General features: G+C 36.6%; 16 protein-coding genes across 27 annotated transcripts; 4 read left to right on the forward strand and 12 right to left on the reverse strand.

Moving 5' to 3' along the window:
• Positions 1 to 935: 935 nt before the first annotated feature.
• LOC110761123 (Trypsin family protein) lies at positions 936 to 6,144 on the forward strand. Its single transcript, XM_021963522.2, has 6 exons — positions 936 to 1,240; positions 2,233 to 2,740; positions 2,871 to 3,014; positions 3,525 to 3,765; positions 4,385 to 4,885; positions 5,426 to 6,144. Exons 2-6 carry the CDS (start codon positions 2,246 to 2,248, stop codon positions 5,848 to 5,850), a joined length of 1,806 nt encoding a protein of 601 aa, XP_021819214.1. The 5' UTR covers positions 936 to 1,240; positions 2,233 to 2,245; the 3' UTR covers positions 5,851 to 6,144.
• A 303-nt stretch (positions 6,145 to 6,447) lies between these two features.
• LOC110761122 (arginine/serine-rich protein-like protein) lies at positions 6,448 to 11,731 on the forward strand. 3 transcript variants are annotated; one of them, XM_088251816.1, is made up of 13 exons: positions 6,448 to 6,765; positions 7,168 to 7,233; positions 7,499 to 7,587; positions 8,166 to 8,212; positions 8,305 to 8,385; positions 8,473 to 8,632; positions 8,720 to 8,930; positions 9,030 to 9,083; positions 9,685 to 9,801; positions 10,554 to 10,620; positions 10,701 to 10,732; positions 11,101 to 11,164; positions 11,308 to 11,731. In XM_088251816.1, the coding sequence occupies exons 1-12, from the start codon at positions 6,554 to 6,556 to the stop codon at positions 11,162 to 11,164; spliced, it is 1,200 nt and encodes a 399-aa protein (XP_088107942.1). In that variant the 5' UTR covers positions 6,448 to 6,553; the 3' UTR covers positions 11,308 to 11,731. The 3 variants fall into 3 exon arrangements, with proteins under 3 accessions (XP_088107942.1, XP_021819212.1, XP_021819213.1); XM_021963520.2 differs by having other exon boundaries at positions 11,401 to 11,731; XM_021963521.2 differs by having other exon boundaries at positions 9,033 to 9,083; positions 11,401 to 11,731.
• An 858-nt stretch (positions 11,732 to 12,589) lies between these two features.
• On the forward strand, positions 12,590 to 15,507 carry LOC110761121 (Lojap-related protein). Its single transcript, XM_021963519.2, has 5 exons — positions 12,590 to 12,898; positions 13,485 to 13,611; positions 13,837 to 13,975; positions 14,084 to 14,172; positions 14,986 to 15,507. Exons 1-5 carry the CDS (start codon positions 12,653 to 12,655, stop codon positions 15,105 to 15,107), a joined length of 723 nt encoding a protein of 240 aa, XP_021819211.2. The 5' UTR covers positions 12,590 to 12,652; the 3' UTR covers positions 15,108 to 15,507.
• Positions 15,508 to 15,689: 182 nt separating this feature from the next.
• LOC110761120 (2-oxoglutarate (2OG) and Fe(II)-dependent oxygenase superfamily protein) lies at positions 15,690 to 20,084 on the reverse strand. Of its 4 annotated transcripts, none has more exons than XM_021963515.2 (4): positions 19,730 to 20,066; positions 17,617 to 18,686; positions 16,693 to 17,076; positions 15,690 to 16,262 (listed from the first exon to the last, which is right to left on the reverse strand). In XM_021963515.2, coding segments are annotated over exons 2-4 (1,431 nt in total). In that variant the 5' UTR covers positions 18,662 to 18,686; positions 19,730 to 20,066; the 3' UTR covers positions 15,690 to 16,260. The 4 variants fall into 4 exon arrangements, with proteins under 4 accessions (XP_021819207.1, XP_021819208.1, XP_088107769.1 ...); XM_021963516.2 differs by having other exon boundaries at positions 17,617 to 18,717; positions 19,730 to 20,065; XM_088251643.1 differs by lacking the exon at positions 15,690 to 16,262 and having other exon boundaries at positions 16,934 to 17,105; positions 17,617 to 18,717; positions 19,730 to 20,079.
• Positions 20,085 to 20,827: 743 nt separating this feature from the next.
• Positions 20,828 to 24,840, reverse strand: LOC110761104 (G-type lectin S-receptor-like serine/threonine-protein kinase At4g27290). 3 transcript variants are annotated; one of them, XM_088251640.1, is made up of 7 exons: positions 23,236 to 24,826; positions 22,825 to 22,980; positions 22,535 to 22,665; positions 22,181 to 22,391; positions 21,566 to 21,803; positions 21,314 to 21,464; positions 20,828 to 21,210 (listed from the first exon to the last, which is right to left on the reverse strand). In XM_088251640.1, the coding sequence occupies exons 1-7, from the start codon at positions 24,506 to 24,508 to the stop codon at positions 20,908 to 20,910; spliced, it is 2,463 nt and encodes an 820-aa protein (XP_088107766.1). In that variant the 5' UTR covers positions 24,509 to 24,826; the 3' UTR covers positions 20,828 to 20,907. The 3 variants fall into 3 exon arrangements, 2 of the variants coding, with proteins under 2 accessions (XP_088107766.1, XP_088107767.1); XR_015835117.1 differs by having other exon boundaries at positions 21,137 to 21,210; positions 21,314 to 21,381; positions 23,236 to 24,840; XM_088251641.1 differs by lacking the exon at positions 20,828 to 21,210 and having other exon boundaries at positions 21,354 to 21,486; positions 23,236 to 24,840.
• A 2,706-nt stretch (positions 24,841 to 27,546) lies between these two features.
• LOC110761109 (G-type lectin S-receptor-like serine/threonine-protein kinase At4g27290) lies at positions 27,547 to 31,324 on the reverse strand. Its single transcript, XM_088251428.1, has 7 exons — positions 29,913 to 31,324; positions 29,529 to 29,642; positions 29,245 to 29,375; positions 28,893 to 29,103; positions 28,299 to 28,536; positions 28,061 to 28,211; positions 27,547 to 27,956 (listed from the first exon to the last, which is right to left on the reverse strand). Exons 1-7 carry the CDS (start codon positions 31,216 to 31,218, stop codon positions 27,654 to 27,656), a joined length of 2,454 nt encoding a protein of 817 aa, XP_088107554.1. The 5' UTR covers positions 31,219 to 31,324; the 3' UTR covers positions 27,547 to 27,653.
• A 9,148-nt stretch (positions 31,325 to 40,472) lies between these two features.
• BRG3 (SBP (S-ribonuclease binding protein) family protein) lies at positions 40,473 to 42,275 on the forward strand. The gene is made up of 3 exons (XM_021963514.2): positions 40,473 to 40,879; positions 40,986 to 41,370; positions 41,487 to 42,275. The coding sequence occupies exons 1-3, from the start codon at positions 40,824 to 40,826 to the stop codon at positions 42,102 to 42,104; spliced, it is 1,059 nt and encodes a 352-aa protein (XP_021819206.1). The 5' UTR covers positions 40,473 to 40,823; the 3' UTR covers positions 42,105 to 42,275.
• A 12,039-nt stretch (positions 42,276 to 54,314) lies between these two features.
• Positions 54,315 to 56,035, reverse strand: LOC110761124 (Ubiquitin carboxyl-terminal hydrolase family protein). Its single transcript, XM_021963523.2, has one exon. The coding sequence runs from the start codon at positions 55,572 to 55,574 to the stop codon at positions 54,357 to 54,359; it is 1,218 nt and encodes a 405-aa protein (XP_021819215.2). The 5' UTR covers positions 55,575 to 56,035; the 3' UTR covers positions 54,315 to 54,356.
• An 18,058-nt stretch (positions 56,036 to 74,093) lies between these two features.
• Positions 74,094 to 75,271, reverse strand: LOC148295165 (elongation factor 2-like). Its single transcript, XM_088252560.1, has 3 exons — positions 75,203 to 75,271; positions 75,022 to 75,109; positions 74,094 to 74,772 (listed from the first exon to the last, which is right to left on the reverse strand). Exons 1-3 carry the CDS (start codon positions 75,203 to 75,205, stop codon positions 74,399 to 74,401), a joined length of 465 nt encoding a protein of 154 aa, XP_088108686.1. The 5' UTR covers positions 75,206 to 75,271; the 3' UTR covers positions 74,094 to 74,398.
• Positions 75,272 to 77,173: 1,902 nt separating this feature from the next.
• Positions 77,174 to 79,027, reverse strand: REV7 (DNA-binding HORMA family protein). Its single transcript, XM_088251566.1, has 5 exons — positions 78,894 to 79,027; positions 78,726 to 78,806; positions 78,417 to 78,529; positions 78,075 to 78,264; positions 77,174 to 77,786 (listed from the first exon to the last, which is right to left on the reverse strand). The coding sequence occupies exons 1-5, from the start codon at positions 78,922 to 78,924 to the stop codon at positions 77,587 to 77,589; spliced, it is 615 nt and encodes a 204-aa protein (XP_088107692.1). The 5' UTR covers positions 78,925 to 79,027; the 3' UTR covers positions 77,174 to 77,586.
• Positions 79,028 to 81,305: 2,278 nt separating this feature from the next.
• LOC110768981 (elongation factor 2) lies at positions 81,306 to 85,549 on the reverse strand. The gene is made up of 4 exons (XM_021972872.2): positions 85,405 to 85,549; positions 84,398 to 84,455; positions 84,217 to 84,304; positions 81,306 to 83,967 (listed from the first exon to the last, which is right to left on the reverse strand). The coding sequence occupies exons 2-4, from the start codon at positions 84,398 to 84,400 to the stop codon at positions 81,527 to 81,529; spliced, it is 2,532 nt and encodes an 843-aa protein (XP_021828564.2). The 5' UTR covers positions 84,401 to 84,455; positions 85,405 to 85,549; the 3' UTR covers positions 81,306 to 81,526.
• A 1,173-nt stretch (positions 85,550 to 86,722) lies between these two features.
• On the reverse strand, positions 86,723 to 90,663 carry LOC110768980 (elongation factor 2). Its single transcript, XM_021972871.2, has 4 exons — positions 90,552 to 90,663; positions 89,913 to 89,959; positions 89,733 to 89,820; positions 86,723 to 89,401 (listed from the first exon to the last, which is right to left on the reverse strand). Exons 2-4 carry the CDS (start codon positions 89,913 to 89,915, stop codon positions 86,961 to 86,963), a joined length of 2,532 nt encoding a protein of 843 aa, XP_021828563.2. The 5' UTR covers positions 89,916 to 89,959; positions 90,552 to 90,663; the 3' UTR covers positions 86,723 to 86,960.
• A 691-nt stretch (positions 90,664 to 91,354) lies between these two features.
• LOC110768982 (Per1-like family protein) lies at positions 91,355 to 96,526 on the reverse strand. Its single transcript, XM_021972874.2, has 5 exons — positions 95,700 to 96,526; positions 93,607 to 93,868; positions 93,302 to 93,498; positions 92,388 to 92,575; positions 91,355 to 91,931 (listed from the first exon to the last, which is right to left on the reverse strand). The coding sequence occupies exons 1-5, from the start codon at positions 95,798 to 95,800 to the stop codon at positions 91,618 to 91,620; spliced, it is 1,062 nt and encodes a 353-aa protein (XP_021828566.1). The 5' UTR covers positions 95,801 to 96,526; the 3' UTR covers positions 91,355 to 91,617.
• An 8,920-nt stretch (positions 96,527 to 105,446) lies between these two features.
• Positions 105,447 to 107,692, reverse strand: LOC110769006 (transcription factor JUNGBRUNNEN 1-like). Its single transcript, XM_021972905.2, has 3 exons — positions 107,352 to 107,692; positions 106,574 to 106,908; positions 105,447 to 106,123 (listed from the first exon to the last, which is right to left on the reverse strand). The coding sequence occupies exons 1-3, from the start codon at positions 107,551 to 107,553 to the stop codon at positions 105,692 to 105,694; spliced, it is 969 nt and encodes a 322-aa protein (XP_021828597.1). The 5' UTR covers positions 107,554 to 107,692; the 3' UTR covers positions 105,447 to 105,691.
• A 7,136-nt stretch (positions 107,693 to 114,828) lies between these two features.
• On the reverse strand, positions 114,829 to 127,543 carry ABA3 (molybdenum cofactor sulfurase (LOS5) (ABA3)). Of its 5 annotated transcripts, none has more exons than XM_088252077.1 (22): positions 127,175 to 127,542; positions 126,793 to 126,891; positions 126,551 to 126,609; positions 126,126 to 126,286; positions 125,524 to 125,675; positions 124,910 to 125,036; positions 124,005 to 124,107; positions 123,879 to 123,924; positions 123,421 to 123,459; positions 123,154 to 123,310; positions 122,537 to 122,633; positions 121,611 to 121,727; positions 120,343 to 120,420; positions 120,011 to 120,112; positions 119,706 to 119,781; positions 118,563 to 118,673; positions 117,797 to 117,861; positions 117,218 to 117,369; positions 116,647 to 116,879; positions 115,893 to 116,029; positions 115,469 to 115,582; positions 114,829 to 115,377 (listed from the first exon to the last, which is right to left on the reverse strand). In XM_088252077.1, exons 1-22 carry the CDS (start codon positions 127,284 to 127,286, stop codon positions 115,267 to 115,269), a joined length of 2,448 nt encoding a protein of 815 aa, XP_088108203.1. In that variant the 5' UTR covers positions 127,287 to 127,542; the 3' UTR covers positions 114,829 to 115,266. The 5 variants fall into 5 exon arrangements, 3 of the variants coding, with proteins under 3 accessions (XP_088108203.1, XP_021828592.2, XP_088108204.1); XM_021972900.2 differs by having other exon boundaries at positions 115,893 to 116,032; XM_088252078.1 differs by lacking the exon at positions 123,421 to 123,459 and having other exon boundaries at positions 115,893 to 116,032.
• Positions 127,544 to 129,274: 1,731 nt separating this feature from the next.
• On the reverse strand, positions 129,275 to 130,982 carry LOC110768994 (2-oxoglutarate (2OG) and Fe(II)-dependent oxygenase superfamily protein). The gene is made up of 3 exons (XM_021972887.2): positions 130,421 to 130,982; positions 129,925 to 130,270; positions 129,275 to 129,688 (listed from the first exon to the last, which is right to left on the reverse strand). The coding sequence occupies exons 1-3, from the start codon at positions 130,921 to 130,923 to the stop codon at positions 129,428 to 129,430; spliced, it is 1,110 nt and encodes a 369-aa protein (XP_021828579.1). The 5' UTR covers positions 130,924 to 130,982; the 3' UTR covers positions 129,275 to 129,427.
• Between the last annotated feature and the right edge of the window lie 9,109 nt (positions 130,983 to 140,091).

Below are 140,091 nucleotides of genomic sequence, written 5' to 3' on the forward strand. Positions count from 1 at the left end.
GCAAGGCAGAAAAGCTCAATAATCACTTCACATATTGTTGTAGATGATATGCCTTTTGTGGTGGCTTGACTTCAGCCCATCCTCTTTGGTCACCATTATAAACAAGGGTGGCCTTAATTGGATGTCAAGGAGAAAACCTTACTTGGGCTTCAGAATTCAGATGACACCTGTGAAATGTTACAGTTCAAACCTACCTTGTTCCTATGGTCATTCTGAATTAGTGGAAGTATTATTGTTATCAATATGCTATAGCCAATCCACTCTAATTTCTCCAGTTCCCAAGATTCGCTAAATTCAAATGTTGACATATATATATATATATATATATATATATATATATATATATATATATATATATATATATATATATATATATATATATATAATGAACACTATTTATGTTATTCCTAATTCTTGTAAATCATAGTTTGACATATAAGCAGAAATAATTTGTCAAAATTAGTGAAAATCATGAAAAGGAGCCAAGTGTTTTTCTTTTACCCCTGCAAGGCGCTTGGACTTAAAGTAATTATGTAAGACTTGAGATCTTTTGTTCGAATCCTCCATCCCCGAATATCATTAAAAGAAAATCAGGTGAAGTAAGTGAGATTCAATGGAATCCAAGGTTGTGACATAAAGAAACAATACATATAATAATTATAAAAAAAAAAAGGTATATTTGGAATCATACGTGGCCATGGAGTAAAGATTTTTCAATCTTTTGCTGCAGTTTAACTCTTGATACAAATAGAAGAAAATCAGAACCCCTTATCTAATTTACAATTTTTCCAAAAACAATGTGGCATTACATTTATAAAAAAATTTATTTTTATAATGAGACATTGACAAGTATTTGTACCTCGTCTACGATAATGCTGTCGGAACTACAGAATCAGTTCAAGTTAAAGGAGCCAATACAAATCAGACAGCTTCAAGACCCAAGTATTAGCACATAGCCCCCCACACTATGCACTATTTCCCACCAAACTCTCTTCCCCACAAAAAAGAATGTTAAAGTTCATTAAAATAAGCGCACAAGCTGTTAACTTTACCAGCTTTAATTTCATTGGTTTTTTATAGCAGCTGCTGCATACCAGCAAAGTGGCAATCCCAGAGGCTTTTGAGCCGATTCTTGCTCCAACTTGGCTGAATTTCTACTTGGGTTGGTTTGTTTGAAGGTGCTCTGTGACTCTGAGTTTCCTGCTACAAGAACCCATTCCAGCTCTGCCATTACTGATCAGTGAGCTATCTTCTTTTAACTCATTCTAAGTCTTTGATTTTATGTTCAAATCATTTTTCTTTATTGCATGAGCTGATGATTGTAGTTCTCATATCTGCAAAGGTTTGCTTTTTTGGTTTCTGCTGGGTTTTTGTTCTTTCTTCTTAATGAATTCCTTGTTATATGTTGCCTGTGTGATTGGATTTCTGGAATCCGTTAAACATGGGTTGAAAATAAGTTTTTCTACTGTTAGTGTAAAAACTGAAACATTTTGGTCACAAGGAAGGTACAAGTTTCCATAGCACCTGGTCTTTCAGCAAGCTTCTTTGATAGCCTCCACTGGTTCTGCTATGTTTGGTCGGTGGTGAAGCTTAAGAGGCAAATGGAATGTGAAAGATTTTTTTTTTTTTTTTTTTTTTAGAGTTTAACAGTGAATGTCGAAGTGAGTCTTAGTTTGACATTATTTTTCTCTTCATTTGTTCCATTTTTCTAGGCGAACAGACATAATGGGGGGTGGATTATCATGCCTTTGTCAAATTTCATTACTCAATTTAAGGATTTTTTTAGTCTTAATCTTCATATGAATGATGCTAAAAAGTTGGATGGTGCTCCTAAAGTTGTTTCAGGGATTAGAGCACGCCTTTCGTGTATGTGTAGTGGAAAACATCATAATTATATATTGGTAGACTTTTAAGTGTATTAATCCTGCTGTAGGGGGATGTTTCATAATCAACATTTTCATTTTGGGATTTCACCATTAAGGAAGTCATTAGTATATTCATGTCTTATTTTGAGGCATGTAAACTTTGCAGTCTGTACTCTCAATTGCAGATTGCATGGTCCACCCGTGCCCCATCATGTCTACCGGACTTGTACTGTCTCACTTCATTTCTGACTATAAGTTCAACATGTGTTTGCAGCCTAAACTCTCCCTTTTTTTCCCTGCTTATAAGTTATAATATTATTACCTTAGAATTCTCCTCTTAAGATTTTTCATTATGTTATCGTGTTAGGCTAACTGGAAAGATGGAGCGGACCAGATTTAATATGAGGATGCGTTGTTCTGGTTCAACACCATCAGAGGAGTCAGTTTTAGATCTTGAAAGAAACTGTTACAGTCATTCTAATTTGCCTTCCTTAAGTCCACCAACACTTCAACCTTATGCATCAGCTGGACAGCATTGTGAGACCAGTGCTGCTTACTTCTCATGGCCTACCTCAAGCCGATTGAATGATGCTGCTGAAGAGAGGGCAAACTATTTCACTAATCTACAGAAAGGGGTCCTGCCTGAAACTCTTGGTCAATTGCCAAAAGGGCAGCAAGCGACTACATTGCTTGAACTGATGACTATAAGGGCATTTCATAGCAAGATTTTGCGGTGTTACAGTCTTGGAACAGCAATTGGGTTTCGTATTCGACGGGGTGTGTTAACTGACATTCCAGCTATTCTTGTCTTTGTTGCCAGAAAGGTTCACAAGCAATGGCTCAGCCCGATACAGTGTTTACCCACTGCCTTAGAGGTCAAGACAAAAATGTTAATTACAATTTAGTTATTCATTTAATTATTCAACAATTACTTTTTTGGGATTATCGACACCTGTTCCATCTGATTTTATTTGTGTTTTAAAGTACTCTCTTTAACTTAATCAGGGGCCTGGAGGTGTATGGTGTGATGTGGATGTTGTAGAATTCTCATATTTTGGTGCACCTGAGCCAGCTCCCAAAGAACAATTGTACACAGAAATTGTAGATGATTTGCGTGGAGGTGATCCATGCATTGGCTCAGGTTCTCAGGTATGTTTAGGTTACCTTCCAAGCTTACCTGCTTTCTATGAACTAATATAGGGATGGGAAATTGGAAATGCCCTAGTTTTAACCTTTTTTAACAAAGCATGGCCATCATCTTTTGTGGATTTTCTAATATATGACAGTAGTTAATAAAAAAATTTGAACTAGTTATTTATAAATCCAGCCTTGATTGAGGTTTCTTATTCTTCTATCTCATGTACCATGTCATTTGTCATAGTATTGAATCAGTAAACCAAATTCAATGGCATATTGGGTTAAGTCGAGAGCCAATAGCTTGAGCTTAGAACAGTCAAATATTAATTAGCCTTCTCCTGTTAAGCTAGATTTATTGAAGTGTCACACTTCTAAAATCTGGTACACTAGTGTTAGTTACCTAAGTAAATCCATATCTTATTCTATTACTGTGTACTGCATCACTGTTATTCCATCTTATTCTGGTATTCTTTTAAATCTGAATGCTGGTAAGTACTCTGTTTCTTTTTGCTTGTATTCAAGGTGGCAAGCCAAGAGACATATGGAACATTGGGTGCTATAGTAAGGAGCCAAACTGGCAATCGGCAAGTTGGTTTTCTCACAAATCGGCATGTTGCAGTTGACTTAGATTACCCAAATCAGAAGATGTTTCATCCCCTGCCTCCTTCACTTGGACCTGGGGTATATCTTGGGGCAGTGGAGAGAGCTACCTCATTTATCACAGATGAGCTTTGGTATGGCATCTTTGCTGGAATTAACCCAGGTAAGAAGGATTCAAAAGTTGGTAATGTAACCTACATTGCTCTTAGAGATGGATGACTTTGTTACTTTGACCAATTGGTCAATGGATGTCTACTTAGCTAAGTTGATCAAGCTCTAGTAAAGATATTCACAGATTAAATTTACAGATTACAAGCAGAATATTTAATATTGCTGCATCAGTTTTTACTTAATCTATTGTTCTATAGCTTCACTTGTCCCAGCCTTTTTGATGCCTGGCAAAAACATCACGATGGTGCCAAATCGCCTAATTAACTCATGTATTGTATGCTTGCATACGTTGTGCATGTCATCAGTAAACGCTATAATGCTTTTACCTTGAGTCTTGTTTTCTCTTATTTGTATCTACTGATGATGCCTTAGGCACCATGGTTGGGGTGTACTCGCCCTATTGGCCCATTTCAACCCTTTTTTCCTGAATCCTTTATTAAAGTCTGGCACAACATTTTGGTAATTAACATAAAATTATGTGGTTTGATTATTTAATGGTAAGGCTATCTTTCCTTAGGCTTGCTAATACCAGAGACGGACACATTTTTTAAAAGAGAGAAGGAAAGGAAGGAAGAGAAACACTTATTCATCCGGATTTCATGTTATTGCAGAGACATTTGTGAGAGCAGATGGGGCATTCATTCCTTTTGCTGATGATTTTGACATGTGTACTGTTATTACATCCGTGAAAGGAGTAGGAGAGATTGGTAATGTTAAGATAATTGACTTGCAGTCTCCAATCAGTACACTTATTGGAAAGCAGGTGATGAAGGTTGGAAGAAGTTCTGGCTTGACTACTGGAACTGTATTGGCCTATGCCCTCGAGTACAATGATGAGAAAGGCATATGCTTCTTAACTGATTTTCTTGTTGTTGGTGAGAACCAACAAACATTTGACCTTGAAGGAGACAGTGGGAGCCTCATAATATTAAAAGGCGAGAATGGGGAGAAGCCACGGCCAATTGGGATCATATGGGGTGGTACTGCTAACCGAGGCCGACTCAAATTGAAAATTGGTCAACCTCCTGAGAATTGGACAAGTGGAGTTGATCTCGGACGTCTTCTCAAACTCCTTGAACTCGATCTCATTACAACTGATGAAGGGCTTAAAGGTTTGTGCTTTGGGATTGCCTTTATTTGCTGGTTCCCCCTTGATTAGTGCATTGTACTTGCCAATCTTCAACTTTTTATTTGTAGTTGGTCTGCATATTCATTCTGATTTTTTGCACTCGTGTTCCTTGCATATAATTAAAAACTCAATTTTGTGGGGTGCATAGACTAAGATAAACCTTTAAACTTGGATGCATTTATCATTTAGAGTTTGACAAACCCTCATAATATTAAAATATGACAGCATGATTTCTCTTATTATTATTATTACTATTATTACGAGGGGAGCAATGCATTTATTCTCATGGTTGAACTTGAAATGAAGTTGGGCATGATTGCTCTTTGAGAAGCTGAGACCATATGCAGATATACGATCAATGAAGATAATGCACAGATAAGGAAAACTGTGTGTTCATGGGTAATGTATTGTGATATATGTCAAAATGATGGTGAAGAACAATCTTTTATAATATTAATACGGACAAATGAATACATATGATGTACATGCCTTAATTACAATTCTATGTAAATGTTACCTGTAGTGGCAGTACAAGAACAAAGGACTGCTTCAGCAACGGCGATTGGCTCGACTGTCGGTGACTCTTCCCCTCCTGATGGGATGCTTCCAAAGGAAAGACCTGAGGAGAAGTTTGAGTCACTGGGTCTCCAAATTCAGCATATCCCTTTAGAAGCTGAACCCAGCAGCTCACTGTCCTTGGTGGAAACAGAGTTTCATCTGGAAGATGGTATCAAGGCGGTTCCTAGTGTTGAACATCAATTTATACCAAGCTTCCTCGGAGGATCCCCACTACATAAAAAAAATCAGATGGGTAGAACAGTTTCTGAGAATCTCTCGTCACTGAGGAATGGCTGCGACGAAGATATTTGCTTTTCACTGCAGTTGGGTGACAATGAAGCCAAGAGAAGACGTTCGGGTGCTTCAACCAGTGCTGAAGAACCAAAATGAACTTGATTACTACTGGCTTAAGCTTGGTGAACCAACCCATTTTGCATGCCAGGAACCCTATGTTAAGATTTGCTAACCCTCAGTGAGGTATTATGTTGCAAGTATAAATTTCAAGCTCAAACAACGTGCCTGTCTGGTTGACTTGGGTACAAGTAAACATTTGTAATTTTGTTATAGAGCAATTGTGATCCAGCTCTCATGTTGAGCTTTTGAATATGAAGCTATGGAGTATGGACATGCCATCATAATTTTGGATCCAATACTCCTTTTGTCACCTTAAATTTGTTTTTCTTATGATCTGCTGGTATGAACCTCAATTTTTACATACGAAAGCGAAACCCCGAAGTGGAGAAATTTTGTAGAGGGATTGTTGCAGTGTCACGTGGTGTTACTTTTTTGTGAATACTTGGTAAAGTATAAAATCATCTCGTTATAGTATTAGTAACACCATCTATCAATATAAATTTTATTTCCCCTCAAAGGTCAAGGTAATAAAAAGTAAAATAAAAAAATAAAGAAAAAGAACTACCGTTCAGCGCGAAACAAAACTTGACAAAATTTGCCACCCTGACCTCGTGAAAGTTGAAAACCCTTGTTAATATAGGCCCTCTCGCAAACATAACATAAAACCACTCTCTCTCTCTGTCTTGGCCACTCACAACTCTACCAGGGATTTATCTAGGGTTTCGTCTCTCTGTCAGCCATGGCGAAGCCAAGCCGAGGCCGTCGCTCGCCACTTTCAGGCTCCGGTTCTGACTCATCTTCACGCTCCCGCTCGCGTTCGCGCTCCTTCTCAGGCACCGACTCGCGCTCCAGCTCGCATTCTCGCTCTCGATCTCGCTCCAGGTCCTTCTCCTCCTCCTCTCCGTCCCGGAGTGGCACCTCTCGTAGCCGAAGCCCTCCCTCCAAAAAAAGGTTCGATTTTTTTTATTTTGCGCTTTAATTTGACACTCTAGGGTTTTGTATCTGCTTGTTTGGTTTCTTAGAAAGTGCGGAGAAAATTCATGAAGGAAATTTAACAATTTATATGAGCGTGGACATTTCGTCACAATGTATGGGTATATTTTCTAAGCCGGCAGGAATTAATTCTGGTTGAAATAAAAAATATTGAGACTTTAACACAAACTGCAATTATGAGTTGATTAATTGGAGAGGTTAGAACAGCCTAACATGTAATTTATATTTTTAACCATGCACCTTTGTTTTTTCTTTTTTAGTCTTTTTGTCGTTTTTAGTTTAATTGCGGCATTTCGTATATTGAGGTCCACATTAAGAAATTTTATATTCTGATGCGAAGTAAACTGATTTATTTTTCAGTCCTGAAGTTGCTAGACGAGGTCGTTCTCCACCACCACAAGCTAAAAAGGCATCTCCACCCCCAAGGTATATAGTTTTAGCATTGTTTCAGTTTTTCCTTTAAAAATTTGCAGGTTGTAGTTTTTACTACTTTGGAAATGAGTTTTCACTTAGAAACTTTATTTTCAACTTGATACCCGGGGTCTTGTTGTTATTGAGTTCGGGCTGGACTTCATTATATTCTGATAATAGATTTGTCTGGAGTACATCCACCATGTTTCCATTCTCAACCCCCATAAATTTCATTGTATGTGAATGCACATCTCACATCTGCTAACATGTTACATTTCAGGAAAGCTTCTCCAATTCGCGAGTCACTTATTCTTCACATTGACCAGCTTACGAGGAATGTGCATGAAGGCCATTTACGAGAAATATTTTGTATGTTTTCATTTGTTTCTTTTAATATTTGAATTCTTTTTGCATCATGAGAATTATGTTGGTTTAATACACGTAATTCTGGAGTCGATTCTAAGCAATTTCCATTTACAATTTTTTTGGACATCATAGTCTATAACGTTTGCCACATTGCGACAATTTAAAAATCTAGCCAGAGGAGTCCAATGAAAATGTTAAAATATTTATGAGTGTTTCTCTACCTTATAAGATTCTCATATCAGCCTCCAGGACAATTTGAATTGTTATATCTTTTGAATTCTTCTTATTCTTTCCACCTCTTTTGAAAAAAAGTTATATTCTTTTTACTGTTTTTGTTATCTTTGTGCAAAATTTCCAAAGGACCTATTTCAAGCAACTGTAAAAAGTAGCTACTATGACTTCAAATTTAGGTACCATTTGTCTTACAAGTATCTTGTACTCTGCAGCACTGATCCTAAGCTCAGATTTGAATACCTATGTATGCAAAGTTGTTACATCATTAGCTCATATTTTTGTTTTTAAATGTTCAGATGAACTGGGTTGTAGGCAGTGTATCTCATCCAATTTTATATTTTTTGCAGGTAACTTTGGTGATGTTGTCAAAGTGGAGCTGGCAATGGATCGTGCTGTAAGTCCATGCTAGATTTAATTCTTGATTTTTACGTATCTTGTTTTGGTAAAATTGTGTAAAATGTAAAACTGGTTTTTTTTTTTCTGCAGGTTAATCTTCCAAAAGGATTTGGATATGTTGAGTTCAAGACGAGAGCAGATGCTGAAAAAGCACAGTTATATATGGATGGCGTAAGTTTTCTTGAAGTGTGGGACTATAAATAGTTTCTCTAATATGACCATACATTGAATATGATGTGTTTAAATACCTTGTTTCAGGCTCAAATTGATGGTAATGTAATCCGAGCGAGGTTTACATTACCTCAGCGTCAGAAAGGGTCACCGCCACCTAAGCCTGTTTCCACTGCTCCAAAGAGAGATGCTGTGAAAACTGATGGTGTCAATGCTGACAAGGATGGACCGAAGCGACCAAGGGAAGGTATAATATTTATATTTGATACTTTTTAAGACGTTGCATATGTTTTTGTTTACGATGTGAATGATATGTATGACTTAATGATACCAGCTTCTCCTCGTCGGAGGCTACCTCTCTCACCACGAAGGAGATCCCCTGTAGCTCGCAGAGGTGGATCTCCAAGACGACTGCCAGATTCTCCACCACGTCGTCGTGCTGGCTCTCCTGCTCGTCGTGGTGATACTTCTCCAAGGAGGAGGCTTGCATCTCCATCTAGAGGTCGTTCTGGATCTCCGCCACCAAGGAGACGTTCCCCTGTTAGGTATGTGTGTTGACTAAATTTTACATCTTTGCATGTTAAGTTGTTGAGTTTTTGTGAATAGTGTTTGACTGATTATCTTCTGGATATGACTTCTCCAAGAAGGATACGTGGCAGCCCCATTCGTAGACGCTCTCCTTTTCCTCCAAGGCGCCGGTAATTTTTTATTTTTTTTCCTTGGCACTTCAAACTCTTCACAAATTAGGGGCTTCAAAAATGAAGCTATCGCTTTTCAGAGACCATGAATTTCTGTGGAATTAAAAAAGACATACTACTTCTGGTCATATTTTATTAGTTCTTCCAGTGGACAATGTTAGTGAATGCATATTGATGCCATCGTAACAAAAGTATTTCTTCCAACAGTTTTGGATGTTATAACCTTGCAGATAAAGTTCTGGAATGTATTTATCAAAAGCAATGGGAAGCAAAGATTGTTGAAGCTCAAATAATTTTGATTAATGAAAAGAACCAATTGAGTAACATAGATGACCCCTTTAGATTTTTTTGATAAGTAGGAGAGCTCCTAAAAACCAATGCTTTCAGCATGGAATTTACATGCACAGCAATGCACCACTTTTTAATACTAATCTAGGTGGCTCGTCATGAATTGCAACAAAGATTGATGTCACTATATCAAATGTGCTTATACATACGAGTTTGTTAGGCTGATTTTTATTTTCTCTCTGGAAATAACTTTGTTGGATTATTTTGAGTCTACACTTTAGGTTTAATCTTATAAAAATATTTAATTCTTCAGTTCACCTCCTAGACGGGTTCGTAGTCCTCCCAGAAGGTCTCCAATCAATCGTAGGCGTAGCCGGTCTCCTAATCGTAGGCTTGCTCGATCACGATCCAGGTCAATCTCGCCGCGGAGGTAACATCTAAATATCCAAGTCTTATGAAGTCTAGCTTTCTGTTTGAACTGGATCATTGTTTATTTTTTTTCCTTTTTTATAATTTCATTTCGTGATTGTTCTTTACCATGTTTCATGTTCTCTATTTGTTGAAGTTATTAAATTCATTGAGTTCAGATATTTATAATATTTATTCATATTTTGATGCAAATAGTGTTTGACATGATGTGTTGATGTATCTTTCTTGAGGAGGGCAGTGGTTTGTAGTTGAGACATTCAGTTGATGTTGTTGACCATTTCTTTATCCTATTTTAGGTCGTTGGTAGTTGTAATCTCTCTCTCTGGGCGATTGGGTAGGGTATGAAACATATGATGAGCGTGCATGTGCTCATTAGGTGTGTCGAATACAGAACTTTATTATGTTGAATGAATAATGGATGCATAAAGTAAATCTGGTCTGTCATGTAGTCATATGGATTACTTTAAACTCCTGGTATCTCGATGTGTATTGTTTACTATATATGTTTTGACAATTATCTATTATGTACTATTTTTTGTCCCTTTTTAGATGAGTTAATGTTTTTCATTTATATTGCCAAAATACCTTTAAAAGTTCTTAGTCTGTCATGTTATTTTGAAGGAATAAAATATTCTTGATATCTTGTTTAGTTTTTTAAATTACTGACTTTCCCTCATTAATTTACTGTCATAAGTTTGTTATTACTCTGGGGTCTAATATGCCTGCATCTTTTTTGTTGCTTGTCTTTGACAGAGGTCGAGGACCAGCTACTAGACGTGGGAGGTCGTCATCATACTCTGGATCACCTAGTCCACGGAAGGTTTGTGTTTGTTAGTTTGTTTAGATAGAGAGCTTAGCTTCTTGGATACCGTACATGGCTTAATTCTTGCAATCTTACAGGTACCCCGAAAGATATCTCGTAGTCCAAGAAGGTAATGTTTTTTTTATAAGTTTCTTTTTAAAGTTTTGATCTGAATGAGTTTCACTCCATATTCGTTCGAATCTATTTTAGGATCTCACCATCATATAAATTTGCTTGTATTTGCCTATGCCCTTTCATCTTTATTGTATTTTATTTGTCATGAATACCTATAAATGTCTTATTCGTAATCTGTTTATGTCTGAGCATTTTTCTATAGTTTCATTGGATGCATGTTTATCTACGAAATTTGTGCTTACTACTTGTTTTTTAACTTAAAAAAATTCTCATGTTTCTGTGGGACTGGTGGGTTGTTTGGTTTTTGAAAAGATCTGGTACATGGCTTTAGCTTGTTCTGATGGTGGAGGGTGTTTTATGCAGGTCTTTGAGGAGAAGAAGCAGTAGCAAGAGCAGCAGCAGCAGTTCACCTCCTCGTAAGCCATAGGTAAGTACTCCCTCTCTCCATAAATCTTTATCTTTATTCTTTTATAAATCTTATTTTGGTTTCATTGATAAAAATCCATATCTAATCGTATTGAAAACACCGTTGGGCTACGTTATTTAGATTTAATACCTGTTCTTATGCAGTAGCTTAAAAAAGATAGCTCATGATTTCTGCGGGCTAGGTGGATTGTTGGTGATTGGTTTTAGCTTGTTCTAATGGGAGGGTGCTTGTTGTAGGTCTTTACGAGAAAAAAGCGGTAGCTCTTCCCCCTGCCTCTTGCACTCAGTAGCCATGGATGTGTAGTATCAAGATTCGCTAGAGTAACTGATATTCTCGGAGTTCATATTTCTTTTCGTGTTGATTATGAGCCAACAGGGCCCAGTTGTGCTATTTTGAGCTAATCTTTTAGTTGCTTAACTTGTGTATTTCCATGACTGTATCCACATAATGTGGGAACGAAGTATGTTGCTTGATTGAACATTGGTAAAAATCTTTTGTATAAACAGATGTGTATGATATGATTTTTTTTTTTTAAAGCAAGGTGGTGTCATGAATTGCATGGTTGAATTCTCCAAAATCTTCCATCCCAATAAAATTGAGGCAATCTGATTGAATGAAAGGAGAGTGATTGTCCTCTGTTTTTCCCAAAGTTGGTCAAACTGTGCCAATATTATGGGGACTCCAAAACATAAAAACATTAAAGTTATTTGCTACATTAGTTTTAGCCTTCATTTCCCGAAAGATGTAAGTTAACCTTGAAGCTACAAGTGAACTCGTTTCGTTGTATAGCATTTCTCAAAAGAGCGCACAACACTCATTACATGACGGAGAAAAAGTGAATTTGTGCGATGGATGGTGAATGACAAACCTGATTACTTTCCCATTGAAATTAAACGTATTTTGCTTTTGAAATATAGAATCTGGCCTAACTTTTTGAAGAAAAAGAACATGGCCATGAACCTACTAGTTATTAGGGATGGATCCTTCATGACCGTCGAAACACTGATTGGACAGGTCGTGATTTTAGCTACTTAGCATTTAAAACTGTCATGAACACAAATCACCTAGATTAACATGATATATATGCCTTGCGAGTGATTGCACGTATTTAAAATTTATCTTATTATCTCATACACGATGATGCACTGCGTTTTAGAAAAAATAGAAAGAAAAAAGGGAAGTTTATTAGGAATGTAGTTACTACCTTTTGAAGTGAAATTATTTTTCTTTTCTTGTTCTTTAACAAAAAAAAATATAAAGAAGAAAACCAAATTTTATTTAAACCAAAATAAAGAAAAAACGAAATGAGAAATTGGGCTGCTCAGGAGCACAGTGTAGAGTGGAGTTGGGTAAAACCCAACCCAAAGCCCAAAGTTCCCAAACCCAGATATGCTTTGATACTATTAGATACCTGCTGCTGCTATCCATCTAACGAGTATATTTTCTCTCGTCTTCAAAATTCTGTGCAATCGTACCAATAGAGCTACAATGGCGGTGCTCATTACGCTGTCTTTCGCCGGAGCTGGCCCCGGCTACCGATTCGATTCCCTCCAGAAACTGGGTCGACTTGAACCGAAGCTCTGTCAAAGTTCCACCAAGCCTTTTTCTCATAAATGGTTCCACTGCAAGTGTTTTTGGCAAGAACCCAGAAGCAAGAACCTAACTTTGAAGTCAAGGGAATTGCGAACATTGCGTTTGGCTCGTGGGAAAGAAGCTGAAGATAGTTTCGCTTCGGTACGTTATTTCGTTTTTCTGTTCTCAAATTCATGTGAGCTGGTTTTGGTTTCGAATTGTGTAGCTGTTTTGTTCCAAAAAGAACAAAGTTATGAAACAAGTTTTGGTTTGGTGTTGTATTAGAATGAATATTTGAAGCTTATCTTGTAGATGCTCTACTCAAGTAAAAGCCACAATGATTTTCCATTCTGCCTTCGATATCTTTAGTTGTATTTGAATCTGTCATACAAACACTTATGAATTTCACTTGTGGTCTCACTGAAATTCCTTAATATAGATTGCTCCGTTTTCTCCTTTTAGACTTAGTATATCAAAAACTTCTTGGTGAAAACCTGGCTGAGAAAATATCTCCTTTATGTTCCTTGTTGTGCGTGAGACCTTGACTTCTTATTTGCTTGTTGAGGGAGCCAAAGGGTATGGTTATCAATTTTGGCCAGTTTTAGCGTTCCACTACGAATTGGTCCATGCCAAATTTACCTAAAGGAAAAGAAAAAAAAAGTTGTAAGCGATTTTTACAGAATCTTGTAAAATGCGTTTTGTCAGTCTGAACCTTGACAGCTTATTGCTAATCAATGACATGTTGCAGAATGTAAGTGAAGATACCGACGATATGTTTGACGACTTGTTTGATAGATATGGAAAAGTGGTATATCAAAGCAACGACAGGACGTCTCCTAGCACAGAGCTTGATGACGATGCTGAAAGCTTATCATGTGAGCTCATATCACAATCAATTTGAGCAAAGACTCTTTGCAGTGTGACAGATGTAGAATATTTTGTTTTCCTCTCAATTTTGACCATAATGTTGCATAGGTGTTGATATAAATATTCTTTCCAGTTTTCATGTATTATTCTTTGGCCGTATGAAACCAAACTTTCAAAATGCTTGATATGCTTACTGTATGCAACTTATTAATAATCTCCTGCAATCTCTTTAGTTGCTGTAGAAGTGGCCAGTGTTGCAAATGATGTAAAAGCAGGAGATATAAAGGTCCTATTTGTGAAGCCTCTTGTGTATTGGACTCGGTTTTTTATTATTGCCACGGCATTTTCTCGTCCGCAAATTGACGCAATTGGGTATGCACTTCACATTTAAGTTTATGATTGTTTATGTTCGATTTGCATGCTAAATTATGAGACAGACTTGGAAGCAATATTTGATCGACTTTTTATGCCGCAATTTAGGTCCAGGATAAGAGATCTGGCAGAGACAAAGTATGGAAGAGTTCCATCTGGGGACTCAAAACCCAACTCCTGGACCCTGTTGGACTTTGGTATGTATTATTCCTTTACAATGTAGTGAAACTTATTAATTGTGGATTAGTTTGGAACAAACTTATCCTCACAGTTATGCATTTGTGATTGGGAATATGGGATGTGTGACCTTTCACTCAATTTAGATATACATTGATGAAGATTCTAATATATGACCTGCCCTTGTTCTTTCTTTTTATTATCTTGTATATTGCTAATCTACCCATGGTTATCAGCAACTGGGATGTGGCCCCATTGTCTGAAATTGTCATTCATGGTGCGAATATGAATCAATTCATATTATTTGATTGATGCGGGAGCAACTATTTCCATATGGTTATATCCAAGCCGTCTATAGCTTTCTTAGATGATCCTTTTGACTCACTCAGATGAAACTTGTTATGCAATAATCCTAGCCAGTCAAAATATTCTTTTCTTTAAGTAAATTTCAGGTTAGTTTTGTGAAAAATTTCCTTCAAATTTCTAGCTGCAATTGGACGACATTGACAACTTGACTTTGCAAACTACATGTTCACTTAATTATGGTCAACTGGGATGATACCTGTGTACTATGATCCACATATAAGGCTTTTTAATCTTTAGGACTCATTTCTTGGTTGTCATATCGAAGCAAACCAACCTATTGACGCTGGGGTCCTTGAGAATTATAATGTTGTCAATACCAGGAATTTAACTCTCACTCTCTCTTGCACAAATAGAGGTCTGGCAATATGCGGTTGCTGTGTCTTTCTAGAAATTTTTAAGCCTGCATGCTGAAAGTTCTTTAAGAATTCTTGATCTTACACGAAATTCTTGATGTGTCTTAATTCCAGGTGATGTTGTTATTCATATATTTCTTCCGCCACAGCGAGCTTTCTACAACTTGGAAGAATTCTATGCTAATGCTACGCCCGTTGAATTGCCTTTCGAAAACCAGCCACCATTTCGAGGCTGAGAAAGGCCTTTAATTTGCCCGACAAATCAAACTGAGTGCTAATGGGTGCATTGGATGGCTAGAGCGGCTCATTGAACCTCTGCCAGTTTTGGACTCTTGTTCTACTGTCTCACTTGCAGAGTGACAGAATGGTACTGAACAGTGTTTCTTGGCCAGCCTGATATTGCTTTGGATGCCAATTATGAGAGGAGCAATAGGCACGGTGTAATTGTGCAAGCATCAATGCGACTTTACATTCTAGTTATGGTTCTAAGGAGTGCTTCTGTTTCCTCAGGGCTTCGGAAAGGCCCGAGGCTTGTATATGTAATTGACCACGTTAAGAATCTTGAAACACTGCTAGTCAGTGCTGTTTTACATATTTATTTATTTACGTTGATATATAAGTAGCATTTTCATCTAACCCTATTTGTTAATCACCCTGTACTTTTCCTTGTTAAATTTGAATATCAAGAAAAATGATCTCCTTAAGACGCATGCCACATGCATTTGTATATGAACCAATGAAAACTTGGTTTGGTATGAAAATTCTGCAAAAGAGTTTATTGATCTCCAAGATATTTAATACTTTCCTTCTGAAGGACATTCAATTTTAATTGGTATTTCCATATTCTTCTTATTGTGCTCTGCCATTAAACTGACCAGTGGATCAGGGAAGCTGTATGTATACAACAAAAAAGAGTACATGATAAATTTACAGCAAGATTCAGTTGCTTTCTCTCTTTATTGATCTATAACTCACACTTCCTGCCTCTGGAAAGCATTCGAAATTCGAATAACACTGTAGTATTACAGCATCAAAACCAACATGATATGGGAGGTGCAAATAAAATTCCAAAATCCCCCTCCACTCCTATCCATATGATCCTCAGCTCTTCTCTGATTCCATTGCCTTTTTAGAGTGCAGCACAATTGATATAAGAGCAGATGAAGGTTCCAGATCCATCTTGTTCACTTTGTCAACTATTGAAATGAAGGAACATAAACTTTTCTCAAGAATGCCTATTTACAAAACCGAAAACTGGAGTATGAGCAGTATGAGTAACGATTGTCATCCAATGAGAATCACATGTGAAGGAGGACCACATGCTTCTGGTGGCCATGTATTGGAAATTACAGGAACTAAAGGTCGGCCAGGGAAGGCAAGCCATAAAGTTCCTGCAGAAGAAGATGAGGAATATTAGTTCACATAGTAACCATCAGCGGAAATAGGGAAAAGACAAAGGTGCAACCCAAATGACCTAAATTAGGGAAAGACATACAACACAAAACTAACTGTTCAATTCTGTGTCGTATTAATAATTATCCACAGAACTACTGCACAACAAGTCTCACCATTGTCAAAACTTTTTCTCCTTTACTAATGCTACCACAAAGATAAGTATATAACTTCTATTTCTAACACAATCTTCAGACACTAGGTTTCATTAGCATATACATCCTATAATAACTTCACAGCAACATGGATGAAGAGAAAGCATGTGAGATTGTCTGCGAAGCATTGAACCAAAGAGAGGAATCTAATGTGCAAGTATGCTCGGTTATTCAGATACAAACTTTTTTACTTGATTTCTTGAATGGCACTTACAATTACAATTAACCGAGTGTTGACTGGCCTGTCCTGGTTCGGTTAGACTTAACTCCATTTCATGAGTAGCTGTCCAACCAGGTTCATATGCTTCAAGGAAACCAATCTTTGCCTTATTGGGTAGATCATGGGGATGAACAAATGGCACTCCATGTGGCCACCCAATCTCCATTCTTATATTGGCACATGGGCTATCAAGTGTGTGAATATGATTCTCACACTCCTTCAGGTTGCAGAACCTCAGCTTGATTCCCTTCTTGTCTGCAATGTCCTGAACCCTTTCCTTCAGAACTCTCTGGGCCTCAAGCCTTAATCTCTTGGAAGGTGGCAGAGGTTTTGATCTTGAATCATTCTTCCTCCTCCTTAACAAAGGCTTCATAGATCCTGTACCAGCATTTCATCGATCCAAGGACCTGCTGTTAAAAGCTTCTCACTAAGAGCTACTCACACAGAGAACACACGCAATCCAACATCAACAGGATTCATGAGATGGAGAGAATTTCTAGAAGATAGAACTAGATTGAAGATCCTTGTTTCTGACAACAGGAATGCAAAAACTATTAAGTAGGCCCAAAAGCTAAGGTCTATGATTATATTTCCCTTTTTCTTTCCTTTCACTTAAAATCAAATAGCATCAAATGTTAATGATAACAGAATATCAATTATACAACACCCTACAAAGAAAAATTAGAAGCCAAATTCACTGGTTAAACTTATTTTTGGTGTGCCCACCTGATTCAGTGAAAAACCAGTCCTGTCTAAAAGAAAGAAAAAAAATCTTTGACGCATATATGACAAGCCGGAACAATGAAGAACAGACAACCAAAGTAGCTGTTATGAAAAATATGAAAAGTAGCATTCATGAAATTAATCTATGGTATATAAACAAGCAACCAATGGTAAAGAAGATTAAATGCAGCATACCATCTTGCGTTGCATGGAAATTGAAACTTTGAAAACTGTGTCTGTTGAAAAGTTGATCGGTTGGGTGAGATCTTTGCATAAAGTCATCGACCGGAACTGGCAGCTGGAACTGAGCTTCAACCCCATGACCAGCATCTCTCATCTCTGAACAACTGAGACTGGTCATGGATTTAGGCATGAGTTTAAAAGCCAAAGAACATCGGCCAAACAAGTTGCTCTGAATATTAGTGGTCTCTGTTCTTTGCAGTGCAGGGTTGACATATCCAGCAGTTGCCTGATAGAGTGCAAGGCCAGGGTAAACAATAGCTTCTTGGGGACCAAGATCTTCATCCACAAGAACCCAACGACCCTGAAAGTCCTTTATGTGTAGACCTGCCTTGTCTGACTTGACAAGAGATATCAAGCTTTTGTCAACTTGATGCTCATGGTCAGAAAACATAACCAACTGGCCATCCTCTTGAGTCGTAAAATTATGGTGTTGTGCTCCCTGAAATGATGGTCTTGTATGACAGCAGACAGACAGTACTGAAGAAGATATTTCCCCATTTCTTAAGGGAACATTATCAAGTACTTTAGTAAATGGTGAGCTCCGCAAGTTCAAATAGAAGCTGATAGCATCCAATATATCCCGAGCTGCCTTTCCAAGCAGTGAAAATATATCTGGTAAACCTGCTGGAGGAAATTCCATTGTGTTGTTGGGCTCTAAGGGAGTGAGTCCAGGTCTGTAATCATAGGTTTCTAGCCATAATTGAGGATCTGCACAATAACCGGAAGTCTTGCACCAGTCACGAGGGTCATTGGTATTAACCATATCTGCAGCTGGGTATGATGCTTTTTGGTGGAAGTAGAGGCGAGCCGAATCTAAACCAGATCTCAAAAGAGCCCCATCACTTACTGGAAATTGAATGATGGCAGCAGAATATTGAGCTAGTGACTGTGACAAAGTTGAAACAGATAGTTTGTATGAATCTGATGGAAGGCCTTCAGCAGGAGCGAGATCAGTTAGCTTCACACGACCCAGAGATGGCAGGCCATTACCTGCCATGAAACCCTTCTGGTATACTTGCTACCTGATTTTGAAGAGAGGTATGTAGCAATCAACTGCATAGGTTACCATTGACATAACTCACAAATTAATAAAATGAAAAAAAGACATCATTATTCATCAAGCAAGATCTTTTTCTTCTTTTTTTTCCTTAATGAGTATTCAGAAATCCCTTGACCCTTAAGTTGGAACCACAAGAACTGAACCATCTACGTATTGTAAAAAATGCACATGAAGCATACACATACAAATAGATACATCATTTTATATAGAAAAAAACGCTCTCCTAAAGTCCTTAAAGCAAGTCTTGCTTCTCATCCTCCAGTACGTCGCATGCCGTGGGGACATCATTTGACATATGTGAGTCATACTTAACTAGAAAGATCAAAACACATAAAAGTTATTTAAAGAAATAAAATTGTTTTCATTAAGTTTTGAATATCAAAGCATCTACATTTATATATGACAGGATGATATAATAAGCTCCATTACAGTCAGAAAATTGAAGGTGCTAACCAATATCTGCCACAATGTCATCTAAACTTAACACAAACGTAACTGTGTGGTGAAAGGTAAAAGGTAAAGGACTGTCTGATTCGAAAAATAAAGAAAAAGAAAAGGTAAAGAGCTACAAAACTGAAGACTATATGCTAGAGCATAGACCGGAGACACCAGAACAAGCTTGCACCCATATTTCTTTTAACCATAATTCCCTAAAGGTGGCTTGATACAGAAAAAGTGAAAATCTATATAAGAAAAAACCTGGTGCAACGATGAGCCTCTCCATTGAGATTTATCCAACCGTTGAAATGTTGCTTTTGTTTCAAAATTTATTTTCCCTGAACCTTTTAACCAGTTGCCAACAATTTTCCATCCAACTTTAGCTTCAATTATAGTACCCATGAAGCAATTCATTTCAAAAAGTGACAAAACCGGACAAATTTGTTTCCTTTATTTCATGTAACGTAACCAAATGGTTTAAGAACATGACAAATTCCTAATTATCAAAACAAGCCCAAGAATACAGAGAGAGAGAGAGAGAGAGAGAGAGAGAGAGAGAAGACTGACCTTATTCAAAGAAAATGTTGAAGAAGCCAACCCAGAAATTTTAATGCAAGGAAGATTAGGGTTTTACAGAGGGAAAGAGAAGAGAAGAGAAGAGAAGAGAGGTTATGTGAGAACAGTGGTGTTCTTTTTTAATTACAATTTACAAGGAACATTTGATTTGATGATGTGATGATAACGAAAACTTGGTGAGGTGGAAATTTTGGATTTTGAACTGACACAAGAAGAGTCGTCAAATGCCATCTCAGCAACCGGCGGGACTTGGTGGATCAAAGTCCTCCTCCTACCACTCTCTTCTAAAAACTGATGGAAAATGCTTTCCAACTTGATTTCCTTTTTTAAATTTAGTCAAATCTGGTAGTGAGCTAGATCAAAAATATTGCAATCTGTGTTTAAAAAAGTTAAATTTCTAAGTGTTATTAGAAATTTAACTTATCTAACAGTTCTGTAATTAAAATAAAAAAAAAAGAGCTTAACCTTTATAAAGAGTATAGCCGGCTATACTCTTTAAATATACTCACTACACCAACGGCAACGACAATTCCTCCCTCTGCGAGCTCCGCCTTATTCCCTTCTCTCTTCGCATTGACGACAGGGTGGAGCTGTCTTATCATGGAGTTTCTATGGTCTTGCCAATAACAAGGTTCGGTTTTTAGGCCCCAATCTCAAATTCTGACTATTTATTTCTGGTTTGTTTGAGCAATAAATTGATTGGTTTGGTTCTTCTTGAGATTTGATAAATCTTTATGCATTCAATATTCATTCATTGATGGTTCTTCTTGGTTGGACTGCTTTTCATTCTTTGGATATTGCATTTCTATTATAGATTTTGACATTTGCTCATGCACTCTTGTTTGTTGAGAGAAAAAAAAAAAAAAAAAAAGATTTGTCTCCTCCTTTTGCATAGGAACACAAAACCAACCCACCAAAGAACAAAAAAAAATTAATTAATTAAAATATAACACCACCTCATGAGAAAAATCTAATTCATTTAAGCTTTTATATTAGTTCTTGTATTAGCATCTGTATTTCTGTAGTGTGAACTCCAACTCCAAATAATTTTTATTTTTTTTAATTAGAGGGTGCATTTGCTAATGCATGGGTTGGGAATCTCTTAATTATATTTAACTTTCAAACTGACTTCAAAAGCACCAGATTAACACACCAACATGACATATCGTTTATCGAGCCTCCATTAGTGTAAAAGTGACTTCAGTAGCTGAAAATGCTTTAGAAGAAGGATCGACTTCGAGTTCATTGAGATCCCTTTCACTATAAAAACCAGGTTTTTGAGGTTGAGGCAACGACCCTTCACCACTCAACATTAGAACTGCAGCTGGCATGCTCGGCCAATCTGTCGGGTTTCGCTGCACACATAAAAGACCTACATGAATTGATCTCACAACATCAAGTGGATCACTGGAGTCCCCTACCGATGTATCTAGCACTTCAATGGACCTGCCTTCTGTGTATAGCATCCATGCCTAAAAGAATTAATCAAAAGTTCAAAACAGTTGTGATTGATTGAAAGAAGAAACAGAAACAAGCAACGAGTAAATATTTTTGGGCATGACAGTTGACACTAACATGTCCTAGAAGGTTGAGGCTGTGGCCTGGATGAGTGAATCCTCTATTTCTCTTCCCACTCACTATCTCTAGCACCAACACACCAAAGCTATAGACGTCAGATTTTATCGAGTAGAACCCATCAATTGCGTATTCTGGGGACATGTAACCACTACAAACCAATCAATCAAGAACTAATTTAATAAGCAAAGTAAGTATACCATATGTATGTATTGGTTCTTTTGTGATATATATATATATATATATACTTACTATGTTCCAACCACTTTCTTGGTTTTTGCATTTGTTTCATTTTCTGCAAAACTTCTTGCCAGGCCAAAGTCTGAGATTTTTGGGTTAAATCCACTGTCTAATAAAACATTACTCGCTTTCAAATCTCTATGAATTACTCTCAGTCTAGAATCCTGATGAAGATAGAGGAGCCCCCGAGCAATTCCATTAATAATGTCAAAGCGCTTGGGCCAATCTAGCATCATGCTTTTTCTTTGATCTGCAAAATAGCATAGTTCAGTTCACCAATGTTAAAATGTCCATCATGCTAGCATAATCAAGTTTTGATCATACTCAAACACACAACAAGACATATTTTTATTCTCTGAGCTAAATCCTAATTGAAAAGGAAAAAACTCTCAAAAAAGAAGCAAAAAGGATGTGTCAACAGTCATACAACTGTTTTACTCTAAAAGCTTAAATTGTTAGGGAATATTCCAACAAAGTAAATCAAGCTAACAAATTCCTTATGTGCACACTGGACGCAGAGAGGCAGAAAAATGCATATGGCAAGAAACAGATGGTTAAAGTCCCACCCTACACCTTGCAAACCAACAGAGAAGTGAACTACTGAAGAAGGTTTTTGAGTGGTCAAACCAAAAATAAAGAAGTCTAGGCTTTTGTTAGGCATGAACTCGTAGATCAGCATCATTTCATCTTCTTGAATGCAGCATCCTAAAAGCTTCACTAGATTCCTGTGCTGAAGTTTGGCAATATGTGTAACCTCATTCTTCAACTCATTGAGTCCTTGTGTAGAATGTTTTGAGAGCCTTTTCACAGCTATTTCTTGTCCATCTTTCAGTGTACCCTGAAATCCATCAGCCACATATCATGACCAAAATTCATACTCTGTAGTTTGCAAACGTTCAATATACTACTTGTATCCATGGTCCTGGCCGAAACGAGTGGAAACTTTCAGCTCACTGTAGGGAGGACTACATATGACTTTACCTTAAAGACTGATCCGAAACCGCCTTCTCCAAGTTTACTGTCGTTTGAAAAGCTATTGGTTGCACAAACAACAGCAGCCAAGTCAAATAATGGTAATTCCAGATCTTCCTTTTGGCTGGGCCTCGGTTTTCCTGTGAAGTATTCAGTGAAGTAAATAATGTAACCTGGAACTGAAACTGAAACCGAACTACCTAGCTTATAAAATAAAGGAGCAACAGCAAAAATTCCCTATAGAACTGAGCCTACATAGAAGATGGAGGGGCAGAATAGTTCAAAATTAAATAGCTTACCATTTTTTTGGTGCTGCTTCTTCCGCACATATAATAGCAATGTTAGCCCCAGGATCAGCAGTACAGTAGACAACACAGTACTGGTTACTATGATTCTCACTTTTTTCACATTGGATTTTGAGGTTTTAGCATTGGTGTCTGTATTGTTTCCTTGATCTAGGAATGAAGTATTTGAAAGCAGAAACTCGAGGAGTCAGAGATCAATTAAGAAGAAATTATGTACTGTATTGTTTCTGAGACAATTCCATAGAAATATTTTTCTAATTGTGTAAAAAGTTTTCTGGCTTTATTTTGTTCCTCTCTACACTGCCTTTAGGCACATGTACTGTTGGAAGATTTCTTTCTTCTTTTTACTTGGTTTTTTTTCTTTTCCTTTCAAACTTTGTTTTAAACAGCAAGATAATTCCATACCTAGTTCTGATGCAGCCATTCTTATGTAAACATCTTGCCCATTTCCAGTGGAATATCTTATATCAATCAGGTCGCTGAACCACAGCAAGCACCCGCTTCCTCCATCCCGGACATCCAAATTTGCAAAAGCAGTGCAGGAGCAGAAGCTGTTCATGCACATCATCTCACATTCCTTGAGGTTCATACTTGAGTTATACCAGGATTGTTCTGTATTTGGCAATTTCATCCCAGAGTACTTCTTAAAGATGTCTCCACTGCAATTCAGTGGAGTCTTTCTCACACAGCCATAAGACCAATCCACAAAGTCCCAGTCTCGTCGAAAGTTCGGTGTAAATCCTTCCAAGCAGCCACATACTGGGGAGTTTTCAATTCTGCATGCACCATTTGGACCACATAGTCCATAGCTGTCACACATATCAACCTGTGCTGTTAGATAAAGGACCCAACCTTGAGTTTCAACACTCCAGGTGTTGCTTTGCAGAAGCCCATCTTGAGTTAAAGCCAGCCTTGAAAGAATTGAACTGTTAAGAAGCTTAAAACCATAATATACTTCTTCATCATCATCCAACACAAAACCATATGTGTTTGTATGGTCTGAATTTAAATTATGCATCCCACTAAATTGGATTCCATTCCATGGTCCAGTCCGATACTTTATAACAGAACCCTCCCTCACAATTAATTCATGGTATCCATCAGGACCAAGTTGATACGTATAATTTCCTGGAGAAGGATCCTGGGGGCTTTTCCATGGTGTAAGATGCCAATTGAAACCTGTGATTTTGTTCCTACCAAGCTTCATACCCGGTAGTAATGTATCACCTGGGTAATCAAAACTCTGCCATAAATATTTCTCCGTGTCATTATTATCATTGCCATCTATCACAACAAGATTTCCCGAATCCAAAAGTTTTCCCACTGGATTCTGTGCAGAACTCGATGTGTTGGAAGACCAAACTGTAGTGTTCTTTTGGTCAACAAGGACAAGTATTCCAGGGCTGCTTACCTTGAGTACACCTGATGAACCTGTGAGGGGTGTGTCTCTGTTGGCAATCCATACAATGGTGGCAACCGGTATCTTCTTGTACCATATCGCCACGTATCGGCTTTTTGAAGCACCAGCGCTGAAGAATCCAAGCTCAAAGGTTCCCCCTGTTGAGACTACGGTCTCACCATCTGCAATGGACTGAAATGTGCTTATGTCTTCTGCTGTGGAAAATATTATTGCTGTTGTGATGAGCAGCAAGGAGGAGCACAGAAGATGTAACCACATATTATATAAAAGCCTTCAATGGATTTTCAATTTTCCAGCCATTCATATATGAGCTCTTTCTTAAAAGTTTCTATGGCACTGAGCTGCTTTTTTTGGGAATTTTGAAGACCTCATTGGTTGGTTCTCCTTAGGTCCTTGCTATAGTTTGTGAAATAAGATCTCACTTTCATAAAGACTCTGTGATAATATATATAATTCCTATTTATTGACCGCATTATTTGAAACTAGTGCCATTTTGGATGATCCCAGAAGTGGTCCACTCACTCGGTCATTCTTCCATAATCAAATATACCAAATTTGAACAAGTCTTCTCATCCAATTCCCTCATTCAAAGGAAGCTGCAATTTTCTGATTTGTATACTCTTTGGCATTATTGTTCAAGTCTTCCCATCCCTTTCCTCTCCCCTTTCAGTTTTTCTTTTTCTTCTCAAGTTGTGAACCTCACATTTGACCTGAATAGACAAATGCCCAAGGGAAGTATGAATAAAAGCATCTCCAACTGGGGAGGTGCTATCCAATAATTTGACACACATTTCATTTTTTTTCACCTCTAAAACACTAATTTAACATCATGTCATATCTATGTATATATATAAAGCAGAGGACCATTGTAGTTAAATTTTCAAATAACCCAAGTTGCTCTCTATCTATATCGAACATACCATCTTTCTGGTGGTGCTTCTTCCCAACATAAAAAAACAAAAAAAAACAGAGCTACACTCAGGAGGAGTCCAGGAGATGACCCTGTACTGTCTACTATGATTCTCACTTTCTTCACATTGGATTTAACAGGTTTAGCACTGATTGTTGTATAGTCTTTATGATCTAGGCGTGAAATATATTTGAAAGCACAAGAAGTGAGAAGCTAGAGTTTGCTAATTGTGTCAAAAGCCAAACTTCTAGTAACAACCTTTGTGAATACAAGTGATAGTCTAAACTACAAAGGTGTCATGGGGTTTGAACCTGAGACCTCTGGTCTACAAGTCAAGGCCCTTTTCTACTGGGCTAGATCCAGTTGGCAAGTAACAACCTTTGAGTTTGTTATGTTTTGACTATAATTTTTTGTGCATGATCATTAAGAGGTGCATAACTCCCAATTGGGTGTTTCATATCCAAAGACGTTTCTTTTTCTCTTGTTTTCTTTTCAAATTTACATTAAACACTAACTTTTGAGACTTAAGATGGTTCCATACCTAGTTCTGATGCTGCCATTCTAATAAATACATATCTTGCCCATTTTCTGTGAAATTTCTTATATATCAATCAGGTCACTAAACCGCAACAAGCACTCACTTCCTCCATCCCTGATATCCAAATTTGCATAAGCTGTGCAGGAGCAGTTCTTCATGCAGAACATCTCACATTCCTTGAGGTTCATGCTTCTTTTAAACCAGGATTTTCTGGGCATGGCAATTTCACCCCAGAGTACCTTCTTAAACTTGTCTTCAATTCATTGTAATCTAGTGGAGTCTTTCCAACAAGCGTCATTCCTGGGAGAAATGTATCACCTGGGTGATCAAAACTCTCATTGCCATCTATATCACAACCTGATGAATCATGAATTACACATGTGCTCAGTTACATACCTGATATGATGCCACTGGTCAAGCGCCGGGCCAAGATTTTGTATTTGGGGGCCGAAACATAAAACACAAAGCTTAATTATATACATTGTTTGGCATATTGGATAAACTTTTGCCTATAGAGTATAAGATTGAAACGAGTGGTTCTCTATCCCTGCTCTCGTACGGAGTCACCACTTTGGCCAACACTTTACCCCTTACGGGCCGACCCGGTGTGAGTGGGGATTAGTCTGGGTTGTGGTTAAGGCTTAAAGGTGCCACCCATAGTTGGGGCCCATCCAGGACCACCTCATGGTTCAGACCAAAAAAAAAAACGAGTGGTTCTCTTTAGGAGATGTAGTACGATTTTACTACTATATTCATATTCGAATGGAATTTCTACAAGTATTGGTTAGTGGTGGGAGGGCCATAGGCTTAAGTATTTTTCTTTACATGTGTTACCACACCCAATAAATACATTTAAAGGGATTAAATAAACTGGGGAGCCATGGGCACTTCTGGTCTTGGCATAGCTCCGCCCCTGCCACTTGTAATGGAAGTCTGTGCGCAGCTGCATGTGAAGGATGTGCCACTTAATTAAGCAAATTAGCATTCGCATTAACCAAAACAAAACAAGAAATTATCTTTTACATTAATTAGAACCAATGACAACAAGGCCCTAAATTTTTGGGCTCGGGTCGAGTTTGGGGCGGGCCTTGTTGGGCTTTTTCTTTTTTTGGGCTGGGTCGGGCTGAGATTTAATAGGCATCGGCCCGAGCTCGCCCATAGGGCCGATCCACCCAAGGGCCTAAACATTTAAGTAAATATTATGTCTTTTTACTTTAATTTATTTTTATATTACTTCATTTACTTAAGTTTACAATGTAAATAAGGAAGTACCCCCCATTTGGATTCAATAAAAAATACTAGAAAATCAAATTTCCAACAAATCAAAATATGAAAATCCAGTTTTAGTATAAGATACAGTTTATACCAATATTGATAGCTATTCATTTGGTGGAGCTGTCCTATCATGGAGTTTCTATGGTCTCGCCTAACAAGGTTCGGTTTTTAGGCCCCAATCTCAAATTGTGACTATTTATTTCTAGTTTGGTTTAGCAATAGATTGATTGGTTTGGTTCTTCTTGAGACTTGATAAATCTTTTGTATTCAATATTCATCCATTGATGGTTCTTCTTGGTTTCATTCTTTAAATTTTGCATTTCTGTTATAGATTTTGACATTTTGTCATGTCCTCTGGTTGTTTGCTGAAAAAATAATAATAATAATCATTTCTCTCCTCCTCCTCCTTGCATAGGAACACCAAACCAACCCACCAAAGAAAAATAAAAATAAAATAAAATAGAACACCACCTCAAGTGAAAATCTGATTCATTTATTCTTTTATATTCAAACCATTTAAGCCAACTTCTTATATCAGCGTCTGTGTTTCTGTAGTGTGAACTCCATCTCAACTTCAAAGAAACAAATAAAAATATTATAGGGTGCATTTTTCTAGCACATCGGTCTAGAAAGAAACCAGATTAAGTTAAGACAATATACGCAACAACATGAAATATCATTTATCGAGCCTCCATTAGTGTAAAAGTGACTTCATTAGCTGAAAATGCTTTAGAAGAACGATCGACTTCGAGTTCATTAAGATCCCTTTCACTATAAAAACCAGGCTTTTGAGGTTGAGGCAACGACCCTTCACCACTCAACATTAGAACTGCAGTTGGCATGCTCGGCCTATTTGTCGGGTTTCGCTGCACACATAAAAGACCTATATGAATTGATCTCACAACTTCAAGTGGATCACTGGAGTCCCCTACCGATGTATCTAGCACTTCAATGGACCTGCCTTCTGTGTATAGCATCCATGCCTAAAAGAATTAATCAAAAGCTCAGAACCGTTGTACTTGATTAAAATAAGAAACAAAAACAAGCAAGGAGTAAATTTTTTTTGGGCATGACAGTTGACACTAACATGTCCAAGAAGGTTGAGGTTGTGGCCTGGATGAGTGAATCCTCTGTTTCTCTTCCCATTCACTATCTCTAGCACCAACACACCAAAGCTATAGACATCGGATTTTGTCAAGTAGAACCCATCAATTGCGTATTCCGGGGACATGTAACCACTACAAACCAATCAATCAAGAACTAATTTAATAAGCAAAGTAAGTATACCATATGTATGTATTGGTTCTTTTGTGATATATACTTACTATGTTCCAACCACTTTCTTGGTTTTTGCATTTGTTTCATTTTCTGCAAAACTTCTTGCCAGGCCAAAGTCTGAGATTTTTGGGTTAAATCCACTGTCTAATAAAACGTTACCGGCTTTCAGATCTCTATGAATTACTCTTAGTCTAGAATCCTGATGAAGATAGAGGAGCCCCCGAGCAATTCCATTAATAATGTCAAAGCGCTTGGGCCAATCTAGCATCATGCTTTTTCTTTGATCTGCAAAATAGCGTAGTTTACCAATGTTAACATAATCAAGTTTTGATCATACTCAAACAAACAACAAGACATGTCATTATTCTCTGAGCCAAATCCTAATTGAAAAGGAAAAAACTCTTAAAAAAAGAACCAAAAAGGATGTGTCAACGGTCATACAACTGTTCTACTCTAAAAGCTTAAATTGTTAGGGAATATTCCAACAAAGTAAATCACGCTAACAAATTCCTTATGTGCACACTGCACGCAGAGAGGCAGAAAAATGCATATTGCGAGAAATAAAGGGGTAAAGTCCCACCCTAAACCTTACAAACCGAAAAAGAAGTGAACTAATGAAGAAGGTTTTTGAGTGGTCAAACCAAAAATGAAGAAGTCTAAGCTTTTGTTAGGCATGAACTCGTAGATCAGCATCATTTCATCTTCTTGAATGCAGCATCCTAAAAGCTTCACTAGATTCCTGTGCTGAAGTTTGGCAATATGTGTAACCTCATTCTTCAACTCAGTGAGTCCTTGTCTAGAATGTTTTGAGAGCCTTTTCACAGCTATTTCTTGTCCATCTTTCAATGTACCCTGAAATCCATCAGCCACATATCATGACCAAATTTCATACTCTGTAGTTTGCAAACATTCAATATACTACTTGTAGTCCTGACCTAAACGAGGTGTGGAAACTGTCAAGCTAACTGTAGGGAGGACTATATTTGATTTTACCTTAAAGACCGATCCGAAACCACCTTCTCCAAGTTTATTGTGGTTCGAAAAGTTATTGGTTGCGGAAACAACAGCGGCCAAGTCAAATAATGGTAATTCCAGATCTTCCTTTTGGCTGGGCCTCAGTTTTCCTGTGAAGTACGTAGTGAAGTAAATAATGTAGCATGGAACTGAACTACCTTAGCTTAGAAAACAGAGAGGCAACAGCAAAAATTCCCTATAGAACTGAACCTACCTATCTTAGAAAATGGAGGGACAGAAGAGTACAAAATCAAGTAGCTTACCATCTTTTTGTTGCTGCTTCTTCCTCACATATAATAGCAGGGCTAGGCCCAGGATCAGCATTCCAGTAGACAACACAGTGCTGGTTACTATGATCTTTGTAGCGTCTCCTTGATCTAGGAATGAAGTATTTGAAAGCAGAAGATTGAGGAGTCAGAAATTCATAAAGAAGAAAATCTTTACTTTTTATCATCCAACGAACAATTAATGCTAGTTTCTGAGACAATTCTAAAGAAATATTTTTCTAATTGTGTCTTCTGGCTCTATCTTGTTCCTCTCTACACTGCCTTTGGAACAGTACTATTGGAAGATTTCTTTCTTCTTTTTTCTTGGTGGCTTTTATTTGTCCTTCAAACTTTGTTTTAAACAGCAAGATGATTCCATACCTAGTTCTGATGCAGCCATTCTTATGTAAATATCTTGCCCATTTATATTGGAATATCTTATATCAATCAGATCGCTGAACCACAACAAGCACCCCCTTCCTCCATCTCGGATATCCAAATTTGCAAAAGCGGTGCAGGAGCAGTTGTTCATGCACGTCATCTCACATTCCTTGAGGTTCATACTTGTTTTATACTGGGATTGTTCTGTACTTGGCAATTTCAACCCAGAGTACTTCTTAAAGATGTCTTCACTGCAATTCAGTAGAGTCTTTCTCACACATCTATATGACCAATCCACCACCGAGTCCCAGTCTTGTCCAAAGTACGGTATAAATCCTTTCAAGCAGCTACATAGTTGGGAGTTGTCAATATTACATGCACCATTTGGACCACATATTCCATACTTCCCACAGCTATCATCCGGTGCCATTGAATGAACTCCCCAATCTTGGTTTCCATCACTCCAGATGTAGCTCACCCCAAATCCTTCTTGAGTTAACCCCAGCCTGAAAAGAGTTGAGCTGTTGAGAAGCTTATAACCATAATATACTTCTTCTTCATTATCCAACACAAAATCATATGTGTTCGGATTTAAATTTTGCATCCCACTAAATTGGATTCCATTCCATGGTCCAGTCCGATACTTTATAACAGAACCCTCCCTCACAATTAATTCATGGTATCCATCAGGACCAAGCTGATATGTATAATTTCCTGGAGAAGGATCCTCGGGGCTTATCCATGGTGTAAGATGCCAACTGAAACCTGTGATTTTGTTCCTACCAAGCTTCATACCCGGTAGTAATGTATCACCTGGGTAATCAAAACTCTGCCATAAATATTTCTCAGTGTCATTATGATCATCGCCATCTATCACAACAAGATTTCCCGAATCCAAAAGTTTTCCCACTGGATTCTCTGCAGAACTTGATGTGTTGGAAGACCAAACTGTAGTGTTCTTTTGGTCAACAAGGACAAGAATTCCCGGGCTGCTTACCTTGAGTACACCTGATGAACCATAGAGGGGTGTGTCTCTGTTGGCAATCCATACAATGGTGGCAACCGGTATCTTCTTGTACCATATCCCCACATATCGGCTTTTTGGAGCACCTGCGCTGAAAAATCCAAGCTCAAAGGTTCCCCCAGTCGAGACTACAGTCTCACCATCTGCAATGGACTGAAATGTGCTTGTGTCTTCTGCTGTGGAAAATATTATTGCTGTTGTGATGAGCAGCAAGGAGGAGCACAAAAGATGCAACCACATATTATATAAAAGCCTTCCATGGATTTTCAATTTTCCAGCCATTCATATATGAGCTCCTTCTTAAAAAAATTTATGGCGCTGAGCTGCTTTTTGTTGGAAATTTTGAAGACCTCGTTGGTTGGATCTCACTTTCACAAAGACTCTGATAATATATATAATTCCTATTTGTTGACCATTAATATATAGTTAGGCAATGCATGCAGTCAATCATCTTCTAGTTCCTCAAGATTTTACGCTTTGAATGTATTGATTTGGTACCCTGTCATTTTCTTAGGATGAATTGCCTACTAGAAGAAATTCATTGACTCTCATCAGGGATCCCCTTTCACAGCTGGAGCAGAATTCATATCGATTATCATTGTCAACACGTTATCGATACATTGTCGACAATATGAAACTAAATTTTCTCCAGCGTGAAATGGAGAAAATTATCTTCAATCAAAAGTAGACTGCCTTTAAATTTGGTTAAGAATGGATCGTTCCTCTAGTAGAAAAATGTAAAAGTCTTCTCGGTCATTCTTCCACAATCAAATATAGCAAATTTGAACAAGGCTCCTCATCCAATTCCCAAGTCAAAAGAAGCTGCAATTTTCTGATTTATATGCTCTTTGGCATTATTTTTCAAGTCTTCCCATCTCTTTCCTCTCCTCTTTCAGTTTTTCTTTTTCTTCTCAAGTTGTGAACCCCACATTTGACCTTAAGAGAACCTCCAGCGCAAGCCCAAATCAGGGCAAATGGCAGCCCCATGCCCCCAAACCCCCCTCCAGCGCGCAAGGTCCAGCCCGGGCAAGAAGTGGGACACACTAGCCCGGGCAAGCCCACAGGCAAGAATCGACTGGGCTATTGCCCGAAGGCTGCTGATGTCAGCGCTGACCCACAACTGCCAGAAACCAACGGCTACAAGCCACGTGGCTTCTCCTGGAGCCTCTGATCCAAAAATCTTATCCAGTCCAACAGCTCTCCAATTTTTGGCTATAAAAAATCGAAAAAAATTGTAAAAAATATCAAGAAATTCTAGAAAAAAATTTCTATAAATACCTACAAATATTATTCATTTTCCATACCAAATTTTCGACTATAAAATTTCATTTGTGCAAAAATACAAATAGCCTCTTCCATCGAAGCCGAAGGGTCGTGGACAAACGTTCAAAGAGGTCAAAATCTTGGCAACGAGGTAAAAAAATAAAATATTTGCCATTTTATTCAATTTAATGTCATTTTATATATATATATTTCTTGCATTTCCGATTTCATTTTTTTAAATAGATTATTCAAGGCAAAACAAAAAAGGGGAAAACCATTACACATGGCTCCTCAAGTGAACAATGCCCGCAGTCGGTTTCAATGGTGCGTTTCGTGTCGGAAATAATGACACTATTACGTCCTCAGAAGGAAAATACTCCCCCACGTCGTGATCCAGTGGAACCGCCAATGATTGAGTCATCCTTGTACTCGATTGTGTCGGACTATGAGGACCGGGAGTATTTCAATTTTATGATGAGTGAGATGTGAATTTTACAATAAATATGGACACGTGGCAATCGAAAATCTTATTCGAAAATTTTATCTAAAATTTGATATGATAATTTTATAATAAAATAGTGACACGTGGCAACCGAAAATTTTATCAAAATTAATGGTTTAAGTATATAAAAAATAGAAAATAAATTAAAGTGAATAGTAATTGCCATTGCCCTTGCCCTTTGGGGTGGAAACAAAAAAGACAAGGCTGCCACTATTCGCATGAATAGTGACAAATCTTGCATTGTCTTTGCCTTGCCTTTGCCTTGCCCTTGCCCTTTGGAGGAGTCCAAGAGATGACACTATAGTGCCTACTATGATTCTCACTTTCTTCACATTGGATTTAACAGGTTTAGCACTGATTGTTGTATAGTCTTTATGATCTAGGCATGATCTGGTTGACAAGTCAATGCCTTTTTTTCCTGGACTAGATCTAGTTGACAAGTAACAACCTTTCAGTTTGTTATGTTTTGACTATAATTTTTTGTGCATGATCACTAAGACATCGGCGGAACTACATACAAAGCTACACTGGGCTGTAGCCTAAGTAGCTTTTTGAAGAAATTTTTTTTAGCCTATTGTAGCTAATGTAGGTTTTTGAAGAAAAACACAATTAAACTTATATATCCCATCAACTTGCCGTTTCCACTTGTGGTTGGAGCCCTCATTTTGTGGTCTTTTTGGCTGTTTCCCCACTATTTCAAAGAAGACATCTTTTCAGACAAAAAATAATAATAAATAAACTCAATAATAGAAAAATATTATTTTTCTAAAGTATGTTTTGTGGTTTTCCCCATTGTTCTCGTGTTAACCCTTTTGTTGCATTTAATTTGTATTTGTTTTATGCTAAATTTATTGAAAATTAGTTCATAGGACTAAGAACTAGCGTGGTTTACGTAATTTAATATATATTTTTATTTCTAGAAAAAATATAGAAAGTGTAAATTAAAAATTATCATTAAATTTTAAGCTAAAAATTTTAGCTAGCTCACCTATCGAAAAATTATTGGTTCCGCCCTTGCACTAAGAGGTGCATAACTCCCAATTGGGTGTTTCATGTCCAAAGATGTTTCTTTTTCTCTTGTTTTCTTTTCAAATTTACATTAAACACTAACTTTTGAGATTTGAGATGGCTCCATACCTAGTTCCGATGCTACCATTCTAATAATTATATATATATTTCCCATTTTCGGTGAAATTTCTTATATATCAATCAAGTCACTAAACCGCAGAGCAAGCACTCACTTCCTCCATCCCTGATATCCAAATTTGCATAAGCTGTGCCGGAGCATTTCTTGCCCTGGCAAGAATTGGGCCTTGGAAATAGATTTTGAGGCCTAAGGAGCCTTTTGCCTGGGCTAGGTTGCTGTAGTGAAAATGGTCGAATCCCTCTTTCGGTTAAATTAATTTAGACTAATTATCATAATAGTGGGAGTTATTTTATTTTATCATAATTTAGCCTAAGTAGCTTTTTGACAAGCACATGCATAATAGTGGGGCTCAAGCCAATTGGACTTGGGCCGGTTATAGGCCATAAGCCCACTTTTACCTTTATGAAGTCTGTGGGTTAATAATAGCCCAAATATAAGCCTCTGCTGGACAAAAAGGAAAGAAAGAATGTTCAGAAAAACCATGAATCTAGTGAAGTCTAGGAAACCACAAAATCTTTTGTAACCTCTTTTTTCCACCATAGAAACACAATTTGTAAGTGCGTGGATAACTTGTGTGTTTAAACACTTAACATGAACGTGCTTTTATGCTTTAATAAAAGCACTTATTAAGGACACCTTACTTTCTTTTCTTTTCTTTTTTCTTTCTCTTGGTAAATTTCACATGACATCTTGGGTTTTTTCATTTTTACACGAGTGATATTGGGGAAGTAGAGATTCAAACACATGACGTCGGGTGCAGGGGTAACTGCTCTTAACCACTTGAGATTTGCGACATCTTGGTTTTAAACTTAGCCACTTAATTCTAATACAAACAGTAAAATATGCCTTGTCAAGGTCAAGGGTTTAGGTATACTTGCAATTTAATGGACAAAAGTTTGTAGCAAAGCAAGAGATGCTATGCTATGCTATGCATGCAGCTTCCTTTCCAGATATAAAATTCTCACCATTGAAGCAATATTGGTGCTTTTACCATATGATCATAATAATTTCTTCTTTGCTTTTTGTATATAACCTTACTCTTTAAGTCTTCCAAAATCTGAAAACAGGTGAAAAGAATAACTTTTTCATTTTTTATTATTAGTTATATTTATATAATTTTATATAATAAAAAAATGTTGTTTTGTGAACTGACAAATGACAAATGCAGAGTCCTTGCTATGGTTGAGGCCTACACATTATTATGGGTGACTGGTGGAGAGGTAGTTTCCATTGGGACAAGTATCTCTGTATTGAATTTGTGAATGCATTAACAATTTAATGTGAAATAGACTTGTCCTAAAGTTGGAGGAGAAGAAGGATGTATTGAAATGCACATGGAGAGACATTTAAGAATGGCAGGCAAACAAACACCATGACAAGAAAGAAAAAAATTACAGAGAGAGAGAGAGAGAAAGAGAAAGAGATGATGCATTGGGAAATGTAATCTCTGTTTGAGCAGAGCAGAGAGGGAGATCCACCATTGTTAATCTTCTTTCTTTCTTTGCATGTGTCTCATTGAATGTGGGAAGTTTCCTTCTTACTTTATTATGAGGGTAAATTTCAACTGGTTGTAAAAATCACTTTCTGTTGAACTACAAATGGTAAATATATATATATATATATATATAATGAGATGCCATGATGCCACATGAGTTTACTGGGTACTGCAGATTGATGGACAACAATAGAATCATGCAGTGGGTCCAGGGCTGCAAGAGGGGCCCATGAATGAATGCCACTTCTCCCTCACTTTCCCCCCAACCAAACGGTCAAATTTCACTTTGGCAGAAGGAAGGAGAGAGAGAGAGAGAGATAGATATAAAGCTGACATCTTTCCAAGCATCCTGAGCACAAGTAAGGTATGTTTCCAATACAAGAAATAATGATAGCCGGTCAGATACCCCATCAGCATATGCAGCAAGCATCATACTTAGTTGTCATAACAATTGCAGCGCAAATGGGAAAGTGTTGTTTCATTATTTCAGCTCTGCTCTCTCTCCTCTCTCTCCTCTCTCTCTCTCATGAATGAATGAATGAATGAATGAGCGAAAATGAGTTTGGTTGTATTTATGTATATTGTTTGTTATGTTGACAGAGACGAATGGAAGTGAGAAATATTCAAGTAGGGTTGGTTTTATATGTGTTGTTGGGGTGATGAATGAGATTCCCGAAAAGGAAAAACAAAAGCTGTAAAGATAGAGAAAGAGAGTAGACAGATTCTTCATAATGTGAGAGTTTAAAAGGGTGGAGATCACATGTAGAATATAACGCCAACTTTAAAAACAAATAAAGAAAAATACACTATATATATATATATATATATATATATATATATATATATATATATCCACAAGTCATGGTGAAAAAAACTATTTGCCCCTTAAAAGCTGGTGAAGCACAAACAAAACACACATGATTCCCCATGTGTATATATATATATCTTCTTCTTCTTTTTTTCTAATTTATCATGATAGCATAGCATGCCTCGAGTAATCTTGGCCGTCCGATTTAGTATCTTTTTGTTGCAAGAAAGCAATCAAAATGTAGTTTTTTTTTTGTTTTCTACTTTTTATTACTTTTTGATGTATGCTTTTTAGATTTCGGTAGTGGTTAAACCAAAGTATGGTCGATGCAGTTGGGTAATGGGTTGATGTGGGCAATAATAGAGCCAGAATGAAAGAGAAAGGTGAGGCAAGGTTAAGATGAGGGAATCACTCTCTATGCTCTACTTTTTTTGTTTGTTTTCCATCTACCATCTCCTTTGGTAGTGGCATCTTTCTCCATCTCTTTCATGAAGTTTCGAAGCAATTGTGTATCATCCAATTCCAGGCTAATCAGTTACTACATCAAGAATAGATATCCAAAAATATAATGTTCTATTCTTAAATAACCTTGTATTCCTCTCAATAACTCTATTATACGAGCAAATATTAGAGAAGAGGAGAATCGAACACTATTTTAGGGTTAAGAATAAGTATTTTAATAACCAATTGAGTTATAAGTCGGTTTTCTTCATCTCGATAAAAATAACAAAACCAAAACTATGTTCATGAATTTGTGGTCCAACAATTTTATAAGTATACTCTAGTGGTTGTTTGTTGAGCAACTTGAAATGCCAAAGGAAACTTGGAAAGATCGAAGATGATATGCTCAAAATTATTATTAATGCCTTGCGAGTCTCTGTATGTCTGTACGGCCTCTGATGTCTCATGCAAAATTACATCCTACGAAAGAGGGTTATATTATTAGTTTAATAATCTTACCCATGTGGGGTGTGTGTGTGTGAAACTTAAGAGACTGACTAAACAAGGTTAGTGGTTAATAATGCAGTCATTAAAAATAAAATAAAAAAATAAGAGCTAAAAAAAGTGGTTAATAATGTCAGGTTATGCCTCCTCAAATCGTCCGCAAATGAGATTTTGTAGGATCAACTTGCGGAACCCTAGTTGGCCACTGAATTAATTAACCTTAATGGCAAAGCTTTTGCTCACTAATTAAATGACAGATCTGTTTGTCATTTTGTCTCCTTGATTGAAGCTATACTTTTCCCACCCCCATCGCATAATTTTTTAAATAAAAATTAAAAAAAAACCAGTGGCTTAATGGGAATACATTTTGCCTTGAGAATATCGTAGTTATTTTACAATTGTGGGTGGCTATAATGAATGCAATTGTCACCCCATTGTCCTTATGCACTCAAATAAAATAATTTCAACATGTTTATTTAATTTATTGGAAAGGTACGATGATAATATCGAATTAATAACAAGAGAGAGATTAGGGCACTAAACAATGCATGTGGAGACAAATTAAGTATTTTGGAGGATTAATTCAATGACCACCCAACACAAACTATATAATATACGGATTTGGAATATATATTTTTAATTTCCTAGCTATAGCTAGCTAGGTCAAGCATGCTAGGAGTTTGTAACATTTATTTTTCAATGGCTTAGAAGGAAGGTGGCAATATCTAGGTGATGTTGGTGGGTGCATTTTGGAGGAAGAGTGGGGGGTGTGAGACAGATTGGGAATCAAAAGCCATCAATGTTTATCTTCTTTTGCAAAAATACATTGTCGTGTCATATGACGAGCGATATGTATTATTTTACAGTGTATTACGTATTACAGTATTTAAATTATAAGTTAAAAACTTATAACACGGAATATGTTTTAACTTGACAGAACACGTCACTCATTATACGGCGTACGTGTTAAAATATATTACACGAGAAATTATCAAATAATTTTAGATTGAGAATGTAGTAATATAACATTGTTTGGAAACTTTTATTTTGATCTTCAGCTTTTCTTTAGGGTCAACATCGTGACCAGCAACGAATTAAATTGTATCCTTAGCCCAATCTTAGCAGCAAAGTTTTATTTTTCTAATTTACAATTATATGTGGAAAATGAAACCCAAGCAATCTCAAGGAAAGTGTGACCCGGATAAGTCTGACATTGCATCAAACTTTATCCACAGTTTTCTCTTGGACACACCACGCTTCAACATAAATATACTAATATCAGAACGTGAACTTTGAAAATTATAAATTAGTTGGGATTGATTGGCATGCTGTCAAATTTAGATTTGGTCAAGGTGCATGCATCAAGTGGACGGAAAATTCATCTGCAAGAAATTAGGCTCCAAATATGGGAAGCCATCAAAACGACATGAAAAAAGAGACTTACTATATTCCATCTAAGAAACGGAAATATTTCATTGACTTTATATATTTTCTTTAAGTTTGAGATAAGCTCAATTTTTGTTTTTGGGTCAAGGAATAAATACAAGAATCAATTATTACCTTTCACTCACCTCAGAATAGTGGTTTGTAGCAATTGTTATTGAATTCGAATTTTAACATCCGTACAATGTGTGAGTGTGTGAGTTTAGTACATCATCGTCCCGCTCGACAAGGAAATGTCATAAATTTGTAGCAAGCTAGGAACAATGAACACCAATAATGCTTGTCCTGAAACAGCTGAGAGGTCAATAATAATGAGAGTTCCAAAACTAGAGACTATGTTTTCAAGAAAGTACTCAATAAAACGATGAATTTTCAACTTGATGTGGCACCACAAAATATTGAATATCTTTTAAGTATTTTTATTGGTTTTCGAATAATTATATGATTTATTCAAAATTTGAAATCTGAAGTTTGAGATTGATTTATGATTTAATTAGGCAGCCTGATTATAAGAAACTACCACCGCAGCTTGAATATATATCATCCAAGTGTGCCCTATAGAGACGTAAACATTATGATTTATAGATATCTGCAATGCAAGGCTTTATGTGAAGTCTATCTTATCGTCTGTGCATGTACGTAGACATATTAAAAATTACATGAAATTCTATAATACCGTATATTGCAAAGTAAATCTAACAATGATATATTTCATATCGTAATTGTTAGAAATAAACGTCGTTTATGCATGCATATATATGTGATTGTTAACTAAAATACTACGACACATCCACACGCGTGTGACAATACACGTATGCATTGAAACATAGATGCGCCCGATTTCTTGCAAATAAATTATCAGTTAACAATTATCCATGCGCACGTAAAAAATAATAAAATGAACTAGGAGGTCGCAGGGGAAGTGACTGTGGAGCAGCAAAACACTTTTTCTTTTCTTTTCTTGTTTTGGTAGATGAGTGCAATAAAAAGGGGGCTGAGGAGGCCAGGTGGCAGAAACAGTCCAAAGCTAAACCAAACAAAACGAAACGTATCCATGCGATGCGCATGAAGAGCAGCGTAGGCTGTAGCTCTCGCCAAAAGTGAACAACCTGCCAAATGGACCAGCCTCCACAAGGGTACCACCGTACTCATCATCATCAACACCAACCCCAACGGCCATTAATATTTATTATTATTAAAATAAATAAAAATAATTATTCCTTTTTTATTATTACACGTTATTTTATTTTTAACTTTGTGTTTTGACAAAAGTCCGCCCCTCGGTGGTCCCCACAAGTCCACGCTGGCCCCTTCGCACGTGTTCGGAGTGGATCAGCCTTTGTCGTGTTCACTGCCCACCCGGCCCCACACGTGCAGCAGCAGTAGCAGCAGTTGCTGTTGCGAATTCACTGAATTTATGAGAAAAGCCCTCCGTAGGGGTGATTTGCCGTTTGGATTGTAGCCGTGCCTACGTGGCGGCCCCTGGCAGGCCCCAGTCGGCAAACTGCTGCGTGGCAGATGCCCACAATGTCAGTCTTCATCACTCTGTTTCTCTCTCCTCCTTTTTTTATTTTCGTTTAATTAATCGAAGTAAATAGTAATTAAATATTTTCCCAGGGAACAAAGGAAAAAACAGATACGGTAAAAGAGTCCGCGCTCGTGTTACGGATATGCCCCTGGGGAATTGCTGGAATTACGGACTGACCGGATATCTGTTACGGTTTTGGTTACAAATTATGAGTTAAGTAAAACAAGTAAAATACGGAAGGGTCTTTCTGGTAACCGTATCCCAGAATAGACAAAACGGTCAAAACCCCATCTCTTTCTCTCTTTTCCCTCCACCTTTTATCTTTACTCTCTCTCTCTAAACTTTTTATTATTATTAATAATTATTTTCTCTCTCTAAACCAAACCAAACCCTAAATAAACCCCACCATACAGCCTTGCCACCTCTACTGCATGCCCTTTTGTTCATTTCCTCCTCACACTTGTTTTTTTTTCTCTCTCTCTCTCTCTCCCTCCTCCTTCCTATCTTCCCCTCTCTTAAAAAGCACCAAAAACCAATAAAACCAAGCCCAAACAAGAACCACTACCAAACTATAACGCATATATAAAATATACACATATCGACACTGCAAATTTCATAGGCATCAACCGAGACAGAGAAAGAGAGAGCCCACAAAACGCTACACAGAAAGAAAAGCAGAACAGAAAAGAAAAACGCCTGCTCTGCTCTGCTCTGCTCTGCTTTCCTTCCTTCCTTTTGCTCATCATCAATCAATCCATGGCTGTTGAAGCTCGGCATCTCAATCTCTTCCCTTCCCAGCTCATACCCAACAGGTATGTACTCGTCTTCTTCATCTTTATCTCTGGATATGGGCATATGGGTTTGCTGAGATTCGTGTTTTGGTGCATTAAATTGATGGGGTTGGTGCGATTTTTACAGGGAAATGATGAACCCAATACAAGGAAACACAAATCTCTACAGTGCCCAGATTGGGTACGGGGTGCCATTATCAACTGGAGGGGTGGCTACGGAGGCTCTGCTGCCGACCTACAACTCAGGGATCACGGATTCGATAATGCCTCCGAAGACCTCAACCACCGCAGCCATGAAATCCGATAGCGGCCTCACCTACAACGTTCCGATTAGTCTACCAAGAAAGCGGTCCAGAGACTCCATTAACAACAACATAAGCCCTCCCTTCTCATACCCAACTGCTCCGGCTAATTACAAGAACTCATGCGGGCCTTTCTCTTTTCTCGGCGAGGACATTTCTCTGCGCATACAGCAAGAGCAATTCGACATCGACCGTCTCATTTCTCAACATGTACGTACCAAATACAGAGCAAAGAAAACTATGCGATTTGGTGTCTTTTTTTCTTGATGGGTATTTTCATTTGTCATTTTATTGATTTGGGTTTTTCTTGATTTGGGATTTTGAAGATGGAGAAGGTGAGATTGGAGGTCGAAGAGAAGAGGAAGAGGCAAGCGAGGAGAATAATGGAGGCCATAGAGGTTGGGATGGCGAAGAGGCTCAGAGCCAAAGAGGAAGAGATTGAGAAAATCGGGAAACTGAATTGGGCTTTGGAAGAGAAGGTCAAGTCTCTGTGCCTCGAGAATCAAATATGGCGCGACCTGGCTCAGACCAACGAGGCCACCGCCAATGCTCTCCGCACCAACTTAGAACAGGTCCTGGCTCATCATCAGGTCAAGGAAGAACACCAAAACGACGCCGCTGCGCTCATGGACGACGCGCAGTCGTGCTGCGGAAGCTGCGGCGGAGACGAGGATCAAAACGACTGCGTCGTGGGTTTAGACGGGTGGCGCACGGTGAAGGGTACTACTAGTACTACTGAGGGTCACCGCGGGGAGGAAGGTACAAGCGGGCGATGTGGGTCGAGTACAAGTAGGTGGTGCAGGAATTGCGGGAAGGAAGAGGCCTGCGTTTTGGTTTTGCCGTGTAGGCACCTTTGCTTGTGTACGGTCTGCGGATCATCGCTCCACACTTGCCCCATCTGTAAATCCACCAAGAACGCTAGTGTGCATGTGAACATGGCTTAGATCAATTTTCACCAACAAAAAAAAAAAAAAAAAAAAAGACAAGAAAAACAGGAATTTTCATGAATAGAAATTTGTTTCATCCCAATTTTGTCTAAGTTTCTTCTTTTTTTAAAAAATTTTCTTTTTCTTGTAAGTAACTAATTTCTTTTTTAATTATGCCTTTTGGGTTCATAGGGTGGGTTTCAAATGCTTGCATTAAGGCAAAGTTACCGCACTTGGAATTCAATTACTGTATATCAATTGCCAATTAAAGAGGAAAGAAACCACCAACAGATTTGAACGGGAAAGGAGTAGGGTGAATTCGAATACCGGAACTTCTCCGATCCAAAGATAACTGCTTGTAATCACATGGATTACAATGCTCTGTAATACTAATTCAATTAGTCCATTATTTGGCTTTTTTGTGTTTATAAATTGGTCTCTAATTAAATTAGCCATTTATTCTGTGCTAAAATTAGTTCAGGATAGAAAAATGGATAAAGCGGCGCATGTTAGCACGGGAGCAGCGCAGGTTAGCGGGCGGTTGTTCAGAGTTTAAGGCTGAAAGGCGGGATGTGTGTGTGTACGTATTTATAATATAGTGGTGGGGACCGATGACGGGCGACGTGATCTGTATTTGTTTTCTGGGGGGGTGGGTCCCACGGCGCATCTAACCTCTCTGCTGCTTGCTGCTGTTCCTAGTCTCTCTTTCTAGACCAACTAGGTAACACGAACTTTGAACCAAAAAAGAAAAGGTAACACGAACGGTGGAGCGTTTCGTACACGCGTGAGCTTAGAAGCGTGGGGTCAACGAAAGAGAGAGAAAGCGACAGGTGTGAGGCAAAAGCTGACACGTCGGACGCGCGCGCAAATGTTGCTGTGGCTCAGCAGCTGAGCAGCAGCAGCAGCACTCATCGCTGGCTGCAAACGGCCACTATTTCTGAAAAAGTTAAAATATAAATAAATAAATAATGAAAAAAGGTGATATAAGTAAATAAATAAAAATAAAAAATCAGGGAAAAGGACGAGAAGGTCCAAGACTGGTGGCAACATCACTGCAGCACTGGCAGTCTCTCTCTCTCTTTCCCACCAATTACTATAACCATTGGCAATATATTTGTTGCGTAACCGAGACGACGACGTATTAGCAGAAATATCGTGGACAATGGGGCACAACAATAAAAACTGTTGGGATTCCCCACGCCTGGTGGGGTGGTGGTTGGGCGAGGCGTGTCCTACGCACGTTACTATGCACCTCTCTTTGGTCGCTTTCAAATGGGTACAATTATATATATCAACGCAATCACAAATGCCCTTTATTATTTTACTATTTTATTTTTTGATATTTTTACCTAGGAATTTTAGGGTAGGGGTAAAGAAGAAGAAAGGTTGGTGGTTTGAAGGTGGCCTGCCTTAGTTTGGAAGGTGAAGCAATGAAGGGAAATGAATGAGGTTTGTTCTGAATTTGGCAATGCAAGGCAATCGGATTTTTGGGTGAATTTCTAAACTTTGTGTAAATTTGGTACAAATCGTCCTTCGCCGGCACAGTAGATTTTACAACATTACAAAAAAAAAATGGTAGTAACGTCAAGTCTAATTCTATATAGCTCAATGAGGTGATGGATTCGATTTGATTTGATTCGAGTAATGTCTTCAAGCGAATTTATCTCATGTGTTATATTGTCATACATTTTACAGTGTGAAAATTAGTCACGCGGGACATAGACAACTGACTTTAGAAATATGGTTCGTGATATAACATGTCTAGACATTTTGGAAAAGTAATGGAAAATATGAGGGTGTATTTGGAGGAACGTGAGGGGCACGTGATGTGTGGTCGTGTGTTTCCTTTTCAAGATGTGGGGAAAATAAAGTCAAATGATAAGATAAGCAGTGTGGTGTGGTGATTCTCATCTGGGCATCTTGGGATGAATAAATTTGTGAATTCATTCTCACTCACCAGTCACCGCCCTTTGTGGGACTTGGAAGTTATCTTCCCATTATTTAATTAATCACAAATATTTATATCAAACAGAAAATAAAAAATAAAAAAAGTGGGGCTTTGATTGATAACTGGGGTCCTACCAGATAAAAGAATCAAAATCAAAATCAAAGTAAGCAATTACGTATTCAATGGAAAAATATATGCACTACGCAGCCTTACATTGAATTCAAATAATTAATTTTTATTTATTTATATAAATTTAGGGCTAATTTAATCAAAATCTATCACGAGCTTGACCTTAATTGGAATCCCAAATCCTTTTTGTTTTCTTTTTTGTTTTTTACAATTTGACTATGAGTTACCATATTTTCTGAAAATGACTTTTCTGTTTCTTTTTCGATAATGACATTTTGTACGTCGAAGACAATGTGATGTGCATTATTTATTTATTTACGGCTATTCGCACTCGAAAAAAGATTTATAATAAAAAAGAAATTGGAAATCTTGGCTAAATCAAAGGCGTAAACGACATTTGGCCAAAACGATAAGCTAAAGAAAGGGTTAATTGGTAACAATAATGCCGTCGACCTATGGACAATAATTTTCTCTATATTTTTTGTCTTCGGGGAAGAGGAGAAAACAAAAAAGAAGACAAGTTTAAAATAGACATTGCATAGCTTTTCTTTTTCTTTATTATTTTCCTTATGCGGCCATTATATAATATCTTCTTGTTCTTTGAGTACTAAAGGCAATAGACTTACAAAATGAATAATTTGGGGTAGTTGACGGAATGCTACAAGATATACGTAGTCATAATCAAGTCTATGACTATTTGGTTTATTCGTGTCTAGTTTTAGACTTCATTAGAGGAGATTCTGAGTTCAAATCTCGTGTGTACAGTAGTTATTAAATAAAATAAAGTAACCCTATTTAAAATAGTAAGTTCGAATAATCAACTACTAATAAAAGAGGATGGGAGGCCTAGATTGTAGGTGATTGATGGAATACCTATATGATGGGCAAACACATTAATTTACTTTGGTGTTCTTTTTTCAAAAGATACACCCAATAATAAGTTTAAAGTGACCGATTACAATTTTATTTGCTTCTTTTTTTTTATTCGTTTTAATGATACCCAAATCTATGGAGTGTAAGTAAAATAGCGAAAGTAAGTACAGATTTTTCGGGTAAAAGTAAAGACTTTTGTTGTACGTGTGGGTGAAGGTAGTTCTCAACTAAAGGTATAAGTTTTCCTTGTATTTGTATTTTTTTGAAGTCAACTCATAATTAATTTTTTTTCTTTTTGTCAAACTGTTGGAAATTTGGAATTCATTCGCTTCCTATAAATGTCTATGATCCGGTGCTAAAGGTCAAAAGATTCAAGCATTAGGACATGATTCTAGGGCTAATGATTTAGGTTCATGGGTTATGATCTAAGTTTGGAGCAAGTGCCTAGAGCTTAGTGTTATAGGCTTGAGGCCTAGGGTTAAGGGTTTGAGATGCAAGTTTAGGGCTCTTAGCCTAGGTTTAGCGCAATGGCGGAACCAGGAATTTTTCAACGGGTGGATTAGCTAAAGTTATTAGCTTAAAATCTAATGATCATGTTTTTTCTTTACCTAGGCTATAGCCCAGCGTAGCCCATAGGCTAGTTTCGCCAGTTGTTTAGCATCCAAGGTCTAGGGTCAACCGGTCATGTTTCAATGCTCGAGATATGTGACATTGTGATTTTAATAGTTCCAAGTTATAATGTTCTTTGTCACCAAGATTCGAGTTAAGGGATTTCGAATTTCGCTTTCAAGATTTATTGGTAGGACTTGATTTTCGGGGTTTGGTGTAAAATTGTTTACGTACAATCTTACTACAAAAACCCTGTAACACGTGTTATGTTTCAAATAAAAAGTATCTTCTTATCGCAACAACTCATGAATTCAATTTCAACCCTAAAATATTTGCCGTCAATTTAGGAATGAAAACTTGATACGTCTCAAAATTGGGAAGACTTACATATATCATCAACTTAGGCATCATCTCCAATAATGTTAGTGACCTTCGCACTTAATTTTTTTCAGAATCACGCAGGCTGTTCCTTTTCTCCAACACTTATTATTATTATTATTATTAATAGCAATCACCTTCATTTTGGTGATTGGGTAAGGCAGTATATTATATAATATTAAAATATCAAAAATATCAAAAATAAAATAAATATAAAGTTATGATAAGCTCCAAGAATAATAATGGTGAGGCCATATTAAAAGGTGGCCAAATTGTTCAGATGTCTTATTATTTTCTATCCCATTCAAAGCAACCAAATCAAACTTCAAATTTGTCCTACTAATGGGCCAATTAGAAACCATATGTCCTATTTGAGGGGCACCATAATAAAAAAATTATTTTTTTTTATAAAAGTTTTGGGTCCCACAAAAAAAAAACAGATGCAAACAGCCAAAATTAGCATTTAATGAGGAGGGTAACAAAAGACATCACAAAATAATGGGAGATTTTGTTTGTAGGATTGGATCTTTGGGCCCACAAATGGGCCCCCACCAAGATCAGGACCCTCTGTCCCTTTATGACCAGCATGCCATCTACAACACGCGAATCTGATTCCCACCCTCCCTTTCCTTCTTTCTATAAATTTAAATTAATCTGTCTTAATCTCGCTTAATTAATCCATTAAGTGTTGATGATTTAGATTAGTTGGGTTGGGTTCCCTATCAGCATAAATTATTGCCATCATAAGTTGGACATTTTTCTATTGACTAAGTTTTTGTGATAATGATGTCTTACTTTAATAATGAAAGACCTTTTAATTGTTTGTTTTATTGGGCAATTGGATGGACTTAAGCCAAATTTAAAAAGGTGTTTCTACCTAGGAATCTAATCAAAAGCTAGGGGAACGTTGTACCTAAAAATAGAGAGGAGAAATTATGTTTTTTTATTTATTTATGTGTATTTAAAAAGATTTATCTCTTTCCGACTCGGGGTGACAAGAACAACCACTATGACCACTAGTCGACATAATTTTGGATATGAAAAACTTGGCGCCATCTAGCGGCCTGCATTTGAACACATACACTTGAATTTAACATAACGTGTCACTAGTTTTACAGTTGATTAATTTTTTAAGAAAAATAGATAGAACATTTTAACTCAATGACAAGAATATAAACCTAATTGAACATTTTAAACAATTTGTTTTTCCTTTCTTGTTGTAGTTTTGTATGTATGCTCAAGTTGGTATTCCCGAAGGTGTCTATAATCTATACTTGGGCAGATACACGTAACTTATGGCCAAATTTTGTTGACCTTATTAACCCAAAATTAATTGAATCCTTATCTCATCACATAGGGTTTTCTAGTCTCTTCCACTTTTTTTTTTTCTTTTTTTTTTTTAAAAAATAAATTTTTTATAGTTAGGCTAAGTTTGTCTTCTTTTCAAACCCAAATATATAGTTCGTACTTGCATATATCATAAAATAAACATTTGGTTGTACTTGTATATGATTTTATTGCGTGTATATGCATTCCATGCCATCCACATGCAATTTATTTGGCCAAGAAATTGACCAATTTGTTGGACATGACGACTCTTTTTGTCCAATTGAAAAAATAACAAAAACCCATTTGGCGTATGCATTTGTAATTTGTCCAAAAGAATATATAAAGCTCATTTGGTGAAATTTCAATGGCGATTGCCAGTTGGGTTTTCATCAAAGAAAAAACATTAGGTCACTCTCAAAGCTATGTCATATGCCCATCCTTTTTTCGTTGCTTTTGGGAAGACAAATAAGAAATGTCAGAGAAAGCTAATTGTTTAAAATGAAAAGAAAATGGGAAAAGAAGATTGCCCGTGCTTGAATCATGGAAAGATGGCTAGAGGGCAACTAACTTTGGCAACCACAAGAAACTTTCAGCTAATAATTTTCTTGACCTCAAAGTGGGGGAGAATTGAGCAAATTAATATTGGTGTCGGGGTTGGGTTAAGTCTTAGCTTAGTATGGGGTTAATTATAGATGAAGTAATTCGATCATATTGCTTGCTTCATCTGACAGCAAATTAACTTCTTGTTCTTGTTTTCTTTTAGTTTATTACAAAGGCGGCGGCAGAAAAAATAGAGAAGTCGAACTCTAGTTTTGAATGCAAACTCTCTACCACTAGAGCTATAACTACATAGAACCCCCCGCTACATAAGCTCTAGTTCGTGTTAATATTATCACATCGAGAAATGATAATTAGAATTAAATCACGAGTTTAATTAGGTATTGTTGATAAAGATTGATTATGGATTACACGGATGAAGCATCATGGAGCTTAGTGCATACTCATTCATGGTCATGGGGCCACGTTGTTGTATTGTAGCATCATTACATTTATTCGATGGTGACTAACGACCATGTCACCTTTAGATAGAATTTTTAATTGGATTTTATTCTCTCATTTAAAAAAATATATATTTAATAAATAAAAAAACTTTTATAAAATGGTATCTTTGGAGATAATTGGGATTGTCAAAGGGAGATTAAGTACTAATTAATTTCGTCAAAATGGCACATCTCATGGTCATGAAGTGCTTTGCTTTGGTTGAGTGCTGCCATTGCACATTGGACTTCTACCACCAAGTTGCCAAACCCTAATTTCTTTTTATTTTTTTATTTTAAAGATCAATGCTAGAAGGATCAACCTATATGTTTAAGTAGGTTTTACTTTTATGAAAAAAGAAATTGTGATTATACAATGTAGATTAGTAGATGTTACCTCTAATAGAAAAGTGGTCCACAATAATTCTAATATATTTTAAATGCTCTTACCCAAATCATCAACAAGGGGCACACATTTTATAAATGCCAAAGGGAGGCAACAAACACACATTGGGGGACCTACTCCTTCCTTTCTCCTTCCAATGAAAAAGATGTGTGAATAAAGTAAAACCCTAATCAAAATTCATTGCCTTGGTCCCCCTTCCTATAGAATCACACATCAATTTCATGTGGGTCATGATCCATCCTTACCTTGTTCCTCTTCTCCACTCTATTCATTTCATTGATATAAATGCATACCAGATAGATGCATGAAGGGGCATGCTCAACCCAACAAAAATGTCGACGATTCGGACAACGACACTCGAACCAATGGAATTGTTTCTTTTTATTTATTTATTTATTTATTATTTATACAAGTGATGTTGAAGAAGGTGGAATCGAACTTAGAACCTCGTGTGTGTGTGTGCAGGAGTAAATGCTCTTGATCGCTTGAGCTACAAGTCTCTTGCAAACCAATAAAATTATTCTTTGAGGACCTTAAATTTTTAAAGGTTTTTTAAATATGAAAATAGAAAAAAACAAAGAAAATAGAAAACTAGTGAAAGAGAAAAATCCCCCACCTAAGTATCTAGGACCATGCTTTGTGCTTTTTTAATCTTTTACATCCTTAAGGTGTGAGACTTGGTGTAAAGGGATGGAGATGTGTGTGTCACATAAGTTGCCCACTCTGGTGATATAAACCATATTCCAAGTTTGAGTTGAGGTGAGGTGAGGTGGGGCTGCTTTGCTGCTATATAAGTAAATGGACAGTACAATACAAAGCATAGAATATGGATCCAATTAAGAGAGGGGCATGGGGGCCATGATGGGAACCCTAACTTTCTTCCCTTGTGAAAAGGGGCACTCATGTAATGTAATGGAATTGCACCACTTCATTCATATATCATCTTACAATTATGTTTGCTTTGCTCCTTTCTTTTCTTCTCTCCTATATATAACTTTCATCTTTGGACAAGGACCCCTCATAGGGCCCCACACTCACATATCACAACTCACTTGAGAAACTTGATGGGACCTAGAGCCCTTGTCAAATTGGAATTTAAGATGCATGGCCCCCAATTTTAGCATTTCTTAATAAGCATGAAGCACAAGTCTAAAAAGGAGCCCACCCTAGTGAGTGAAAGCAGACCAAAATTACAAAGACTTGAGATTTTGAGTGGAGGTTGATTATTTACTCTGTTCTTTTGATGCTGCAAAAGGAGATTGGTGAAAAAAGAACAATACCTCAAATGTGTGACAGACAGACATGTCTTGATTTTACTATGCATGGGTAATGGGTTATATGTTATCTTTTCAAATGGAGGGCTTAAAGATGAGATTCCGAAATCTCCCTCCCAAAGAAAAGAAGGCATAAACCAACCAGTGACCTAGAAATCATATCTTAACAATGAATTTTTATTTCTTTTTTATTTCTTTATGTGGGGAATTTCAATGACCTGCCATGAGTCTACTTTTCAAGGTTGGATTTGGATTTGTGGTGTGATGGATGGAGTAAGTCTAAAGATAGAGACATTATTTATTGCAGATTTGAATCCAGAAAACCCCACTATGGATGATGAAGCAAATATGGAAAACACAAGTTAAAGAAGCAAGAAAAAAGAGCAAACAGTTAACACAAACTATTCTTTTTTCTCTGTGGATTTGACAGAAGATTGGTTGTCTACAAGTGTGAAAATCACCCTCTTTCCACTAGCACATTATATCCATGTGCTAAAGTCCCAGTCTTTACTCTCTCTCTCTCTCACCCCCATTGATATTATGGTAGCAAACCCAACCCTCCCATCTCGGGTAAAATCATTGTGTCTCTCTCTCTCTCTCATTAGTGGGTACTTTGTCTAAAGTAGAATGAAATCCCTTGTTGTCTACATTAGGCACCACTCCAAAAGCTCTCACCAATAAAATGATTCATCATGTTTGGTTGATGTGAGTGGGCACAGACCAAGACACAGAGAGAGATAAAGAGAGAAGAGAAAGAAGGATGAATTTTCTACATGAAAGGACATAATATTGCAGAGGATAGATGGGTTGGTTTGGAGGTGTTGGCTTAAAATATGTAAAGTGATTCTGCTGAAATGATCTCTATCATGAACCAAAGAGAGATATGAATGTACTATCATCTTTTTTCTTTCATCCTTCTTTTTCACCCACTTTTCTTTTTTCCTGTTCAACTGTTTTCACAATTTAACACTAGTGAAGTAGAGACATGAACTTGGAGTTGAAGGTGACATTACAAGAGAATCAGCTCTCACTTTGGACCAATTAGTGGAGGAGATATTTCGGTATTGTCACCAATTTGGTAGTGCACAGTATCGACTTGTCGACAATTTATGGGGTGCTTGACATGCGGGTAATAATTTGGCCCATTGATCATGGAGCACAATACATCTAATTGGATTGATTATGAAACTGAAAATAATTTGTATGCTTCTTTTTTCACACCTAAATCCTAATCTTTGGACAAAACAAAATAGCCAATTTAAATGCATATGGTAAATTTACATTGAATGATTTCGAGGTGCAAGGATGTTCTGACTGTTAACTTAAGGATAAGTCTTATCATTTAGGATCGATTGCCCGAGCTTAACTAACACCATACATTTGAGTAGAGGATACCCTCTCATTTGGTATGAGATGAGCAATGTTAGAGATAGTCACGCATGAATGGGTTAATTCTAACTGTTAATGCGTGTAGGACCACAATACATCAACAATTAAGATTATCCCATATCCGCGTTCACGATTCATGTTAGCATTCTTGGGTTTGGTAATTGCTTGTGCATCCAGTAGTTGATGATTACAACTTACAAGTCAATAAATCCATTATTGAAACTAGAAGTACTAGTACGATAATAATGCCAATTAATGGTCAGCTGTCAAACGTTTTTTATGGGTTGGAAGCTGCCTTATTTTACAAAACAGAATGGGCCATAAGAAACCAACAGATCGAGACTGAGAGTTAGGATGTTGGGCCAATTTTACTAGACTCCACAATGAACCCTACGGCTCCTAATCAAAATAAAGAAAGAAAGAAAGAAAGAAAAAAAAAACCTTATAATCAAATCTCACTTTCCATGCTCAAAATGAATGGATAGTGACTTCACAGGAAAGACATGCCCCACCAAGTCATCATATACCAAACGAAACATGCATGATGATCTCTGCATAATGCAATTCCCACACTAGTCGTAGTCGACACACAGATTATTATCAGGAAAATAAATATTCAAAAGACTTTCTGGCTGTTTTCATTTGATTTTTTTTGCATTGATGATGAGGAGGAAACAGCTACAAATAAATGCATTATAAAAAAAAAGGAGGAAAGTTTTTAAACTAAGCTTTCTCAATGTGTCGGCTGCACACTTTGTCTTACCTGTATGTATGCCTGTAGGTATGTATATATATATATATATATATGGAAAAAGTATATCATAACCGACCGGTCGTACGTACGTATACTAGGTATAAAGTGATTTGTTCTTGCGAGACTATTTAACATGATAGAAGTATAATGACCCAGTGCTGTAAATCATGCGCAGAGACAGAAGCACAGTTTTCTTGCGCACCAGCCAAAGGCATAAGTTGTGAACCAGTTTTTTTAAAGCATCCACTTGAGTCTGTCTGTAACATTAAAGCATATCAACTACAAAATATATACAAATTTTATATTTCACATAATTTTTTTGAGATTTTGGAGGAAACTTAATGGGTGGAGATAGATTGAATTGGTTTGACATAACTAGCTGTTTAATTAACTTTCTGCAAAGTGGTACAAGGGCGAGGAGGCAACACAAATTTTTTTCCTTTTTCAGTCTATGTTTAAGTTGTTGCTCAATCTCACTAGGTATATGGGAAGTATTTCCACATCCAAGGACAATTTTTTATAATGTTTTGATATGGAGTATGAGTGTGTATTCCCTTTTTGGTTTTGTGTGCATGTGGTTTATTTATTAGGTTAGATTCATGGTCCATCAGTTGATAGTTATGTCACAAGGTGGTGCATTATGTTATAGATTTGGGTACAATTTCACATCAATTCTTGGAGTTGTTATGTGATTACATTAGGTTGTTGGTTTGTGAGTTAGAATTTGATGAACAGAAGAAGATGCATCATATATGAGCAAGATTCATAATGAATAGATTGTGTTAGGTTTAAAGAACGACTACTCTGTTTTTCTATTCTTCTTATTGTTACTAAAATCAAAGAGTTGAATTTTGTGTTATGAAATGAGTTTGTTTGTATTTTTTTTAAAAATAATTTTTTATAATCAAAGTGAAACTTCATTAGATAAACTTCCAAAAGGACAATAATTAAATGGGTTTCTGCATAACTAGAAGAAAAAAAAAGTGTCATGACAAAACAAATTCATTAAACTAAAGGAGTAGTTCTTGCCGGAGGACTCAAAACTATAATTCCTCCCTTCAAAGTACAATTATTCAAGTATAGTTCATACTCAAACAATTTTTTTCCACCAACACTACACAACTCAAGATTTAAGTCCGTAACTTTGTTAAATTGTTTAAGAATAATTTAATTCTAAAATTATTTTATGGTTAATTTTATTTATACCTTCGTGGTTTATTTATCCAGACATTTTAATTTAAAAAAGTTGAAATTCCACAATCATATTTTATTTCACTTAAAATGAAAGGAAGAAATTGATTTTCGTAGATTAATTAATAAATGGATGAATATTTATAAATTTTGGAATGAGTTTTGGGGTTGGATATGATTTAAATTAATTAATAATATTATAATAGTCGTTTTATTTAAATTTGGGGCATTGGATCGCAAACGGCCAGATAATCTCATCCTTACACGCAGCGTCTGCAAGCTTCCGCAGTGGGCTGCAAGCTCTCGTCAGCTGCTTGACGTGGGCTGCACGACTCGCTACCTTGGGCTTCACCTTGTTTCAGTCCGACTGGAATCTCGGGCCGAATTCTGCCTGATCTTGGGTTTGGGAAAAATTTGAACCGGCCCAATACTCAAGTTTGAATGTTTTCTTGGGCTAAAAACTCAAATTTTGGGTTTAGCCTTACCCATTGGAGATGGCCTTAGAACAGAACAGATGACAAATTCTTTAGATATCTTAAAAAAAAGATTGAGCAGTTGTAAACGGAAACCTGCATCTCTGCAAGTTGATTGGACCATCAGCCCATTGTTGATCTGGATATTGTAATTGCGAAAAATATTACTAAACCTCTTTAACTGCTGCATCAAGTCCACTTGTATTGTCCTTCTCAAGGACACTGTGAGAATCAAGAGATGATATTATCAAATCAAAATGACCAATGTTGGAGCTTAACTAGCACAGACAGTCCAAAATGTTTTGTTTAACTAAAACTCCAGTCATTACAACATAAACTTGTCTTTCCTTTGCACCTTAGAGATCTCTAACATGAAGCTTTCTGCTTCTTGTTCTTTCAAATGGGGGAGACAAAGTGCATGAAAGTTGCAATCACAAATATCACTAAAACAACCAAAACTTTACATTTTCAAGAAACAATCTATGGAGAATGCATGGCATTACATGAATTCATCTCTCTCCTGCCGCTAAGTGCTACGAATTTATCGTTAAACAACAAGAGGGGACATTTGTTTATCAAATTCAGCCCATCATAAGCTTCTTTAAGAAACACAGTGCTCCTTGCACCTTTATTAGTTATGTAAAATATGCCAGGATGCTTTATCAGACAGAGCAGCAACTTAGAGGGCAAGAAATACTCTGAGTGAAACGCATCCAATTGAGAAGATGTCATCCTCTTCTGCATTGTCAAGCTGAGGAGCTCATGGAGCACCGCTACCACCCGCTTCCTGGCTTTCGGATCAGCAATGTCGAATCTCCTGGCATTCAAATAAGGGGAAGGGAAATCCATTTTCTGCCACCTTTCAAGTTGCTCAAGATAGCTAGTGTTTGGCCTAAAACCAGCAGGAAAACTCATTCTAAATGCATGGGGACCTAGAAAGTTACCATCTTTTGATATTCTAACCTTGTTTCCCAATCCAGAAGGAGCTGAAATACCTTCACCACCTAATTGTTCCTCACGAGCTGTGACTGCTATTGAAGAATCCCAATTCTCCAAATGAAGATAATGTTTGCCACTGACTTCCTTGACCGAAAAAATTTCAGGGTACTTTGGAAGCAATGATTTCTTGAAATCATTCGGCAAACCCAATTCGGATTCAATGAATTCAATGTTTTCCAGAGGAACCCGGCAATCAACTGACAGCATTAACAGCTTCCTCAAGTTTTTAACCAAAATGGGTTCCATCAAATCCTTAGCTTCAGCTTCTTCTCTAGCAACTTTTTTAGCTTTTTCAGCGAGTGTAACAAAAGGGGGCGTTCTGTTACCACCGCCAACATAGAAGATTGAAGGATATTTTTCAATGGCAGCCATGAAGTTCCATTTCTGAACAAACCCAACTTCTTTCTCGAGGTCCCTGAGAAGGAGAGATTGGTGCTTTTGCGACTGAATAATAGATTTCAGCTGCAAAATCAAGGCCGGCTTTTTCTGAAAGTCCATGACTTTGTCAAGTTCGTGGACTCTGTGGTAGACTTTCCTCTTGGGTCTTCTTCCTCCGCTGGATTTGTGCTTCACCGGGACCCACATGGAGGCTTTTCTGTGACATGGGATTGGAGATGACAATGCATGCGCTTGTGATTCACACGGAGGAGAGGTTTTCAGAAGTTGGTGAAAGCGCAGCATCGTGGTTTTCCTTTGCATTTTGCGAGAACAGGTTAGTCTCTGTGGCGCAAAACATCGAACAGTTGGCGTGCGAGCCTATAAGCAACGGTCAACTCAGAGAGACTGCTCCGCCTTTGTAGGAGGTGGAATGGTCATAGGATTCATATCATATCAGGCATGGCAGTGAACTGGGCCTTCAAAAAGTAAGCCCAAAGAAATATGCAGCTGCGTTTTTTCATTTATGGTGAGTATATGCCCATAGCTATCACTACTCTTTCGGTGGATAGTCCCATAGGCATCATTTGCAGATATAATTCCACACTAGTTTTTTCTTCCATTCCTATCCTTTTATGCATTTATTTATATAGGGAGATCTATCGTAATAGTACCATGGAAGTTTTACTAGTGACACCAACCAAACTAATCCTGTTGGATAATCGGTTCAAAACGGGGAATTAAACTTGTAAACTGCGAATCCTTCTCGTATAGGTGACAAGTACTCGGGCCGGGGCCTAAGTACGTATCCAATCCCATGGTATGACTGATTTCAGGAGGAAATCTGCACAATTTGAACAATATCAGAATAAGAGCAAACTGGGGTTGATCCCAGTTGAGCCCTCTCCGATGATTAAGTCAGGAGTTGATTTAAGCTAAGGAGAATAGATGTAGGGTTTTCACAATCAGAATATTTATTACCTTTGTCCAGAGATTGGTGAGGGGTATTTATAGGGGGAAGGTAGGAATCAAGATATTTAGTGCTAGAGATCTCTGTCTTCTGGATTGTGTTACATTTAATGTTCTGCCTCTGATCAACCTACTTTCTTGACAGGGGTCAGGTGGAGAAGTGACAGGTGAACAGGATGGGAGGCGTGTTAAATGCTCTCTCTCCATTACTAGCCTGTCCACCTGGAGATCAAAGGATAAGCTGACATCTGGTCAAGGATGAGATGTCTATCAACCGACCTTTCTTCCCTGCCAGGCTGTTTCATCAATGCCATACTGTTTTGGGATAGAGAGCCACAGTGGTCAGGTCGGTGACTAGGCTTCCGACCACTGGTTCAGCACCAACTCCATCGTACCCCAATGGTTGGTATATAAGTGACCAAGCCCGCTGCAACCACGTGGCGATTTATGATAGGCTGGGCTCGTAGTGATGGTATGAGCTATCAACAAAACTCTACACACCAACGAGATTTAGCCTAGTAGAAAATGGTTTTGACTTGCAGACGAGTGGTCTCAAGTTCGAATCCCATGTCAAAGAAAACATTTACCTTAAAAGGGAGGGAATGGTTGGATGCACTTGCCTGTTGGCTATGGGGGTTAGCAGTGATAAACACATTTTTCATAAGCAGAAAACTATCTACACAATTATTTGTAATTTTAAGAATTATAAATTTTTATTTTTGCTCATGTTATAAAATATTTTGAAGCCTAAAGTCACAAAATTGTTATTTTGACTATTTTATAGCGACGAAAACAGTTTATAATCAAATAAAAGTGTGTATGTGTATGATGGCTATGATCAAATAAAGTAACTCTTATAAATCTAAGGTCATTCCAATAAATTCCTATGTCATTTTCAAGATTAGTTTGGGATTAGCTAGGCAAACAAATTCTTGTACTAGTTAGCAAAACGGGCACGTATGGTTCAAGGGATACCTCAACATACAAGTTGTAATTGTAAATGAAATGTTAAGAGTGAAAATTTTAATCAGCATTCATATTGAGAGTGTGATGCTCTACCAAGCATATTTTTCATGATTAACGACCTCCAAATCATGCGTGAGGCATATTTTTCTTGCACTGGCCAAAGGCATATGTTCTCAACCAATTCTTAAAAGCAACTACATGAGTCTATTCTAAACATGAAACACATCAACAAGTACAAAATATACGATATTTGGTATTTCAGAAAAATAATTACAATCTAAATTGAGATCGTGGAGGAAACTAAAATGTCATTTATTTTGGTTACTATTACTAATATGTTTGTTGAATTCTTTCACATGTTCGATAATTACTTTTTAGTAACAAAGATGTGGATAGAGGAGAATGGATTCATGGCCAAGTTGGCCGAACAAACTAATATGCATGAGAAACATGTAGTAATTAATGGGAAAGTGGTAAAAAGAGTTTATGTTGCAAATTTTCTCAAGGAGGTTTGTTTCCAATGTAGTTTGCTCTCCCACATCAAACCAATGTGACATGGGCTAGGAGGGCTTCATGGAAGATATCTCTTACATAATTGGCTTCGTATATTCATATTCCTCAATAATGTCAAGGGCTTCTTTTGCAACTAACAAAAAAGATCAAGTTTTCAAGCATCTATTTATCATATGATAGCAAGGATTGCATCAACAGTTTTGATAATGTAGGCATGTGATTACAATCCACTCATGTTATAACAAGTGTTTTATTTATTAATATTTTACCTGTTAAATATAAAATGATTGCCTATTCATATAAGCACCTAAGTTATCAATAGAGAAGTGCTTAGGGACACCAATGTTGAATGGTTCAAATTTGGGTCACTTTTAGATCATACTTATTAACAACAAATAATCATGTTGGTGAACAAATTTACTGAATAAATTTAGTGAATCTAGCATTATTGTTATTAATAAAAGGAGGTGTCATATATACAAAAATAATTAATAATGTGAGTTTTTCTAGGCATTTACTTAACCATTCCCTCCTTTCTTATAATTCTTACCTAACTATAACGCAAATGAGGAAAAATGTCACGCAGACCGTCAAAGAACACAATTACCTCAAACATTACCCATCCAGTCCAGCTAAACTTTGTACGAGAATTTCATAATAGTTTAAATTGATGCCCCAAAATGCAAACATTTCCACTTATAGCCTCGTTGACTGATAGTCATGCAAAAGAATTATTACAATGGAAATTTTATCAGCATTCATATTGAGAATGTGGTACTTCACCAAGCTTCTTTTTCGTGATTAATGATGATCAAATCATGCACCAGCCACAATTTCCTTGCACTATCCAAAGGCATGTGTTGTGAACCAACTTTTTAAAAGCATCTACATGGGTGTTCGAATTTATTCTAAACTTTGAAGCATATGAAGAACAAAATTTATACGATATTTGACGTTGAGAAAATCAATACAATTCAAATTGAGACTCTGGAGGAAACTAAATGGTAAGGGATATGTTTAATATAGGATTACTATGCAAAGGGATGTAACTTTTGAATGAACTTCTGTCTATAGGTTATGGGTTAGCAGTGATTAGGAGTAATATGGGAAAAGCTTTCAGACCTATTTTCTCTTGTTTAGCTTTTATATCGATATTGTCACCTTGATTTTTCCATAGAGCATTTGAGGATATTTTGCTCTCACTCGAGATGTCTTTCGTTGTGGTTTTTAGTTGTAAATGGACTTTCTCAGTCTCTTTGACGTTCTAGTTGTAAATTCCTTACCCCATATCCACACAACATTTGAGGATATTTTGCTCTCACCCGACATGTATTTTGTTGTGAGTTTTAGTTGTAAATTCGCTTTCTCAATCACCCTATATTCAAGTTGTAAATTCCTTCAATAATCCCCATAACGACTCTCCATGTTATAAAATTTTCAAAATCCTATGATAAATTTCTTTAGTGAATTGGAAATTGCCATTGAAGTCCGAAGAAGAAAATAGAGTATGAAAGATAGAGCATGGAAATCTTAAATCCAATTCTTAGCAATAATTGAAAAGAAGGGAATTGCATCGAGCATGTAAGATAACAAGGCGGAAGTCAATTCTTAACCTCTTGAAAAAAAAAAAAAATATTCTCAAACTTAGGTTTCTTGATCGTTTTGATCAAAAAGAAAAAAGAAAAAGGAAAATCCAACATATTGCAAGTCATTTGGAAATAACAATCGAAGATATTGAAAGTAAACCACCAAGAGTGGCCCAGTGGTTTGTCCGCCATTTGGGTAAGGTTCTGGGGTTCAGCTGGGTTTGCTCCCTAGTTCGAGTCCCAGCAATTGCAACACCTGGTGCGGCAGGCTCAGTTCTGCGAGTGGGGATTAGTCGAGGTGCGTGCAAGCTGGCCTGGACACCTCATGGTAATTACCAAAAAAAAATATTGAAAGTAGACAAATTACTGATCCACTAAAAATGTTTAAACTAATCCTGAGTATATGAAATATGCTAAAATATAAACGAAGAAGGTAAAACCAAATGAAGTAATGCAATTATAAAAAAAAGCCATGACAAATCGATGTGATAGTATTTCAGTTGTTGTCCAAAAATTAGTGTAAGATGTTTGTGTCCAGAGTATCATTGTCTTTCTTAACTTATGGTGGCAAATTTTGGTGGATATGATCTTTTGAATATTTGACGGGTTTGCCAATTTAGCATTTTCTGTTTATTTTAAAGAGATTATTATTCTTAAAATTACCCTAATAGATTCTTACCTCAAATTATGATACTTTATTTTTTTCTTTTCTAAATTTTTTTGAAAATCAGTACACCATCTTCCACTGTGTTGTCGCCTCATTTGTTGCTTTCTTAAGCCAATCAATTAATTTCTTTACATAGATACTGTGATCTTTTTTTAATAATTGTCTTTTCCCGATTTTTGTTTATCGATAAGAGTAATTTAGAGCATTATCCATTACTATTAGGTCATTACCCGAGTCTCTATTGTCCCATTTTGAGTTTTTAATTTTTCAGAGTTATTACCCGGCCCTATAAAGAATTTAGCATTTTCACGTTTAATACTCGTATTGTACACGTACGTACATATTTTTCACGTTTAATACACTAGTTTTTTACAAAATTTTCAACAATACACACAAAATTAATGTATTATACACAAAATAGTCACATATTATTGACTAAAAATATTTAAATACTAATTATTCACTAAGAAAATAATAATTAAAGTAATTAAACAAGAGAAATTCAGAGTGCTATTCAATGGGTATACTTTAAAAAAAATTATCCCTCTTTTCACAAAAACACGCCCTAGGTGTGAGGTGAGGCGGGTCTTTTTTTATTTTTTTATTTTATAAATAGAATAGCCGGGCGGCTATACTCCGGATTTTTTATATTAACAAAAGAGCCGGACACACATATATACACATATAAATTATATATGTATTATATATATTGTAATATACATATATACATGTATATACATGTATGTGTACATATATATATGTATGTATTTTATAATATATATACATGTATATACATGTATGTGTACATACATATGTTTATATTATTTATAATATACATATATACATGTATATACATATACATGTCAAATATATTATAAAATACATATGTACACATACATAATACATGTATTTATACATATATACATATACATAGATAGTTTTGAATAAAAAATAAAAAATCTAGTCCTAATCCAAGCGTACACCAAACGCAGGATAAGTGTTATTCAACTTAGACCAAGCCAAGCCAAGCCAAGCCAGTCCCTAAGCATAGTCCATGCCAAGACAGTCCTGTGTACCAAACAAGCCCCCGAAAGTGCAAACTGCGTTTAATAATATTAAGCGGTATAGCCGATCGGCTATACAGTAAAAAAAAAAATCTATTTAAGCGGTATCGCCGCCCGTCTATACGTTTGAAATATTCTATTTACAGAGTATAGCCGCGCGGCTATACGCTTTTAACAAAACACGCGTTAGGCTTGAGGCGGGTCCTTTTTTTTATATATAAATGGTACAGCCGATTGGCGATACTCCGGATTTTTTATATTAAAAAAGTATAGCCGGGCGGCTATACTGGGGTCCCCCATTTTTGTTTATCAATAAGAGTAGTTTAGAGAATTATCCATTACTCATTAAGTCTCTATTATCCCTTTTTGAGTTTAGAGCATTATCCATTACTCTGCACATTCTTAACATACAAATCCCTCTTCTCTCCAGGAACCTAATTTGGACCCATGATTCTAACCTTCAAACCTGTCTGGACTTTACCAGCAAAGACACGACCAAACGCAAAGAATCGACCCTTGTCAGATGAGGGAATCATCTTAGATACATAGAGCATAAGAGGCCCTTCAGGATCACAGTTCCTGGTAGCATTTGCATGTTGATCATCAAGGGGACCCTCGTACAAGTTCTCAACACGGTATCTCTGGGCAGTTGAAGTAGAGGGAAGGTTGATCGGTTCATAATTGTATATCATTTTGTACCCTTCTAGCTTATGATTTGGTTATGTTTTTGAGTTAAACTTGTGCTTTTAATCCTTTTTGTGTTTATCTTTCAGTTCATTGAGCTTTAGGTAATAATGAGGGCTTTGGATAGTAAATGATGCAATCCATGCATGTTAGGGCCTAATTTGGATGAATGGATGAAGAGCTTAAAGACAAACTCAATTTTGGCTACAGTCCCCTGCCAGCCCAGTTTCGTAGGTCATATTGCAAGCTTTGTTTCAGCAACCGACATAGCTCGGATGAGGCCACATTCTTCATGAAAGTTGTTCCAATGGGTGTGTAATATAACATATCCAAAATTCAGCCCCATTGGATAAATATGGAGTCTGTTACCTAGCAAACACAGAGCCATGCTCAGGATGGATTTTATCAGCGCGCAAAATGAGTTAGCAATTTGTTTTGGCCTTAACTTCCTCCTCCGACCTTGGATTGGCCCAAATGATATATGGCTGGAAAGAAGACATTCTGAACTTCAAGTTTGAGTGCTTAAAGTCTTAATTTGCTTAAGGGAAGCCCAATTCGTAAGCCCTTGAAGTTGCTGGTCATGCTGACCTCAGGATGAGCTATTATTTCTGGTTGGAAGCTTGGTCATGGTGACATGAAGATGAGCTAGGGCTGCTGGTGGGATTTATTAGTGAAGTGCATCAACCATTCAAGATTTTATAATGGAAGTGTTGTATGCATTAGTGAAGTGCATCAACCATTTCAGATTTTATAAAACAAGTGTTGTATGCATTAGCCATACTTAATTCAGATTTTCAGCTTCCTTAGGCCTATATATAGTGAGGTTTCCCAAGCTTGTAAACACACCCCAAGGGGGGGAGCTCTCAAACACTTCTCTAGAGCTCCCTTCCCTTCTCTCCCTCAAATTCTCTTAGTTTCTCTTTCTAGTTTTCAATTGTTGTAATGAAATATTTGTGCTGAAATTCTCTTTAAGTCTTTCCAAGTTCTACTTTAATTTTCATTGTTATGTAAATTCTTTTCTTTAGTTTCAAGTTTGATTAGTTTCCAAGTTTCAATTATGATTTTTGTTCTTATTCATTATGCTTATAAGTTAATATGCTAGTTTGAATGATTGATCACCATTTAGGCTTGCATGTTAGCTATCTTGGTTTGAATTAAGAGTATACACCATGCTTTAATTCGAATTGAACTATGAATAGGAAGAGTATGTATGGACATTCGACAACAGGGATTAGATACATACTTGGTTGTTTAAAATGTTCTTCTATGCTTAATGGGTTCCTAATGCTTAATTTTAGGTTAGACAACAAATGATCAAATTAGGGAATTAGGAACACAAGGTTATGACCACACACCATGGCTTAATCATACTTTAGCTAGAATCAATCCATTAATCTAAATTGAACTTGGGAACTTATCTGCTTGAGTTAGTTATTTTCTTTCTTTCTTGTTGTATTTATTTCCTTTTGTTTTCATTTATGTTTTGTGTAGGGAAATGAATTGGATCATTCAATCACCAATCCTCGTGGGATCGACCTCGCACTTACATATGCTAAACTACCAACGGCTCGTGCACTTGCGAGTATCACAAGTTGAGGATGCAACTGAATCCATTTTGGTGCAGCTGTATCTACACAACAAGTTTTTGGCGCCGTTGCCGGGGATCGGTAACATTGTTTGATTCTATTTGGCTTTCCTACTTTATTTTTTTCTTAACTGGACAATTTCTTGTTTTAAAGTTAATGACGTTAATGGACAAGTTGTGTTTGTAGTCCAACAGAAAAGGACAATTGCCCAACAAGCAAGAGAACTGGGTTTAAGTCCCAGCTTACACAACCCATTGGTGCTTGTTGCTTTGAAGCATGGAATTGGACTTGTGTTGATTTTTCCTTTTCATTTTTAGTTTTTTTTTTATATTTCGTAATCCTTTAATTCCGTTTCAAGTTTTCTATGTTTGTTTTAGCAATTTATTATAGCTCAATAATAAATGAAGAGAGATGGCAACCTCAATCATAAGAATGGGAAGTGTGGAGCAGTGGGAGAAGTCGCGACCTCCAAGTGCATCCATGCTCGACCTAATCGCTTCAAGGGGGAGCATTTCAATCCTTTCTCTTCTTTGAATTCTGTTTATTTTCGTAGTTGTTTTTGCCTTTTGGTCCGCGTTGAGTTCTTTGTTTTTCTATGCTGAATCCAACCATATAAAGAACGTAAAATTTGGACTTACGGTTGGAAAGTTATAGCCTAAACACTGAACAGAGGTCGAAGCTGAAAAACATAGAAACGAATCTGTCCAAATGGTGATAAATAGGTGATAGAAAGTGCTGTTTTTTTTTTTTTCTTTGGTTTCTTGGTTTGTTTCTTTTAGTACAATAATTTATATCGTTTGTTTGAGTTTGTTTAGAGTACTTAGTTCATTTTCGTTTATGGTTTTTTGTTTCATGTTATCTTAATTTGTTTTTGTTTCTTTTTCTTACGAGAATATATTTTTTTTAAAAAAAAATTTAAATAAAATAAAATAAAATTTATTTTTCATATGAGCTGACTTATGGTAACTCCAGTGAGCACCTTCGTCAATACAGTGTCTAGGAGTTCTTTAGGCGACACCTTCGGTGTCTAAGAAGTTTGGGTTTTAAGCGGGACCATTGTGACCCCTCCAACCTTCCCGGATCCCCTGGCTGTGTTTTCTGAGGCCCTTAACTGGTCATCCGTGAGTTGCTTGTATATTGTGTGTTTTTAAATTAAGTTTTTTTTTATTTTCTTTGTTTTCTTTTCTGTTGAGTCTTTGTTTTTGTTTTGTTTCTGTATTTGTGTTGTTATGTTAGTTTATTTATTTATTTACGTGGTATGGTTAGTTAGTTTATTTCTGAGTGTTAAAACACAGTTTTATTTCAAACGCTGCATTAAAAAAAAAAAAAAAAAAAAAAAAAAAAACAACATCATCATCATCTTCTTCATCATCTTCTTCATCTTCTTCATCTCCATCATCATCATGGCTTGCCTCTATTTTCTCGCACTTGTAGAATCTGCAGCAGCTCCACATGGTCCTCATTTTTTCTCTGCAGTGCTTCCACGTGCTGATTGGCACAGTAGAGCCGCTTCTGCAAGTCCGCCACCATAGCCTTCAAGGAAGCTATTTCCTCGCTCATCGCGGCACACTCCCGTGTCCTCGCCAGTAATCGCATGCCCAAATTGGTAGCGGAGACCGCGTGGAGCACAGTTAAATTGTGGGACTCCTCTACCGCTGCCTTATCAGACCTCTGTGCCACATGCAGATGATCTGTCGGAGTGAGCTTGCTGCTAATCATGCCTCCTAGCAGCACTGCTCTGTTCGACAGTGCCTCAGAAAAGTTCGGTATTGCCTCAGCAAAATTTGAGGCCGTGCCGTGATGATATGAAGAGTTTGGAAAGACAGTGTTTGGAGGAGCCCTTGTCTGGGCATTCGGTGGTGCAAGTGAGAGCTCAAGGTTGAGATCATCAAGGTGAGTGCATGAGGATGCCATTTGTTTTGCTTCTGAATTTTTTGATGTTTTTCCTTGAGTTTGCAGGAAGAAATGCTGGGTATCATCCGCTTGCAGAGGTGTGGTTTAAATAGACATACGCTGATGAGAGAGAGCCAACACCATTTCGGATTTCCCGGGCATGCTCGACCTAATCGCTTCAAGGGGGAGCACCTTTACTTTCACTTTACTTTTCTTTTTTCCGTGTTTTCTGGTGTTTTATGTTTTTGCCCGTTACTTTCATTTTCTAGAGCTTTGTGTTTTTGCTTTTTCCTTTCGGCTGTCATCTTTATTTTATTTTAGTTAGGGAACTGTGCTTTCTTTTCCGTTTGTCGTCTTTGTTTGATTTAAGTTTGGAAAGTGTGCTTTCTTTTCCGTTTTCTTTTTCCTTCTGCAACTTTACTTCCGAAACAAAATTAAAAAAAATCACAAAAACAACAAAATAAAATAAAAACAACAATAATGCATTAGGAAATCATTTCTTCTCAGTGCTTGGTGTCTCGACCATTGGAGCTTTGAGTTTGGCCCTCTGGCTGTCCTCTTCCGGGGCTTCACGCACAGCTTCTTGGGGCTCATCACTTGAGCTCCCAAAGATCGCAATCTTAGCTTGAGCGTAACTACTCTCGCGATCTGCTTGTTTGCGTTTACCCGGTCGGTCTAGGTCCTCCAGCTGTTTTCGCATGTCGCGAGAGTACAACTCTACCATTTTTGATAGGTTTCTATTCTCGTCCCGCAATACTTCTAGCTGGTGTCGATTCACCTCCACTATCCTTGACCTCTCCCTTTTCAAGCTTTTTATAGCAGTCTGACACTCCTCAACCATACTTCGCTCCGCCGCCAACTGACCTTTCAGCACCTCTACCTCATGGGACTTCGCAAGTAGGCGATGACCCAAACTTGCGACTGTTGCCGTACTCTGCACGCTCAGTGCCAGGGCATCGCTCACGACCCGGTTGTCATCCCTTGTCCCCAGAACACGTATATCTTTAGGAGTCACCAGATTTCTGCCCACTCCAATGGCAACATCGTTGTCCAGGAGTATTGAGTCAGTTACTGTCACAGGCCCCCGTGCGGAAGCAAAGTAGGGCATCCATACTGGTGCCGCTGCTTGGCCTCGTGTCTGAGTCGGTGGAGCTAGGTTGAGATCCAATGAAAATGGGTAGTTAGAGGCCATTTGATTTCTCACTCTCTTTTCTTTCTTTTCTCTTTTGTGTGTTTCTGAGTTTGCGTTTTTTTTTTCACCCTTTCTTATAGACTTAGTCTTTGACAAACCCTAGCCATTGCAGCATCTGAGCATTTTCTGAATCTCCAGCATTCCTTGAGTCCCACAACCTTCTCGCCTTCCAACCATACCCAACTCATTTATCACGACGTGTCTTTTCTGAACGAACGCGTTCAGTAAAGTCTTCGCGCCTTTCCATGAGCCCGTAATTTTTGCTTGTGGAGTCTGCGGCGCCTCTATGCGTCGACACGTGTCTCGCCCTGTCTGTTGGTCCCTTACACTGAACCGAGACATCATGACCCATGTTAAAATCCCGCTCTTTGTGTTGCTAATCACGGTTCGATAGTTTGTTTTTACAAAACTAAATAATAATAAAAAGCCGGAAATGAAAACAAATTGTGGGTCGGGTTTCACTTTAGTTTGGGTTTCAAAGTGGGTTAAATTCACCGTGGTTTGTGTTTCGAAATTGTGGGCTTTGGGCTTCAAATTTTTTTTTTTTTTGGGTTTCAGAATTGTGTGATTAGGGTTTACTGTTTCTTTTTTTTTTCTTTTTTGTTTGTTTGTTTGTGTTGTAATTTTTATTTTATAATTATTTTGTTTTCTTTTGTGATTTTGTGATTTTTTTTTTTTTATTTGCTTTAATACCTTTCATTTGTTGTTATGACATTGTTTGTGGCTAATTTCTAAACATTGAGGACAATGCTCATTTCTAGGTTTGGGGGTATTGGAGTTTAGCAAGTAAACTTGGTTTTTCTTAAAATTAAAAAAAAAAAAAAAAAAATTTAAATTTCTTTCTTGTTTTGAATCTTGTTTTGTTTAGTCACTTTCCGAACACATTTGATGAGATTGTGATAAATGTTTGCATGACTTAAATAAAAAATTGAATTTTATTTATTATTTATTATTTTTTTTTTTCCTTGTAAATTTTTATTGTAAAAAATATATATATATATATATATAATTAATTAATTATTTTGGCATCGTTCTAGCATGACATGTTCGAAACCTTCTTTGCACTTGCCATTTGTTTCATAATTTTCCAATTAAAGGATTTGCATGACCCAAAGAATTGTATCAAGCATAAATTAGACTTATATAACCATATAATGTGAGCTTTTGAGCCTTGTACTTCATTTCATGAGTGTTATACACATACTCTTAATTTCTTGTCATCTAAGTTGTTGTTTGATCTCATTATTCATTGATTTGGTTGAACACTTAAAAGTCATTCATTCTTTTGCAATTCGATTTCATGACATTTAAGAAATGATATTAAGGCCCTCTTTGGATCGTTTGTGCCTTTCAAGCTAACCTTATGCATGCTTAAGCATGATTTTCCATTGTTTACCATTTTGAGCCTACATGTAAACCTTTTCTTTCATTTAACCAATTATATTTCCTCGCCTTAGCCTGAAAAACAAATATTTACCTTTCTAAGGAATTCATGAGCTCTAATTCGGATATGTTTTTCATACTAAGTTTGGGAATGGGTATTACATTTCGAAAAAGAAAAAAGAAAAAAAAAATCACACAATTGGTGAAAGAAAAGAGAAAAGTTGTAATTAAGTGATGGTTGAATGAAATTTCATTTTTTGGGTTTCATTTTTGGGCCTTCAAAATAATTTGGTGTTTGGAAAGGAGTTTGAATCAATGTAAATGAAGGTATAAGGAGTTTTGATCGCGTAAAAGAAAAAATCTAATCGTGATGATTCGAAGTCTTGTAAACAATTGTTTTATGCTCTTATATTTTGAGTTTCTTGGACTTTGTTTTATCCATACCCTTCATTTCTTACTCACCTTACACCCTTGGCCCCATTACAACCTATGCTAAAGACCTAAATTGATCTTAAATGTCATGTGGTTGAATTGCATTCATTTTTCTACTTTTAAGTGTTTGGCATCCTTCTTGAGATCATATTAATGCAAGTCCTTCATCTTTTTATTTCGAGTTAAGTCCTTATGGTTTAACTCTAACCTCATGTTTATAACTGAGTATTGCATTGTAGCCCTCTTCCGAGTGATTCATTTGTGAGAGGACAACTTTGGTGAGATTTGAAGTTGCATTTGTGCTTGGTATGATTTTTGAAATTGTGTGGAAACTAAGATTGGGGAATTTGTTGCATTTGGCTATCACACTACTACACTTTGAGCATATTATGTTTTGAACTTTGCCGCTTTGTGAATAATGTCTAAAATTGAGCTTTTATTGTCAAAACGTTTAAGTCATGTGCATGAGTCATTTCTCTTCACAAAATGTTCGGAAAGATTGTTTTGAGTTTTTATTTTGATTTTGTTTTTTTTGTTTTTTGTGTTTTGTGTTTTATTTTTATTTTTATGTTTGTTTTTGGTTTTGGTTTTGCTTAAGAACTAACAAATCTAATAAGTTTTCTAACCATTTTGTTTTGTAGAGTTAGAAAAACGTTTGTGGGTATCGTAACTGTTAAACCCTCAGGAGACACAACTCCTCCTACTAGGGATGCCTAGAGGTTTAAAGGCTTGTTGCATTCGCTCAATGCAATCGAGTTACCTACGAAAGTGGTCTAGTTAACTTCTTGTTTTGTTTTTAACTTTGTTTTGTGTTGTTTTGCTTGAGGACTAGCAAAATCTAGGTTTGGGGGTATTTGATCGGTTCATAATTGTATATCATTTTGTACCCTTCTAGCTTATGATTTGGTTATGTTTTTGAGTTAAACTTGTGCTTTTAATCCTTTTTGTGTTTATCTTTCAGTTCATTGAGCTTTAGGTAATAATGAGGGCTTTGGATAGTAAATGATGCAATCCATGCATGTTAGGGCCTAATTTGGATGAATGGATGAAGAGCTTAAAGACAAACTCAATTTTGGCTACAGTCCCCTGCCAGCCCAGTTTCGTAGGTCATATTGCAAGCTTTGTTTCAGCAACCTACATAGCTCGGATGAGGCCACATTCTTCATGAAAGTTGTTCCAATGGGTGTGTAATATAACATATCCAAAATTCAGCCCCATTGGATAAATATGGAGTCTGTTACCTAGCAAACACAGAGCCATGCTCAGGATGGATTTTATCAGCGCGCAAAATGAGTTAGCAATTTGTTTTGGCCTTAACTTCCTCCTCCGACCTTGGATTGGCCCAAATGATATATGGCTGGAAAGAAGACATTCTGAACTTCAAGTTTGAGTGCTTAAAGTCTTAATTTGCTTAAGGGAAGCCCAATTCGTAAGCCCTTGAAGTTGCTGGTCATGCTGACCTCAGGATGAGCTATTATTTCTGGTTGGAAGCTTGGTCATGGTGACATGAAGATGAGCTAGGGCTGCTGGTGGGATTTATTAGTGAAGTGCATCAACCATTCAAGATTTTATAATGGAAGTGTTGTATGCATTAGTGAAGTGCATCAACCATTTCAGATTTTATAAAACAAGTGTTGTATGCATTAGCCATACTTAATTCAGATTTTCAGCTTCCTTAGGCCTATATATAGTGAGGTTTCCCAAGCTTGTAAACACACCCCAAGGGGGGGAGCTCTCAAACACTTCTCTAGAGCTCCCTTCCCTTCTCTCCCTCAAATTCTCTTAGTTTCTCTTTCTAGTTTTCAATTGTTGTAATGAAATATTTGTGCTGAAATTCTCTTTAAGTCTTTCCAAGTTCTACTTTAATTTTCATTGTTATGTAAATTCTTTTCTTTAGTTTCAAGTTTGATTAGTTTCCAAGTTTCAATTATGATTTTTGTTCTTATTCATTATGCTTATAAGTTAATATGCTAGTTTGAATGATTGATCACCATTTAGGCTTGCATGTTAGCTATCTTGGTTTGAATTAAGAGTATACACCATGCTTTAATTCGAATTGAACTATGAATAGGAAGAGTATGTATGGACATTCGACAACAGGGATTAGATACATACTTGGTTGTTTAAAATGTTCTTCTATGCTTAATGGGTTCCTAATGCTTAATTTTAGGTTAGACAACAAATGATCAAATTAGGGAATTAGGAACACAAGGTTATGACCACACACCATGGCTTAATCATACTTTAGCTAGAATCAATCCATTAATCTAAATTGAACTTGGGAACTTATCTGCTTGAGTTAGTTATTTTCTTTCTTTCTTGTTGTATTTATTTCCTTTTGTTTTCATTTATGTTTTGTGTAGGGAAATGAATTGGATCATTCAATCACCAATCCTCGTGGGATCGACCTCGCACTTACATATGCTAAACTACCAACGGCTCGTGCACTTGCGAGTATCACAAGTTGAGGATGCAACTGAATCCATTTTGGTGCAGCTGTATCTACACAACAAAGGTGAAATCATCATTTATGTTGAAGTTTTGGATCTGCCCGTTGGGTCCCACTCTAACAACACCGATACTGTCCCCACTTTACCACCTGCCCAATCCGTCAGGTGTGGGGTTTTACCACAAAAGGCCTCGATATTAGTTAGAGTGTGGTAATTCTATTTAAACCCATTTGTTTTCTTTCACCCTACCGATGTGGGATTCCAACACTCCCCCTCACGTGTAACCCCTTTTTAGTGGTTCACACGTGAAGATCCACACATCAGCAATTGAAACTCAAAGGTCGGCTCTCGTTGGGCCCACTTGTTTTCAATGGAACTCAGAGGTTGGCTCTTTTCAAGCTTCATTGGCTCTTTTTTTTTTCTTTTTCTTTTTCTTTAAGAGTCCGACTTGTTTCTCCTTCTTGGTGACAAACTTCGTTAGCTTGTACGGGCCTTGGCTCTGATACCATGTTGAAGTTTTTGGATCTGCCCGATGGGTCCCACTCTAACAACACCGATACTGTCCCCACTTTACCACCTGCCCAATCCGTCAGGTGTGGGGTTTTACCACAAAGGCCTCGATATTAGTTAGAATGTGGTAATTTTATTTAAATCCATTTGTTTTGTTTCACCCCACCGATGTGGGATTCCAACACTCCCCCTCACGTGTAATCACACGTGAAGATCCACACATCGGCAATTGAAACTCAGAGGTCGGCTCTTGTTGGACCCACTTGTTTTCAATGGAACTCAGAGGTCGGCTCTTTTCAAGCTTCGTTGGCCTTTTTTTTTTTTTATATATATATTTTAATTTTTAATTTTTAACAGTCTTCTTTAGTCTTGCAGTACAAAGTGGCCTCACTTGTGCTTCTGACATATCCACAGCTAATGAGGTAGACATTGATCTCCTCATACCAGGCTCTTGGAGCCTGTTTTAAACCATACAAGGCTTTCTTCAGTTTATACACCTTATCTTCATAGTTTGGAACCACAATTCCATCAGGCTGATCTACATAGACTTCTTCTTTAAGTACACCATTTAGAAATGCAGATTTAACATCTAACTGGTATAACTTCCACCCCTTTTGAGCTGCCAATGCTATGAGAGTTCTGATGGTGTCTAGTCTGGCCACAGGAGCAAAAGTCTCATTGAAATCAATTCCAGGCTTCTGTGCATAGCCTTTGACTACCAGCCTAGCCTTATGCTTCTGTATTGAGCCATCAAGGTTCAATTTAGTTTTATAAACCCATTTAACACCAATTACAGGTTTGTCACTTGGTCTGTCCACTAGTTCCCAAGTTTCATTCTTCTCAATCATCTCCATTTCTATCTCCATTGCCTTATTCCAAGCTTTATCCCTTGAAGCTTCAGCAAAACTTTCTGGTTCAATGATGCTCATATTGCATCTAGCATAGATCTCATTGATATCTCTGAGCTTCACAGGTGTAGAACTTGGTGATTCATCTGGTGAATCAACAGTTGAAACATTTGTGATCATCTCATCTGAGCTGGAGATATTTTCAAGCTGTGTTTCAGGTGTAGATGAAGCTGTGACTTCATACTCTTCTTCGGTACTTCTAGAATTGTCTTCAAAGCTCATTGGAACTGTGACATACTCAATAGCCTGTTTGTCCCAATCCCATAATGCGCCTTCATAAAAAATGACACTTCTAGACACGGTTATCTTATTGGTCTGCAGGTTGTATACTCTGTAGCCCTTTTCACATTTGCCATACCCTATGTTGCACAGACACAGGTACGGGGACACGGGAATGCGACACGGCCACACGGCGACACGGAAAATCTCAAAAAATTAGGACACAGGTACAGCTAGGACACGGCAATTAAAATAATAATTTATTTTCAATACTCAATGTCACATAATTCCATAAAACAAAACAAATAACTCATGCATAATCAATACATAATAATTAATACACCACAAAAATAAAACATAAATGATCTAACTCTCAATCTTCTTCAAGCATCTATATCTTCATTGTTGTTGTTATTAGAAAACAACACACCCTCTAATTCCGGTTCATTAAGTGATTCACATTCATCTTTCCCTATAAAAAAATTCAGCATGGTTCACATTCATTATGTCTAATACCCAATTAATAAACCAAATTCAAATATACTCAACAACTAAGTAACAAGACTTTTATTAAAAATAAAAAAATAAATACAGATACAATCATACAAAGATACCCACACAAAAAACACATCAAAACAGAGAAACAAAATAAAAAAATTGTAAAGCCTAACCTGAGTTTGGCCACGATTTCATTTTATTATTTGTTGTGTTTCTCTTAAAAAAAAAGAAACAAAAGAAAGAATTGTCACCTCACCACCAAGTCCAACTCTTCTACTGCTGTGGAGGGAGATAAGAAAAGAAAATAGAGAACATAAATAAATGCATTTGAAAACAGAGAAAAAAAATATTTCAAAGAGACTTACATTGTGCAAAACTAAGAGAAGGGGAGGAGAAGGAGGAAATGAAGTTTGGCAGCAGAAAAGGTGAGATTTAGGTTTAAAAAAATCTTTTTTCACTTTTAGCTCCTCTTTTTAAAAATATTTCAAATTAGTCCACCAAAGTTTCAAAAATCACGTTTAGACCCCAAATTTTATTTTCAAAATTTCAAACTGGTCCCTGCCGTGTCTTGACCATGACAGAGCTGTGTATTGACCGTGTCCCAACCGTTGACCGTGTCCAAGGCGTTTTGGGGGCGTGTCGGAGCCGTGTCGGCGTGTCCGACACTCCGACACTCCAGCTTTTGGAGTGTCCGTGCAACATAGGCCATACCCAACAAAAATACACTTCACATCTGCATCTTCCAGTTTAGATCTCAATTGGTTAGGCACATGACAGAAACAGACAGAACCAAACACTCTTAAGTGCTTCACACCTGGCTTTCTGCCACTGAAAACTTCAAAAGGAGTTAGATTATCCAATGCTTTTGTGGGGCATCTGTTCAGAATGTAGACAGCTGTGTTCACTGCCTCCCCCCAAAATTTGAAAGGTAATTTCTTCTCATTCATCATAGCTTTGTTCATCTCTACAATAGTCCTATTCTTCCTCTCAGCAACTCCATTTTGCTGTGGAGAGTAGGCCACAGTCAGCTGTCTTTCCAAACCAATTTCTTCACAAAATTGCAGGAATTCAGTGGAAGTATATTCTCCACCTCTGTCACTTCTTAGTATGCAAATTTTGTAGCTATGAAGGCTACAATTGAAGAATCCACTTGGTGCTGGCATAGGAGGTTTGGTCATTTGAATTTCCAGAGTTTGAGGTTGTTACAGCAACAAGAGATGGTCTATGGTCTGCCTGAGCTCGGAAATTGGTCACTGCTGGCTGGTAGCCAGGTCTGCATGGCACGCTTCATCAACGCCTTCCCCATCAGCTCCTTTTCATCACTCTTCTTCATCGTGACACCAAGCTTTGTCAACATGGGCCACAACTTGTCCTTCTGATCATTCATGCAGGTGTTGATAATCTGCTTGATGGGTTCATAACAAAACTGAACGAAACCACGCTTGCAGGTAGCAGAACCAGTGTTCTTGCTGGTCCATTTCTTGGTAGCTGGGTCAAAGTAGTTCTCACCAGAGCCTTTCCATCACCAAGAATGACATTAGCATTCTCAATAACCCTTTGGAATGCTCGGTTAGCCTCCTCTCCATCGACCTGGAGCTCAAGGAAGCACCTGTCCGTCTTGTTAACAGTCAACACAGGCCTGATCCTTTCTCCTGAGGCTTGACGAAGCAGAGTCTCTGTTTGGATACAAACACCTCAATGCAATCAATCACCACAAGTGCACCATCAGTAACACGAAGAGCAGCCGTGACTTCAGATGAAAAGTCAACGTGCCCAGGGGAATCAATGAGATTGATGAGGTACTCATTTCCGTTTCTCTCCCCCTTGTAGCTCTTCAAAGCTTTATCAGTCATCTCATAGTAGAGAGAGATACCAGTAGATTTGATAGTGATACCACGCTCTGCCTCATCTGCACGGGTATCTGTCATCCGGACATCACCAGCAACTTCTTGTGCAATGATACCAGCAGCAGCAACAAGAGAGTCGGTAAGGGTTGACTTCCCTGCATATCAAAATTCAGTACCATTATAGCTGTGAACAAACACACAGGACATTGAAACATGAACAAGAATTTAATGCAAATTGGAAAGCAAAATGACAATTATACATTTGAGCAGGGCATAATCAACCAGATAGAAGAAAGCAGCTCAAATTAACTCAAACAGAATACCATTAATCACTCCATTATGAGCAGGTGAGTGAAAATAATGTTACAAATATAAGAATTATCAAGTGCAAAAGTTATCGATACCATGATCAACATGTGCAATAACGGACATATTGCGAATGTTATGCTTGTAGTCCATAATCCTACGGAGTTCCTCTGCTGTAAACTTCACCTGCACATATCATTAATATCTCTCCGTTAAGAATTACAAAATTAACAGAGCAGCCCAACAACCAGTAAGCTTAGATTGATAGACTGCACTTACCATCTTGACTAGTATTCAAAAGAAACCACCAATTTGTAATTATAAGGAGGTGAACCACCTGAAAATTAAAACCATAAAGATAATGAACCGAGGGTTCAATTGAACATTCAAGCTAGAAATTCAAGTAAATATCTATGAATACATTACTGTATCAAATATAAGAAGAAGGAGGTGGAAGAGAGGTTTTTTTTTCTTTTTTCTTTTGATTTTTTGTTTTTAATTTATTTAGTATTTTATTTAATTGGACTGTTTTACCCCTATATTTGATGGTAACATTGACAGAATGTAACGGTAGGACCAATGCAACGATTAATAAAAAGTTGGTGGACCATTTGAATGAATAATTAATTGAGTGACCAAAATACAACTTGGGTATAAGTTTGAAAACCATTTAAATAAATAACCCCAATAATTTTTCTTTTAGTAGTTAAGGCAATTGAGGTCCCGCCACCTAGTTAAGGCAATTAGGGACACCATATGGGTTCAAATTTGAGTAACTTTACGATAATATTTATTAACAACAAATAAAGTGTTGACACAGCATTTGTGAATAAATTAATTGAATCTAGCATTATTGTTATTAATAAAAGGAGGTGTCATATCTACAAAAATAATTAATAATGTGATTTTTTTTCTAGGCATTTACCTAACCATTTTCCCCCTTGTTCATATAGTTTTTACCCATCCTAGTCCAGCTAAACTTTGTACGAGAATTTCATAATATTACAGCATCATATATAGTATAGTTTAATTTGATGGCCCCAAAAATGCAAACATCTCCATTCTCCACTTAGCCTCGGTGACTGATAAACCAGACAATTGGGAGTATGAGTGTCATGCGCAAGGAGATACACCACAGCAGCAGGGAAGGTATTGAAATGTTAAGATTAAGAATAGTCCAATGGAAATGATCAACCCTAATATTAATGCAAATGAAATGTTACAATGGAAATTTTATCACCATTCATTTTGAGAACATGATGCTTCATCAAGCTTCATTTTCGTGATTAATAACGACCTAATCCAAGTCATGCCCAAGGCACAATTTCCTTGCACTAGCCAAAGGCATATGTTGTGAACCAGTTTTTTAAGAGAGCATCCGCATGAGTGTTCGACTCTATTCTAAACTTTGAAGCAATAACAAAATTTATCCGATATTTGGTATTAAGAAAATCAATACAATTCAAATTGAGACTCTGGAGGAAACTAAATGGTAAGGGATATGTTGAACATAGGATTCCTATGTAAGTGAGGGAACTTTTAAATGGTACTTTGTATATAGGTTACAGGTTAGCAGTGATTAGGACTAATAAAGGAAAAGGTTTCGTACATATTCTCTCTTCTTTAGCTTTTCCATAGAGACTGTTAGTTTGATGTTTCCACATAGCAGTTTAGGATATTCGGCTTTCACCGGAGATGTCTTTTGCCATGGTTTGTAATTGTAAATTCAATTAACGACCTGACATTCTAGTTGTAAATGCTTTCAGCAATCCCATAACGACTTGACGTTCTAGTTGTAAATGTAATGGAGCATGTAGATGATGCGACCCGAGTCAATTTTTAACCGTTATTTTCTTGATTGTCTCGATCAAAATAGAAAGAAAAAAATCAAGGAAAAAATCCAAGATATTTGAACTATTTTGAAATCACAATCTAAGATGTCGAATTTCTATGTTTAAACTAATCCTATGTAGATGAAATATGTCAAATGAAGTAATACAATTATAAGAAAAGCCATGAACATTTTGAGAGGAGAAGACATGCTTATGGCACATAACCATATTATTTAGAGCTCAAATATCAACACTAAAGGCGTTTGTTCTTTTCTATCCAAGGGCAAATTAGATTTCCCCTTCTTAACACTTTTTTCTTGAGAGTAATATTGGAGGTATCCACTTATTACACCAACTAAAGGAACATTCATTTCTATTCAAGGGATAATTGTTAAAAAGTTTATAAACTAATGCTGAGTAGCTCAAATGTGGTAAAAACCCTTTTGAATTGATGTTTCCCTGGACTTGGGAGAGTACAAACAACAATCCCTTCAAGTAAAAGGAAAAGAGATTTAGCTATCAGAAAAGTAATTTTGTTATCTCATAATATACTGTAAATTGTAATGTCATATGTAAATCACCTCCAGTTTTCTCTAAAGTGTTGTGCTTAAGCTTTACCCTTCATCTTCCACAAAATTTCTACCTTTGTGGTCTGTAATCTCATTCTAATTGGATGACAACTTTACGATACTAGGCACTGGATTATTGTGGTTTATACACCAAAATGCAGAAAGCGAGCGGAATTTACTTCATGAGCAGTATGTTTATGGGGCAGTGTGATCATGATTTGTCAAGTAAAATCAAGGCAGATATTCATTTGCTTAATTCCCTTTAAGCCTTTGGTTCAGATAAACCTGGATGTTCCAAATATAACTGCACAGATAGAGGTTCGCTACACATCGATTTAATAGGGGTTATCAATGGAGGCTGTTGCCATTGCTGTGTGTCTGTTGGAATCCATAACTCTGCATCCTTACTTGTACTTGCCTGAGGCAGGGATCGAAAGTACGCGGTTATCTCCCACCTGCAATCTGTTACAAAGGAAAAGCTTACACACCTAGCAGCAATATCTATAGGAAAGCAGACATGAAAATCCAAACCATGTTCATGAGCTCAACAACCACCCAAGCATATGGTCAATACTCAACCAATTAAACCAAAGCATTTGATAGAAAGTAGCAATTTTAAAGCGAAAACCAAACGGAACTACAGAATTGAAAAATAATTATATCAAATAGTATTCTAAGACAAAACTACAACACTGAAGCAAAAAAATGAACATCAATGTCAAGTTGTCAACTATGAAACTTAAAACTTACCCTGGGGAAGAACCCGTGTAAGGGATTCTGAGAAAGGAAGCTTGATAAAAAACGACCTTAGTGAGAACTCCAGGTCAGCTTCTTCCACCCTTGAGCCATAAGACTGATTCAAAGTGAGCTTAAACATAAATCTTTCCACAGGGATGCTATCACTGTTAAAGAAAATAACTGCTACTCTCTCCACCAGACCCTAGTTTGTAAAATGTACGTCTGTTTTAGTGAAAGTGGTACATCACCGGAATAAATACATTAAACGAATAAGAAAGACTGCATCTTTCTTTCAAAAATCAAAAAGAAAAAAGAAAAAAAAAGTAAAAGGAAATGAACGAGTAGAGGATCAACCTTTTGGATGAAAGGATGAAGTCCCGAGACAGCAGAATGGATATAATCTCTGAGTTCAGGGTGACGAGCGCTATGAACCACCAAATTCATATATTTCCTTCTTTCAAAAGCACCTTTGCCCAAAACCAACCATCAGTGAAAGCAGTTGAAAATGCAAAAACAACAATTACCCATTATCCCGCTAAGCTCATATGCAATTTGAAAACTGGGTTTTGCTTTCTGGGTTCCCCAGATAATGAAGAAAAACACAACTCAAAACCACAACTTTTTTTCTCAGCAACCAAAACGAGAAGTGGGTTTACAACAAACCTGGAGGGTAAATTCCTTTGAGGAGAACGATTGAAGTGATTGCCACCTCCAGGAATTCAACCAGAATCCGAGCTGTCTCACCTGCACCATTTTCAATTTTAATTATACTCATCTAATAGCCAAAAAATGAAGACGAAAACATACCAGAAGTAAAGAGGTCATTGAAACCTTGGGGAGATTGATTATCTTTGCGGTCCATCTCTACAGTTTGGAAGTGCGGTAACTTGGAGTTTTGGTTTGGGAATTTGAATGGTTTCGTACCTTGGAAGTTGCAAAGTGTGTTGAATAATATTAAGGCCTGTAGCCCGCTCTTTGGCGGGCCTGACAGAGAGCCCATGGAAATCTTTTTTATTTATTTATTTAAAACAAATATTAATGGGAGGAGGGAGGTTAGGCCTGGAAAATGGGCCGGGCCGGGCCAGCCCGGCCCTAAGAAGTGTGAGCCCAAGCCCTATCTTTCATGGGCTTTTTTGGCCCTAGACAACTATCGGGCCGGGCCGGGCCAGCCCACTATGAAATATGCAAAGCCCAGGCCCTACCCACGGGCCAAACTATTTCGGGCTTTCAAGACGGGCCTATATGGCCCTTGTCTATATATATATATATATATATATATATAACATTATTAAGACACAATTCCAATCCGAAAACAATAATAAATCTTCAAATCAATATAATATTTAGAGACTATGAATGCCAAGGCATTTATCAAAAATCTCAACTAAGATTTATGCTAAAATCCAATAATCCAAATGAGGATTTCGGCAATCTAGCAAGAACTTCAAATGGAAGGCCCATATACAAATGACTGACCCTGCCAAGCTATTTATAAAGGAAAAAATAATTGTGTTGATGTGTGAAGTCGATGTGGGACAGAAATAGACACCCACCCCCACTTACTCTTTCTTTTTCTTCCTTCCCAGCCTCCTCCACTTTATCTTTCTTCCTTTCAAGAGCGGGAAGAAGGAGACGAAGGAAGAGAAGAGAGCGATGGAAAAAAATAGAAAAAAGAGAGAGATATGGAAGATGACGCAAAAGAGGGAGAAGAGAAAAAATTGCAAAGACTAACAGAGGAAGAAGGAGGAAAAATAGAAAGAGAGAGGGAGAGAAGAATAAGGAAAAAAGAAATAAAAGAGAGAGGGAGAGATGGAAAGTAACGGAAGGAAGAAGAAGGGAAAAAAATAAAAAATGAAGGTGTTGGGAGGAGAGATGAGATATGAGACAAAGCATGCTCTTAAAAAATGAAGGTGTTGGGGAGATATGAGACAAAGTAACGGGCCTTTTCAAACTATTAATATTATATATAATATAACTATATTAATAAAATAAAATAATTATAATCGGGCCGGGCCGGGCTTTTAAAGGGCTTAAAAATGAAGCCCAAGCCCTACTCATTAGACTTCGGGCCGGGCCAAGCCCGCCCATTACTTCGGGCCGGGTAAGCCCATGCATTAAAAAATAGGGCCGGGTTCGGGCCAGCCCATCGGGCCCGGGCTTTTTTTCCAGGCCTAGAGGCTGTCCAATTTGCTATCTCTTGGGATCAGGGGTGGGCATTCAAATCGGCGAACCGAAAATCCGAACCGAACCGCACAGAATCAAATCAGAAAAAAAATAGGGTTGACCAAAAAGTCAACAACCGATCAAAAACCGAATTGGACCAGTTTTGGTTTTGGTTTTATACCTTCAAAAACCAGACCGGGCCAAATCGAATTGGTCAAATTAAAAAATATATAATTTCAATATTTATTTATATTCAATGCTATATTTTTAATTTCATAACTAATATTTATCCAAGTTCAATTTCAAAATATCTCTCTTTTCTAGCTTTAATATTTATTTTTATACGAAATTGAATAATTTGTTAATTTTCAAGTCAAAAAAATAAAATTTCAGTTGAAAATATTTTTAAAAAATATTTTTTATAATTCAGTTCAAAATCGAACTGGACTGGAATCGATTCAATCCGAATAAGATAGTTTTTGAAAATTTTTAATTAAAATCGAACCGAACCAAATTGGATGAATAGTACCAGATCAGTTCTAATTTGAGGTAAAAACCGGTCGAAACCAAACCCTGCCCATAGAAGTGTTAAATTGATGACTCCAGTATTTTCTTTTAATACAAGCGATACTCTAAATTACAAGCGATAGTTAATTGTTAGTCTAGCATAGTATAGTAGACTAGTCCGAATTATAAACCCAACTTAAATTTAATGGCTTAAATTTTTGAGTCTTTATGTTGAGAGTAAAAAGAGAGGGTAAAAGCTGGTTAAAGAGGGAAAGGAAAGGAATGTGAGTCAAAGTAAGATTTCACAAGAGCTCTGTGTGGCACCAACTAGCAGTTAAGCACTCATCTCCAAAACATTCGGGACACAAGCAAAATCATCCTAGTAGAAAATCGGAAGCCTACAATTTGCAAAGTTGGTTCATCAGCAACTTTGAGCAACTCAAGCAAACCTGTTGATCCGAAATCAAGAGCCGATTCTCATGTAAGAAGCATTTCCTAATCAGGAGGCAGAAATTTAGAAAAATTTGTTTACAGATGGTAATAAAATAAACAAAAGGAACATAGATGCGAAAATAGAAGAGAAAGTACGATATATATATCATAACCCATGTAGAAAACAGAGTAAGAAGTTTACGAAAAGGAACATCATAACAGTGAAGATGAAGCTACAAGTCCCTAACAGTAACAGAGGGCAGAAAACCAAACAAATTAAAATAGCTAAAGACCAAAAATATTGTAGCGCAATCTCCTCAGGCCAATTGGCAGGACCAAAAACTAATAGCTTAGTAAATTGTTTAAAGCTTATCCTCAAACTCGGATAGCGGGGTCATTTGCTCCTTCAAGCCCTTCCTCTTGCGGATATCTGTAACAAGCTGTGCAGCCTGGGATCCAACTTCCAATGGATCAGACGACATCATCTCCCAATGATCAAACACACATTGTGGGAAAGCCTGCCCTGAAGTCGAAGCCCTCAGTTGACCGGAGAATCCAAAAGATTCAATGACGGGGAGGTATGCCTTGATATTGTAGAGTGGGGTACCAGGCCTCTGAATTTCCTCAAACACATGCCCACGTTTCTGATTAAGAACACTGTAGATACCACCAAGAGCCTGCTCTGGAGCTTGGATTTCAACAAGATATACAGGTTCAAGGAGCCTTGGCTTGGCAGTGATCTGGGAAGCATAGATGACCCTCCTAGCAGTGGGAATGACCTGACCACCTCCTCTGTGGATGGCATCAGCGTGAAGAACCACATCACAGACTTCAAAGCAAATACCCCTCATGTTTTCTTCTGCCAATGCACCTTCCTTTGAAGCCCACTGGAAACCAGCAACAACAGAGTCCTTAATTTCATTCAGGTACTGAACTCCCTTACACATATCCACCACCATGTTAGGACCGGTGGTCTCAGGGCCAAAACACCAGATTTTCTTAGCAAGATCCTTGTCCCAACCAAACTCTTCTGCCAAGATCTTGGAACGAATTTTGGGATCATCTCTTGGGCCAATACGACCATCATCAATGGCCTCAGGAAGACCTTCCTCCAAGGGTCGAGCTTCCATATACAGACGGTTATGCTTGTTGGGTGACTTGCTCATCACAGTACGACAAGACTTCTCCAGGACAGTCTCACGGAAAGACACAACAGGGTCAGATTTTATAATCTCAGCTCCACCCATGAAATCATCTTGTAGATCCTTCAAACAGATCTCAAGATGGAGTTCACCAGCACCAGCAATAATGTGCTCACCGGATTCCTCAATGGAACAGACAACCATAGGATCAGACTTGGCCAGACGTTTCAGACCTTCAACAAGTTTGGGAAGGTCAGAAGCCACCTTGCATTGAACAGCAACACGCACAACAGGTGAGACCGAGAACTTCATAGCACGAATGGGGTGAGCATCCACTTCCTTCTCATTTGTCAATGTAGCATTCTTGGTGATAAACTGATCAAGACCAACCAAGGCAACAGTGTTACCACAAGGAACATCCTCAACAGTTTCTTGTTTCTTTCCCATCCAAATAACAGTCCTCTGCACGTTCTTAACATACAAATCTTTCTTCTCTCCAGGAACATAATTTGGACCCATGATTCTAACCTTCAAACCTGTCTGGACTTTCCCAGCAAAGACACGACCAAATGCAAAGAATCGACCCTTGTCAGATGCTGGAATCATCTTAGATACATAGAGCATAAGAGGCCCTTCGGGATCACAGTTCCTGATAGCATTTGCATATTGATCATCAAGGGGACCCTCGTACAAGTTCTCAACACGGTATCTCTGGGCAGTTGAAGGAGAGGGAAGGTGAAAGATCATCATTTCCAATAGGGCACTGCTGGCTGGTAGCCAGGTCTGCATGACACGCTTCATCAACGCCTTCCCCATCAGGTCCTTTTCATCACTCTTCATCGTGACACCAAGCTTTGTCAACATGGGCCACAACTTGTCCTTCTGATCATTCATGCAGATGTTGATAATCTGCTTGATGGGTTCATAACAGAACTGAACGAAACCACGCTTGCAGGTAGCAGAACCAGTGTTCTTGCCGGTCCATTTCTTGGTAGCTGGGTCAAAGTAGTTCTCTCCCCAGAGCCTTTCCATCATCTTTGATTCATCAACTCCAAACTTGGATGCATACATCTTGGCAAAGTTGGTCAGAGTAAAAGCCCATCCGTGCAAACCAGCTGAAAAGGCAACTGTTCCTTTCTCTGGATAGACCTGGACATCACCAAGAAGGGGGTCTTCGTATGTAGCCATAATGACATTAGCATTCTCAATAACCCTTTGGAATGCTTGGTAAGCCTCCTCTCCATCGACTTGGAGCTCAAGGAAGCACCTGTCCATCTTGTTAACAGTCAAAACAGGCCTGATCCTTTCTCCCAAGGCTTGACGAAGAACAGTCTCTGTTTGGACACAAACACCCTCAATGCAATCAACCACCACAAGTGCACCATCAGTAATACGAAGAGCAGCTGTGACTTCAGATGAAAAGTCAACGTGCCCAGGGGAATCAATGAGATTGATGAGGTACTCATTTCCGTTTCTCTCCCCCTTGTAGCTCTTCAAAGATTCATCAGTCATCTCATAGTAGAGAGAGATACCAGTAGATTTGATAGTGATACCACGCTCTGCCTCATCTGCACGGGTATCTGTCATCCGGACATCACCAGCAACTTCTTGTGCAATGATACCAGCAGCAGCAACAAGAGAGTCGGTAAGGGTTGACTTCCCTGCATATCAAAATTCAGTACCATTATAGCTATGAATAAACACACAGGGCATTGAAACATGAACAAGAATGTAATGCAAATTTGAAAGCAAATGGAAAATTATACATTTGAGCAGGGAATAATCAACCAGATAGAAGAAAGCAGCTCAAATTAACTCAAACAGAATACCATTAATCACTCCATTATGAGCAGGTGAGTGAAAATAATGTTACAAATATAAGAATTATCAAGTGCAAAAGTTATCGATACCATGATCAACATGTGCAATAACGGACATATTGCGAATGTTATGCTTGTAGTCCATAATCCTACGGAGTTCCTCTGCTGTAAACTTCACCTGCACATATCAATAATATCTCCCCATTAAGAATTACGAAATTAACAGAGCAGCCCAACAACCAGTAAGCTTAGATTGATAGATTACACTTACCATCTTGACTAGTATTTAAGAGAAACCACCAATTTGTAATTATAAGGAGGTGAACCACCTGAAAATTAAAACCATAAAGATAATGAACCTAGGGTTCAATTGAACATTCAAGCAAGAAATTCAAGTAAATATCTATGAATAACCTCTACTTTGATAACTATTATTGTATCAAATATAATAATTTTATTAACAATCAAGATAAAAGATTTCAATCAGAAAAAATAATCACACATGGTATTCTCTTCTCTGCAAGGCCTCGCATGTTTGGATGTGTGAAGGTATTCAAGAGGGAAAAACAAGCAATATAAAACATATACCAATGGGAAAAACAAGCAATTAGCCACATTCAAACTACAGTAGATAGAAATTTTCTCACTTCGAATTGTGTGTAAATTATTTCATAGCATTTAGAAAAATATTTGCCGGGAAATATATAATGAAACGATATAATGGAAAAGATAACATTTATTCATAAACACAGAGGAAAATCTCTTATGGTCACGTAATGATTTTTCACAGTAGCAAGGAAACATCAGAAATTTTTTCCAAATACTATTTTGCAGCAAAAAAAAAACAGTGTGTTAGTGCGATCAGTGTATAAACTGAGGATATATATGAAACGACAAATCTACTCAGAAAAAGGAACGATATTCCAATACATCACGTAAAAAACTCCAACCGTCCAAAGAAAACGCCAGAAAATCTTTCCACCAAGAAAATTTTTTCACGTAACAATTTTCCGACGAAACAAACAGCGCCTTACAGTGATCAACACAAGAAACAAGGATCTAATACAAATATGTGAACAATCTAAGATCAAAAGCATGCATATAAAACGAGAATTTTCAACAAAAAGATAAAATAATAATAAAATCCATGCAGATCAACCATTTTCAGAAGAAATAAAATGCATAGCGACGAAAACCAGAAAACAGAAGAATAATCTGAGATATAAAATTAAAGGCAGGCACTGAATTGAATAAAACAAAGAGGATATACGAACGAACCTCAAGAAGAATCGAGGCAGAGAGAGAGGAATTCTCCGCAGCCTGTAAAAGAGAATGAGACTGAGAGAGAATTTGTGGGTTCCAAAGGGAGTGTGTGAGTGTTATATAAGGTTAGGGTTTTCGTTTCATGGGTTGGGCTCCGCTGTGCCATTTTCTAGTCTCTCATGGCCCACCATTCTCTACTTGAGCCTTTTTTTCTTTTTCTTTTTTCTATATAAATTTAAGCATATATTTTATGACCCCCCCCAAAAAAAAAACATAGATTGAGGAATTTCGTTTGATCACCCAAGATTGTTCTTTGGAAACCCAACCCCAAACTTTGGTGTTTCCTATGTGAATAAGTTTTGCAACAAGTATGAGAGTGTTGTTTGTTTCTTTAATATTTCTCAAAAATACAATTTATATGCAATTTAGATATATTTCTCTAATTATCATATTTGGGACCACAATCTCCCTCCACGTGTAGTGCCTGCTTTTAATTTTGACATATGGGTAAGTTTGGTTGAACTATGTAGGAGTAATTTAGGACACAAAAAAATTGTATGTGTTCCGGTCCATACATTCCATGCATCTTAAAACCTATTCCCGCGATATATAAGTTCTTCTCCAGAACGTGACTTCATCACATAACATGTAATAAAAAGGATGGCGATTTTCACTCCCATTTTCTCCTTCTACACTAATTCCCTTGTTTTTTGTGTTGTTTGTGTTGATAGAAAGAAAAAAGGAAAACCAGATGACAAAAAGAAAGCTTTGGAGCATATAAGGCTAACCATGTTCATACAGTAAGCATCAAATGCTTCCACCATTCAGTACCATTTCTTCTTTGGTCAACATCCAAAAAGTTCCAGTTACGCAAGGAAAATGCAATGCCACATTGAAGCAAAATCAAGGGCCAAATGCTCCAGAACTTGCAAATACAAGGCCAATACAGTTATTTACCATCTAAAAGTTCCAGTGGTGCTCCAAAATCACAAAGCAATCAAATTTTACTCGATGCTGCTTTCACAACACAATAATCCCGACAGAAAATTGAAAATGCAAATCAGGCCAACTCCTACAGCAAGACTGGTCTTAAGTAAGCCACCCTGTCCGGCCACTCAGCACGGCAAGGTGGGCAGAGACTGCCACCAATGTTTTTCCCTGTATCACAACAGAAGAATTAGGTTCAAAAGTAGGCATCTGCCTGCTTTCCTATATCTATTGAGATATGACGCTGTAGCAAACACACAGAACAGTCTAGTTATGCAAGAACAAGCTATCCAATCCACGAAACAAACCATGAAAAGGGGTGTATAGTAAATTCAAAAATAGCATGTACCAGCAATGGCAGAAATGATTCCATAAGCAACAAAGTAAGAACATAACATTACATAATCTTCTGAGCACGCACAAAACGTTACTACTGGCACAGGATGCTGACTACAACAACAGGAGGGTTGGTACAAACATTAAACGAAAACAAAAAACTGAAAACCAAAAATAGGCAGTGCAATGGAACTACTGTCTCAAAGTAACTCAGTCATCCAATTCTTCGATAAAATCAAAGAAATTACTCAGAGTTTGTCCTCAAACTCGGATAGTGGGGTCATTTGCTCCTTCAAACCCTTCCTCTTACGGATATCTGTAACAAGCTGTGCAGCCTGGGATCCAGCTTCCAATGGATCAGACGACATCATCTCCCAATGATCAAACACACATTGTGGGAAGGCCTGACCTGAAGTCGAAGCCCTCAGTTGACCAGAGAACCCAAAAGATTCAACGACGGGGAGGTATGCCTTGATATTGTAGAGTGGAGTACCTGGCCTCTGCATTTCCTCAAACACATGCCCACGTTTCTGATTAAGAACACTGTAGATACCACCAAGAGCCTGCTCTGGAGCTTGGATTTCAACAAGATATACAGGTTCAAGGAGCCTTGGCTTGGCAGTGATCTGGGAAGCATAGATGACCCTCCTAGCAGTGGGAATGACCTGACCACCTCCTCTGTGGATGGCATCAGCGTGAAGAACCACATCACAGACTTCAAAGCAAATACCCCTCATGTTTTCTTCTGCCAATGCACCTTCCTTTGAAGCCCACTGGAAACCAGCAACAACAGAGTCCTTAATTTCATTCAGGTACTGAACACCCTTACACATATCCACCACCATGTTAGGACCGGTGGTCTCAGGGCCAAAACACCAGATTTTCTTAGCAAGATCCTTGTCCCAACCAAACTCTTCTGCCAAGATCTTGGAACGGATTTTGGGATCATCTCTTGGGCCAATACGACCATCATCAATGGCCTCAGGAAGACCTTCCTCCAAGGGTCGAGCTTCCATATACAGACGGTTATGCTTGTTGGGTGACTTGCTCATCACAGTACGACAAGACTTCTCCAGGACAGTCTCACGGAAAGACACAACAGGGTCAGATTTTATAATCTCAGCTCCACCCATGAAATCATCTTGTAGATCCTTCAAACAGATCTCAAGATGGAGTTCACCAGCACCAGCAATAATGTGCTCACCGGATTCCTCAATGGAACAGACAACCATAGGATCAGACTTGGCCAGACGTTTCAGACCTTCAACAAGTTTGGGAAGGTCAGAAGCCACCTTGCATTGAACAGCAACACGCACAACAGGTGAGACCGAGAACTTCATAGCACGAATGGGGTGAGCATCCACTTCCTTCTCATTTGTCAATGTAGCATTCTTGGTGATAAACTGATCAAGACCAACCAAGGCAACAGTGTTACCACAAGGAACATCCTCAACAGTTTCTTGTTTCTTTCCCATCCAAATAACAGTCCTCTGCACGTTCTTAACATACAAATCCTTCTTCTCTCCAGGAACATAATTTGGACCCATGATTCTAACCTTCAAACCTGTCTGGACTTTACCAGCAAAGACACGACCAAAGGCAAAGAATCGACCCTTGTCAGATGCGGGAATCATCTTAGATACATAGAGCATAAGAGGCCCTTCGGGATCACAGTTCCTGATAGCATTTGCATATTGATCATCAAGGGGACCCTCGTACAAGTTCTCAACACGGTATCTCTGGGCAGTTGAAGGAGAGGGAAGGTGAAAAATCATCATTTCCAATAGGGCACTGCTGGCTGGTAGCCAGGTCTGCATGACACGCTTCATCAATGCCTTCCCCATCAGCTCCTTTTCTTCACCCTTCATCGTGACACCAAGCTTTGTCAACATGGGCCACAACTTGTCCTTCTGATCATTCATGCAGGTGTTGATAATCTGCTTGATGGGTTCATAACAGAACTGAACAAAACCACGCTTGCAGGTAGCAGAACCAGTGTTCTTGCTGGTCCATTTCTTGGTAGCTGGGTCAAAGTAGTTCTCACCCCAGAGCCTTTCCATCATCTTTAACTCATCAACTCCAAACTTGGATGCATACATCTTGGCAAAGTTGGTCAAAGTAAAAGCCCATCCGTGCAAACCAGCTGAAAAGGCAACTGTTCCTTTCTCTGGATAGACCATGACATCACCAAGAAGGGGGTCTTCGTATGTAGCCATAATGACATTAGCATTCTCAATAACCCTCTGGAATGTTTGGTAAGCCTCCTCTCCTTCGACCTGGAGCTCAAGGAAGCACCTGTCCATCTTGTTAACAGTCAAAACAGGCCTGATCCTTTCTCCCAAGGCTTGACGAAGAACAGTCTCTGTTTGGACACAAACACCCTCAATGCAATCAACCACCACAAGTGCACCATCAGTAATACGAAGAGCAGCTGTGACTTCAGATGAAAAGTCAACGTGCCCAGGGGAATCAATGAGATTGATGAGGTACTCATTTCCGTTTCTCTCCCCCTTGTAGCTCTTCAAAGATTCATCAGTCATCTCATAGTAGAGAGAGATACCAGTAGATTTGATAGTGATACCACGCTCTGCCTCATCTGCACGGGTATCTGTCATCCGGACATCACCAGCAACTTCTTGTGCAATGATACCAGCAGCAGCAACAAGAGAGTCGGTAAGGGTTGACTTCCCTGAGAGGAGGAAAATTTTAACATTATTACTTGATCATGCAACCACAGATACAACAGAACAAGAAGCAAATAAATCAAATATGGTCCAAGCCTCAGTGGGCTTCAGTAAATTTTTTTTTTTACGAAGTTAACAATTGCATTAATATCCTACTCATACATACAAATTCAGCCACTCCTTTAGCTGCGCCTCGAAACCATAATTGATAATTATGATATTCAAGCTTGGGAACAGATAAGATCATTTAAAGCCAGTATAAATGCTCTATACTTGTAAACAAATCACCATTTCAGATTGATACTTGGTAAGCCAAATAAATAACATTATATATACCGTGATCAACATGCGCAATAACAGACATGTTACGAATGTTGTGTTTGTAGTCCATAATCCTACGGAGCTCCTCAGCTGTGAACTTCACCTGTACATATGAAAAATATAACTCAATTAAAATAAAGGAAATAATGTATCTCGGCAACCGACTGAACTAAAATGATGAAACAAGTAATTTACCATCTTGAATAGTCTTCAAATGTCACCTCCAAAAATATAATTAGTACCTGTCCACAAAAATAGTAAAACCATCATAATTAGATAAATGAACAAGAACAAAGTCACAAGAGCCATAACAGTTACAAAATTCCCCACCAATTAAAGGAAATCCAAAAGCATAGTAAGAAAGTAATTTTGCAGGAGTTTTGATACATACATATGTGTTTATGCAAGTAAATATATAAGATATTTGTTTAAATCTGGTATGTGTGTATGCATCCATATCTATACGATCTTCCCTTAAATTTGATATGGGTTATATGAAAAAAAAAAAAAAAAAGAAGCTCAAAATCTAATTTTTTTTTCATCCAAAGAAGCTAGCATAAAAATAATAAATAAAAAAGTCGGCTAAACAATCAGATTATACAAGCAGCAACTAAGCAAAAGAAAATTCAATCTAATCCATTTCAAATCATATAGTACAAAAGATTATACTACTTTGACCGTCTAATTACAGATCTTAAGCTAGAAAAATCGAAAAACATGTACTCGAAATCATTTAATTGAAGTAAGCAAGCAAGTTAACTACTTCAAAGCAAGCTTCAGATCTAAATATAGTAGAGAGAGAGAGAGAGAGAGAGAGAGAGAGAGAGAGCGAACCAGGTGACAAGCAGCTAGCTAGGCGGCAGGCGAAAGAAAATGGAGCTAGAACTTCAGACTTCTCCTTTATATACAAAAGGAGCTGAGAGAGAATAAAATAGTAAGACCGAGGTATATGCGGTTGTGAAATGAGGTCTTCGTTATCTAGGGTTTTGTAATAAACTGGGTTGGGCTTTGCTTTGTAAATGGGCCAGAGGTCCAGTCTGGATTATTGAAAACCAATTTCCAATGAACTCTTGTCATAAGATTGAAAATGTTCTTGAAATTTTCAACTTGTCAAGGCCAACACAAAGTTAGCAAAATAAACTAACTTAAATGATTGATTTAAGAAAGGGGAAGGTTCACATTCAAACGTAATCAACGAGTAATTTTTAGGTGTGATCATAACATTGTGCAACAGGCTTACATAATGTTAAGTTCATTCAAATTATAACACGTGGTGCATCTAAACCTCATACATATGTTATAGTTTGTGTGAACTTATAACACCACATTGACATGCAACATGGCATTATACTCATTTAAATCATGCAGGGACAGAACTGTGAGCCCACTAAATTTTAAATATGAAGTAATTTGTTTTCAATGGAAGAGTGAGAAATTAGAATTAATGTTTGTTTTTTTTTTTCTCTCTTTGGTATTTATTGTTCTGTTTTTTCACAATTTCAAGATTTCTTCTTGTGTTTTTTCTTGGTCTGAACGCATTTTTCCCACTTTAGCTTATGTGCTATGTTGCTGGTTAAGGTTTCAGTGTTCATTTTTTTTAAATCTGGTTGTGTTGCTGGTGATGAATAGGTGAAGTATTGCCAAAATATGAGATAAATAAAATATAAAAAATAAATAAAGGTCTTCGGATGGTCTTTTTTGTGTATCCAGGAATATACCAGTAAAGAGAACTCAAAATGACAGTTATCTGAATACAATTGCAATCAGTACCCTAGCGCAACTGTCACAATTTGCAATACAGATAGACTGAAGAAAAAGGGGGAAAACTGCAATTTCCAGTAGCTCATGGAGACAAGGGCTACGTGCTCAACCATCACATGGTCATACCAAATAGAAACAACTATTTTGCCTTCTTTGCAAGGTTAGAGGTTTTCAACCTCTTCATTTGGTTCGAGGTTAGGAACTCGGCATCATCTCTGATGAAACTCCACCAAACGTAAGTTAGGGGAATAGTGGTGGCGTGCCAGGCCGCATGAGCATCCACAAACCCTTGATATGGCGGGAAATCATAAATTTCTAGGAGCATTGCAAGGCCACCTGCCACTACTACCACCCATAGCTTCCAACGTGATGGATGGCGGGTGACACCAGCCCAAATTGCCCAAAGAAGAAGTTGTACTACTGCCATGACAACACAAACTTGCATGTTCCATCCTGCAATGTGTTGATTAATTAAGTCAGATTGTTGTCATGAAAACTAGGAAATTATGTCACAGAAAGAGAGAAGACCATCCATCAGTTGTCCAAATAAAGGAAATTAAGCATTTCCTAACACTTCAACTTTCTAGGATAATCAGTGATCTATGGTGAAATCAAAGCAAGATATTTCACGTCCAATATAAAGACTTTCCATATAATATACAAAATTAATTCATGGGCATGGTCAGCTTGTGTGTTGAAAAATAGATATCATTCAGCACTTGTCACTTCCTAATAGCTTACATTGTTGAAATAACAGGTAGCGTAGCACCTATGTGATCCAAGGTCACTGCTATTTAAGTAAAGAAACTATATATAGGTCACTGCTCTCTCTCTCTCTCTCTCTCTCTCTCCAACTATTCCAACTATATTTGTTAACGAAAAAGAAAAAAATTTCGTACAAGGTCATACCGTAATCAAGTTTGTAAAAGTTGAGATACAATATGTGGGTGGTTACAAAAGCCAGCAGTGGAGCAGCAACCATCACTCTGACAGCATCATCCTTCACATCAAAACTTCTTAGTATGGACAGAATGAGCGAGTACCCAAGTATTGCCACTGCAGATGAGTAGTCTAATTTCTCTGTCAAATCCACATCCCTGCAGTCCAGTAAGACACATTAACGATCAAGAAATGTGCCAAGTGACCGAGCTCCACTCCCCTCCCCCAACCAAAAAATTAAAAATAAACACAAAACGAAGTTAAGTAAGAAAGGATCACTGCTTTCCAGGTTTTTTTCCCCCTGCTAGGAGGGCGGAAAAGTGTAGATGAGGGCTAGGTAAGTACTTTTAAAATCACCAGATGAGGTTTTTCAATGTATAAGCAAAACCTATGAATTGTTGGTATTTCATCCCTAACTTGTTTCAAGAAAGATTTACGGCAAGTTAAAATATCACATAAAAAGAACAATAATAACTTAATTTACAAGCTCTAGTTTCCTTAATTAATGTAATGTGACACTCACAATTATATTTACAACTCACTCAAGAATGATGAAATATCCAAGTCCCAATAAAACTTCTTTTTCTGTGTCTTGCCATCTGGCTGGCACAAGTTAGACTAGACTAAAAGTGACCTGTTCTGAAGCTTCTATAGGTATTAGAACAGAATGAATAGTAACATGCCTGTCAAACGTTGAAGTTTTAGTGACAATGACCCAACTAAACCTTTGACCTGGAATGAGAGTCTGAAAGCATAGTAAAAGCACACATATTCTTGCAATGTACTTCAAATAAATAAGATAAAACCTTAATAAAAACAGAAAACAGCGTGCAGATATTCATTCCCACATCAGAAAAAATACAGAAGGAAAGAGAAAAACTTACCTACTATGGAACACAGCACTCCAGAACCAGGAGTTAAATGATAAGAGAGCATAGATGTGCCACAAACTGGCAAAGTAATAGTATGTCTTCTTATCCCGTCTCAAAGGCAACTTATAGTATAAAAGGACAAAAAAGGATATCCAACCATGGAAATGCATTGCAAGGTTGAGCACAGAGAAAACTACAGAAGCAGGCTCCTAAATAAATGGATAATATGTCAAGGAAATGAGCACAAACCATGATAACATTAAAGCTTTTGTAAAAGAAAATGTTGCCAAGGCATATAGCCTGCCAAAAAAGCAAACCTGGATCCCGTAAACACGCTTGAAGGGCCATTTACCATGATATTTGACTGGATCATGACCTGTTGCTTCTCTTTCGTTCTCTCTGTCGAGCATACAATAGTAACGGCAATCACTTTGGCAATCCCATTGTTTCCACTGCATATAAAGAGGTTCTTGCATGTACCATGGACCATCAATGGAGACCCCATCAGAAGAGAAATTGCACTGTGGAAAGCATCTCTGCGCTACACATCCGGTTTCTCCACATTGTTTTACACAAACCCTAAAATTGCAATTAATTATATAAAAAGATTCCAACTTCATAATGTTAAATATACATGACAGGTTACAAGTGTAGGCAAAATGACCAAAATTAATTCATTTTACAACATGGACCAAAATGTTGATTCCACCAAATAAATAACAAGAATCTGCACTCATGAACTAATTATTACAGATTACTTTCAAGAGGGGTACTTATCAAAAAGCAACTTCAAGAGAGGAATTTTAAGAATTTATATAGTTCCAGATAGATAGCAGTTGCAATGGGAAATTCCTCTATTATAAGACGGGCTGATAGATGAACTTTTTAACAAAAACACCATACCACACATGGTTAATGATTCATAGGTGACACAAATGAAGAAAGCCTGTTCATGTAACAAAAATTAATTGTTAACATTTGTTAGCTAGCCAGCAGACAGGGAGACGCGAGATACAGATTTATTCCATAAGATAAAAGCTAGCTTATGTTTGTACATTTCTTAATGAACAAATAATTGCTTGATTCGTTTTTGTTTGAATAAAGGTTGTGAGCTAACTCTATTATGGCTCATCAACGTTTAATTTTTTTTTCTCTCTATGTCAGGCTTGTGCCATAGAGAATAAATGGCATGTTCATCTGTGTATTCCATTTGGGTGATTGATCACTGTATGTCAGGCTTGTGCAGCCTCATTGAATGGTTAATGTGATTGATTTATAGTAAATACAAATTCAAAACAAATTAGAGATTTCCTTACAAGGATGCTCTTAAATGCTTGGGATGGCATAACCCTGTTTCCATTAATTTTTCAGACCACTAAGGTTTTACAACATAATTATGTAGAATGCACTTTGTCAGAATGTAGAGCACATATTACAAAGATATAAATACCTACGGTATAAAACCCTATAATTGTTATAACACTTTTTATTTGACATGAAAAGAACATTTAGGTGCTAGTTCTGCAATCACATATAAGATCCATGCCTCCTTGCTATGGTTATTGAAGACCAGACTTTGGAGGGAAAGTTCAGAGACAACTTTTCCCATTTAGAAATTCGGTAGGTTCCTATTTTAATTTGTTTACAAACATGTACCCATATGTAACCATAAGACCAAAAGCAAATATATTGTAATCCGAGCAACCCCGAGTGCATGCAGTCAATGGCCTATGGATCTGATGGCATGTACCCTGTTCCTAAGGATGGGGTGGTTTAAGATCCCTAAAGCTTGGGTAATAATAGGGAGGGGAAATGCCATTGTAGCAATAGAAATAGAAAGGAAAAAATAATTGCAAGCATGTCGACAGACCCATAAGAATTATGTCACACAAAGGATTGGTAAGTTAGTTTGATGAGCAGCTTTTTCAAGCAAGGAATCCTCATTGTGTATTAATTTTTCCACCAAATTATTGATTAGTGAGTTACCATATAGAATTGCAAACACAAAGATTCAAGGGAAAAGAATGCTCTCTATATTGAACTTCAAATGAGGAGCGCTAATTGCTAGTGAATGGGGAGCATCCCAATGTGGGCCCCACACTCTTCAGTGGTGTGGATGACTACCGCCCCTTTCCATTTGAACTTCAAGTGAAGAGGAGCAAGATAGCCCTTCAGCTGAATTTTCAGTCCTTTAGCTGACTCGGGGCAAGAAAGCCTGAGTAGGCTACAGAAAACCTCAGTAAGAGGTGAAAATATAGTCTTTTAAGCAAAACAATGAGGAATTAATACAAAAACCTCAAAAACAATACACGTAGCTGTGGCAAAAGAGCACAAAGAAAGCTAGAGAAATAGCAGTACAAAACCCATAAAAAGCTATAGGAAAATATCTAAAGAAGAAAATAACACTTACCTATAAAGTGGATCAGCATCACCAGCACTGGCATCTAAAACTCTGAAGTTGACGACCCATGAAACCACCACAAAGAAAGCGACCCAATAGTGCTTTAACATCTGAACATAAAATCACAGATTGGTTAAGAGTCTAAAGCTCTGAACTAGGCCTGTGATTCGGCCGGAACGGATCGGAAACTAGTGTTCCGAATTCCAATACGAAAATTTTCGGAATTCAATATAACTTCCAATTCCAATCCGAAAAAATTCGGAATTTCAAATCTTATTCCGATTCCAAAATTTCGGATATATCGGAAAAATCGGAACTTTTCGGAATACACTTGTAATCTGAATCTGCTCTAGCTTTTGCTGTGGCGTTTTAATGGAATTCCAGTTTCATACCAGAAAAAAAAAAACTAATCCAAATTTATGCCTTCATGACTGAAAACACCCAAAAGTCGTTTTCTGTATTTTCAGGATCTGTGTTTTCAGGTGAGCACCACACCCACATATCCAGTCCAACCACCACACCCACCACCCAATTGAACCACCACGTCAAACCCAATTGAACCAACAATGTCAAACGAAATAGAACCTCCACATTAAACACAATCGAACCCAATTGAAGGGGATGAAGATCTGCGAATTTGAAGGGGAAAATAGAGAAAGATTGGGAGGGAGAGAGAGCCAAGGATAGAGAACTAGAGAGAGAAAGAGTGAGAACCAGAGAACTTGGGAGGAAGATAGAAAAACGGAGAGAAAGAGAGGTGATTTGGGTGGGTTTTGGAGACACAGGAAAAGAGATGGTGGGGTACGTAAGAAGAAAGAAGACAGAAACAAAGATGAGAAAATAAACGGCGGTGGAGATATAAAGAAATAGGGGATTAGGTTAGGGTTGGGATTTGGTATTTGGGCTGCTGCGAAATGGGCTGGGATAAAAGTAACTGGGCTGCTGACATATTAAACCTTTTTGTTTTTCTGTTTTTGTTGGAAATGTTATATAAACCTTATCATGAATAAGAGTTGCACAATTAAAAATGTGTGACCCAATTAAAAATGTTATATAATTTTTAATATGTTAACATTAACTAACAATGAATGCACTTGTTTAATTTATGATATTTTTTTATGTAACTTTTATTTATTAAATCTTATTTCATCTTTAAAAAAAATTTATGAACATTTTAAAGGAAATAGTAGTATAGTAGATAGCACCATTACTTATAATTATATGTATATTTAATTTATATAGGGAGAGATAGTTTCTGTTTGATATAATTAAATGTATGTTTAATCTTGGTTTGTATAAATGTAACTTGGGAAATCTTTTATGTTTTATGTATACATATACATTGTAACAAAAAATAGATATACATGTACATCTAAAACCAAATGAAAGTATTTCACGTGGTATTAGCTAATGACAATTTAATGAAAAAATAATTTAATCTTGCTCTAGATAAGCACACATATACTCCTATCATGATTCATAGATAACAAGCACACATATGCATTTTTGTTATATAGTATAGTAAAAAATACATAATCTTAAAGTGATATGTATGCACATATACACATATAATAAACCTTTATTATATATAGGCATGTGTATAATTCTGATGTATACATGTATGTGTGTTTTATATATACACATACATTATAACAAAAAATAGATACACATATATATAGAATACTTAAGTATACATGCATTTTTGTTATATAGTATGTTTGGATATGATAACCACACATATGAATTTTTGTAATATTCAAACAAACATGTTAGCCCAAAATACATAGTCTTAAAGTAATATATACTCCTATGTTTAGTATACATGTATATCTGAATATTTGTATGTTAGAGGGTACTTAAATATAACAAATAAGAAATGAAACATATATAGGACCCATAAACTAAAAACAATGCAATTAAACTTATAAATCATAAAATATTATTATAAATTCGGAAAATTTCGGAAATAATCGGAAAAATCGGATTGGAAAGGGTTCGGAGAACTTTGGAAATTTTCGGATCGGAATTTCGGAATTTTCAGAATTTACAAATACATTCCGATTCCAATCCGAATTTTATCGGAAATTTCGGATTTTGGCACTTTCGGATATCGGATGTATCGGAGTCGGATTTTTTTGGAAATTTTCAGACCGGAATTGGTCGGAATCGGATTTTCCAATTCAATTTACGACCCTACTCTGAACTTTGACCATTGCAAGGATCTTGACTTCTCCATCGCATATCAATATATCATCAGTTATCTTTTCTAATATTACAAAAACCAATATGGGCAAGAATTGAATGTTTAATTTGTTTCAAAACATAGAATCATTTTCTGGGTTCTTAAAAAAAAGCTTTGCTTCAATGCTTCATTTGTGGTCACTTCTTCTAACTAACTACATATTGTCTTTCAAATAAAAACCATCATATACAAAAGTTTTATTGGAACAGAACGACATCGTTTTAGATCCGACAAAGGAAACTCACCGGAGCACCAGACCCACGAGACCTCCTCCTCCGTCTCTCTTTTTTCTTCCTCTTCACATCAACATTGACAATCTAGTCCACTCCGTGCCTAGTTCAATTCTTCAATTGCTGCTTGTATGTAATTCTTCAATTCTTCCTCATTACTTTTTAGGTCAGTGGGTCTTCGGGTTTGGATTGGTAAATGGTAATGGATTGAAAATGGAACTCCATTTGGGCTTGAAACTCGTTGGATTTTGAACAAGTGAGCCCAAATCCTTGACAAAACAACCCTTTGTTTTTTTGCCACTCTTTTTTTTTCATTTGGTTCTGAATAGGGGTGTAAGTTGGATTGGAAAATCCGATTCCGACCGATTCCGGTCGGAAATTTCCCAAAAAAATCCGACTCCGATAAATCCGATATCCGAAAATGCCGAATCTGATATTTCCGATAAATGCGAAAAATTCCGCAATTCCGATTCGAAAATATTTCGAAGTTCTTCGAACCCATTCCGATATGATTTTTCCAATTTTTTCAGGAAAATTCCGAGTTTCTAATTGTAATTGCATTATTTTTAGTGTATAAGTCTTATACATGTTTCATTTATCTTATTTGTTATCTTTTTGTACCCACCACATACACATATTCATATATACTAACATAGGGGCTCTCCCAAAAAATATATTAAATATAATAATATATAACTTTAAGATTATATATTTTTGACAAATGTGCTTGTTTCTTTTTTGTTGGAGCAAATGTGCTTGTTTGAATATAACAAAAATGCATATGTGTGATTGTTATATCCAAATCTACTACATATGTGGTAAACTATTCCATCTATGTACGTATTTTAAAATTTTAAACTATCTTCATTTAAACTTTTAATTATAAAATTATTTTATACAAAACACCACATATAAGATAAACATATTGGAGCTTGACAATTATAGTGTTCCAATTGTCTAGAGCAAGACTAACATATTGAATGCAAGTTTAACACTCTTTACACACACAACATGTAACTATTTTGATTAAGAATGAACAAATTGTATAGATTGTTGTATATACATACAGAGAGCTTTAGGATTCGAGAATGAGTCTAATAGGTTAATTGGAAAACAATTTCATAAAACAAAAACAATAAAAATGTGGTAGTACAATTTGAGAATAAGGGAAATAGAAATGCTGCATCATGTATCAATATATATGAACTACTTTTTTTTCATCCAAATTTATATTAACTACTTTTTAATGACATTTGTGTTCATGTCTCATCTAGAAAAAAAGGAATGTAATTTTAAAAAATAGAATAAAAAACTTATCCTGTAAATAAAATATAGTTTAAAAATATAACAATGTTCTAAATCTTTAAAAACACCTAAAATTATCTTAAACGAAAAACCCATATGGTCAGAAACAAAAACAAAAAAACCCATCTGGCACAACCCCACCTCCCCATGCCATTCTCTTTACTCTCTCTCTCTCTCTCTCTCTCTCTCTCTCTCTCTCTCCCAAACCCACCCATCTGCACCTCCACCTCTCTTTTTTCCCGAGTTCTATTTCTCCCCCTTCGCCTCTTCTTTTTTCTCCAGGAAAGCCTCTCAATTGGTATCAAAATTCTTCACTGTGGATGGTTAATTGGGAACAATTTTTTGTACTATAATTTTACAATTTGGAAGAAATTGAAACATCAATTGAATTCACTAATACAAGTTCGAGGGCACATGATTACTGTAACAATTAGGTCAGTGCTGACAAGAGGAAGAAGATGGCATTCTTGAGTTTCTTGATAAGTTGGGTCTGAGGAGATGGGACATTCAAGTTTCAACGATGGTGTTGTCCTGACTTTTGATGGAGACAGACTGCCGGGATGGAGTGCAAACCCAGAAAAATAAAAAAGCAAGAGAAGAAACAGTAGAGATAAAGAATTGAAGAATGATTTCTTTTTTTGTTCGAGAAGTGTTTATTTTGTTTTACTAACGGGATCAGTACATATTGTTCCATATCTGAAGAGGTTAAGTAAGAAAGAAAATGAAGGTTGGCATTCATGGATTAGACATGAACAGAAGAGAGAGGAGAAGTGATGGGGAGTAACCAAGTAGAAATCAAGAAAAGAGTAGAGAGAGAAGTTGCAGTTCTATTTCTGCTTGGAGTCCCACATCGACTACAAGAATAAACTTCAAGTGTTTCAACCTTTATAAATATCTTCACCCTCAGCCATTTCACTTTCAGACCTAAAGCTCAACATCTTTGGCCTTGTCAAGTTATTGTTCAGTGGAGCTAGTTAAGAAACTCCTAAGTTGGGCATTCTTAATAAAAGTTTAGTTGAGATTTTCACTAATGTCAAATTAGGCATTTAAATCTCTTAATATTTCTTTTTGTCACGGAAGAATACAACATTTCGGAATCGGAAAGTTCTGAAAATTCCGGAATTTTTCGTAATCGGAATCGGAAGTCAATATTGAATTCCGAAAGGTTTTGGATTGGAATTGGAATCTCTATTTCCAATTCGATCCAGCCGAATTACACCCCTAGTTCTGAAACAAAACATACGATTTCGAAAGTGAAGTGCGAGTTTAAGATGGATTTTCAATTGGTTTTGCGTCTAAAGCTACTAAGTGCGTCCAGTTCGCAATACTCATTGAATCAAACTTATCTGGAATCTATTGAAATCTCAAATATACAGAATTGCACTACTAGATAAACGCTTAGAAGACACTGAGTTCTATCAGTCCCTTTTGTGTTCTATTGGTACGGAAAATAGTGTCTATTATAGTATTAGGGACTTTTACAAGTTCGTGCTTTCTTTAAGGGTCATCTATTGTTATATGACACAGAAAATGGATGCCCGTGCGTGCCTAATGGTTACAATAGGTCTCACATTTTCCTAATACCCAATACGTATTTTCCTACTATATCATCATAGAGTGATTTTGGCATTGTTTCTTATTATCCATGCCTAATAGCAGATTTTGTACTTTATTTTGGCCAATATACGGCGTTGCTATACCTTCCTTTGAAATACCGGTGATAATGACAATAGAGATGGTTTTATGTCCCTTGATATTACTAGAAGCACTAGACCGAGAAACCACATTTTGGTTTTTACTCCGCCAAGTGACTAGGTTACCTCCCACAAAAGTGAAGTAACCTGAAGTAGAGCGTCTATCAGTAATGAAACCAACCCAATCAGCATCTGTATATCCAACAACTTCGAGATCTCTATTTTTTAAGAACATTAATCCTTTCCCAGGGGCTGACTTTAAGTACATTAAGATCCGATCAACTGCATTCCTATCAGACACACTGGGTGAATGCATAAACTGACTAACCACACTCACAGCATATGCAATATCTGGTCTTGTGTGGGCTAAATATATTAACCTTCCAACAAGACGTTGGTACTATTCCTTATTGGTTGGTTCTTGATCCATGTCTTCACACAACTTGTGATTCATCTCAATGGGTGTGTCAGCAGGCTTACATCCAAGCATTCCTGTTTCAGTGATTAGATCTAATACATACTTCCTTTGAGACAGAAATATACCAGTTGTGGACCTTGCTACTTCAATTCCAAGAAAGTACTTTAGATCACCTAAATCCTTCATCTCAAATTCCCGAAACAAATACTTCTGCAGTTTCAGTTGCTCTTCTGTGTTGTTTCCAGTTACGACTATGTCATCCACATAAACAATCAATGCAGTAAGTCTTTTTCCATCACGCTTCAAGAACAAAGTGTGATCCGCATTACTCTGTATATATCCAAAATTCTTCATGGATTTAGTGAATCTGCCAAACCATGCCCTGGGAGATTGCTTTAACCCATACAATGACTTTCTGAGCTTGCAAACTTGATTCTCCTTTTCATAAGCTAAGTTACATCATGGTGGTAAGTCCATATATACTTCTTCTTCCAAGTCTCCATGTAAGAATGCATTTTTTAAATCAAACTGATGTAATGGCCAGTCGAGATTTGCTGCTAGAGACAAAAGGACTCTAATAGTTTTAATCTTGGCTACCGGGGCAAAGGTCTCTTGGTAGTCTATCCCATATCTTTGTGTGTACCCCTTCGCCACTAATCTAGCTTTATATCTTTCAATGGATCCATCTGCTTTGAGTTTCACAGTATAAATCCATCTCCATCCCACTGTCTTCTTTCCATGAGGTAATGACACGAGTTCCCATGTGCTATTTTTTTAGAGAGCTCGCATTTCTTCATTCATGGCTTCTTTCCATTTGGGGTTTTCTAGTGCTTCAATTACACTGTTGGGGATAGATATGTGGGCCAACTGCTTTACAAAGTGTACCCGTTACTCTGATAATCTGTTGAGAGATACATAATTGTTCATGGGATATTTCCCTTTTGCATTAAGATCTGCTTCGTAGTGGACTGGAGGTTTGCCACGGTTTTTCCTTTTTGGAATCTGATATGAAGGCTCTGTGCCTTCTGAAATCAAATCATTATGAGATATTTCATTAATGTTATTAGTTTTAGGAAAATATGTTACCTGAATGACGTCCTCAGCAGATGATTGGTGTGGTACTGGAGTTGAGAATTCTCCAGAGCGGGCAAAAACTCCTCAATTTTCTCCTCATGAGTTTGGCAGCAGGGAGACAACCGATCGTTTTCCTCTGGCGACCGGTTGCTGTCAGCTGGAGACTGGTCGTTTTGAAGCAAGGTCTCTGTATTTGAAGAACTAATGGGGGGCGACCGATTGCTTTCCACTGGCGACTGGTCGTTTTGATGCAAAGTGACATCCTAGGGAAAAAAAAATTGAGAATTTGAGTAGTGGTGGATTCTTGATTCTCCTCCTGGGCTGTTGAAAAATATAAGTCATTTTTTCGAAACACAACATCTATGGAGGTAAAGACCTTCTGACTAGGAGGATGATAACACCGGTATCCGTTCTGATGAGGTGCATAGCCAATGAAAACACACTTTTCTGCTCGGGGATCCAATTTGTTTCGTTGATGATCGTGTAAGTGAACAAATACAACACAGCCGAAAATCTGGGGTTCCAAGTTTGGGGTGGGAGGTGTTTGGATATGATAGTGAAGTGTTTGAAATGGTGTTTGGAAATTTAAGATACTAGAGGGAATCCGATTGATAAGATATGCTGCAGAGACAACGACTTCTCCCCAAAAGGATCGTGGCATATTGGCTCCAAAGAGAGAGGCACGAACTACTTCCAATAAGTGTCTGTTCTTCCTTTCAGCCACCCCATTCTGTTGGGGAGTGTAAGGACATGAGCGTTGATGTATGATGCCATGATCTTGTAAGAACTGGGTAAGATCATGGTTGAGAAATTCTCCACCATTGTCAGAACGAAGAACCTGAATTCTAGCATGAAACTGAGTCTCCACCATTTGATAAAACTGTTGAAACTTGGAACTGACTTCCCCTTTTGTTTTGAGAAGGGATACCCAAGTCATGCGTGTGCAATCATCTATAAACGTGACAAACCATCGAGCTCCTATCGGAGTAGCAATTTTAGCAGGTCCCCAAACATCAGAATGAACCAAAGAAAACGAAACCAAACTCTTATGTAAATTTAATGGGAACATGACACGATGCCTCTTAGCCAATTCACACGTATCACACTGGAAGTTGGAAACATCAAGACTGGAAAATAATGATGGAAACAACTTCTTAAGATAACCGAACGAGGCATGCCCAAGACGTTTATGCCATAACCAAACTTTGTCTCTCTCCCCCCTCAGAATGAGTTCCACTGGTTGTGAAAGCTTGACCAACCTTGATCTCACTATCCGGTGCCCAGTCTAAGTAGTAGAGTTTGCCCCGCCGAGTACCACAATCAATCGTCTTTCCTGTGAGGATGTCCTGAAAAACACAATGATTCGGCGAAAAAGTTACAGTACACCCCAAAGTAGTAGTAAGTTGTGCAACAGACAACAAGTTATGGTCCAAAGATGGAACAAGCAATACAGAATCTAGATGTAGGGAAGTAGAGAGAGATAGAGAGCCCTCCCCAACCACAGGGGAGGAGGTACCATTAGCATTAGACACCACCGACGGAGTGAATGATTTGCGATCAACAAGATGGCCAAGATCAAATGTCATGTGATCCGTAGCACCTGAGTCGATAATCCATGCGGATTGTTTAGAGGATGTATGAAAAACAGAACCTTTGATGGTGGCGATAGAAGCACGAGGCCGGGGAGCCGGGATAACAGGATTGACCACATGCTTCTGTGAGTCTGCAATAAGAGAGAGCATCTTAGGGGTCTTGACATCGCAGTGGAAGTAAGATGTGATAAAGAATGTGAGGAATTTGATGAAGGAATTTGATTTGAGAGGTATGTGTATAAGATTTGAGGGTATGTGTTTAGGGATTTTGATAAGAGGATTTGATGAATTTAGATTTGAGGGATTTAGATTTGAGGAAATTAAGTATGAGCAATTTGATTTAGGATTTGGGTTTGAGGAAATTTGGTATGAGGATTTAGGGTTTGTGTTTGAAGAACTTTGATATGAGGATTTAGAGACAACTGATGATCGATTGCTCTGATACCATGCTAAAATATGAATATGGGTTTGAATATGTTAGGTTTTATTCTTCTCCATAAGGAGGTATATATAAGAGTTTACATGAGTGCTTTACAAGGAATTATATACAGTAAAGGATTAGGAAAGTAAATTTCTTAATTAATCAAGGAAATAAATCTCCTTAATTAATTAAGAGACTTACTTCAACAGATATAACATTCCATTCCAAATAACATTTTCTAAGGATTGTCTGTGGCTTATGAAAGGGTTCCTACAAAAACTGATATTTTTAATTCTTGTTGCAATATTTTTTTAGTTTCAAATGTCAATTCTCACCAAGTTGTTTGTTTTACTTTTGCTTTGAGGCAGCCCTTGTTTATTTGAGTACAAGAGATAGTTAAAACTACACGAGAGAGAGATTTCTTTCTCTCACACACACAACTATGATGTCATGGAAATTTAAACCCGAGACCTCTAGTCTACAAGTCAAGGTTCTTTTTCAATGGACTAAACCCCTTAACTTGAAACAGCCCTTGTTAATGCTTATAATTTGTAGTAATTATGCAAGTGTTCTGGTTCAAGAGCACAGCTGAACTGAGCCTAATTTAAATGAATCATGCTAACACTAACTAAATTAGTAAGGTTTGATTTTCTTCGATGTCCTTGAACGACATAAAATACGACCTTGAGTTGAGCCTTAGATTGAGTTCTTGCATGTTTATGTATGTAACCAAGAATTAATAAAAAAAAATATAAAAGGGTTTTCCGAATGTCGAAGCTTCAAGCGCATGAAAACAACCTGGCTCCTTTAATTTGCAGCAGCCCCCCTAAGGACCTTCAACATTTTCTCAAAAGCCCTCAGATTGCATGTGCACTAGATTCTATATATATAAATTAATTCATACAATATTAGAATACATCCAAATTTTATAAACAAGGCAACAAGATAAAATTAAATATATCTGTTCGTCAAAACATGAACTCCTACACTCTAGCATTTCCCCACTGCAACATTAATTATTCCATTTACACCAAAAACGTTGGATCAAAAGCAAGATGGACGGCGGCGGATCTAAGCTCATCCCAGTTCTCATTCAAAAGCTCATTCTCAAGATCTTGATACGAAAAGTTTGAGAAAGTCTCCATGTACGGATATGTAGCAGGCATGTTGGAGCTCAACTGGCCTACTGCATGCAGCTGCTGGTTGCTTCCATTGAAGTTGTTCATGTTGGTGTGGTTCACAACAGGCTTCTTCTCTTCGTAGCAAATAGTATTGTCTGAAGCACCAAAACTGATGTAATTGTTAGACTGATCTAGGTCATCTTGATCACTTGTGCATTTCTTGGAGCTCACTGTGTCCACTGGATGGCGTTTAGCTCCGGATAGCTCTCTCCAATCAGCTGTATATTTTTTGTACGATACGTTTCTCTTGAATATCCGGCACAATGTCCATATTTCCTGAAACAAGTGAACCATTGCATCCATCAGAACATAAGCCTTTATATATGGTCAAATGGGAAAGGAAAATTTAATTTAGCTAGTGTGGATCATGGATTATTATGAGTTTGCTTTGACATCATGGTTTATGGTTAAGGTTAATTTCAGCCTGGCTAGCTCTAGTACTTTCTTGATAAATTATGAAAAGTACTAATGTGAGATGCGAAATGCATAAGAAATGTTTTTTTTTTAATCCCTCACTTATATTGTTGGACATATTCTTTATGTTGCCAGATTATGAATTTGGAACACGTATTCAGGCATAATAAAAAATGAACAATAATTCAGAGATTCACAGGCTGGCAAGCATCTTATGTTATCATACAGTGACATTTCGCACATGAACAAAATTGTAATTAATTTGTAAAATAAAAGGGTAGATGGAAACTAGGATGTAGATTTTTCACTTACAGCTTCTTGTTGAGGATCAGTACTATTGATGTTCTTAGTGTTGGAGCTGCGGTGAATGTATTCATTAGAACTGGCCGGATTGGGAAGGCGAAACTCGTGCATCATCCAATCGGTTTTGGTGCCTTTGCCTGCACTTCCACGGTAGTAAACCAATGTTTTCTTGAGGCCAATGCAGGCATGGCCTTGTCCTCCATGGGAATGTATTGGCTTGTCGATCCCGGTTGCCTTCCAAAATCCAGAGCCTGTAACTCTGTTGGGTCTGATGCTGTTCTTGTACTTTCTCCCTCTTTTGCAGAAGAAGTACCATTCCTTCTCTCCTGCTGTACTCATCGCTTCTGCACATACACGCATAATATTGAAGTTAATCACAAATTAATTAACCCATATATTTGTAAGAACAAGATCTATAGTAGGAGCTAGCTGCGGCACTTATAGTAGAGCTAGGTTTATAGCAATACATGGGAAAACTAAAAGGGTTACAGAAATTGTTTGCTGATCATATATTTTATATACTAAAGTAATTTTTCTTGATAGTGTAAACTATATACAGTAGTTAAATTAGAAATAAAGAACTAGCTAGTACTGGGAACCAGTGCAACCAATATATATTCCAGGCCACCTTTTGCTCAGTATCCTTTGAATTTTTGAAGAAATTTAACCCTAGCTATCTTCTTGTCTTCTTCTTCTTCCAATTAAGGATATACCAGAGAAGAAAAATTAAAGAGGGAAAGTAAAAATTCATTAATAGGGACATATATATATATATATGTATGCATACTTGGAAGATCCCAAGGATCATGCTTGTAGATGTCAATGGATTTGATGAGCTCGATGCTGATTGCTTTCTTCTCAACCTTCCGGCGAAGATAGAACTCGACAAGTTCTTCATCTGTCGGATGAAACCGAAATCCTGGAAGTTGAACATCATCTTCATCAATATATTGATGATCATCCTTAGTGCTGGTGTAGTTGCTGTCCATGATTTTGAGATCTTCTTCCAACTCTAGCTATTAGCTCCTCAATCAATTTTTTGTGCTCTGTTATGTAACCTCAGTGCAGAAGCGATGGTATATAGTAGTTTGAAATATGGATGCAAGTGCAAGAGAAGGTTCGACAATTAAGCTGAAGAGTCATAGGGCCTTTGTGTTATTTATAAGGTGAAGAAAGTCATAAAAGCTTGGTTTTATTAGGTCAAGTCATAAAGGTTGACTCTGGCAGGCCAGAAGTCTTGAACAATTTTGGTTCTAGGTCGCCGTTTAAGACTTTATCTTGCTATACTAGTTACAAGATGTATAGCCTCTGTCAGTGCCATATATGCATAATGTATCTACCTCTTTCACCTCATTTAGGAATCCAACAACGAAAGGCATCATAACAAAACTTAAAACATTTGTAGGTTTTTTTTTGGTTTTGAACCAAAGCGATATAAATTTATTGATATCAAAGAAACAAAGTATAACTGCATCGGGCAAAAGTCAAAAGAATTAGACGAGCCACTCTACACTTTGATCATCGGACTAATCAACTTACATCCCTCTCGCAAAAGCGAATAGGTTGAAGCAGAGCCCATGATAAAGTACCCCCGTCCCTATGCATGCCATGCCTTAAAACCAAAACACAAAATTTTGTACCTATAAACAAACATAATTTTGCGACATGCATCAATCCATATATTACATTGATAACTACAAATTTTTTTTAAAAAAAGTAAAACTTACATACACCAACTTGTATTAATACGTTTATACGATTATAGCACTCATCACGCGGCATGTAAATTTCTAGTAATTTTAAAAAGTACAAATAAGACCCTTTTTTTTTTTCTTATGGCATAAGTTTCGTACGAATATTTTCATTTTGAAAGCGATGTGAATGAAAATATAATTAATAAATACGATACAAATATTAATTGTCATATAATATACATTACCTTGCATAAAGGGCACACAACAGTTTGTGGGTCATTGATTTGTGCAAAGAAGTTTTGTGTGGTAGAAGAGGTAAGGACCCAAGAACATATGGAGATCACATTATCGGTCCTCATAAAGGCTTCCTTTATGTATAAACAAATCAATTATAATTCGATGGCACGAGTGATTTGATTATTTGTGCATCTGCATATTAAAATTATGCAGTTCTATATCATTGCGACACACAGTATTATCTAGGTTAATGTGGCCCATGATTTGCATAGCTTTCCAAAAAAATTAATTTTTATATATAAGCGATATTGTTTTTAATCTTATCTAAACTAAACTACTGGGAGGGAGATTTGAATTCGGATGCAGAATGGGGAGTACATCTGCTCTAACCAACTTAGCTAAGCTCATATCTACAAATTTTGCTTTTATTCCTTAACAAAGAAATGAAGTATATATTTTGTTTCAATATTTATGTGGTCAAAAGCTTCTAGTAATTATTATGGATGGAAGAGATCCCAGTCCAACAAAGGCAAAAACGAGAACCACACTCAATGGCAGATTAAGATGGGGGGAAGTGCAACATCGGGTGGGGGGCTACTTGGATTCTAGAGAGATTAATAATGGATCAATTGTCAATCACTCCGTTAGACCGGCAGATTAGTAGTCTAAAGTTCGAATTCTATGGCATCCGGCAGATTAGTAGTCTAAAGTTCGAATTCTATGGCATCAATTTGTATGTGTATGTGAGAAATCCCCTCCCTTCTAGTTTAAACTATCGCTTATACTAATATATATATATATATATATATATATATATATATATATATATATATATGTATTAATGGACCAATTAATGAAAGACTTCTGGAGGCACAAAATAGAACATGCACATTAAGATCTTGAGATCCATAAAACTCTTAACTCGTTATAGAAATTTGTTCTTAAAAATTGCTTCTATTACCCAATTGATAAATTGCAAATTAGAACGTGAGAATGTCACAACGGTGAGATGCATTAGTTTTGCTCCAAAAATTTAGTATAAATCACACACTATAAAACGATAGGATATTTAGATATTTTTACAACAGAATAATACACCTGCAACAAAATCACGTTGTCATAAAGTCCAATGGCAATGAGGTATCAAACTCATCACAAATATATATTGTCCTTACATTCATATGAGTCAGACCTGAGACTTCTTCCAACTTACTATAAGACAAGATTATCACTAAACTTAAACGGGCCTAAAGAATTTACATCAATTGATTCCAAAGCTAACCCTATTGCACGACGCGTAGGGCTTGTTTGGTAGGGAGGACTAAACTAGATTAGAAAAATGCCTATATTTCGTGTGCAAGGCATAATATGGATATGTTACCTAACTTGGAGAAAGAACGAGGACTATCTATAAGAGGTTGATAACTAAAACTTATCCCCCCTAATCCCCTTGAAAATAGTTGAATTATGAGGGATAAGTTTTAGTCATCAACCTCTTATGAATAGTCTTTCATCATCCTCCAAGTTAGACAACAATATCCATATTATGCCTTGATTGCACATGAAATGTAGGCATTTTGCTAGTCTCTTGTCTAGTCCAGTCTAGTCATCCTGAATAAACGAGGCAATATAGAATTAGTTTACATTCTTCATGATAAAATGATTAATTCCCTATAATTAGAGAGTTTTTTTATTTAAAACCCACACTTCTCTTTGTTCACTCCATATTGTAAGTTTACCCAAACTTCTAATTCAAATTTTCACAAGTTCTAAGAAAACTGCACTATCTTCCCAAACTACCCCTAAATACACACCCATCAAGAAAAAAAAAAAAAAAAAAAAAAAAACTCATCAACCTCACACCCCACACCCTGCTAAAACTGTAAGTCTAGATAATCTTTCAAATCCAGAAACAGATTCCTGCAATTCAAGCCAACCAGAAGTAATGGAATTCTTTAGACCATTTCAATTTCTTAAAGGAAAGGAAAGAAACAAGGAACAAAGCAAACACTCTAAGCAGCTCTTTACCCTCTCTGCATTTATAAGAGATATGAACAACAAAGAACCAACTGCTTGAATGATCCACAAAATTTCTGATATGGAGGGTTGCTGTCTTGTTTAGCAACAACTTTATAATGTTCAGCATTAGATTGTCTACGAGAGAGAGAAAAAGGCATAAATGAGAATCTTAGAATATCAGAATTTGTTGTGATACACATTAGATCTTCAGGGAAAAGTTTTACACCTCACACCCCACAACTCCTGTTACCATAAAAAAAAGCCCACTCTAGATTCTCTTTAGATACTTACAACTTAATTAATATGAAGAGTGGTGAAGTGTGTGAGGTGTACGTATAGATATACTAGGGTTAAGTATTAAGTTAGATGACCTTTTTTTGTCTTTTTACACAATAATAAAACTTAAGAGCTTAATGATTTAAGTATTAGGGTAAACAAAGAAAAATGTGGGGTTTAAATAAATAAATAAAAACTCTAATTAGATATGCATATGATTAGGTCATAATACATATCAGTCTTATCAAACAAACTCAACGACAGAAACACTGTTGCCCATCTTAACTGAGTTAGGGAGTGAGATACGCAAACAAAACCCATATGATTGGTTCCAAATTCCAAGTTTTCCAACTTGTAGAATAACAAGTGGAAAACAACGAAAATTACAAAATAGATTGACTCACTCAACTCAACTCAACCACGTGTTTTTGAATTTAGGACAAATGGATTCTCATATAATTACTAAAATAATATATTGCTAATCCAAAGTCTACAAACAAACCCATCTCTGATAATTACTTCCCTTTTCATCAGGCCATTGAATTGACCTTATCATTTTTCTTTGTCCTTTTTTAAAGAAACACATGCATTAATTGTATTTTCCTGTGAAATTTACAATATAAAATATATAGAAAAAGGAATTCTAGAAGAGTAGGAGGTGATTTACATTTGAATCCCATTTCAAAGGGATGAATTGTCAAAAATTATCCTAAATAATCGGCAATAAACTTATTATAGTAAACTCTAGTCTAGTCTTTTTTATCTCTTCGATTTCGAAATAAATTTTAAACTCGAATATCTCTTTTCTAAATTCCAAAGGCACATTTTTACCATGTCCATATTGATAAAAATATTGATGCTAATATGATAAATATTCTTAAAGTATGTAAGTTTACAATATGCGTCCTATTAATTGTTGACCAACTAGTTTTGGTACATGTCCGGTTCAATGATATTTTTCTTTCTAATGTTAAACAAAAGTTGTACAAGTTCGAATCTCCCTTCGTAGTTGATCAAGAAAATAAATTGTTGAATTTCATTACTCGCTTGAAGCATGGTGAGAATTTTAGTCCTCTTCAATATGTTATACATGAAAAATTGAATAGTATATATCTTCCTTTGTATGGTATCTTAAAAAAGATATGACCCCTATTAGAAAATGATAGGTTTTGAGTCTTTTGACTTTGCCATGGCCAACGAGTTTCTGACCTTATTTTTGACTTGAAATCGTGAAGCCTGACATATTAAGACACGGATTACCATTTAATTAAATTGTCAATCGAAGAATTAATCTAGAAGCCTAACAGCCACCGGGAGGTGGCAGTGAGACATTTGGTCCTACACCCTCTCAAAACGGACAGAAGTAAATTTCGATTCGACCAGTTTATGAATATAAAAACATGAAATCATAGACAATAATGATGGTAATATTATATTTAATAAAATCATGCATAATTGTTTCACTATTATATACACTTTATTAAGATATAATATTATTGTGAAGTATGTAAACAGATGTACATTTAAATAAATAAATGAAACTGTCGCTTATTCTAAAAATAAAATAAAATAAAATAAATGAAACTGTCTCCATCATGTATCATTCTGAAATCTATTGTGGACAAGAATTTAGTTTCCGACCCTAAAATATGGATGGCTTTTGTAGTTAATTCACTAAACATCACTTGCTCATATTATATAATTTTCGAAAGTTCACATAATTTCTGAGAGGATCTAAAGGATAATTAAAAAAAGGAAAAAAACAAACAAAGACAAACAAAAACAAACAAACAAAAGAAAGAATCATATATATATCAGTGAGAGATTCTTCAAATAATTTTATTTGAGGGACATTCTTTAGGGTCCCCAAAGAATTTTTGTTTTCAAGGATCCAAACCATCTATTTTTTAAGTCTACCTTCATAGATCATCCTTGCAAAACATTAAACAAATCGGAAACCATTTCGATATCCAATTGTGACTACAAAATCAATGAACACGGTGCTTCAAAAAATTACTAAATTTTCAATAACTTAATTGAGTGGTCAAATGATATTGGATTGAAGTGATTTTTTGTAGAGACGATCTTTGAATGATTATCTAAATAATAGATGGTTTGAATTAGTAAAATACAATGCGGAGTGAACCCTACAAAAATGTCTCAAATCATGTGTGATCGGAATTAATTATTTTATTTGGAAATTCTACTTGTATATGCTCAACTTGCAGGATTTTTTTTTCTTTCTATTAGATTTCTGTCAGGCAGAATATGTTGTTAATGCCAGGTCATGTGTGCACCGCAATGATTAATTAATACAACTTTAGCAAGAAAAAAATGATTAATTAGTACATATAGCTTGCGAGTAAGACAATGCTATAAAATAATTATGTGCATTCAAACACATAAGAACAATAAAAATTAGAAACAAAGTAGAATGATGGAGCAGTCACTACAGCCATCGACGTGGAGGGATGGAGGTCAACTTAAACTAATTATAATTAAGATTAAGGGAAAGGGAAAGGAATTTACTGGTTTTAAGGGGGGGAAAAAAGTTAAGAACCTACTTAAAGAAATAGCATGTAGCAGCCATGAGGAAAATAGAACAATATAGCTTACCAAAAAAAAAAAAAAAAAAAAAAAAAAAATAGAACAATATATAAGAACAAGTCCACGCGTATAGACAAGATAAAATTAAAACCTAGTTGAGTACCAAGGAGCAAAAATAGTACTCTAAGCCTAGTGGCTTAGTTACCAAGTCAATTAAGACAAAACATATATTTTTAATTTTTTTAATACAAGCAATAGCCTAAATTATAAAGCAAAGGGGAAGAGTTTCCTCACACACGTTACCAAGATGTTATGAGGATTCGAACCTGATTGGTCTGCACGTCGACGTTTTTTTCATTGGGCTAGATCCCGTTGTCACAAAAACCATATCAAAAGTGTTGAAGAATATAAGTCCCACATCAGAAACTTGACTAACTAAAATACAAGATATAATGAATGGTTCCACTACTAATATGAACGAGGCGTTTTGTGATAAAATTTCACACCTACTAGGCTTTGTAGGTGATTAAGTTGGGAACAATATTGGTGTTGCTAATATTGGATCGCTGTGGGTCGTTGACCCGTCTCTTTGGAATTTAACAAAAAAAAACCCAAAAACAGAAAAAGGCAAAAAGGGCCAAAAAAGGTATTAAAAAAAAAGGGACCATGACCGTTGGTCGTATAAAGTCTAAAGTCTAAACAGGAACATTCCAGGCAACGTTAAGCTGCTTTTGTTTTGGTCAGAGACTTCGGCTGCTTTTATATTTGCATTATTTCAGTATCTTTTTTATTAATTGGTCCTTTTTGGGTATCTTTAAACAGCTGCGGTGTGCTATTATGTGTGTGTGACATGTCGTTGAAATAATTCTCCTAAGAGTTCAATTGTATTGTTGAGCTTAAACTGATCTTTAGAGGCTTGTTCTCATTACTTGAGAAAAAGCATTTATTCTCCTTACTTTATTTTTGTTGACAATTCGGTATCCAAAATTATTCTAACTTACAGTTGAGGAGGATTGAACTTAGGTGCAAGGAAGCAAAATGACCTAACGTATATATGCGTTTCCTCTCATTAATTAAGGGTTGAGATTGTAGATGAGAGAGAGCTGAGGAAGAGGTAAAGGAAATATATAACATCATTTTTTAAAATAAAAATAAAAACTATTAAAACAAATTTAAAATGTGGGAATGTAGTGCACCTGAGATGAAAATAAATAGGTGGAAAGTACGATGATGGAATTACCATATTATCATTAATTTTCGAAATTCTTCCTTTTTACTTTGACCAAAAAGTTCAGATTGAAATCACCCAAACACCGCGTAGTACTTTATTATGTGACCCTAGGTACAAAGTTCAGGTTGAAACTTCAAAGAATGCACAGGTGGAAGATGAAAACCGTCGTCTATTATCCTCATTCAAAAAGATGACCAACTATTTGACACGCCAAATTTTCCCTAAACTTTGCTTTCTGAAAGAGAGGATTGAATGACTAATGAAACAGAGAATCTGATTATATGTCACATATTACATTCTTGCTTTTCAAAATTATTGGCAAGAGATGGAGCCAGCATGAACAACTTCATGTTTCTAAGAATTGCAAAACCAGAGTACATGAATATAGTATATACTAACGCTACACACAGATATATAATATATATTGGCACTGAAGAGCTCAAACATGTATAAATGTCATCCCATTTTTCTGGGAGGCTATAACCGTATAGAGAAAGTGTGTATAAATTTGGTCGAATGCTTCTGTAGAGGACTGTTGTCTAGTTCTATAATCAGACTACTAACATGTATACCAATCTTTGAGAGGTCTGTCATTGGGAATGCATAATTGTATCCGAAAGCTTCTATAATTTCCAGAGATGAAAGTACATTATTTGTTAGATTCTGCAGGAGTGTTAATCCATGCACATGCCATGAAGCTAAGAGATATTTGGATGTACATCTTGTCCCACTTGAAGCCACAAGTCACCATCCCTCCCTACTGGTTCGCTTCTTTCGTATTTGAGCAGTATCCCGAAAAAAATCTTTCCCTGCATCCGCAGAAGTTTTGATTTTATTTGCATTAGTAAGAATTAAAGATAACAAAATAAACATTACTTTTTGATAACTGTAATGGATGACCTTCATTCTCCTATACGATGCTAGAGTAGCCAAAGGTTCATTTGACTTCTGCAGTAGTCCGGCTTCGTCATGAACAATGTTGATCATCTGGCAACGGTTGCATCCACCCAGGGACTAGGAAACAAAAAAAATAAAGTAGAGTGAGGCCATCCTTACACATGAAGTAAATGATATTATATTCAGTTACTGGTTTCATAAAGTTTCAAAAACTCATGTAAGATATACAAATAATTATCATCTCTAGACTCAAGTTCCATGAAGCAAAAAACCATTTTTACATTAACAATGCATCTCACAGAACTATAATCAATCACAACTCCAATACATATTCTGGACTATATTCTAGACTCTGGAGTATGCAGAGGAACACCAGTATATCTCTAAAATTATCCATTACTTTCACTATTCAAGTTATAGAACTTACTGTGAAGTACTTATTTCCAATTTTAAGATTTTTCCATCCATCTTCAGCATATGGTTCACCTCCAGATACGACAATGTTGGGCCGAAATCTCATTGGACTTATTTGGCTTGCTGCTCCACAAGCACCCTTTTGTACATCTTCTGCCATCAATCATTCAGTTGCATAAACTTTTAAATCAATAAATATCAGGGGGAAAACAATTCTTATACACCAAATGACCACTAAATTGAAAAGAGCATAGACACCGATTGTTTTAATATAGAAACTTCACTGCATGTGGCTAACTTTGGGCCTTGGTAAAATTTTGGAATCTATTCTTCAGCTAGCTACCTCTTGGCGGGGCTTTAACCACAAACCAAAAGTGCTTGGCATCTTCACATTCCTTTTACTCTGCAGCAAGAGGTTCTACTCTCTGGAAAGCTAATCATGTCTTAAGGAGCAATCAAGTATCTTAACACTTGGCCCATTCTTAAAATCCTCAACTAATTTCCTAAAAGGTCTTGGGCTGTCTAAAATGCGATAGGGTAGGCATAAGAAAGGTATTAGGCCGGAATTTAGTCAATGAGGGGGAAAAAAAGAAACAATAGAAAAAAAAAGAAAGTATTTTCTCAAAGATTCCAGGGTACAGGAAAACCAATCCATATTGCAATTGTATTCAGAGCAGAAGATAGCTCATGCAAGTCTCAATCGTTTCACATCAGAGAGCAAGAATTTACTCGCTAATGACTTGCAACAGTTCAATGTAAGAACATACTTGTGCTTACTCTGTGGCTGAGGTCAGACACGCTTTCCTCAGATATCAATAAGAACTGAGCTTCATTGGAAAAATTCAACATGCTCTGCACCTCTCTTCCCATGCTTGCACTTTTGATCTTATTCAAGCAAAAGTTGTGATTGGAACTAAAACAGCGGAATAAAGTGCATGGTCGACCAATGGCATTGCTGAACCAAATATTGACGTCATTCTTGTAGCTCTGTACTTCATATCTAAGCCCCCCAAAAATAAAGAAAAAAGAAAAAAGAAAAAAGTAAAACAAACCAAATGTTAACCAAGAAACCTTTATAGAATGTAGGGGATAGCCCAAAAACAAAGGGAATTTTCTAAACTACTTCATATTTCATTGCATTGAAATCTCTTTCCAGAATTCAACCAAAAGATTATATTTTGTCAATGTAGTATCAAAACAGCGACAAATTAACAAGTACATATCATTGTAATAGTATCTAAACATTCCATCAATCCAACAAGTCTAACAAGGTCATGACACTCTAGAACAAAGGAGTAACAAGCATTTAAAAAGACGGATACACAAATATTATCTTGCCTTTGGCCATTTAACTTAATTTGTTCGCTCCCACCATTACATGAATCTGTGATAAAGTTGATTGGCAGTCTCACTTGGCATCGTGGTGACTCTACAAACAATATTCCCTTGTCGAGGTCAATAAAAGTACTTATAAAGCACATTTCCGGAACCTACAAAACCAGATTCAGAAGAAATAAAAGTTAATGCTAAATCAATTTTTTATGGTCAAAGCATAAACAAATTTGATGTTCACTATACTCCAAAATTTGAAAGACTCTCTGAAGACCAGATCAGACACTTGGACATATTACCCACATAGGCTGCCCTAGAATAAAGAGCTCTTTTAAATTTTATTTTATTCTTTTCCCTAATCTTTCACCTATAAATACCGATACCTTTAACTATAAGGAAAAAACCTAATCCTTTTAATTAAAAATATGAAAAGAAAAAGGTACCCGTACCCTAGGCACAACATTGGCACGGCATGAACACGAATGTACCCATCCCACGTGTTGGAGCCATGCCTAGGGTCCGAGCCAATTGCGCTATGTTTGTGCGCATTTGCATGTGCTTGAAACTACTAAATTGGTATTTCACCTTCTTCTGTGTAAGAATTTCACCACTTAGGCTTGTAAGAACCCATTCCCGATCATGAAGCAGACCTGCTCAAAAATCACCGAAAAAATAATAAAATTCCATTAACCAATACACTCCCAGATATGACAAACATTCTACCCATCAAACAGGGATATGAAAAGTCAAAATTAAAATAATGGAACATACAGTGCCTCTATATATTGTCACTGCATTAAGATGCATACATTCATACATACATACAGACACAAATATATAATAAATAACAAACAAAAATTTTCTTATTTTCTGGGGCAGCACATACTTATAAGAAATGGACAGATGGCATACCATAGAAAAAAGGAAAACAATTATAAAATCATAAGGTTCAATCTACATTCTTGAAACTGTGAAACATATCCAGCTTTATTAAGTCACCAAGGTTCAACAACAAAATTTGGTTCCGGTAAATGTTAATACATGTTATCTTCAAGTACAATTCCAATCTCCTCTTCTTTATGCTTGGCCATATATAACCACTGCTTGCTACACTCTTCACCGAAATAGGGTGATCCAGAGTATGATAATCCATGGGGGTGTAACTTTTCCATCATAATGACTATCAAATAACACTTATTACATAAGATTAACTGGCAAGGCAGGCTTGTATCCTTGTGTTATTCAAAAAGGTGCCTCCTAAGGCTATGTACAATATTATTAAATTATGATGATATTTCATACAACTATTCCAAGAAAAAACACATAAAATATGAAGACAAGAAATAGCTACCAGTACTGCTCAAAGGCCAACTTTCCACATTGAATCCTGCACATGATTTTATTGGGTAAACAGTGATAGACTTGAGATAGAAACTGGCAGCTGCTAGTCTGCTTTCAGAACCTACAATATATTAATAAGTAAACGAATTTTAGTGAAGAGCAATCCATGTACACAAGACCCACAGTGAAAAGAGTCTAAAGAAAGCAAAAACTGACAAGAGAAATAGGAGACATGGAAGAAGCTCACAAGGCGCACTCAATTAACCATCTAAAATCTGGGCTTTGGTTCCATAAATGAGCGCTCCTCTCCTTTGAAAAAAAAAACTCTACTATATGCCTAAGTTATTAAAGTGAGAAATAAAACCATGTTAAAGTTTAAAGATCACCAAATCTAAAAGGTCGGGTTCAAAATTTTGGACAAGTTGAACCCTAACATATTCAGGAATAATGCTGAGAGTATTGAAGATCTTAAAGATCATATCCAAAGAAACTCAAGGCTCAAGGTGGCATGACAACATTCATTCAAGGTAGCACAAGTACAAATCCAATTTACTTTTATGTTTTGAGTTTGCTTTAAAATTTTAAGTTTTCAATTATGTTTTTGACTGATTTAACAAGCTAGGCATAATTAGCATCTATGCTACCGCTTGAATGGCAGTTCTTGAGAATGAAAACATATTGTAAGAACAATTGGTTCCTATAGGAGTGTAATCTAGTTTCCTAAGTTATGCCATATTGCCATTGTTTAGTTTCTTATTATAACTAATGTTCTGCTTCATGTAGACCCTGTAAGCATTATGATAGAAGCACCCTATTCTCTCCCTCTTTATTTCTCAACATATAACACCATGCAAAAGAAACCACACATAGATGCGTCATCCGTGCTGCATAGAATTTTACTATTCACAGTCCCTTTTCTCTCCTATATTAATAACTTGAGAAACGATCACTTCATCTTGTGAGGCAACGGTAACAATGACATGGCTTTTTATTTTTGAAAATGCAAAGAAAATGAGAATTAAGAGAGGGCGGGGAGGAGCAGGAGGTTGGAATCCTCCACAAGATGGTATGCAATTTAAACCAAACTTCAACTCTTCCAGACCAGAGTATAAAGCATTATATAAATTAACCTTCATTTAGAAAGGGGATGAACCTTGCATTAGTTGATACCCACTTTCAATCCAATTGGGTAATGCCACGAAGGAACTTGTCACGAAATCAATAAATTTCTGCATTTCATAAAACAAGAAAGAGAAAAGAAAATCAGACTGGAATGAAAAGCCCAAATTGATGTTTTTGCCTTTCAAAATCTAAGAAAACGAACATTTGTTAGTTAAAGCCTGGAATGCTGTGCTTACAATCCAATTAGCTTATACATAAATTTGGAAAGGAAATGCTGCAACACTGTACACTTGAAATTTTAACAATACTCTCTATGGCTTGAGAAAGAACATCTACCTTTGCATCTTCAAATGTTGACATATAACCAAAGGATACTCTCACCGCTCCAGTAGGTTTTCCATGAATTATGTCATGATCATCCCAGCAAACATGTCCAGCCTAATATCAAAACCAAATTGTTAAGACTATTTCATACCCTCAAGCAGAAACCGAAAAATACATGCCATGCAGTGGATCATTCAACTAGAATAGAATAGTCATTCATTAACTAAATCCTAAGAAAAGTCTGAAGTCCACCCCAATCCCCCACCCCTTCCATTCCCCCCTGAAGACCACAACAACAAAAAGAAAAAGAAAAAAAAGAGATCAAAATAAACAGTTCCAAGCACCTCAAAATTTGAACGAAGATCCAAGTGAGACAAGCCAAGATATTTTGCACATGCACCGGGATTGCAAAAGCATCCTGTCTACATAGAAAGCAGGATATAAGAGAATGTCAGGACCCATCACAAGTGGAGTAAAATTGCTGATCTTTCTCTCACCCAACCAGATTATATATCATTACATAGTACATATTTAGGAAACACATGCAAAATATGAAATAACATTAAATATAGAATAATGCTACTCTTACCACATTTGTATACCACATTTACATACCACCTTATGTACCAGATGAGGTGGACAACCACATCAATTAAAATTAATGTAACATTTTCTTTTCTTTTATGATTTATTGACACTTTTTAATTGATGTGGCTGTCCACTTCATTTACCACATAAGGTGGTATGAGAATGTGGTATACAAATGTGGTAAGAGTAGCATTACTCTTAAATGCATACATAGATTGACATAAGTTATCTCAGAAGATCAATTGCATTTAAAAACAGAAGAATATTTTTATAAAATCCTAAGTACCAATTTTGTTTTGGTGAGCTTAACAGAAAGAAAAATAAAAAAATACATTCCACGTTGTTCTTACACTAAGGAAATGCTGAAAAATCATCAATTACTTAAAATGCAACATATTGCAAATGCATAACACCTTGAGAAGTGACCAAGAGATGCTTATGCTATATCCTAAGCTACTGTACATCATATATTTTGGTAATTGCACAAAGGCAAGAACATCCTAAGCTACACTACAAATGTTCCAACACTCTGCTCAAAGCTGATGCTAAGATATTTAGCATACCAAGTTTGTCGACAAATGAATGGAAGAGAGTACTAGGCACACCCTTTGTAAAGACATCAGCAAGTTCTTTTCATGTCTTCACAAAAGGAGTGCATATCACATCACACCAGAATCCAGGTTATCTTCTAGTTCTATTATATTGGACTGGATTCTGTTAATGACAGCTTTATTATCACTATAGAGTTTCATACATTCCTGGGCATCCATACCCAATTCCCTTAGAAAGGATTTTTCCCAAATCAATTCACAAACCCTAGGGCCACCCAACAATGTAATTCAGTGTAAACCTTGCAACAACTTTAGTAATTTTACGTTACCTGTCATTTGTGAATTAGCTAAAAAATAAAAACAAAATCAATCACATATTGCCATTTCTAGTAGAGTAGCATAATTTGATTGTCATGCAAAGACCAAAAGGATGGGTTGAATCCCAAATGCCAAATAACATCTCATAAATTTACCCGTAACTGAATTCCAGATAGAGATGCCAGTTTTTCCACTTCACGGTATCCACACCAAGAGCCATCTGACCTTTTCAAGTTGAACGAGACTGTAGGACCAAAGTAATGAAATAATGCCTAACAGAGTAAAGTTTTGAAATATATCAGATTGTTATCTACAAATCTCAGAGAACATAGAAGAAAGAGATTGTCTGTCCATAGAGCATTTACTAAATTGACTCATCAAAGATTAGACTTCTAAACTAACTAATTGCTACATAGTATCAGACAAAAAAACCGAAAGTGCTAAAGAATCGAAACATTAGACCTTAATAGTATATCAAACAGAATCATCCATGTTAGCTAGACCCAATGAAAGTCGAGAAGCTTAATACAGTCAATGAACTCTCTATTGTGCCAGGTAAATAGCATAAGCACCAAGTCATCACCCTCAGTCTTAAGGAAGAGGAGGTACCACTGCCTGATACAACCAATATGGACTCAACTCAAACTGGGGATCCTGTGTCAGACCAAATTTGACCAGGCATCTTGACATTTACATAATTGGACCACAGTCGGATATAAAAAGCATCATCAAACTTTCACTTCTTTCCTACCATTTTCCAAACAACTCCTTGGCCTTTTCCCTACTTTTTTTCCCTTAAAGGATTACATGCAGTGAAGTTGGCCTACTTGTAATGAACAAGAAGCCTTTGTTTTGACCAACAAAATAAAAATATAAGAAGTTCTAACTACCACACCACACACCACCCCCCCCCCCCCCCCCCCCTTCTCCCTCTCCCCCCACAATGCAAGGAGATATCCTGCACTCTAGTCCAGGTTGATTGGTGTAACATATGAAATGACGTGCATTTCATTCACTTAGTAAATGTGGCAGCTTTATTACGAAAATAAAAGCTCAATAAGCATTCATTTACAAAGGTAACCTTTGAATCTCCATAAAGCGTGCAAACACTGGCTCCATTTTCATGCCTCAAGCCCAAGAGCTTCTTCCTCACGTACCAGGCAAGTGATGCTGTATGCCTAGAATAATAGCAAGGTCATGCATGGTTCAGAGTATATCATCTATAATTATTATCTAGACAAAGATTATTAACAGAAGATGGAAATTAAAAAGTATGAAAATCAAGGAGAATATCCATTTCTGGACAATGGAAAATTAAATAAAATTAAGATATAGAACAGTTTTCTTGATATATGATGAAAATTATGAGAAAACGACTTGCAAAGTCATACATAACTTTTTCCATTGTCCAATTGCAATGGCAGGAAATATTATTAGCAGAAAATTGAGACAAACTAATGATGAGAGAATGCAGATCCATCATTGTCCTACCTAGGTAGAAATCAGCTAATTCTCAATGTACAAAATGCATATATCAAGAAAAGTCCCAAGAATGATTCATGTCAGGATACAATACGATGATTTTAACTTATTTCAGAGAAGCAATTCAACCGTATTACATGCATAAAGCTTTGTTTAGAGAATGAAGGGTTATTTTTATCGCTACAGACATTGTGAAACTGACAAACTATAACATACCGAGATATGGCAGATACAGTTAGTGAATTAAGAATTTTGAACCCATGGTGAACAGAAGCTATGCTCAGGAATGAAATGGTGCCATCCTCAAAGAGCTCTTCCACACTTTTTCTTCTCCTAACAAAGTCAATATCAGCGATTGAGGTTGCGACTGTGCCTGAAATGTTCGTTTCATTACCAACTGTATAACTATACTGACTAGTGTGACCCAAAGAACAGAAAACCTATACAGACTAGTGGTAGCAAATTAGATATCTAGGTGCAAACCTCCACTGAAGTACGTCTTCTTCAATAACCTGGAGGCATCTGTGTTATAAAATAAAAGTTCAAAATAAGAAAACTATATCCCTAAGTTTTGATATTACATTTCAAGATGATACACTACCAAAGAAAAAATTAATGGAAGTATCATGAACAAAAAAATTAGAACATTATTTTCACAAGTGGAAAGTTCATGCAAGCAACCAAGAAGAGATCTAGTGGCCATACTTCTATAATTTTCTGTGGCACCCTACTTTAAAGGGAAGAAAATGGCACATGCAACAAGAACTAAAATCACAAATAGGTGAACTATGCCTACCCACCCTTGGAAAACCAGAGAAAAGGCAATTTTAGTACTTTGGAGGCAATATCACAACATAGACAATATGTGAGACTGGAGAAAACTTCTAACACGCCACCAAATTATTTTTAAAATATGATTATCTTTATCATTAATTACTTACCATTTCGAGCAATGAGCACTCCAAGTCCAGTTGGATAACCAAACAGCTTAACAAGAAACATACAGATACAAAACATTAATATCCAAAGGTAATTGTTCCAAACAAAATCCAAACAAAGACATGTACCTTATAGAAAGACATAACAACAAAATCAGCCGGATATAATGATAAATCTGGCGGTTCTGTGGCAGATCCTTTTGCAGCATCAATCAAGACCATCCAGCGTCCACTTATGAGATAAAAAAAGTAAAAAAAATAAAATACTAAATGCATAATATTCAAATTGAAGAATTTTTAAAGAAATTCTCAAAACGTAATTCCTCTGTAGTATACTACCTAGATGTCCCAATATAAACAGCAAAGCATACTAGAATGAGCAAAACATATACTGTCTAACATAGAAGCATTCAAAGAGAGATCATCAGCAAAGATTCTATACTTGTCTTCCAGGAAAACCCTTCATTGAAAAGAAAGACCAAAAGGCAGAAAAATAGAGACTTGGAGGATAAATATATATCACATTAGCAGAAAAAGACATGACAACCAAGCCAACAGAAAACATGTGCAGAGACGCACTAGCATGCCCATGTTTATGCATGCATTTGTCTGCATACTGATGTTGTATAGAGGATCTTCCATTTATGATATATTTTTCTTCCAGAAACAAGTCATGACACAACAGCAACATAGGTATATACATTCAAAGCAATTCTGCCTTTCTTTTCCTTTTTATTTTATTTTTTGTAATAGAAAAGGTGAAGAACATGAGAAGAAGAGAGGTCCATAAATTAATGGGAAGACAACAAAAACCTCAACCAGCCATACAAGGTAACATTCGGCTCTCTACTCATCGAAAATTCAAAACTGATATTGCAGTTATATTCTGCTTATGCAAGATAAACTGGTTGCAATAACTGTAACAACAATAATTTTGTTCAGATCAAATATTCCTTGAGTCATTAATTCAGATTAGAATCATATGTGAATGGCAGAGCAAATACAAAGTCTACTGGATATAATGCATGACCTACTTGCAAAATGGAGAGCTTTCCAGAATTCTTGCTGAATCTTCTTTAATTATCTTCACCAAGTCAAGGCTGAATCTCAAACCAGAAAAATTGCACTCTGAGGGGAAGGCAAATAAGTTATATGCCTCTCCTGCATCAGGTAAATGAAATCAAATCAAATTCATGTACGTTATCATGAACTCTCCTGAAAATATCAGTAAACAAAATTGTTATTTATAACAGTATCCCCAAACAAAGTACAGGTATGAATATGATTTACAATTATTTGTCTCATATTTAAGACCAACACTTTCGCAACAGGCTTAAAGGAACCAACAACAATAACTTATAAATGATAACATCAAACCACTAAAAACCAATTAAACTTTCACCCATGGTACAGTTTTTTACAACTGACTGGTATTGCAACAGATATCCAATGAAAAATTGTCATAATCTTGAATGTCATGAGATCCCAATTTTAATTCAGCCAAACCGTTTGAAACCCCTTTCCCTACCAAAGACATGCATGAAAATACATATGCAAATAGCAACCATCCAAAAATGCTAGGAAAATGTGCTGCGATCAAGGTCTTGCCAACTTTCCATCAATATCTAATGCGTTCAGTCAGAATTACCTGTTGGTTCTTCCAAGGAACTTGCTTCATTTCTCCTTTGCACTTGGTGCTGCAACACCTTCATTGATGCTGCAATACCATTGGATACTCCATGATGCACAGTCTCTTCAACATCTATTGCAAAGGCTGCAGCTCCTTGATCCAGAGCATATCTAAACTAATTAAGGGCTACATATATGGCGCTCAGAGTCTTAAGAAGGTGAAAATGAAAAACAGAAGAATAATGACGTCAATTCAAAATTATAGTAGAGTGTACAAAATATTGCATACAAAACGAACTGGCCCAAGCTCTCCATTTGATTTCAAAAGATTTCAAGAAAAAACAACATCCAGTAAGGGAACATATATACAGGTCCAAAGACCATAAGAATTAATGGTGCACAAAGTAAGTCTGTAATATCACTCAGAAGTCAATCATCTGACAAAACTGATCTTCAACTTCCATGCCAAACATTAAGCACAAACTTGTAAGTTGAGACAGAAATGTTGGTGAAAAGGATCCTCTCCATTAAATGTACAAACAAAATTCTAGAATAATCATTGAAAAAAAAAGCTAACCCCATCTATTAAAGATGATGACTGAGTGAAGCATGTTAGGATACTCTCTGATCCCAAGGACACTATTGTGGTTCTCCATCGTGTATGTAAAACAGCTCTGACGGCTCCAAGGAAAGGCCTCCCCTACCAGCTTCAGTGCCGCTGTAGCCCCAGAAGTGAATATGCAGCTGTAATCTTTTGGCGATGCTTTACAATAGTCAAGGACCTATACGAATGTGACACGGCTATTCAGAAACTCACTAAAAGTACGAAATGTGGGACAAACTATTATTCTTGCACATGAATCATCAGGAAAAAAAAATCATGATAACAAAAATTACTCATAAAGATCAATTCAGGACAATTAGTGGTCATAATATTCCCACTCTATCCAACTACTTGGAAAAGATTAGAAAATATATATTGAACCTTTAAAATTCATTATATTGTGAGGACTAATACCAAAGCAGCTAGAGATAACATATGATACCTGTTGGCGGGCTTCCCTTACAATGTCACTAGTGGAAGAACTCGTATCACTTTGACTATCTGAATTTAAATTAAGGAACTTAATGAAAAGCAACCATGAATAACAATAAGGTCATAAATTAAATTTATAAGACAATTTGATTTCAACAACCAGTAGAACAAGATTATATTGCAAATGCTGTTCCAGCAATTACATAAAGATTTCCCACACCAAAATCATTCATTTCACATGTAATAGGATACGTGGGTTTCCATAAACATTGGTAGTGAAGTCTTTAAAGATTGCTTCCATCTGCAACTCAGAGTACATAGTAGCACCAGCATGGTCCAAGTACACAAGGCCTACATTTCCCAAACCCAACAGCATCAATAGCCAAAACCCAATAAACAAACCTCACCAACATTCCTCTGTATGCCCACCAAGAAATAAATTTTCAGAACTTAATTCATTTCCCCAGCTCAATTAAAAACTAGAAAAATTGCACTTGGGTTCAACGAATAAGACTGAAAATGATAAAACCGAAAACTTATTTGCTTCTTGTGTCATTTTTTCAGCTCAAATTTCTCAGGAAGCAAACAGAGAGCAAAGGGATAGAATACAGAAGCGAATTAAAGAGAGGCAGACCATCTAATCGTTTGAATTCGGTTGCTCGGATTTCGTCAATGGTTTTGGGACCGTTGGGGTACCCATAATGCTCCCCAAACTCCCTCAGAAACGCTTCCTTGCTTGCCTCCATGCCCGATCCAACAGTGACAGATAGAACAACAGAGAAAGAGAGAGAGATTCCAACGCCAATAAAGTTTTGTGCTTCCAAACGTTCTGGAGTGGAGTGGTTAAATTAAAAACTAAAGGAAGAAGCTTTGCAACATGTACGGCCATATTCTAAACGAGTGGGTCCACATATGTGCATTTCCATTTTCCAACTGAACCCATTTTTTCTGCTGACCAGAAGAAGAAAAACCCCATTTTTTATACTAAAAGCTTTTCTGTTTATACTTTTCTTTTTTGGCGTGAGTTCCATTTATACTTACCAACAATTTTACGGATGGATTTCAGATTCCATTTCAATTTTAGACGTCACATCTGTAATTGAAAGAGGAGGAATTGAATTGAGGAGTTACAACATCTTCATTGGGTAGATGTAAATTTAGATATGTAAAACTATCTTTACATCTAATTTACATCCCCACGAGATGTAAACTTGGATTTTCCAACAATGGTGAGAGGTGAGATCTAAAATTGGAGAAGTAAAAAGGACATGAAATGAAATAATTTTATATCAAGTTGAAGCAAAATAATGTTTCTAGTATTTTGGTAGTTGTCTCACCCTATTTTTTTAATCAATAATAACTTTCATTAACCTTCAATATAAGGCACAAACAGCCAGTACATCAATAGGTAACAGGAGGGCACAAGAGGTGGCCTCGTTAGAATCTTGCCATTAAAAACCCCCAAAGGGAAAAATCCGGCCAAAAAAAAAGAGTGCCACAACGCCTCCGACATGAACTAAATACATAAAAAACCTAGCCCAACTCCATATCTCTGGCAAGGCTCGACTCCAACCAAGGCGGAGTGACATCTTCCCAAACAAAAGTAGTTCCTTCCGTTAATCCAAATCGTACCAACTCATGCGCCACTCCATTGCCGAACCGGGGTTGATAGAGCACACCTGTAACCGCCAAGTCCTCCATGAGTCGACGAATATCCTCCACCACGTTCCCAACATGTGTGGAGCCCACCACTATTGCATTATATCTCCTCATTTTCAGCTTGCGGAGCCTAGCAAACGGGGATGCAAAATCAGATGTAAATATTCTTTTTTTTTACATTTTCTAGCCAAATGCTATATTTGCATTCATTTTCACCTCACCATTGAAGCAACTTCTGGCAACTTTGGGTGTAAATGTCATTTACATCTCCTTTTACACCCATGCAAGGAGATGCTCTTAGAATTTGAATTCCTATGAAGTTGTTTACTGAACTATCTAGAATCATGGTAAGAATGATAGTGATTCCTTATATGTTGTTTACTAAATTCCCATGTATCAGAATTGAAACCAATTTGATTACTAAAATGTCCTTGTTGGTAAAAGTGTATGGCAAAATTGAAATTATAAAAAATTTGTGAAGATATAATGGGTAAAAAAGATGGATTCCTGATGGGTTAGTTCTCCAAGAATTAGAATACCACCTCTCACCCAAGAGTCCAATTCCTCCAAAATCAGGAGTTGAATTTCTGACTTGCACTTTCATTCCTTTATGTAAAGTAAACACATGAGTAATCCGTAGTTGGAATTCAACTCTTTATTTTGATTCCAATTATGAATTAATAAATCACAAGATAGTAAAATTTGGAATAAAATATGTACGTGCATTATTCAATAAAAGTAAGAAAAATATACGGTGACAAATTTTATCATTATAGACAATTTTAATATTAATTATTTAAAATTCCTAATGTGTAGTATTTTTATTCAATAATATGTGAAAATACATGTATTAAATGTGAATAATACGTACATGTATTAATATGTTTGAAAATACAAACGAATTCATCAATAAAATTACAATACAATATAGAAACTTGCCAAAATATCATATTGGGAGAGGATAAAAACGAAAATATCGCCCATATTATCGATTTGTAATACTATAGCTTTTGGATGAACAACAAGGATTTTATAGATTCATGAACTCAGCGCACAGCTTAGTGAAACTATAGAGTTAAATACAGTAGTGTTCCTCTTTATTCAATCAAAGAAGCAAACTTTAGTGTTGCATAGGCTTCAACATCTAAGTAATTTCAAAACTTACACAAATGGAGAATATCAAAGAGAGCAAGCACCAAATAAAGTAAATACATCAGTTTCTTTTGCATCAAGTGGAGGTGGAGCTAATAATCTGTGCATACTCAAGAGACTTCTTCCCCTCATGCGCATTGCCAAAAAAGTTGTTCATATAATCTTCAAACACCACCTCACGGTAACGAGCAACTCCATCATTCTTCACCACCTCAGGCAGTGGCCCAATTCTTTCTGTTTGCTTTGGGATGGTGAAAATTGGAACAGACACTCTTGATTTGGTGCTTGTAGTACGCACTCTGTGTTCAGCACTTTTGTACCTTCCATTACTAAGTATCTATAACAAAACAATCACATGTGATGAGATGGTTACTAGCCACACTCGTCTACGGACGTGAATAACTTTTATTGAAGCGGACTTTCATAATATGATTAGCATTTGTCATACTAAAGACATTTTCCCATTTTACGTACGGATATGTTGTGGTTCTACTTAAAACTTATGTAGAAGAACTACTTTCATGAAACAGGCATACAATTAAAGCTTAATCTAATGGGTTGTAATTAATTAACCTGTAATGTATCTCCAATGTTGATGACCAGAGCACCAGGGACTGGTGAGATCTCAATCCACTCTCCCTTTTTTCCAGCATCCATGTCTTCTTCAACTTTCACATACAAACCACCAATTCCATCTTGCAGTAGCACAGTTAAGGTGCCCATGTCCGAGTGACGCCCAACTCCAACAGTGAGTTCTGGATCAGGGCATGTTGGGTAGAAATTCATGTTAACCATCCTCAAGCCAATGAGCGTATCAATTTTTGAGTCTTCTAGTGTCACTCCAAGCTTTGCAATCAAGACTTTCAGTATTTTCTTTACCATATCCGTAGAAAACTTCAGGTACTCAAGTGCAACTTCCCTACAAATTTCGTGGTGATAAACAATTAACTCTTCTAGTTGATGTTTAGTTTGTCCATGAAGTGTAAAAATGTGCATATATATATATATATATATTATGAGACAATGTGACAGGTTATGTTATCAGACCATCGATATGAACTCTACTCACTTGCATTCGTTAGGCCAATAAGTGAGAGCATCAACATCACTGGAATACACCATGCTTATATAGTCCTTCCACTCCAATGCCTTCTCCTTCTCGGGCACAAAGCTCGTCCCATACTTCACGTACGGGCTAGGGCTCACGCCTTTCCGATAAGCAGCCTTCTTCTCCGGCGCCAGTCCGAAGAAATCATGTGCAGCATTTTTAAGGGACTCTAGCAACTCCACAGGCATGCCATGGTTCACAACTTGGAAAAACCCAAGAACCTCAGCAGCATTAACAATTGCATCTGCTACTTGGTCATGGTCAGGCCCATCTAGCTTTGACAAATCAATTGGTGGGAGCTCATCTGCTGAGATTGCATTTAGCTTCACTATGCGCTCATGGGGCGGTTGTATGTATTGTTCAGGCACTTTGGATAGGCCTAAGTCCACCATGCCCTTTACACCATTGCCATCTCTGACAACAAAGTTGAACAGTGAGTTTCCATCTTCGAAACTTGGAGCCATTGATTTTTTGTGTATGTGGTAGTTTCTGGTGGAGAGCTAGATTGATGGATATTGATGGTGCAGATGGTTTGATCACAAAGGGTGACAATAAATACTTGAAGCTCATTTGACTTGTACTCTCTGAATTTAATTCTCACAGGCATGGTACTGCTTTAGCCACCTACCACCTGGTTCATCAAATTTAATTTTATAATATTAGAAGGAAAGGTTCAGGGCTTCTGAGTAGGTTTGCAAGCAAACAAAATGCTGAATTTTGTGTTTAATACTTTATGCCACTTAGCTATGTCATGCTTAAGTAAGGTCAATGAGAAAGAAAAAAATTATTTGAATTGGGAAGAGGAATTGCTTTATGTAATTTTCAACCTCTGGTCATCAATAACGTTTGGCGTAAACAACACAACGCTTTAGGAAAGAGTGTCAAGATTTACCTTAATTAATGTATACACCACAAACAATCAAAAACTTATTATCTACAAAGTTACTAGTATGTGAGTCGATTGAAATTGTTAAAATATTAGTTGACAAGCACTTGATATCATTACGAAAAGTCGCCAGAAAATGAAAGGCTCATCAAAATTTTCATTGGTGATGATGTGTATTGTATCGATTTCATTAGATTAATGACAAAATAATATGATTTTTAATGTCTCTCATATATTCATAAATTCCAAAAGTACAGAGAAAAGAATTCTGCTTTTGATAGAGTATATCCACGTGTCACTCTAATTAGATAGTCTGTTAGAATGTGGTTAGGCTGATAAGAAGTAGTTATGCTGTAAGTGCGCATATATCAGTTTCTATGAATTCTCTCTACAATTCTTCTGAAGTTTTCATGGTATCCAGTGCCTAACAAAGCTTCAGAATTCTCTCTACAATTCTTTTGAAGTTTTCATGGCATCCAGTGCCTAACAAAGCTTCAGCTTCTCGATCGTTTCTTGCTTCTGCTCTTTCTTTCTTGGTTTCTCTTGTGCATTCTTGATCTTGACCTTATCTCTGCTTCCGCATTCTTCTTTCTACTCTGAATCTACTTCACCTCTGTTTCTGCAATTCTTCAAGAAACTCTTCTCTCTACTCTGATTCCAACAATTTTGTCTTCTGTTGATTGTGGAAGTTGCTCAAATGTAAACTGCTTTGTTTTAGATGTATCTTCTCACCATCATACTTAAAATGTACAATCTGCTATACTTGTGCGTTGTTACTTCCGTATTTTAATTTTCCCCAATATCTCAATATATAAATATGTATGTGATGTACCTATAATTATCTCTGAATACAAAAGAGTCCAACTACAACTATACTGCTGGGAAGAGACTACGATGGAATGGACTGTTGTGCTGTACACATGAACATAGATTTTCTTTAGAAACTTAAGCACAATTTTATAATATGGAGAAACAAACATGTCGAGTAGACCATTTGCATGTGACATTGTAGCATCACAATTGCATGCTAAATGGAATTGATCATGCATGATGCGCTTAAGCGAGTTGGATAGCCAGGTCTTTGACCACCGAGATAGCCCAGTAGTCAAGCCCAGCCCACAAGTCTCACACATGAAAAGATTGAGATGGATACATATATACCAGAAATAAATGGTATCCATGATTAGGAACTAGTCTCTCTGCACACGCTTTTCGTGCCTGCGAGAGGTTTTTTTTTTAAAAAAAATAAATTTATTTTAGAATTAAAAAAGATAATAGGTAGTTGTGTTCCATAAAAATAGGATTCATTATCTGATTTTTCTTTTAATTTTAATTTTTTTAATATGAAAAGTTGTGAATTTACCATATTATCCTCATTTAATTAATAATTTCAATTCTTAATGTTTGCATTAACCAAGGGCATTTTCTGGTATTTTAAATGTTTTACCATTCTCCATATTTTGCTTTATATATATAGACTAGCCTCTCTGCATGCGCTTCCGCGCCTGCAAGAGGCTTTTTTTATTATAAAAATTTAAATTTATTTTAGAATTAAAAAAGAAAATGGATAGTTGTGTTTCATAAAAATATGATCTATTATCTAATTTTTCTTTTAATTTTATTTTATTTAATATGAAAAAGTATGAATTTACCATATTATCCTCATTTAATTAATAATTTCAATTCTTAATGTTTGCATTAACCAATGGCATTTTCTGGTATTTTGAATGTTTCACCATTTTTTGCCTTTTGCTTTATATATACTAGCCCCTTGCCACACGCTCACGCATGTGCCAATTGGTTTTCTTTTTTTAGTTTTTAGAATTAAGAAAATAAAAAATGGGTAGTTATTTTCCACAAAAGAAGGATCTATTATCTGATTTTGTTTTGTTTTTAATTTTTTTAATTATGAATTTACCATATTATCCTCATTTAATTAAGAATTTCAATTCTTAATATTTAAATTAACCAAGGGCATTTTCTGGTATTTTGAATGTTTCACCATTCTCTGCCTTTTACTTTGTATATATAGATATATATATATATATATTCATAATTTATTAAAAACCAGACGAATACACATCACTATCACTCATCGTGTCCCAAGTGTAGGGCACTACATACCTACTCAAAAATTTCTGGTATCGGTGTATCACTGTTTTTCATGCCGGATTAACATTTAAAGTTTGATCATTAACAACAAAACATGCATTGTTTATTGCACTTTCAAGTTAAAAGATTTTCTAGTTGATATTCAGGCATCGATCTCTAAGTTGATCCCTGTAATAAAATAAAATAACTAGCAATTAAGGGAGGGTTTGTTCAGTTGGTAAGGTCCCTGCACTATGTGTAGCCCCACTCGTGTTCGAGTCCCGCTGTCAGCAGTCCTCGTTGGTACGCAATCTGTAATTTCCTACATAAATTCATACTTGTGACAGCTAGCAATTAGGTGTTACACGTAAGTCCTTTTGGATTGAGATTGTGGGTCTGACCTGACTTTGGTGGTAAGAGTAGCCAATCTCCCCATAAACTTTTTTTCTCATAAAAAAAGGGGTAAATTACCATTACAAATAAGATGTAGCTCTAGACTCTACAAGAGACGCATATACATACATGTATAATAGTCAGGCCTGGCCTTGACCAAGAGCAGTCAATGCGACTGCCCGGGGCCCATTATTCAGAGGGACCCAAAATTTGTTTGGAAGTGTTATAATATATTATTATAAACTGATGTAATATTTTTAGAAAAAAAAAAAAAATGGCTGCCAGTGCTAGGTTAACGTTAATATTATTGTGAAAAAAAAGATGACCGATTTAATAATATTATATTATCAGTCATTGCATTCCTTCCGCTCCTCAAGATTATATTATTATATTATTTATTCTAAATTCTTATTCTTCTTCTTCTCATCTCATCTCATCTCCTCATCTAATCTAAGCCTCTCCTATTAGTTAGAGTTGTGAATCCCTAAATTAATTTTTCTATTGGTAGATTAGGGAGATTCCAAAATCCAAAGTGTGGGCTTTTGTTCAGTGCAAAATTGATCCTTATAGAAATCAATTGAATGTAGTTTTTCATGATTAGATATCAAATGAAAAAGAAAATATTAATTTTTAAAATATATATATAGGGGCCTAATATTTACTTTTGCCCTGGGCTTGAAAAATTCAGTACCGCCCTGATAATAGTGAGTGCAAGCAATGTCAAGTAACCTTATATGATCTCTCAGTATAGACCTATTTAATTCCTGAGCAAATAACACATATCAAGCAAAACATATTTGATATATAAAGTCAGAAAATGGCTAGGATCATCAACCATTCCGTTTACATAGCTTTAGACTATATGCTTAATTTCAACTCAACTAATTTGCCTCACGGAATTCCATTATTTAGACTAACTGCTTGCTAGCTAGGGGGCAAACAAAACAACCTGTACCCCTCAACAAAACACAAGGTGTTTATTTGAAATTCCTATGGTTTTTAAACTTTGACCCGATAAATAATTTCGTGTTATATTCGACAGAGAGAGATCATCACGCGGCTTTTAGACTGTTCAATTGACTAAAAGAATCCCTGCACATAACTAGATTTCATTTAGCTTTTACTTGTAAAAATATGATGAGCTTTTGAACTTGAAAATGATCCGAATATTAATCATGTTTGATTGTTTAGTAAACCCTATGGTTGGTAGGGAGAGGGATAGCAAATAATAATTAGACACCAAAGTCTTTCAGTGATGTTACCTGTCTTGTAAACTCCAGGTTCTAGCCCCCATGTACTGAACAATCCATGGTTGGTAGGGACATTTTGTTTATAAAAAAATATAAAAAAATATACTTGATGGGAGGATTTCCAGAATCTTCAACACTTGCGTTTTTGGGTCGATTAAAAAAAAAGTAAAAAAGTATTTTTCATATATATATACTCGAGTGTTCTGCGTGTTAAGTTCTATAATATATGATTTCAGATGCATGTGTTAAGTTTCTAGGAAGAATATAATCTATATAGCCAGAGATATTGATAGGGTGGCCTGCTAGCTATTAGCTATAATAGCGTGTTAATGGGAAAGCTTTCGGTGGAGTGAGAAAGACAGCAAAGGCGCAGAGGAGTTCAAGGCTTATGCACGACGGCCCACAGACAAAGCTTGCCATGCGAGATGTGATATTAGGCTCTTGGATTGTATCCTAAATTCAATATATCCCATGTTTACTATGTTTGTGTTGCTCTACAACTAAGAAATGGGTGAAATGTTTTTCCCTTTTTTTCTTGTTTTTATTGTTTCTGTAACTGTCATTGTTTATGAAATTTGAACTCACTATGTCAGTAAAGGAAATATACAGTGTGTTACTATAGGTTCGATTCACGGTGAATTTGATGTTATTTATTGCAAATGGTAATGGAATTGACTTCCGGATTTGAAAGATTTTGATTAAACAACTGTATATATTCTCCAATAAAATGAAAGTTTCATGTCATGAAACCAAACAATCATTGAACTTAAAAGGAATGTGCATCGATCCTCATAATCACTGGGGAATCTATGAAGGCACTTGTAAAGGTGCCAAATTTTCATGAAATTTGATGTTGAATGGGGCCAAGTTATTTGATAAAATGCCTCAAAGAAGACTATAAGGCAGGGCAAACGGGTTAACATACTCTACTCCTATGCTTATGTTATTCGTCTTGTTCTCTAGACTCATTATTCTTCTCACTTTTCTCTTTGTGCTATGTAATAGAGGAACTTGTAGAAAGTCAGAGTTCATGTTACTAATTTGTGCATGGACATATTTATATGATTGTGTTTTTTTCACATTTAAGAGTCATTTGATCTTCATTATTAGAGACTTGGTGATAATTAATGTTTTTTTGTCCCCTGAAAAGAAAATTCATGAATCCGCCACAGCTCACAATGTCATGCATATATGATATATAGAAAGGAAAAATACATATAGGGAGTGGGTTAATAGAGGCCGGATGATCTGGAGCAAACGTGAAGTTCATTGTAATGCATAGAAGCCGGCACTTGAACGGTTGGCCTTAATTTTCACCTTGTGGGTGTTTTTGGTTCAACCACAGACAGTCCCCTTGGTACAGGTGCCGACCATACAGGTTTCCCTCAAAGAAAATAAATTGGTTTTCTTTTGAAGAAATTACGGAAGCTGCCAACAAACTTGTGACAATAACCAACCACTAAATCAGTAACTTAATTACATGACTTTTGTTTAATATAGCTTGAGAGAAAAATCCACCGAATAATGGAACTTGTACTTGAAAGTCAAGTTCATAAAATAAATAAATATAAAGTCAAATCCATATAAAGTCTAGATTCAGCCCACGAAAACTCATCAAGGTGGTTAAGAAAGGATCATTTGGAGAAAAAGATTACATGAAATTACAACTTCAATTTATAACTTGTTGACGGAGTCCTTCCTAGACAAGATCCACTTTATCATAATTATCACAACTTCAACATTTATATATTAAGCTCTTAGGGTTAGTCCAAGTGGTGAAGGTGGGTGAGGTGGGGAAACGATTTATAATGTTAGGTCAAGAGTTTGATTCTCCTTTGTATTGAGAGTATTTTGTATCAAAGGAACGTTTAGCATAAGAGTTTAAAGGTATTCTGCTCTTCACCCATTGTCAATTAGTTTTGAGTTGGATGCTTGCAGTATAATATGATATAAAAGTAGATTATACAAGTGGAAGATCCAACAATACCACATAAATCTCACATCACCCAATAAGATTTAAGTGCAAAAGACGTGTTGAGAGTATCCGGCACATATCCAATGACGAATTAAACATATCTACTTATTGGCAATTGTTTTGGATTGCATATGCTCACGTTATACTACTTGAGCTCAGTCTACAAATTATATATATCGTAAATCTTAAGCAATGAGTCACATAGAGATTTTCAATTGATGTGTCATTGTACCAATAATTTCTGTTAAATCCAAATGAAAGCTAATGTTTTGTCAATTTTTTTTTTATGAGTATGTTGACCATTACTAGCTCATAATTAATTGCTAAAATTAACATGACATACTAATTAATTTACTTCACGTATGTCCACCTACACGTGCATAGTCCGAAATGAGTTCTTCATGTACGCTATCTCTCCCCCTTGAAAGCAAAAAAAATGAAGAAAGTTCATGGATCGATCCCATGGTGGGCTCGAAGTTAGATTTCTGTACACATGAATCCATCTCTCTACACATTTTCACAGACGTCTAATCCGTATTTAAATGAAGAATCTTATTAGCTCATAAGCTTTGTTTAAGACTAATTAAGCACTAATTATTTGACTATAGCTAATCACTAGTATATATATTAAATTTTAAATACCTTTTGATAGTGCAGGATAGCCGTGGAACTAGAAAAAAAAGAAAAAGAAAAACACTTGGTGTCAAAGCACTCGCTCTCATTTGATGTTACCTGCCTGCAAAAATCATTCCAAATTGATGAGATCATCAAAGCATATATACATAAGATATGATCTTTGCCAAAAAATTTCCCACTAATCAAAGTGTTCGTTTGTGTGTTGCATTTGCGAAAATTTGATTCCCATCTTGTCATCCATATCTTATCAGTTGGAATTTAGTATTAGGGTTTTTATTATTATTAGCTTTCTGTTTCACCACAGAAAAAAGCTATGTGTATGTAAAGCTCCTGGCAAGATCTTCAAATGGGTCACTAAGAAATTTTATGAGGCAATTAAAATAAGATCAAAAGCAGATTAAGATTCATCAAGAGATTAATTACTTATTAATTAATTTTATCTAGAAAACTAGCCCACATGTATATGTAATGAGGATTGGAGAGGGAAGGGAGACAACCTTTTCTTTTCCTTCTCAGCCATGAAGGGTGTGTCTCCTTAACTTTTTAAGCAGTGGTTGTCCAACCATTTTAAACTTATGAATTTACTTAGTACGATAATGGAATATTATGATATGATGACTCGGGCTGACTGTGCATTATGCAGCCAATATTTTGATCTCATTCGTGCAGTGACGCAGTTTAATTTTACCCTTTCTTGCACCTCTCCCTCTCTCAAGGTAATTTGAATTCATGAATCCATGCTTTTTCCACAGTGGAATGAATCATACTCGTACCAAATTATTGGGTTGAAGTATATACTATATCGCATGCTTTCACCTACTTTGAAAACAACCAGCAGAGGCAGAGACATAAGATAAAGAAACAAGTTGGGTTAATATGAATTTGACTTATATTTGTTAGTATTAGAGATTGAAATCACTTGCCATTAAGCTTTAATGACCAAACCAACCATCGGCCCTAGCTTCCCACTGGTTTCTCGGCCTTCAAGGTTGAGAGTACTATTTCTAGAGAGGAACCATACATATTTTCAGATTCAGATCACACTAATTCATTAAGTAATAACCAGGAAGTTAATGTATTTAGTGACGGAGCGCATGCCTTAAGTTAAGATGCTCTGTGTCCATGCCTAAGTTTTATGCATCCGGTGATGCCCTTCCACCCATTTGTCATGACAAAGAGCAAGGGCAAACAATGGCGGGTACTGTTCACATGAATAGTTCTTGCTTTAGCAATTTAATTTTTGCTTTCCCATGTATTACACAAAAATTGGTTTGACGTTAGCGCTGGCATCAGCGCCTTCAGGCAACAGCACAGGCTAGTCTTGCCTTTGGGCTCGCCAAGTTTTGATGGAGCCCACTCTTGCTCGAGCTATATTTGTTTGGTGTGGAGGGGTTTTTTTTTTTTTTTTTTTTTCCAGCCGAGGCCCCCTTTTGCCATGGTAAGGCAAATGAGTGGAAGTGCTCTTAAGGTGATCTGCATGTATGTTTAAGTTTAAGGTGGCCAAGACCCTCACAATATCGATCTACTTACATGTGATTATGCAATTTAAAAAGCAAAATACAAATAAAATTTCAAACTCCAGTTCTCGATGTTTTTCTTTTCAATCAATAGGGGATGAGAGATTTTTATTTTAAATTTTTTAAATTTTAAAAAGGTTATGATATTCTAAACTACGACTTTAATTTACGGGGAGCAAAATTTGAACTCGACTATGCAGGTACACTGCCCCCAACTCGATGATTCTAACATGCTACATTTTTCAACATCATTAGAAAGAGAATAACACTACAACAAGAGTTAGTTGTTAATCCCATTTTGATCATAGTAATTAATTATGCAATAAGTAACATATAGTTATCTAACATCATCTAAAATGATGTTAATTTCTTTTTGTAATAATTATATTCTTCTTGTTTGGTTTGTGGCATGTCCTTTGTTGTTAAATAGTAAAAAAAATACCAACAGGAGTTGGTCCAAGTGGAAGGGGCTTGGATCCTTTAAACAAGAGGTCCTGGGTTCGATCACAGGCGCTTGCGAATGAGCAGACTTTGTTGAGAGAGGTCCCCGCTTTGCGCCCGACAGTACCTCGAGGGTTAGTCCCCGCAATCGCGTGGGGGATACCTTGGTTTTCACAAAAAAAAAAAATAGTAAAAAAAATCAATAAGATAAAATTTGGTGTACCAAAGCATTAAGATAGCATAAAAATCATGGCTCTCTGAGTAACTTCCTCCATATACAAGATAACAAAAATGACCAGAATTTAACTGACCTAGACAAGTACGTAGCAACATATTTTTCGTTTTATCATATTTCCTTCAACTCGGAGGTTGACATGACATGCATATACCGCATATATATCATATCATAAAAGTAAAGTATTAGTGAATCGATCGGCTTGTAA

The sequence above is a fragment of the Prunus avium genome, chromosome 4 (genome assembly GCF_965620075.1).
Source record: "Prunus avium chromosome 4, drPruAviu1.hap1.1, whole genome shotgun sequence".
Lineage (NCBI taxonomy): Eukaryota > Viridiplantae > Streptophyta > Magnoliopsida > Rosales > Rosaceae > Prunus > Prunus avium.

Bases quoted from the DNA above. Each gene is read 5' to 3' on its own strand.
- LOC110761123 (XM_021963522.2), top strand. From the start codon at position 2,246: ATGGAGCGGACCAGATTTAATATGAGGATGCGTTGTTCTGGTTCAACA. The intron at 2,741-2,870 runs GTCAAGACAAAA...TAACTTAATCAG, and splicing joins GTTTACCCACTGCCTTAGAG to GGGCCTGGAGGTGTATGGTG. The intron at 3,015-3,524 runs GTATGTTTAGGT...CTTGTATTCAAG, and splicing joins GCATTGGCTCAGGTTCTCAG to GTGGCAAGCCAAGAGACATA.
- LOC110761122 (XM_088251816.1), top strand. From the start codon at position 6,554: ATGGCGAAGCCAAGCCGAGGCCGTCGCTCGCCACTTTCAGGCTCCGGT. The intron at 7,588-8,165 runs GTATGTTTTCAT...TATTTTTTGCAG, and splicing joins CCATTTACGAGAAATATTTT to GTAACTTTGGTGATGTTGTC. The intron at 9,802-10,553 runs GTAACATCTAAA...TGTCTTTGACAG, and splicing joins AGGTCAATCTCGCCGCGGAG to AGGTCGAGGACCAGCTACTA.
- LOC110761121 (XM_021963519.2), top strand. From the start codon at position 12,653: ATGGCGGTGCTCATTACGCTGTCTTTCGCCGGAGCTGGCCCCGGCTAC. The intron at 12,899-13,484 runs GTACGTTATTTC...GACATGTTGCAG, and splicing joins CTGAAGATAGTTTCGCTTCG to AATGTAAGTGAAGATACCGA. The intron at 14,173-14,985 runs GTATGTATTATT...TCTTAATTCCAG, and splicing joins CTGGACCCTGTTGGACTTTG to GTGATGTTGTTATTCATATA.
- LOC110761120 (XM_021963515.2), bottom strand. From the start codon at position 18,661: ATGGCAGGTAATGGCCTGCCATCTCTGGGTCGTGTGAAGCTAACTGAT. The intron at 17,077-17,616 runs GTATGCTGCATT...ATGCTGGTACAG, and splicing joins TTTCCATGCAACGCAAGATG to GATCTATGAAGCCTTTGTTA.
- LOC110761104 (XM_088251640.1), bottom strand. From the start codon at position 24,508: ATGTGGTTACATCTTCTGTGCTCCTCCTTGCTGCTCATCACAACAGCA. The intron at 22,981-23,235 runs GTATGGAATTAT...CTTCATTCCTAG, and splicing joins AATGGCTGCATCAGAACTAG to ATCAAGGAAACAATACAGAC. The intron at 21,804-22,180 runs GTTTGACCACTC...GCTATTTTGCAG, and splicing joins CCTAGACTTCTTTATTTTTG to ATCAAAGAAAAAGCATGATG.
- LOC110761109 (XM_088251428.1), bottom strand. From the start codon at position 31,218: ATGGCTGGAAAATTGAAAATCCATGGAAGGCTTTTATATAATATGTGG. The intron at 28,537-28,892 runs GTTTGACCACTC...GCTATTTTGCAG, and splicing joins CTTAGACTTCTTCATTTTTG to ATCAAAGAAAAAGCATGATG. The intron at 27,957-28,060 runs GTTAGTGTCAAC...TAATTCTTTTAG, and splicing joins ACCTCAACCTTCTTGGACAT to GCATGGATGCTATACACAGA.
- BRG3 (XM_021963514.2), top strand. From the start codon at position 40,824: ATGGCTGTTGAAGCTCGGCATCTCAATCTCTTCCCTTCCCAGCTCATA. The intron at 40,880-40,985 runs GTATGTACTCGT...CGATTTTTACAG, and splicing joins TCCCAGCTCATACCCAACAG to GGAAATGATGAACCCAATAC. The intron at 41,371-41,486 runs GTACGTACCAAA...GGGATTTTGAAG, and splicing joins ACCGTCTCATTTCTCAACAT to ATGGAGAAGGTGAGATTGGA.
- LOC110761124 (XM_021963523.2), bottom strand. From the start codon at position 55,574: ATGCAAAGGAAAACCACGATGCTGCGCTTTCACCAACTTCTGAAAACC.
- LOC148295165 (XM_088252560.1), bottom strand. The intron at 74,773-75,021 runs GTATCGATAACT...TTTGATATGCAG, and splicing joins TATTGCACATGTTGATCATG to GGAAGTCAACCCTTACCGAC.
- REV7 (XM_088251566.1), bottom strand. From the start codon at position 78,924: ATGGACCGCAAAGATAATCAATCTCCCCAAG. The intron at 78,530-78,725 runs GTTTGTTGTAAA...TTTTGGGCAAAG, and splicing joins CAAAGGAATTTACCCTCCAG to GTGCTTTTGAAAGAAGGAAA. The intron at 78,265-78,416 runs GTTGATCCTCTA...TTTACAAACTAG, and splicing joins TTCATCCTTTCATCCAAAAG to GGTCTGGTGGAGAGAGTAGC.
- LOC110768981 (XM_021972872.2), bottom strand. The intron at 83,968-84,216 runs GTATCGATAACT...TTTGATATGCAG, and splicing joins TATTGCACATGTTGATCATG to GGAAGTCAACCCTTACCGAC.
- LOC110768980 (XM_021972871.2), bottom strand. The intron at 89,402-89,732 runs GTATATATAATG...TCCTCCTCTCAG, and splicing joins TATTGCGCATGTTGATCACG to GGAAGTCAACCCTTACCGAC.
- LOC110768982 (XM_021972874.2), bottom strand. From the start codon at position 95,800: ATGTTAAAGCACTATTGGGTCGCTTTCTTTGTGGTGGTTTCATGGGTC. The intron at 92,576-93,301 runs GTAAGTTTTTCT...ACTGGACTGCAG, and splicing joins AGTGCTGTGTTCCATAGTAG to GGATGTGGATTTGACAGAGA. The intron at 91,932-92,387 runs GTATGACCTTGT...AACACATTGCAG, and splicing joins CTTTTACAAACTTGATTACG to GATGGAACATGCAAGTTTGT.
- LOC110769006 (XM_021972905.2), bottom strand. From the start codon at position 107,553: ATGGACAGCAACTACACCAGCACTAAGGATGATCATCAATATATTGAT. The intron at 106,909-107,351 runs GTATGCATACAT...GTGTATGTGCAG, and splicing joins TGATCCTTGGGATCTTCCAA to AAGCGATGAGTACAGCAGGA. The intron at 106,124-106,573 runs GTAAGTGAAAAA...CACTTGTTTCAG, and splicing joins CTGATCCTCAACAAGAAGCT to GAAATATGGACATTGTGCCG.
- ABA3 (XM_021972900.2), bottom strand. From the start codon at position 127,286: ATGGAGGCAAGCAAGGAAGCGTTTCTGAGGGAGTTTGGGGAGCATTAT. The intron at 123,460-123,878 runs GTAAGTAATTAA...TTTATAACACAG, and splicing joins AGTGCTCATTGCTCGAAATG to ATGCCTCCAGGTTATTGAAG. The intron at 120,421-121,610 runs GTAAATTTATGA...CTTTCTATGTAG, and splicing joins TATCTGGAATTCAGTTACGG to ACAGGATGCTTTTGCAATCC.
- LOC110768994 (XM_021972887.2), bottom strand. From the start codon at position 130,923: ATGGCTCCAAGTTTCGAAGATGGAAACTCACTGTTCAACTTTGTTGTC. The intron at 130,271-130,420 runs GTGAGTAGAGTT...CGAAATTTGTAG, and splicing joins TATTGGCCTAACGAATGCAA to GGAAGTTGCACTTGAGTACC. The intron at 129,689-129,924 runs GTTAATTAATTA...GTTTTGTTATAG, and splicing joins ACATTGGAGATACATTACAG to ATACTTAGTAATGGAAGGTA.